The 144,179-nt window shown below is 42.7% G+C and overlaps 1 protein-coding gene and 1 long non-coding RNA gene across 3 annotated transcripts; one reads left to right on the top strand and one right to left on the bottom strand.

Moving 5' to 3' along the window:
* The first annotated feature begins 42,798 nt into the window (after positions 1–42,798).
* pmepa1 (prostate transmembrane protein, androgen induced 1) lies at positions 42,799–127,978 on the top strand. Of its 2 annotated transcripts, none has more exons than XM_021568436.3 (4): positions 42,799–43,229; positions 103,490–103,644; positions 118,595–118,648; positions 119,108–127,978. In XM_021568436.3, the coding sequence occupies exons 1-4, from the start codon at positions 43,124–43,126 to the stop codon at positions 119,696–119,698; spliced, it is 906 nt and encodes a 301-aa protein (XP_021424111.3). In that variant the 5' UTR covers positions 42,799–43,123; the 3' UTR covers positions 119,699–127,978. The 2 variants fall into 2 exon arrangements, with proteins under 2 accessions (XP_021424111.3, XP_021424112.3); XM_021568437.3 differs by lacking the exon at positions 42,799–43,229 and adding an exon at positions 97,136–97,275.
* A 2,881-nt stretch (positions 127,979–130,859) lies between these two features.
* Positions 130,860–134,889, bottom strand: LOC110493879 (uncharacterized). Its single transcript, XR_005036980.2, has 2 exons — positions 134,556–134,889; positions 130,860–133,806 (listed from the first exon to the last, which is right to left on the bottom strand). It is a non-coding gene; the product is annotated as an uncharacterized LOC110493879 (long non-coding RNA).
* Positions 134,890–144,179: the final 9,290 nt, after the last annotated feature.

Raw genomic sequence — 144,179 nt, 5'->3', positions numbered from 1 at the left:
GTAATCATCTGCTCAATCCACAATGGCACGAAAGCCAAAACACACAGCACAGGTACTCACATGCACCAACGGACATAGTAACAATATTCAACTTCCCAATGGAAACCAAAGGGCACACTTATAGAAGTACTAATCAATGGGAACAGGGGACAGGTGTGCGTAATTAATGTTTCCGGAGGGATCCGTGACAGGGTCACTGAGAAATGTCCTTGTTTTTGAAAGAAAAGCACATTTTTCTACATTAAAATTACATCAAATTGATCAGAAATACAGTGTAGGCATTGTTAATGTAAATTACAATTGTAGCTGGAAACAGCTGATTTTGAATGGACTATCTAGATAGATATAGAGGCCCCTTAGCCCCGGTCTGCTAGCTGTCTGAATCGCCGTGTCTCTAGCCAGCCCAACCACTCACTGGACCCCTATTGACACCTGGCTACGCATACCTCTCCCTAATATCAATATGCCTTGTCCATTACTATCCATCCTGGTTAGTGATTATTGTCTTATTTCACTGTAGAGCCTCTAGCCCTGCTCAATATGCCTTAACCTACCATTTAGTTCCACCTCCCACATATGCGGTGACATCACCTGGTATTGTCTCTAGAGACCATATCTCTCTCATCATTACTCAATGCCTAGGTTTACCTTCAATGTACTCACATCCTACCATACCTCTGTCTGTACATTATGCCTTGAATCTATTCTATCGCGCCCAGAAACCTGCTTATTTTACTCTGCTCCGAACGCACTAGACGACCAGTCCTGATAGCCTACTATTACATTTTCTGACTAGATAGAACTGCCATAGGGGGCGGTGTTGCAATCTACTGCAGAGTACTGTCTTACTATCCAGCTCTGTACCCAAGCAATTTGAACTTCTACTTTTAAAAATCCATCTTTCCAGAAACAAGTTTCTCACTGTTGCCACTTGCTACAGCTGCCCCAGCTGTGCCCTGGACACCATATGTGAATTGATTGCCCCCGATATATCTTCAGAGCTTGTGATGCTAGGTGACCTAAACTGTGACATGCTTAACACCCTGGCCATCCTACAATCTAAGCCTGATGCCCTCAATCTCACACAAATTATCAATGAACCCACCAGGTACAACCCCAAATCCGTAAACACTGACACCCTCATAGATATCATCCTAACCAACTTGCCCTCCAAATACACCTCTGCTGTTTTCAACCAGGATCTCAGCGATCACTGCCTCATTGCCTGCATCTGTAATGGGTCTGTGGTCAAACGACCACACCTCATCACTGTCAAACACTCCCTAAAACACTGAGAGCAGGCCTTTATAATCGACCTGGCCCGGGTATCCTGGAAGGATATTGACCTCATCCTGTCAGTAGAGGATCTTAAATGATCTTAAATTAGCATGCCACATTTAAAAATAATTGAACAGATATAGCCCTTGGTTCTCTCCATACCTGACTGCCCTTGACCAGCACAAAAACATCCTGTGGCATTCTGCATTAGCATCGAACAGCCCCCGTGATATGCAGCTTTTCAGGGAAGTTAGGAACAAATATACACAGGCAGTTAGGAAAGCTAGGCTAGCTTTTTCATGCAGAAATGTGCATCCTGTAGCACAAACTCAAAAAAGTTCTGGGACACTGTAAAGTCTATGGAGAATAAGAGCACCTCCTCCCAGCTGCCCACTGCACTGAGGCTATGAAACACTGTTACCACCGATAAATCCACTATAATTGAGAATTTCAATAAGCATTTTTCTACAGCTGGCCATGCTTTCCACCTGGCTACCCCTACCCCGGTCAACAGCCCTGCGCTCCCCACAGCAACTCGCCCAAACCTCCCCCACTTTTCCTTCGCCCAAATCCAGATAGCTGATGTTCTGAAAGAGCAGCAAAATCTGGACCCTTACAAATCAGCCGGGCTAGACAATCTGGACTCTCTCTCTCTAAAATTATCTGCCGAAATAGTTGCAACCCCTATTACTAGCCTGTTTAACCTTTCGTATCATCTGAGATTCCCATAGGTTGGACAGCTGCCGGGTCATCCCCCTCTTCAAAGGGGGAGACACTCTAGACCCATACTGCTACAGACCTATATAAATTTTGCCCTGCCTTTCTAAGGTCTTCGAAAGCCAAGTCAACAAACAGATTACCGACCATTTCGAATCCCACCATACCTTCTCCGCTATGCAATCTGGTTTCAGAGCTGATCATGGGTGCACCTCAGCCACGCTCAAGGTCCTAAACGACATCATAACTGCCATCGATAAGAGACATGACTGTGCAGCTGTATTCATCGAACTGGCTAAGGCTTTCGACTCTGTCAATCACAACATTCTTATTGGCAGACTCAACAGCCTTGGTTTCTCAAATGATTGCCTCGGCTGGTTCACCAACTACTTCTCTGACAAGTTCAAATCGGATAGCCTGTTGTCCGCACCTCTGGCAGTCTCTATGGGGGTTCCACAGGGTTCAATTCTCGGGCCGACTCTCTTCTCTGTATACATCAATGATGTCCCTCTAGCTGCTGGTGATTATTTGATCCACCTCTACGCAGACGACACCATTCTGTATACCTCTGGCCCTTCTTTGGACACTGTGTTAACTAACCTCCGGATGAGATTCAATGCCATACAACTCTCCTTCTGTGACCTCCAACTGCTCTTAAATGCAAGTAAAACTAAATGCATGCTTTTCAACCGATCTCTGCCCTCACCTGCCCTCCCGTCCAGCATCACTACTCTGGACAGTTCTGACTTATGTGGACAACTACAAATACCTAGGTGTCTGGTTAGACTGTAAACTCTCCTTCCAGACTCACATTAAACATCTCAAATCCAAAATTAAATCTAGAATCGGCTTCCTATTTCGCAACAAAGCATCCTTCGCTCATGCTGCCAAACATACCCTTGTAAAACTGACCATCCTACCGATCCTCAACTTCTGCGATGTCATTTACAAAATAACCTCCAACACTCTACTCAACAAATTGGATGCAGTCTACCACAGTGCCATCCGTTTTGTCACCAAAGCCCCATATACTACCCAACACTGTGACCTGTACGCTCTCGTTGGCTGGCCCACACTTCATACTCGTCGTCAAACCCACTGGCTCCAGGTCATCTACATGTCTCTGCTAGGTAAAGCCCTGTCTTATCTCAGCTCGCTGGTCACCATAGCAGCACCCACCCGTAGCACTCGCTCCAGCAGGTATATCTCACTGGTCACCCCCAAAGCAAATTCTTCCTTCGGCCTCCTCTCCTTCCAGTTCTCTGCTGCTAATGACTGAACTGCAAAAATCACTAAAGCTGGAGACTCTTACCTCCCTCACTAGCTTTAAGCACCAGCTGTCAGAGCAGCTCACAGATCACTGCACCTGTACATAGCCCATCTGTAAATAGCCCATCCAATCTACCTCATCTCCATACTGTATTTATTTATTTATCTTGCTCCTCTGCACCCCAGTATCTCTACTTGCACATTCATCTTCTGCACATTCTGCCATTCCAGTGTTTAATTGCTATTTTGTAATTACTTTGCCACCATGGCCTATTTATTGCATTTTCTCTCTTACCTCATTTGCACATGCTGTATATAGATTTTTCTACCGTATTATTGATTTTATGTCTGTATAGTCCATGTGTAACTCTGTTGTTGTATGTGTCGAACTGCTTTGCTTTATCTTGGCCAGGTTGCAGTTGTAAAGGAGAACTTGTTCTCAACTAGCCTACCTGGTTAAGTAAAGGTGAAATATTTTTTTTATTTATTTTTTTATCAGCAACCATCACTCCAGTGTTCCAATGGCACGTTGGGTTAGATAATCCAAGTTTAAAAGGCTAATTTGTCATTAGAAAACCCTTTTGCAAATATGTTAGCACAGCTGAAAACTGTTGTGCTGATTAAATAAACAATAAAACTGGCCTCTATGGACTAGTTGAGTATCTGGAGCATCATAATTTGTGGGTTCGATTACAGGCTCAAAATGGCCAGAAACAAAGGACCTTCTTCTGAAACTCATCAGTCTATTCTTGTTCTGAGAAATTAAGGCTATTCCATGTCAGAAATTGCAAAGAAACTGAACATCTCGTACAACGCTGTGACTACTCCATTCACAGAACAGCGCAAACAGGCTCTAACCAGAAAAGAAAGAGGAGTGGGAGGCCCCGGTGCACAACTGAGCAAGATGTCAAGTACATTAGAGTGTCTAGTTTGAGAAACAAACACCTCACAAGTCCTCAACTGCCAGCTTCATTAAAATGTACCCGCAAAACATAAGTCTCAACGTCAACAGTGAAGAGATGACTCCGGGATGCTGGCCTTGGAGGCAGTTTGAAAAACCATCAAGCACTATGATCAAACTGGCTATTATGAGTACAGGAAAGGAAGACCCAGAGTAACCTCTGCTGCAGAGGATAATTTCATTCGAGTTACCAGCCTCAGAAATTGCAGCCCAAATAAATTCTTCACAGAGTTCAAGTAACAGGCACATCTCAACATTAACTGTTCAGAGCAGACTGTGTGAATCAGACCTTCATGGTCAAATTGCTGCAAGTAAACCACTACTAGAGAACACCAAAAAGAAGAAGAAACATGGTTGTGCCACGAAACACGAGCAATGGACATGAGACCGGTGGAAATCTGTCCTTTGGTCTGATGAGTCCAAATTTGAGATTTTTGGTTCCAACCGCCGTGTCTTTGTGAGACTTAGAGTAGGTGAACGGATGATCTCCGCATGTGGAGGAGGAGGATGTGGAGGAGTGTGATGGTGTGGGGGTGCTTTGCTGGTGACATTGTCTGTGATTTATTTAGAATTTAAGCCACACTTAACCAACATAGCTATCACAGCATTCTGCAGCAAATCACCATCCCATCTAGTTTGCGCTTAGTGGGACTATCATTTGTATTTCAACAGGACGATGACCCAACAGACCTCCAGGCTGTGTAAGGGCTATTTGACCAATATGGAGAGCATGCAAAGCGGTCATTGTAATGACTGTCGTGGGAAGAAGGTGAGGACCAATGCGCAGCGTTGTACGTGTTCATCTTTTTAATAAAGTAAATGTAACACTGAATAACAAAACAACAAAGACACAACCAAAACAGTTCTGTCTGGTGCAGACACACAAAGACTGAAAACAACCACCCACAAAACACAATAGAAAACAGGCTACCTAAATATGGTTCTCAATCAGGGACAAAGATTGACAGCTGCCTCTGATTGAGAACCATACCAGGCCAAACACAGAAATAGAAAATTATAGAAAAATGAACATAGGCAAACCACCCAACTCACGACTTGACCATACTAAAAGAAAACACAAAACAAAGGAACTAAGGTCAAAACGTGACAGTCATCAAGGCAAAGGGTGACTAATTTGAAGAATCTAAAATATATTTTAATTTGTTTAACACTTTTTTGGTTACTACATGACTCCATATGTGCTATTTCATAGTTTTGACGTCTTCACTATCATTCTACAATGTAGAAAATAGTAAAAAGAAAGAAAAACCCTTGAATGAGTAGGTGTGTCCAAACTTTTGACTGGTACTGTATATATTTACCCAAAAATATATGGGGGATTGGAAATTATGCAGACAATTACATTGATGGAACCACAATCTATCTGCAATATTAAAGCTGATCTAGCCCCCCCAACATAATAAAACAGATTTAATCAGTCCCGAAAAATGTGCTGCGCACGCACATTGCCGAAGGTTACTCTCTGGGGACTGCACTCTCCCAGACCCTTCTTCACTACTGCTTTGCTTCTCAACCCACTACGTGAGTCTCCCCCGAGTTCTGAGTCAGAGCCCGTCGACCTTATCAGGCCAACGAAATGAGCACGTTCTGGTCCTCTCCAAGTCAGGTCAGTCGTCAACTGGGCCCAGTGACATTTCATCTGGCAGATAAATCTCATTGGCACGCCAGCTGTCTACGCAGGGTTCCTGCTCCTGTGAACACACCAAACTTGCCCACTGCTCCAGTGGTCAGTCAGAAAAAACCTGTTGCCATGCAACCTGTCCAGCCTCCTGAACAACAGCCAGCTCTGTCTGCCCCTGAGCCATGTCAGGGGCTCATGCACGCCAGGACTTTGATACTACCTTTCATGGGGGGGGGGGGGGGGGGGGCTCCTGTGAGTTTGTTGTGGGTCTTTTGACTCACTCTATTGTTATCCTGAAGAGCCACCGTACTTTGGCAAAACGGGGTTGTTATGCGAGCTCAGGACAGTGGGCATGTTACAGTGATAGCGAATAAACTTTGTGTCGTTGATAAAGAACAGTCTCGTTCTTCCAACACAATAATATATTGCATTATGTTATGGCTAGTTATGACACCTACTGTCACGCCCTGGCCATAGAGAGGTTTTTATTCTCTATTTTTGTTAGGCCAGGGTGTGACTAGGATGGGCATTCTATGTTATTTTTTCTATGTTTTTGTATTTCTTTGTTTTTGGTCGGGTATGGTTCTCAATCAGGGACAGCTGTCTATCATTGTCTCTGATTGAGAACCATACTTAGTAGCTCTTGCCCACAGGGATTTTGTGGGTAGTTGTTTCCTGTTTTGTGTTTTTTCACCTTACAGGACTGTTTCGTTCACTCGCGTTGTTGTTTTTTGTCATTCAGTGTTCAGTTTATTTAATTAAATTTACTATGAACACTTATCGCGCTGCGTGTTGGTCCCATGATTCCTATTCCTCATCATCAGACGAAGAGGAGAACCGTTACACCTACATAAGTGTCAAAACCTACATCCCTGCCAAGAAAGTTCCCTTTCATTTGAAAGCTTGTTACTTGAATCCTTTGTTGTTTTAAATAATTCTTTACAGTCTTCTTTTTTTCATTATATTTTAAATAACTTGTAGAAAATGCACTTCTTGACACTATCATGAAGCATTATGACCATCCTGTACCACATTAGGGTGTGTTTGTAAATTCAATCTGGAGTGCCAGAGTGTTCTGAGTGTTCAGAGCGCACACTGGACGTGCTGGCAGAAGAGTAGAGTTGATCTGAGAGTTCTGACCTCACAACAGCAGTCAAGCACCCAAGCTAACTGGCTAGCTTACTAGCTACTTCCAGACACAAATGAGAGAACCTCACTCTGACCAATTTACTCAACCTAGCAGAGTTGGTTAGGCTGTTTTCATGTTATCCAGAGATTTGGTGACTGTAACTGTGCTGCTGGCAACAATTTAATGATGCTTTTTTTGCAGAGGAGAGTGCTCTGAAATCAGAGTAGATAGCCAGAGTGAATTTACAAACGCACCCTTACTTGGACTGAGAAAATACACGTTATGCTGTATACTGTTAAGAAGCCTTATGACCATCCTGTGCCACTTCACTTGGACTAAGAAAATACACTATGACACTGTCAAGAAGCATTATGACCATCATAACCATATAAGCCAGATAGCCCTATCACGTACATGCCCTTATATGAGTCATCATTCAAAAAGAGGGTGCCTTGTCCTGCTCCTGAAATCTACTCCTGCATTCATCTCAGTCATCAGCAACAGAGCATTGGGGTAGGTGCATGTCTGACATCAATATGTGTGCCAGACAATTATCATTTTATATGGTCAATTTAATATATATATACCATAAACATACTATTGACGCATACGCTATGGTGTAATGGAATGTTTTGCCTTGTGCGGAAGGTTTTGTGGGTTTTTACACTCTTATTAAGGTGCCATAACTAGCCATACAATAATGCAATATATGTAACAGGTCTAAATATTTGTGTCATGACAGTGTTATTACCATATTACAAAAGGTTATGACAAGTCATGTCAACTGCTATGACATGGTTATGACCATGTCGTAACGCGTTTAACCTGCTGGTTGTCAAGTAAAGTGTTACCAAAATATGATATAAAACACCATTATTTACATAGAGGTACAGTAGCAATATCTATGCCAAATTGCAGTTTTTAGCATACTAGGCATTCCATATATTCTACAACATCACTCTAACTGAATATGGCTGTTGTGTTGGTTGAATTTTCCAGGCAGGATCCATAATGTTCTTCAGCTGGTGAACCTCTTCTTGTGTTGGGTAATTGCAGCTGGTTTAGCAAGCTTTGCTGCTGTGGCGATGTTGACAGGGATGTTGAGTTTAGGGGGCTGCGACTCTGGCTCTATGTAGACAACCATCTGGTCCTTTCTGCACTCCACAGCCAGGTGGACAGCACTTTCTTCAACACCCACTGCTTCGACCTTTTGCAGAAGATTTGTTTGTACTGTAAGTCTCCTGGAAAGACATTTGAAAGGAAACACTCTGAAGTTTGTGTAAATGTGAATTGAATGTAGGAGAATATAACACCATAGATCTAGTAGAAGAAAATACAAGGAAATAAACATACGTTTTCTGTTTTTATTGTTGCTGCATCATCTTTCAACTGAACAAGAACATCCAAACATTCAGATAGGATGATGGGGACAATTTCAGTGAAAAACGTAAGAGGGCAACAGTACTTGTGCAAAGTTTCAGAACGATAACTTCCATAATGAGTGTGCTACATGACATTTACCATGAAGTCACCCAGGTGTCCCACACAAGTAGCCCAAATGTACCCAAGTGGCCAAATTGGTGAAGTTATACATTTTGAATGGAATAACAATATACAAAATTGCACACATCCATGCCTGCAGAAATAAATTTGGGCAGTTGAACACCACTTGTGAAAGGAGCTGGATGAACCAGCTTCAGTGGGGGATGGACACCTTGGCACTGGGGGCTCCCATTCGGAGTCAGTGTCACTGTGATAGAAAATGTTCAGTTAGAATAGTTTCACATATGAGCCCTGTATCAACAGGTATAATAAACAGATATATATAGAGAGTACAGGGAACATAAGGTTGAATATATTATTATAGACCTGCTAGATCTACTGTCTCATTTATATTATGATATTTCAGCTAGATCTACTGTCTCTATTATATTACAACAGACCCGCTAGATCTACTGTCTTTATTATATTACAACAGACCAGCTGTATCTACTGTCTCCATTTTACTTTGGCCATTGTTGTGGGCCTGCCCTCCCTTCAACAGCCTTAAATAGGCTATTTCATTTCACAAATAATATTTTATATTATTAATTTCAAACAACGGCATTAGCATGAGAAGAACTTACCAGTCCAAAACGATGTCCTCTCCCTTCAAAAAATATTCCCCCATTTGGGAATCGCTAAATGAAACGTCATCTATCAATTTCTTCTAAAATTGTGTGTACATCTGTATATCTAGACTTAGATTTAGCTTTCCCTGACTTAGTCGCCATACTGATTGATATATAAACAGCTGAATATGTGCTTTACCAAACTAATGCTGTGCGCAACATGTGTGGCTCCTTCCGGTATGAATCGTCAATGGCGAATGAACCTCTTTACGCCGGAGTTTACTACATGGGTTGGTCTTCCAACACATAAACATTACATATTGCCGTTTACCTCAGCTCATTGGCTATCTACCCAGCTAGATTTCAAGACGATCTGTGGTCATTGGGTTAAAATACATTCAATCAACGAAACAGCGGTCATATCATTGGTGCACAATGATGTCATTATTTGTTGTCTTCAAATCGGTTTCTTTCAGTCAATACGTCCCACAAAATGACCCATCAGGTTTGGTTGTGTTACAAACAAACCAGTTGATTGCAATGAAACCAAACATGACTGGAAAAGTCACGTTTTGTGAGTGTATTTACCTCGAATGTGTCGTCAAAAATGGAATGAGACGGAATTCACGACCCAAGTGGTTCACAAAATGTTTCATGTTAAGCTATAAAAATGGATTTTATCAAACAAAATAACATTTATTGTGTAACAATGAGCATTGGGATTGCAAACAGAGGAAGATCGTCAAAGGTAAACTATTTATTTCATTGCAGTTTGTGATTGTTACGCCTGTGCTGGTTGAAATAGTTTTTTTTTTATGGGGCTCTATCCTCAGATAATCGCATCGTATTCTTTCGCAGTAAATCCTTTTTTAAATCTGACAGCGCAGTTGGATTAGCAAGATTCTAGGCTTTCGATAACATGTGAGACACTTGTATTTTCATGAATGTTTAATATGACTATTTATGTAGCGATCACCGAATTTCATCCCGCTACCGGGTTCTGCGCGCAGAGAGGTTAAAACCCACTCCACAAATCTCTTGTTAACAAACTATAGTTTTGGCAAGTTGGTTAGGACATCTACTTTGTGCATGACACATGTAATTTTCCATCAATTGTTTACAGACCGATTATTACACTTATAATTCACTGTATCACAATTTTGGTGGGTCAGAAGTTTACATACACTAAGTTGACTGTGCCTTTAAACACCTTGGAAATTTCAGAAAATTATGTCATGGCTTTAGAAGCGTCTGATAGGCTAATTGACATCATTTGAGTCAATTGGAAGTGTACCTGTAGATGTATTTCAAGGCCTACCTTCAAACTCAGTGCCTCTTTGCGTGACGTCATGGGGAAATCAAAAGAAATCAGCCAAGACCTCAGAAAAAAAAATATAGACCTCCACAAGTCTGGTTCATCCTTGGGAGTAATTTCCAAATGCCTAAATGTACCATGTTCATCTGTGCAAACAATAGTACGCAAGTATAAACACCATGGGACACGCAGCCATCGTACCGCTCAGGAAGGAGACGCATTCTGTCTCCTGGAGATGAACGTACTTTGGTGCAAAAAGTGCAAATCAATCCCAGAACAACAAAGGACAACGATAGTACTTTTTGGAGAAATGTCCTCTGGGCTGATGAAACAAAAATAGAACTGTTTGGCCATAATGATCTGTTTGGGGGAAAAGGGGGGAAGCTTGCAATCCGAAGAACACCATCCCAACCGTGAAGCACTGGGGTGGCAGCATCATGTCGTGGGGGTGCTTTGCTGCAGGAGGGACTGGTGCACTTCACAAAATAGATGGCATCATGAGAAGGAAAATGTGGATATATTGAAGCAACATCTCAAGACATCAGTCAGGAAGTTAAAGCTTGGTTGCAAATGGGTCTTCCAAATGGACAATGACCCCAAGCATACTTCCAAAGTTGTGGCAAAATGGCTTCAGGACAACAAAGTCAAGGTATTGGAGTGGTCATCACAAAGCCCTGACCTCAATGTCATAGAAAATTTGTGGGCAGAACTGAAAAAGCGTGTGTGAGCAAGGAGGCCTACAAACCTGACTCAGTTACACCAGCTCTGTCAGGAGGAATGGGCCAAAATTCACACAACTTATTGTGGGAAGCTTGTGGAAGGCTACCCAAAACGTTTGACCCAAGTTAAACCATTTAAAGACAATGCTACCAAATACTAATTGAGTGTATGTAAACTTCTGACCCACTGGGAATGTGATGAAAGAAATAAAAGCTGAAATAAATAATTCTCTCTACTATTATTTCACATTCTTAAAATAAAGTGGTGATCCTAACTGACCTAAAACAGGGATTTTTTTACTGGGATTAAATGCCAGGAATTGTGAGTTTAAATGTATTTGGCTAAGGAGTATGTAAACGTCCGACTTCAACTTGTAACGGTTTTCTGTATGTGAAGGAGAGTCGGACCAAAATGCAGCGTGTCGATTGCGATTCATGTTTAATGAAAAAACACACTAAACACAACCACTACAAAAACAATAAACGTAACGAAAACCTAAACAGCCTATCTGGTGAAAACACATAGACAGGAACAATCACCCACCAACACACAGTGAAACCCAGGCTACCTAAATATGGTTCCCAATCAGAGACAATGACGAACACCTGCCTCTGATTGAGAACCATATCAGGCCGAACATAGAACTAGACAAACTAGACATGTAACATAGAATGCCCACTCAGATCACACCCTGACCAACCACAACATAGAAATATACAAAGTAAACTATGGTCAGGGTGTGACAGTACCCCCCCCCCCCAAGGTGCGGACTCCGGCCGCAAAACCTGAACCTATAAGGGAGGGTCTGGGTGGGCATCTGTCCGCGGTGGCGGCTCTGGCGCTGGACGTGGACCCCACTCCATAATCGTTTTAGTCCACCTCCTTAGCGTCCCTAGATAGGTTACCCTCCTTAATGACCGCTCGGGACAGAGGGACAGCTCGGGACAGAGGTAGCTCGGGACTGATGGGTAGCTCAGCACTGAGAGGAAGCTCAGCACTGAGAGGAAGCCCAGGCAGGTAGTTGGATCTAGCAGATCCTGGCTGACTGGAGAATCTGGAAGAGTCTGGTCGACTGGCAGATCTGGAAGAGTCTGGTCGACTGGCAGCTCTGGCTGCTCCATGCTGACTGGCTGCCCCATGCTGACTGGCAGCTCTGGCTGCTCCATGCTGACTGACTGCTCCATGCTGACTGGCTGCTCCATGCTGACTGGCAGCTCTGGCTGCTCCATGCTGACTGGCAGCTCTGGCTGCTCCATGCTGACTGGCTGCTCCATGCTGACTGGCTGCTCTGGCTGCTCCATGCTGACTGGCGGCCCTGGCTGCTCCATGCTGACTGGCGGCCCTGGCTGCTCCATGCTGACTGGCGGCCCTGGCTGCTCCATGCTGACTGGCGGCCCTGGCTGCTCCATGCTGACTGGCGGCCCTGGCTGCTCCATGCTGACTGGCGGCCCTGGCTGCTCCATGCTGACTGGCGGCCCTGGCTGCTCCATGCTGACTGGCGGCTCTGGCTGCTCCATGCTGACTGGCGGCTCTGGCTGCTCCATGCTAACTGGCAGCTCTGGCGGCTCCTTGCAGACTGGCGGCATCCTGCAGACTGGCAGCTCTGGCGGCTCCTTGCAGACTGGCAGCTCCTTGCAGACTGGCAGCTCCTTGCAGACTGGCAGCTCCTTGCAGACTGGCAGCTCCTTGCAGACTGGCAGCTCCTTGCAGACTGGCAGCTCCTTGCAGACTGGCAGCTCCTTGCAGACTGGCAGCTCCTTGCAGACTGGCAGTTCCGAACAGGCGGGAGACTCCGGCAGCGCTGTAGAGGCGGAAAGCTCTGACAGCGCTAAACAGGCGGGAGACTCCGACAGCGCTGAAGAGGAGGAAGGCTCTGACAGCGCTGGACAGGTGAGGCGCACTGTAGGCCTGATGCGTGGTGCTGGCACTGGTGGTACTGGGCCGAGGACACGCACAGGAAGCCTGGTGCGGGGAGCTGCTACCGGAGGGCTGGGGTGTGGAGGTGGTACTGGAAAAACCAGACCGTGCAGGCGCACTGGAGCTCTTGAGCACCGAGCCTGCCCAACCTTACCTGGTTGAATGCTCACGGTCGCCCTGCCAGTGCGGCGAGGTGGAATAGCCCGCACTGGGCTATGCAGGCGAACCGGAGACACCGAGCGCAAGGCTGGTGCCATGTAAGCCGGCCCAAGGAGACGCACTGGGGACCAGCTGCGTAGAGCCGGCTTCATGGCATTAGGCTCGACGCTCAATCTAGCCCGGCCGACACGCGGAGCTGGAATATACCGCACCGGGCTATGCACCCGCACTGGAGACACCGTGCGCACCACTGCATAACACGGTGCCTGTCCGGTCTCTCTAGCCCCCCGGTAAGCACAGGGAGTCTGCCCAGGTCTCCTACCTGGCGTAGCCATACTCCCTGTTAGCCCCCCCCCAAGAAAGTTTTGGGGCTGCCTCTCAGGCTTCCATCCGCTACGTCGTGCTGCCTCCTCATATCTGCGCCTCTCAGCTTTCGCCGCCTCCAGTTCTTCCTTGGGGCGGCGATATTCTCCAGGCTGAGCCCAGGGTCCTTTACCGTCCAGTTCTTCCTCCCATGTCCATTTCTCCAGGTGGTGCAGCCTCTCCCACTGCAGCTGCTCCTGCTGCCTCTGTTCCTTCTCCTGCTGCACCTTGGTGCGGCTACACTCCCCTGGTTTAGCCCAGGGTCCTCTCCCGTCGAGGATTTCCTCCCATGTCCAGAAATCCTTACTATGTATCTCCTCTTTTCGCTGCTGTTGCTGCTTGGTCCGTTGGTGGTGGGTGATTCTGTAACGGTTTTCTGTATGTGAAGGAGAGTCGGACCAAAATGCAGCGTGTCGATTGCGATTCATGTTTAATGAAAAAACACACTAAACACAACCACTACAAAAACAATAAACGTAACGAAAACCTAAACAGCCTATCTGGTGAAAACACATAGACAGGAACAATCACCCACCAACACACAGTGAAACCCAGGCTACCTAAATATGGTTCCCAATCAGAGACAATGACGAACACCTGCCTCTGATTGAGAACCATATCAGGCCGAACATAGAACTAGACAAACTAGACATGTAACATAGAATGCCCACTCAGATCACACCCTGACCAACCACAACATAGAAATATACAAAGTAAACTATGGTCAGGGTGTGACACAACTGTACTTAAGGAATCTGAACATAAGTAAATTGAAAGTGGCTTTTTTCTGGAACCAAGTTACAGTACACAAACACCCACACAACAATATAACAAGCCATGCCGTGCACTGCTGTGCCCAGTCAGATCTTTGACACATTCACCCACTCCCACGCTGAAAGATCAGCCATAAAAATGTTGGTACCATTGTAACAGGTTGTAATCATGCCCTGGTTTCCAGCATGGGAACAGAAAAGGAAAAGCTGATGTGGTAGTCTCAGGTAGGCCTACTCCAAATCATTTTGACTTTGACACACACAAATGCAAGCTTTGCAGGTCCACCAACCCATCTAAATACCGCTCACACCCTACAGTAACCTGTGGATCATGAGAAAACCTTCATAAAATAGCAGATTGTTGATAACCTATTTATTGACACTTGATGTATTGTCCAGTAATATTTAGTTTGAAGTGAGACACCTTCGGTCAATCATAACGCGTCCATAAAGACTCTATATCGCATGACGCTGTACTTACTTTAAAGTCAGACCCCTTTGGTAATTTATAACACATACATAAATGCAGGGTCGGCAGGTAGCCTAGGGGTTAAGAGTGGGGTTCAAATCCCCAAGCCAACATCTGTCAATGTGCCTTTGAGCAAGGCACTTAACTCTAATTACTCCTGTAAGTCGCTCTAAAAGACACCTTCGGTCATTCATAACAGATACATAAAGGCATATGGTAAACACAAATGTATTAACACTTAGGGAACAGCTAAAACAAATTCAAATTCAATACAAGTTTAAACCATACTTTTATTCTTACATTTTTAAACAATACCCATGCTTTAAATTTCAAAAAGTTCAGCAATTACATTTAATGCACTACACAGGCCTGTGAATAGTGTAGTTTGTACCTGAGCTGTGAATTAATGGTTATTGCCTCTCTGCCTGCTAAAGGTACTGCATGTTGGTTCCAACCTCAAAAGGAATAACAAAGAATGTTAGCAGGTCTGTTAGGAAGTGCTTTTGTCACACCATCTGGATAAGGAAATGTCTGTGCTGCACCAGAAATACTATAAATGAGGAGATGGGAAACTCCTTCGATTCATATTATTATATTCCCCTTTCATTTACAAATCTCATGACATGACTATGAGACGTGGCTATATCTAGGGGGATTTATTTTAGTTGAGCTAGCTATCTAATGTTAGCTGGCTAGCAATTGCTCTGAAGTCACTGAAAAGATTTGAAATAACGATTGAGGTAACTATGTAATCTAACTCGATGCTTAACTACTACAAAGACATTTAAATGACAATAAATAAAGGTAAACTTACACATTTTTTGCTATCCAGTGGCACCAAAAGTGGGCATTTGATTTGCAAATTCCATCACGTGTGTTTACTCTGCTACTGATACACCGCTAACCAAACAGCAGTGTATGTGTTAAAAGGTAATTAAAGGGTAACATCACTCAAAAATCAAAGTTTCTTCTATTTTTCCCAGACCTCAAAAATGGTCCTCTGATGCAGTTTAAGCGTTGCTGTGAACACAGAGAATCTACTTTTGGGGGAATGGGGAAAAATAGGGGTAATCTGAAACATGGAAAAACAAACAAATAAACAGATTATCTCCATAGATAGATATTGGCAGTAGAATGGCCTTACTGGAGAGCTCAGTGACTTTCAACGTGGCACCGTCACAGTTCGTCAAATTTCTGCCATGCTAGAGCTGCCCCGGTTAACTGTAAGTGCTGTTATTGTGAAGTGGAAACGTCTCGGAGCAACAACGGCTCAGCCATGAAGTGGTAGGCCACACAAGCTGAAGCGCATGTTCTTGGTTGCAACACTTACTACTGAGTTCGAAACTGCCTCTGGAAGCAACGTCAGCACAATAACTGTTTGCCATGTTCCAACATCTTGTGGAAAGCCTTCCCAGAAGAGTAGAGGCTGTTATAGCAGCAAAGGGGGGACCAGCTCCATATTAATGCCCATGATATTGGAATGAGATATTTGACAAGCAGGTGTCCACATACCTTTGGTCATGTAGTGTATTATCACTATATAGCTTCAATTGAGGCAGCTTATTCTAATGCTTACCCTATAATGATGTACTAAATCACAGATTTGGCACATCATTGCACACATGTTGTTGCACATCATAAAAAAATATTGAGGCAAAAATGACAGACAGAAGCCTACAATTCGCAAATTACAGGTAACTGCCTAAATAAAGAAAACACCAACATAAGATGTCTTAATAGGGCTTTGGTTTACCACGAGCCAGAACAGCTTCAATACACCTTGGCATATATTCTACAAGTGTCTGGAACTCTATTGGAGGGATGTGACACCATTCTTCCATGACAAATTCAATAATTTTGTGTTTTGTCGATGGTGGTGGAAAACGCTGTCTCAGGCGCCGATCCAGAATCTCCCATAAGTGTTCAACTGGGTTGAAATCTGGTGACTGAGACGGCCATGACATGTGTCATTGGCATTTACATTGTTTTCATGCTCATCAAACCCTTCAGTGACCACTCGTACCCTGTGGATGGGGGTATTGTCACCCTGTGGGAGCATGACCATGGTAGCAAAAAATATCACAACATTTTTATACATGACCCTAAATAAGCATGGTGGGACGTTAATTGCTTAATTAACTCAGGAACCACACCTGTCTGGAAGCACCGGCTTTCAATATACTTTGTATCCCCCCTTACTCAGGTATTTCCATTATTTTTATTATTATTTATTATTATTATTTTTGTTACCTATAGAACTCAACTGATTGAAGATTACTATTATTATAAAATATATAGGCCTATGTAGCCTATAGCCTACTGTATTTGTCTTTTCATGCTGTCATCTTGGCTTTCATTTGAAGCATATTTTTTATCCTTCGCTTGTTTCTAACAATTGCAAATACACTGGCAACTTTGTATTTATAGTCAACTTTGTTCTGAAGTTCTGGGTGGTCGCAGAGAAACAGATTAACACCTTGATTCTATATTTAGAGGAAATCTCCTGTGTATAAAGTGATGCTGAAGGGCAAAAAAGCATCTAACGACGCACTTAGCTGTTCTAGTGGTCTGAGGCAGTCGTAAATAACGAGTGTTTTGAAGTGCAACTTAAGTAAAGATGCTTTTGGGAAACAGCTCAGAGATTTAACATTGCTCATGTGGTTCTAACAATTAATTTAGCTTTAAGATGCTTTTTGGAAACTGGGCCCTGTACCATACTACCCACTGGGCACAGATGGAATTTCAACGTCTAGTTTTGATGTACATTTGTTTGAGAAATCAACTAACGTGAATTCAATGTCAAATTAACAACAAATGTCAGCATGTCATTGGTTAAAAGTTTTGTGAAAAAAAGGACATTTCCTTACTTTGATTACTTTTTGAAAATCCACATTGATTCAACGTCATCAGATATTTTTGGGGAGGCCGATGACATGGAACAAAGTTGATGCAACCAGGTTTTGCCCAGTGGGTACTAATTCTTCGAAAACCAAACAACATGCTGTCTATGAAGCCAATTAAGAGATAAGATGATGACACTAGGTCTATTGTGTGACTGCAAACCAGGGAGGAAACAAGTGAATTTCCTCTTCTAATGAACCAACATTTTAGGCGACAGTACATAGGAATTGCACAACTGACATTTTGTTAAAATTGAAGACAGATTACAGTTAATCCGTCTACCTTCATGAGGAACATGGTAAATCTCTGCAAATCCTCTTTTGAAAATTACATTGTGCCAGTCTTAAGACTGCAAATCGTTATGTGTGTAACAGGGAGACTAGAAGAGAACACACCTTAGATGCCACCAACCGCCATGTTCTGGCTCTCTCTACTCCCTCTCTGTCACGCTGAGCACTGCGAACATGATTAAGAATGCATGAGGAGAATATTTTACTTGTTTAGATTATACCTTAGCTGAGCCATTTAACAGCCTGTTAGTAGCCCAACACCATTACTTCTATGACCTTTTCATAACAGAAATTAAGTGAGAAACAGCAGGAACAACACAGGGGGCTCTATTTACATCTGGCGCTATGGAGGTGCAATTGTCAAACGCACGCTAGTTTTCACATTTTTGCAGAGGAAGTGTTTTTACATCAAACTAAGATGTTTGGTGCAGTTTATCTCAAGTGAAAACATTTGCATGAAAACTAGTCATCTCGTTCAATGACAACAAACACTTCCTTGAAGAATCCCATCCCTAGTTCCTGTGCTACTAGGAGTAAGAGTAGATTATGGGTCTGCAATGGATAGCTGCCGTTTTACGGGCTCCTGACCAATTCTGCTATTTGGTGTGTTTTTTCACACTGATCTTAACTTTTTCTGTACATAATATTTCCACCATTTCCACCGGAAACAGCTTCTGGACATTAGCGATCACTAACCTCGATTTGGATGAAGATTTCTACTTCAACGAGTAGGCAGTTTTGTATGTACTGCTCATTCTGGACCAGGCCCTATCCCTGGGCCTCGAAAGATGAAGAGATGGCGCAAGAGAGGAAAATTAATGGGCTCCCTGACGAGAGTAAGTAATCCGTCTCTACCCTTTGGCGAGTAAGTAATCCGCCTCTACCCTCTGTTCTATTGGCGAACGTACAATCTTTAAAGAACAAACTGGACGAGTTCCGGAGTCGTGGCTGAACAAAGATATGGATATTAAACATCTAGCTGTTTTTTTTGTATCGTCAAGACCGAAAGGCAGCTTCGGATAAGGTTAAGAGTAGAGGTGTGTGTCTCTTTGTTAACAATAGCTGGTGAGCAATCTCTAATTTTAATAAGGAAGTCTCAAGGTTTTGCTCGGCTGAGTTAGAATACCTTATGATGGGGCCTCCCGGGTGGCGCAGTGGTTAAGGGCGCTGTACTGCAGCGCCAGCTGTGCCATCAGAGTCCCTGGGTTCGCGCCCAGGCTCTGTCGTAACCGGCCGCGACAGGGAGGTCCGTGGGGCGACGCACAATTGGCCTAGCATCGTCCGGGTTAGGGAGGGATTGGTCGGTAGGGATCTCCTTGTCTCATCGCGCACCAGCGACTCCTGTGGCGGGCCGGGCGCAGTGCGCGCTAGCCAAGGTTGCCAGGTGCACGGTTTAGCCTCCGACACATTGGTGCGGCTGGCTTCCGGGTTGGATGCGCGCTGTGTTAAGAAGCAGTACGGCTGGTTGGGTTGTGTATCGGAGGACGCATTACATTCAGCTTTCGTCTCTCCCGAGCCCGTACGGGAGTTGTAGCAATGAGACAAGATAGTAGCTACTACAACAATTGGATACCACGAAATTGGGGAGAAAAAGGGGTAAAATTAAAAAAAAAAAAAAAAAAAGAATACCTTATGATAAGCTGCAGACCATACTTTTTACCAGAGAGAGTTTTCATCTATATTTTTCGTAGCTGTCTATTTACCACCACAAACTGATACTAGCACTAAGACCACACTCAATGAGCTGTATAGCTGTATATAAGCAATCTAGAAAATGCACATCCAGAGGCAGCGGTCCTAGTGGTCGTTGATTATAATGCAGGGAAACTGAAATCTGTCAAACGTAATTTTTACCGGTCACCTGTGCAACTAGAGGCAAAAAAATTGTAAAACACCTTTAATTCACACACACATACACATAGAAATCTCACCCTCGCCCTCCTAACTCTATCCTCCTGATACCTACTTACAAGCAAAAACTCAAACAAGAAGTACCAGTGAAGTGGTCTGAGGATGTGGATGCTAAACTACAGGACTGTTTCAGTAGCACAGACTGGAATATGTTCAGATAACATTGAGGCGTTTACCACATGAGTCACCGGCTTCATTAATAACTGCATCGATGACGTCATCCCCACAGTGACCATGCGTACATATCCAAACCAGAAGCCATGGATTACAGGCAACATCTTCACTGAGCTAAAGGCTAGAGCTGCTGCTTTCAAGGTGAGGATACTGATCTGGACACTTGTAATAACATCTGCTACAACCTCCAACAAGCCATCAAACTGACAAAACGTCAATACAGGACAAAGATCGAATCCTAATATGCCAGCTCTGACGCTCGTCAGATGTGGCAGGGCTTGCAAACTATCACAGATTACAAAGGAAAACCCAGCCATGAGCTGCCAACTGACACAAGCCTACCAGACAAGCTAAGTTCCTTCTATGCTCGCTTCGAGGCAAGCAACATTGAACCATGCATGAGAGCACCAGCTGATCTGTACGACTGTGTGATCTCGCTCTCCGTAGCTGATGTAATTTATTTTAAACAGGTTAACATTCACATACGGATAACCAGACCTCGTACTCAGAGAATGTGCTGACCAGCTGACAAGTGTCTTCACTGACATTTCAATCTCTCCCTGACCTATTCTGTAATGCCTACATGTTTCAAGCAGACCACCATAGTCCCTGTGCCCAAGACTATTGCCCCGAGGTACTCACGTGTGTAGACATGAAATGCTTTGAAAGGCTGGTCATGGATCCACAGATGACGAAATCTCTATTTCACTCCACACTGCCCTCTCCCACCTGGAAAAGAGGAACACCTACATGAGGATGCTTAGTACCTTCAGAAATTATTGTTACAGCCTAAATTAAAAATGTATTAAATTGATTTAACACACAATACCCAAATTGACAAAGTGAAAACATGTTTGTAGAAATGTTTGCAAATATCTAATTTACTTAAGCATTCACACCCCTGAGTCAATACATGTTAGCATCACATTTGGCAGTGATTACAGCTGTGAGTCTTTCTGGTCTCTAAGAGCTTTGCACACGAGGATTGTACAATATTTGCACATTATACTTTTTATTTTGTTCTTCAAGCTCTTCATGTTGGTTGTTGATCATTGCTAGACAGCCATTTTCAAGTCTGGCCATAGATTATCATGCCGATTTAAGTCAAAACTGTAACTAGAGCACTCAGGAACATTCAATGTCATTTTAGTAAGCAACTCCAAAGTATATTTGCTCTTCCATGTTGGTTGTTGATCATTGCTAGACAGCCATTTTCAATTCTGGTCATAGATTATCATGCCGATTTAAGTCAAAACTGTAACTAGGGCACTCAGGAACATTCAATGTCATTTTAGTAAGCAACTCCAAAGTATATTTGGCCTTGTGTTTTCGGTTATTGTCCTGCTGAAACCTCAATTTGTGTCCCGATGTCTGTTGAAAAGCAGACTGAACCAGGTTTTCCTCTAGGATTTTGCCTGTGCTTAACTCTTTTTCCATTTATTTTTATCCTAAAAAAAAACTCCTTAGTCCATGCGGATGACAAGCATACCCATAAAATGATGCAGCCCCCAACATGCGTGGTATTCAGTGGTACTCAGTGATGTGTTGTGTTGGATTTGCCCCAACCATAATGCTTTGTATTCAAGACATGAAGTTAATTTCGTTGCCATATTTATTTGCAGTTTTACTTTAGTTTATTTTTGCGAACATGATGCATATTTTGGAATATTGTTTATTATGTACTGGCTTCCTTCTTTTCACTCTGTCATTTAGGTTAGTATTGTGGAGTAATTACAATGTTGTTGATCCATTCTCAGTTTTTTCCCATCACAGCCATTAAACTCTGTAACTGTTTTAAAGTTACCATTGTTCTCATGGTGAAATCCCTGAGTGGTTTCCTTCCTCTCCGGCAACTGAGTTAGGAAGGACACCTGCATCTTTGTAGTGACTGGGTGTATTGATACAACATCTAAAGTTTAATTAATAACTTCACCATGTTAAAAGGGATATTCAATATCTGCTTTTTTTTTTACCAAAAGGTAGCCTTATTTGCAAGTGTCATGGTTCCTCCTGGCACCAGAGGGCGGTAGAGACCGCCCTAGAGACTTTTATTGTACTCAGGTGTGTTTTATTATTTCATGATTGTTTCCCCTTTAAGAGAGGTGTGTTTTCTGTTTCCCTTTGTTAGTTCTTGAATTCAGTTCCCTGTATGTCTCCCCCGTGTGAGTTTTGAGTGCTAGAGGATGTTGTTTTTGGTTTTAAGTATTGTTGTGTTCTCCATTATTCAAGTAAAGTGTTTATGTTTTTCCCAAGTTGCTGATTCCTGGTCAGGTTCATTCTCTGCTCATGGGTTCAACTCTACCTTGTCACAGTGAGGAATTGGAAAACCTCCCTGTTTATTGTGGTCGAATCTGTGATTGAAATTCACTGCTCGACTTAGGGACCTTACAGATAATTGTATGTGTGGGGTACAGAGATGAGGTAGTCATTAAAAACCCATGTTAAACACTATTGCAGACAGTGAGTCCATGCAACGTATGTGACTTGTTAAGCAAATGTATACTCCTGAACTTATTTAGGCTTGCCATAAAAGGGATTGAATACTTATTGACTCAAGACATTTCAGCTTATTTTTTATCACATTTGTAACAACTTTGACATTATGAAGTTGTGTGTAGGCCGGTGACTCAATTTAATCAATTTTAAATTCAGGCTGTAACACAATGTGGAAAAAGTCAAGGGGTGTGAATATCTGAAAGCACTGTAGCTCAGAATTCAACACCATAGTGCTCTCCAAGCTCATCACTAAACTCAGCACCTAGGGACTAAACACCTGCAACTGGATCATGGACTTCATGACGGGCCGCTCCCACGTGTTGAGGGTTGGCAACACATGCTTGCTTATTCTCCTCCTGTACTGCATGTTCACCCACGACTGCGTGGCCATGCACGGCTCCAACACCATTAAGCTTGCTGATGACATGACGGTGGTTGGCCTGATCACTGACAATAAGGAGACAGCCTATAGCGAGGAGGTCAGTGACTTGGCAGTGTGGTGCCAGGACAACAACCTCTCCCTCAACGTCAGCAAGACAAAGGAGCTGATTCGTGGACTACAGGGAACGGAGGGCAGAGCACATCCCCATCCACATCGGCGGGGCTTTAGTGGGTTGAGAGCTTCAAGTTCATCGGTGTCCACACCATTAAGGAATTATCATGGTCCTCACACACCAATGCAGCCATGAAGATGGCCCTACAGGGCCTCTTCCCACTCAAGAGGCTGAATATTTTGTATGGGCCCAGATCCTAAAAAGTTCTACAGCTGCACCATTGAGAGCATCTTGACTGGCTGCATCACCGCTTGGTATGGCAACTGCTTCTGATCGCAAGCTGCTACAGAGTGTAGTGCGTACGGCCCAGTACATCACTGGGGCCGAGCTGCCTGTCATCCAGGACCTCTATACCAGGCAGTGTCAGAGGAATGCCCTAAAAATTGTCCAAGACTCCAGCCACCCAATTCATAGTCTCTTCTCTCTGCTACCACACATCAAGTGGTACCAATGAAGCAAGTCTGGAACCAACAGGACCCTGAACAGCTTCTACCCCCAAGCCATAATATTGCTTAATAGTTAACAAATAGCTACCCTGACTATCTGTCTTTTGACTCATTACATACACTGCTGCTACTGTTAATTATCTATCCTGTTGCCTAGTCACTTTATCCCTACCTATATGTACATATCTACTTCAAATACCTTGTGCACCTGCACATTAACCTGCATTTCATTGTTATTCTACACCTGATACAAAACAAAGCATGTGACAAATACAATTTGATTTGATTAGTATGGTAGACCAATCAGAAGTATGGGCGTAGACTTCGGTTACCAAACTTCAACTTGCCTCAATAAAAATGTGTGTATAAACAGCAGAAAAAAAACCTGACGAAACGAACAAAAACATAATCAAAACATTTTGTCATCATATATGCACAAACTGTTTTGACTCGGAAGCATGCCACAGACTTAATGTTATATCAACGGCAGATTCTTTTTGAGAATCTGTCTTGCACATAGGCAATGATACATTAGACATGAGCCTAGTAGTTTGTATAAAATTGCGAATGTTATGTGTAAAAACATTTAAGCCAACGTGTGCACCACAGGTGGCTGCTGGCACTTTAATTGGGGAGGATGTGGTCATAGTTGTCACTACTCCCGCTAGTAACCACCAGTAATGGCAACTGACATTACGCACACCTGGCAACAATCATTGCTCACACCTGTACTTCATCATCACCCTGATTAATCTCCCTTTATTTAGCCCTGAGTAGCCTCAGTCTTCAGGCAGTGTTGGTTTTGTTCATGTTCAGTATGCTACCCCTAGTTTGATTATTGTCATGGTGCTTAATCTCACCTTCTGCACCTGCTTCCTGACTCCCTATGTATGTGTTACAATAGTAAGGGGTTGAATGGAATTAATGGTATGGTATCAAACATGTGTTTGATACCATTCCATTTACTCCATTCCAGAGATTATGAGATGTCCTCCCTCATGTGAGAAGGTACATAGCTCGATTGCAATGCAATTTCGTCTGCTATTTCTGGAAAAGTACAAATATGATCTGTAAGATGGGTCCATTATGTTTATGAAACATTACATTTGCGAGTGTCACGCCCTGGTCTTAGTATTTTGTGTTATCTTTATTATTTTGGTCAGGCCAGGGTGTGACATGGGTTTACTTATGTGGTGTGTTTTGTCTTGTTTTTTTTGTAGGTATCGGGATTGTGGTATAGTGGGGTTTTCTAGGAAAGTCTATGGTTGCCTGAAGTGGTTCTCAATCAGAGGCAGGTGTTTATCGTTGTCTCTGATTGGGAACCATATTTAGGCAGCCATATTCTTTGAGTGTGTCGTGGGTGATTGTTCCTGTCTCTGTGTTAGTGTGCAACAGTATAGGCTGTTCGTGTTACGGTTTTTGTATTGTTTGTTTTTCATCTTTATTAAAGATGTATAAAAATTACCACGCTGCATTTTGGTCCGCCTCTCCTTCATCGGAAGAAAACCCTAACAGCGAGGAGAATAACGGAGAATGGACATTTTCCCCATTCTCTTTATATTATATTTAATCTTTATCCAGCTCCTATGAAAAGTTTGGATGTGCGTAAAACCCTCCATAGTCTAAGTTGCCTTGTCTATATTATACACCCAGGGGAGAAATTATGGTGCCTGTAACTGTATTTAGACAGCCTATTTAAACAAGTTTTTATACCTATTTTGCCAATTGGCCTGAACCCCCGCCGACCCATCACGACTGGACTACTGACATAATTTTCCCAAGTTTATTTTTTCTCAATCTGGCTCCTCTGTCGCCACGTCCCCTGAATGCCCATCTGCTAGCCTGCTATCCACGGCCCGCTAGATGTCTAGAGCATATCGGACTGTAAGCTTATGAGGCCCATCGGACAAATTCTTTGGCCACTATATCTATTTTGCCAATTGGCCTGGACTCTTTTACCACACAGAGCCCTTCTGATCGACGACGATTGGTCTGCCGACGTAACAGCACGAGGGGGCTACAACAGACTTAATTTGTCGCGACGTCCCTCTAAGGCCCTTCTGATAATTTGCTAGCCCCAGCCTGCTAGCTGCCTGAATCGCCGTGTCTCCGGCCCACCGAGCCATTCACTGGACCCCTATGATCACGCGGCTACACATGCCTCTCCCGGATGTCAATATGCCTTGTCCATTGTTATTTTGGTTAGCAATTGCATTCCCCAGGCGCTCTCATTTGTTGACTTCTGTAACCGTAAAAGCCTTGGTTTCATGCATGTTAACATTAGAAGCCTCCTCCCTAAGTTTATTATATTCACTGCCTTAGCACACTCTGCCAATCCGGATGTCCTAGCCGTGTCTGAATCCTAGCTTAGGAAGACCACCAAAAATCCTGACATTTCCATCCCTAACTGTAACATTTTCCGACAAAATAGAACTGCCAAAGGGGGCGGCGTTAGCCTGCAGAGTTCTGTCTTACTATCCAGGTCTGTACCCAAACAATTTGAGCTTCTACTTTTAAAAATCCACCTTTACAGAAACAGGTCTCTCACCTTTGCTGCTTGCCATAGACCACCTTCTGCCCCCAGCTGTGCCCTGGACACCATATGTGAATTGATTGCCCCCCATCTAACTTCAGGGCTCGTGCTGTTAGGTGACCTAAACTGTGACATGCTTAACACCCCAGCCATTCTACAATCTAAGCTTGCTGCCCTCAATTTCACACAAATGATCAATGAACCCACCAGGTACAACCACAAGTCTGTAAACACGGGCACCCTCATAGATATCATCCTTTTTATTTTTTTTTATTCACCTTTATTTAACCAGGTAGGCAAGTTGAGAACAAGTTCTCATTTACAACTGCAACCTGGCCAAGATAAAGCACAGCAGTGTGAACAGACAATAACACAGATTTACACATGGAGTAAACAATAAACAAGTCAATAACACAGTAGAAAAAAAAGATTATTTACATTGTGTGCAAAAGGTATGAGGAAGTAGGCAATAAATAGGCCATAGGAGTGAATAATTACAATTTAACAGATTAACACTGTGTTAATCTGTGATAAATGTGTGATAAATGATAAAGTGATAAATGATAAATGAGTGATAAATGATCATGTGCAGGTAGAGATACTAGTGTGCAAAAGAGCAGAAAAGTAAATAAATAAAAACAGTATGGGGATGAGGTAGGTAAATTGGGTGGGCTATTTACCGATAGACTATGTACAGCTGCAGCGATCGGTTAGCTGCTCAGATAGCAGATGTTTAAAGTTGGTGAGGGAGATAAACGTCTCCAACTTCAGCGATTTCTGCAATTCGTTCCAGTCACAGGCAGCAGAGAACTGGAAGGAAAGGCGGCCAAATGAGGTGTTGGCTTTAGGGATGATCAGTGAGATGCGCGTGCTACGGGTGGGTGTTGCCATGGTGACCAGTGAACTGAGATAAGGCGGAGCTTTACCTAGCATGGACTTGTAGATGACCTGGAGCCAGTGGGTCTGGCGACGAATATGTAGCGAGGGCCAGCCAACTAGAGCATACAGGTCGCAGTGGTGGGTGGTATAAGGTGCTTTAGTAACAAAACGGCTGGCACTGTGATAAACTGCATCCAGTTTGCTGAGTAGAGTATTGGAAGCTATTTTGTAGATGACATCGCCGAAGTCGAGGATCGGTAGGATAGTCAGTTTTACTAGGGTAAGTTTGGCAGCGTGAGTGGAGGAGGCTTTGTTGCGAAATAGAAAGCCGACTCTAGATTTGATTTTAGATTGGAGATGTTTGATATGAGTCTGGAAGGAGAGTTTACAGTCCAGCCAGACACCTAGGTACTTATAGATGTCCACATATTCTAGGTCGGAACCATCCAGGGTGGTGATGCCAGTCGGGCGTGCGGGTGCAGGCAGCGAACGGTTGAAAAGCATGCATTTGGTTTTACTAGCGTTTAAGAGCAGTTGGAGGCCACGGAAGGAGTGTTGTATGGCATTGAAGCTCGTTTGGAGGTTAGATAGCACAGTGTCCAAGGAAGGGCCAGATGTATACAGAATGGTGTCGTCTGCGTAGAGGTGGATCAGGGAATAGCCCGCAGCAAGTGCAACATCATTGATATATACAGAGAAAAGAGTCGGCCCGGGAATTTAACCCTGTGGCACCCCCATAGACTGCCAGAGGACCGGACAACATGCCCTCCGATTTGACACGCTGAACTCTGTCTGCAAAGTAGATGGTGAACCAGGCAAGGCAGTCATTAGAAAAACCGAGGCTAATGAGTCTGCCGATAAGAATGGTAATTGACAGAGTCGAAAGCTTTGGCCAGGTCGATGAAGACGGCTGCACAGTACTGTCTTATCGATGGCGGTTATGATATCGTTTAGTACCTTGAGCGTGGCTGAGGTGCACCCGTGACCGGCTCGGAAACCGGATTGCACAGCGGAGAAGGTACGGTGGGATTCAAGATGGACGGTGATCTGTTTGTTAACTTGGCTTTCGAAGACCTTAGATAGGCAGGGCAGGATGGATCTAGGTCTGTAACAGTTTGGGTCCAAGATGTCTCCCCCATTGAAGAGGGGAATGACAGAGGCAGCTTTCCAGTCCTTGGGGATCTCAGATGAAACGAAAGAGAGGTTGAACAGGCTGGTAATAGGGGTTGCGACAATGGCAGCGGATTTCAGAAATAGAGGGTCCAGATTGTCAAGCCCAGTTGATTTGTATGGGTCCAGGTTTTGCAGCTCTTTCAGAACATCTGCTATCTGGATTTGGGTAAAGGAGAAGCTGGGGAGGCTTGGGCGAGTAGGTGCGGGGTGGGGGGGGGGGGGGGGGTGTCCCAGAACTTTTTGGAGTTAGAGCTACAGGATGCAAATTTCTGCTTGAAAAAGCTGGCCTTTGCTTTCCTGACCAACTGCGTGTATTGGTTCCTGACTTCCCTGAACAGTTGCATATCGTGGGGGCTATTCGATGCTATTGCAGTCCGCCACAGGATGTTTTTGTGCTGGTCGAGGGCAGTCAGGTCTGGAGTGAACCAAGGGCTATATCTGTTCTTAGTTCTGCATTTTTTGAACGGAGCATGCTTATCTAAGATGGTGAGGAAGTTACTTTTAAAGAATGACCAGGCATCCTCAACTGACGGGATGAGGTCAATATCCTTCCAGGATACCCGGGCCAGGTTGATTAGAAAGGCCTGCTCGCTGAAGTGTTTTAGGGAGCGTTTGACAGTGATGAGGGGTAGTCGTTTGACCGCGGGCCCGTAGCGGATACAGGCAATGAGGCAGTGATCGCTGAGATCCTGATTGAAGACAGCGGAGGTGTATTTGGAGGGCAAGTTGGTCAGGATGATGTCTATTAGGGTGCCCATATTTACGGATTTAGGGTTGTACCTAGTGGGTTCCTTGGTGATTCGTGTGAGATTGAGGGTATCTAGCTTAGATTGTTAGACTACCGGGGTGTTAAGCATATCCCAGTTTAGGTCACCTAACGGAACAAACTCTGAAGCTAGATGGGGGGCGATCAATTCACAGATGGTGTCCAGGGCACAGCTGGGAGCTGAAGGGGGTCGGTAGCAGGCGGCAACAGTGAGAGATTTAATTTTTTTAATTAGAAGTTTGAACTGTTTGGTTATGGACCTGGAAAGTATGACATTACTTTGGAGGCTATCTCTGCAGTAGATTGCAACTCCTCCCCATTTGGCAGTTCTATCTTGACGGAAAATGTTACAGTTGGGTATGGAAATCTCAGAATTGTTGGTGGCCTTCCTAAGCCAGGATTCAGACACGGCAAGGACATCAGGGTTGGCAGAGTGTGCTAAAGCAGTGAGTAAAACAAACTTAGAGGGGAGGCTTCTGATGTTGACATGCATGAAACCAAGGCTTTTTCGATCACAGTCAACAAATGAGGGTGCCTGGGGACATGCAGGGCCTGGGTTTACCTCCACATCACCCGCGGAACAGAGTAGGAGTAGGATGATGGTGTGGCTAAAGGCTATCAAAACTGGTCCCCTAGAGCGATGGTTACAAGGAATAAAAGGAGCTATATTCAGGGCATAATGTGCAGACAGGTATGGTGGGCTGCGGGTACAGCGGAGGTAAGCCCAGGCACTGGGTGATAAGAGAGGTTGTATCTCTGGACATGCTGGTTATAATGGTGAGGTCACCGCATGTGTGGGAGGTGGGACAAAGGAGGTATCAGAGGTATGAGGAGTGGAACTAGGAGCTCCATTGTAAAAAAAACAAACAATGATAACTAACCTGAACAACAGTATACAAGGCATATTGATATTTGAGAGAGACATACCGCGAGGCATAAAGTAATCGCAGGTGTTGATTGGGAGAGCTAGCTAAAACAACAGCTGATTAGCTGTTGTTGTCTCACCTAACACAACAACAGCAGGTAAAATGGCGATGACTAGGCAGAGAGGGTCAGATTAACTACACACAGAGCCTGAGTTTGTGGCTGGGGCTGACAGATAAAACAAAATAATAAACAGAATGGACAGTCCAGCAGGCATCAGCTATGTAGCCAAGTGATCATAGTGTCCAGGGGGCAGCAGTAGATGGAACAGGGAAGCCACCACTACGCTAGCATGCGGGCGACACTGCTTTTAAAGTTAGTAGCCCGGGGCTAGTAGGAGCGTCTGCTCCGACGGAGGCCGGTTTGAAGGCACAGTGGATGGAGTATTCGTCGGCAGACCAGTCGTGGTGGTGCGGCGGGGCGCCGTGTCGATAGAGAATCCAAGCCAGATGGCGAAAGAGGTATTGTAGAATTTAGTTTGCTAGCCGGGAGATGTGCCTGGCTCACGGCTAACTGGTGCTAGCTTCGTGGCAGTGGCGTAAGCCACTATAGCCAATCGGTAGCAGCGGTGATCCGGTGCCAAGGTCCAGAGTTTGCAGCAAGGATCCGGTGGAGTATTGGGCTCTAGCCGTGTATGAGTGGGGTTCGGGTGAGCAGCTGAGTATGCCGGAAGGTGGGCCTCAGGGATAGCTTCGGTACTGGGTGCAAGCTAGCTGTGAGGATCAGAAGTAGTGGTCCAGGGATTACGGCAGGAATCCGGCGTTGTTGTGGAGAGACAGTCCGATACTGGTAGACTGGCGAGTATTATCCAGGCTAAAAACAGGGCTGGTATCTGTGCAGAAGGTAAAAGCCGCTAGCAGTGGCTAACAATGACTAAACAGCTTGTAGCTAATTAGCTGGTTAGCTTCTGGAGGTTCTTGAATGTGTTCTAAAATTAAAAGTAATAGCGATTCCGTATCACATTGGGTGAGGCAGGTTACCGGAAGGTAAATAAAATTGAAATATATATTCAAAAAATACGAAAAATACAAAAGTACACGAGAGGACGAACAAAACACGTCTTCACTGCTACGCCATCTTACCAACCTGCCCTCCAAATACACCTCTGCTGTCTTTAACCAGGATCTCATTGCCTGCGTCCGTAATGAGTCTGCGGTCAATGACCACCCCTCATCACTGTCAAACACTTCAGCGAGCAGGCCTTTATAATCAACCTGGCCTGGGTATCCTGGAAGGATATTGACCTCATCCCGTCAGTAGAGGATGCCTGGTTATTCTTTTAAAAGTGGCTTCCTCACAATCTTAAATAAGCATGCCCCATAAAAAAAAAAATTGAACCAGGAACAGATATAGCACTTGGTTCACTCCAGACCTGACTGCCCTTGACCAGCACAAAAACGTCCTGTGGCGTTCTGCATTAGCAATGAATAGCCCCTGCGATATGCAACTTTTCAGGGAAGTTAGGAACCAATATGCAAAGGCTAGCTTTTTCAAACAGAAATTTGCATCCTGTAGCACAAATTCCAAAAAGTTATGGGAGTGGGGAGCTGGGAGGAGGTGCTCTTATTCCCCATGGACTTTAGTAAAGTCCATGGGGAATAAGAGCACCTCCTCCCAGCTCCCCACTGCACTAAGAAACACTCTCACCACCGATAACTCTACGATAATCGATCATTTCTAAAAGCATTTTTCTACGGCTGGCCATGCTTTCCACCTGGCTACACCTACCCCAGTCAACAGCTCTGCACCCCCCACAGCAACTTGCCCAAGCCTCCCCCATTTATTCTTCATCCAGATAGCTGATGTTCTGAAAGAGCTTCAAAATCTGGACATGCTACAAATCAGCCGGGCTAACCAATCTGGACCCTCTCTTTCTAAAATTATCTGCCGAAATTGTTGCAACCCTTATTACTATCCCGTTCAACCTCTTTCGTATCGTCTGAGATCTTTAAAGATTGGAAAGCTGCTGCGGTCATCCCCCTCTTCAAAGGGGGTGACACTCTAGACCCAAACTGTTACAGACCTATATACAGTGCCTTGCGAAAGTATTCGGCCCCCTTGAACTTTGCAACCTTTTGCCACATTTCAGGCTTCAATCATAAAGATATAAAACTGTATTTTTTTGTGAAGAATCAACAACAAGTGGGACACAATCATGAAGTGGAACGACATTTATTGGATATTTCAAACCTTTTTAACAAATCAAAAACTGAAAAATTGGGTGTGCAAAATTATTCAGCCCCTTTACTTTCAGTGCAGCAAACTCTCTCCAGAAGTTCAGTGAGGATCTCTGAATGATCCAATGTTGACCTAAATGACTAATGATGATAAATACAATCCACCTGTGTGTAATCAAGTCTCCGTATAAATGCACCTGCACTGTGATAGTCTCAGAGGTCCGTTAAAAGCGCAGAGAGCATCATGAAGAACAAGGAACACACCAGGCAGGTCCGAGATACTGTTGTGAAGAAGTTTAAAGACGGATTTGGATACAAAAAGATTTCCCAAGCTTTAAACATCCCAAGGAGCACTGTGCAAGCGATAATATTTAAATGGAAGGAGTATCAGACCACTGCAAATCTACCAAGACCTGGCCGTCCCTCTAAACTTTCAGCTCATACAAGGAGAAGACTGATCAGAGATGCAGCCAAGAGGCCCATGATCACTCTGGATGAACTGCAGAGATCTACAGCTGAGGTGGGAGACTCTGTCCATAGGACAACAATCAGTCGTATATTGCACAAATCTGGCCTTTATGGAAGAGTGGCAAGAAGAAAGCTATTTCTTAAAGATATCCATTTAAAGTTTGCCACAAGCCACCTGGGAGACACACCAAACATGTGGAAGAAGGTGCTCTGGTCAGATGAAACCAAAATTGAACTTTTTGGCAACAATGCAAAACGTTATGTTTGGCGTAAAAGCAACACCCTGAACACACCATCCCCACTGTCAACCATGGTGGTGGCAGCATCATGGTTTGGGCCTGCTTTTCTTCAGCAGGGACAGGGAAGATGGTTAAAATTGATGGGAAGATGGATGGAGCCAAATACAGGACCATTCTGGAAGAAAACCTGATGGAGTCTGCAAAAGACCTGAGACTGGGACGGAGATTTGTCTTCCAACAAGACAATGATCCAAAACATAAAGCAAAATCTACAATGGAATGGTTCAAAAATAAACATATCCAGGTGTTAGAATGGCCAAGTCAAAGTCCAGACCTGAATCCAATCGAGAATCTGTGGAAAGAACTGAAAACTGCTGTTCACAAATGCTCTCCATCCAACCTCACTGAGCTCGAGCTGTTTTGCAAGGAGGAATGGGAAAAAATGTCAGTCTCTCGATGTGCAAAACTGATATAGACATACCCCAAGCGACTTACAGCTGTAATCGCAGCAAAAGGTGGCGCTACAAAGTATTAACTTAAGGGGGCTGAATAATTTTGCACGCCCAATTTTTCAGTTTTTGATTTGTTAAAAAAGTTTGAAATATCCAATAAATGTCGTTCCACTCCATGATTGTGTGCCACTTAAATACAGTTTTATATCTTTATGTTTGAAGCCTGAAATGTGGCAAAAGGTCGCAAAGTTCAAGGGGGCCGAATACTTTCGCAAGGCACTGTATATTCTACCCTGCCTTTCTAAGGACTTCGAAAGCCAAGTTAACAAACAGATCACCGACCATTTCGAATCCCACCGTACCTTCTCTGCTATGTAATCTGGTTTCCGAGCTGATCATGGGTGCACCTCAGCCAAGCTCAAGGTCCTAAACGATATCATAACCGCCATCGATAAGAGACAGTACTGTGCAGCTGTATTCATTGACCTGATCAAGGCTTCGACTCTGTCAATCACCACATTCTTATTGGCAGACTCAACAGCCTTGGTTTCTCAAATGATTGCCTTGCCTGGTTCACCAACTACTTCTCAGAGTTTAGTGTGTCAAAATCTGAGGGCCTGTCCAGACCTCTGGCAGTCTCTATGGGGTTGCCCCAGGGTTCAATCCTCTGGCTGATTCTTTTCTCTGTCTACATCAATGATGTTACTCTTGCATGCTGGTGATTCTCTGATCCACCTCTACGCAGACGACACCATTCTGTATACTTCTGGCCCGTCTTTGGACACTGTGTTAACTAACCTCCAGATGAACTTCAATTCCATACAACACTCCTGCTCTTAAATGCAAGTAAAACTAAACGTATGATCTTCAACCGATCGCTGCCCACCCGTCCAGCATCACTACTCTGGACGGTTCTGACTTAGAATATGTGGACAACTACAAATACCTAGGTGTCTGGTTAGACTGTGAACTCTCCATCCAGACTCACATTATTAAACATCTCCAGTAAAAAATTAAATCTTGAATCGGCTTCCTATTTCGCAACAAAGCATCCTTCGCTCATGCTGCCAAACATACCCTCGTAAAACTGACCATCCTACCGATCCTCGACTTTGGCGACGTCATTAACAAAATTGCCTCCGTCACGAGTCAGCAAATTGGATGCAGTCTATTACAGTGCCATCCGTTTTGTCACCAAAGCCCCATATAGTACCCACCACTGTATGCTCTCGTCGGCTCTTCATATTCGTCACCAAACCCACTGGCTCCAGGTCATCTCTAAGTCTTTGCTAGGTAAAGCCCCGCCTTATCTCAGCTCACTGGTCACCATAGCAGAACCCACCCGTAGCACGTTCTCCAGCAGGTATATTTCACTGGTCACCCCCAAAGCCAATTCCTCTTTCTGCCGCCTTTCCATACAGTACTTGGCTGCCAATGACTAGAACGAACTGCAAAAATCACTAAAGCTGGAGACTTATCTCCCTCACTAGCTTTAAGCACCAGCTGTCAGAGCAGCTCACAGATCACTGCACCTGTATATACCCCATCTGTATACAGCCCATCTGTGTAACGGTCTTCTTGAGGCGGACCAAAAAGCAGCGTGATTATATTGATTCATGTTTAATAACAAAAAGGATAAACACGAACACTACAAAACAACAAACGTGGAAAACCGTTACAGAATCACCCACCACAACAGGACCAAGTGGCGTGGTAATGGGCAGCAGTAGGAGCAGCGCGATAAAAACTTCTGGACTTGGGAAGAAATCCTCGATGGAAGAGGACCCTGGGCAAAACCAGGGGAGCGTAGCTGTCCCAAGGTGCGGCAGGAGAAGCGGCAGCAGGAGCAGCGCGAGGAGGAATGGACATGGGAGGAAGAATTGGACGGTAAAGGACCCTGGGCACAGCCTGGAGAATATCGCCGCCCCAAAGAAGAACTGAAGGCGGCGAAAGCGGAGAGGCGCTGGTATGAGGAGGCAGCACGGCGACGCGGATGGAAGCCCGAGAGTCAGCCCCGAAAATGTATTGGGGGGGGGGGGGGCTCACAGGGAGTGTGGCTACGCCAGGTAGGAGACCTGCGCAAACTTCCTGTGCTTACCGGGGGGCTAGAGAGACCGGGCAGGCACCGTGTTATGCTGTGGTGCGCACGGTGTCTCCAGTGCAGGTGCATAGCCCAGTGCGGTACATTCCAGCTTCGCGTATCGGCCGGGCTAGAGTGAGCATCGAGCCAAGTGCCATGAAGCCGGCTCTACGCAGCTGGTCCCCAGTGCGTCTCCTTGGGCCGGCTTACATGGCACCAGCCTTGCGCTCGGTGTCCCCGGTTCGCCTGCATAGCCCAGTGCGGGCTATTCCACCTCGCCGCACTGTCAGGGCGACCGGGAGCATTCAACCAGGTAAGGTTGGGCAGGCTCGGTGCTCAAGAGCTCCAGTGCGCCTGCACGGTCCGGTCTATCCAGTGCCACCTCCACAAACCAGCGGGGGACTGACTGGAGGGTTGGCAGCTCCCCTCACCAGGCTTCCTGTGCGTGTTCTCGGCGCAGTACCACCAGTGCCAGCACCACGCATCAGGCCTACAGTGCGCCTCGCCTGTCCAGCGCTGCCAGCGCCTTCCTCCTCTCCAGCGCTGCCGGAGTCTCCCGCCTATCTAGCGCTGCCAGAGCCTTCCTCTTCTACAGCGATGCCGGAGTCTCCCGCCTGTTCAGCGCAGTCAGAACCTTCCTCCTCTACAGCGCTGCCGGAGTCTCCCGCCTATTTAGCGCTGTCAGAGCCTTCCGCCTCTACAGCGCTGCCGGAGCTGCCAGTCTGCAAGGAGCTGCCAGAGCTGCCAGTCTGCAGGATGCCGCCAGAGCTGCCAGTCTGCAAGGAGCCGCCAGAGCTGCCAGTCTGCAAGGAGCCGCCAGAGCTGCCAGTCTGAAAGGAGCCGCCAGAGCCGCCAGTCAGCATGGAGCAGCCAGAGCCGCCAATCAGCATGGAGCAGCCAGTCAGCATGGAGCAGCCAGAGCAGCCAGTCAGCATGGAGCAGCCAGAGCAGCCAGTCAGCATGGAGCAGCCAGAGTCGCCAGTCAGCATGGAGCAGCCAGTCAGCATGGAGCAGCCAGAGCAGCCAGTCAGCATGGAGTAGCCAGAGCAGCCAGTCAGCATGGAGCAGCCAGAGCAGCCAGTCAGCATGGAGCAGCCAGAGCAGCCAGTCAGCATGGAGCAGCCAGAGCTGCCAGTCAGCATGGAGCAGCCAGAGCTGCCAGTCAGCCAGGATCTTCCAGATCCGCCAGTCAGCCAGGATCTGCTATTCAGCCAGCATCCGCCGTTCAGCCAGGATCTGCCAGTCTGCAGGATGCCGCCAGAGCTGCCAGTCTGCAAGGAGCCGCCAGAGCTGCCAGTCTGCAAGGAGCCGCCAGAGCTGCCAGTCTGCAAGGAGCCGCCAGAGCCGCCAGTCAGCATGGAGCAGCCAGAGCCGCCAATCAGCATGGAGCAGCCAGTCAGCATGGAGCAGCCAGAGCAGCCAGTCAGCATGGAGCAGCCAGAGCAGCCAGTCAGCATGGAGCAGCCAGAGTCGCCAGTCAGCATGGAGCAGCCAGTCAGCATGGAGCAGCCAGAGCAGCCAGTCAGCATGGAGTAGCCAGAGCAGCCAGTCAGCATGGAGCAGCCAGAGCAGCCAGTCAGCATGGAGCAGCCAGAGCTGCCAGTCAGCATGGAGCAGCCAGAGCTGCCAGTCAGCCAGGATCTTCCAGATCCGCCAGTCAGCCAGGATCTGCTATTCAGCCAGCATCCGCCGTTCAGCCAGGATCTGCCAGTCAGCCAGGATCTGCCAGAGCCCCTCAGCCCAGAGGCGCCGGAGCCCCTCAGCCCAGCGGCGCCAGAGCCCCTCTGTCCCGAGCAGCTGCCCCTCTGTCCCGAGCAGCTGCCCCTCTGTCCCGAGCAGCTGCCCCTCTGTTCCGAGCTGCACCTCTGTCCCGAGCTGCACCTCTGTCCCGAGCTGCCCCTCTGTCCCGAGCAGCTGCACCTCTGTCCCGAGCTGCCGCCCCTCTGTCCCGAGCTGCCGCCCCTCTGTCCCGAGCTGCCGCCCCTCTGTCCCGAGCTGCCCCTCTGTCCATTGAGAAGGGTCGCCGTGGTTAGGAGGCCACGGAAGCAGGCAATAAAGTGGACTAAGACAATGGTGAAGTGGGGGCCACGTCCAGCACCAGGGCCGCCACCGCGGACAGACGCCCACCCAGACCCTCCCCTATAGGTTAAGGTTTTGCGGCCGGAGTCTGCACCTTTGGGGGGGGGGGGGGGGGGGGTACTGTCACGTTCTGACCTGTATTTCCTTTGTTTTGTATTTATTTAGTATGGTCAGGGCGTGAGTTGGGTGGGCAGTCTATGTTTGTTTTTCTATGTTTTGGGGGATTTCTATGTTTCGGCCTAGTATGGTTCTCAATCAGAGGCAGGTGTCATTAGTTGTCCCTGATTGAGAATCATACTTAGGTAGCCTGGGTTTCACTGTGTGTTTGGGTGATTGTTCCTGTCTTTGTGTTTGTTGTCACCAGATAGGCTGTTTTTGGTTTTCCACATTTATTGTTTTGTAGTGTTCGTGTTTATCGTTTTTTCATTAAACATGAATAACTGAATAACATTTTGGTCCACTTCTCCTTCACAACAGGAAAACCGTTACAATCTGTAAATATCCCATCCAACTACCTGAACCCCATACTGTTATTTTATTCCTTTGCACCCCAGTGTCTCTACCTGCACACTCATCTTCTGCACATCTATCACTCCAGTGTTTAATTGTAATTATTTCGCCACTATGGCCTATTTATTGCCTTATCTCCCTTTTCCTACCTCATTTGCACACACTGTATATATACTTTTTCTATTGTATTATTGACTGTATGTTTGTTTATTCCATGTGTAACTCTGTTTTTGTTTGTCGCACTGCTTTGCTTTCTTGGCCACGTCGCAGTTGTAAATGAGAACTTGGTTAGACTACCTGGTTAAATAAAAAAAAAAGTAAAATAATGAGCCCATAATTCCGGTTGTGAAAATAGCACAAATATTTCTGACATACCCCTGAACCTATAACACTACTGCTAGTGCTAAGATTTACCATTGCATTAGATTTGTTTAAAATAGAGCCCAGGATATTGTTATACGTCGTCGTGGTCTATGGGCGCATTCTGCTGCCCATTCGGAACTCAGGAAATGCAACTCATCAGCCAATGGCAAATTCTTGTCTGTTAACGCAGGTTTCATAGCCACATTTAAACCAAGCTGTCAAAAATAATGATGCCGCAGACTGAAGTGGAGATACTGCCTGCGTCGGCGACATGGCCATGAATTGAGCAGCGCTATATTTCCTCTCCCCCGCCTGGCTCACGCAGCAAAGCTGCTCAAAGAACAAAGGAATGTTTGGCGGAAAAGAGGGGCAGAGCACCGAGCGTTATGATAATCATCACCATCTATACTGGGAGGTGTGAATTGCAGACAATTACCACACGCTCAGATAGAAGCCATTAGCCCAAACAAAGCAAACCATGTTTCCAAGTTGATACATGTGCATCCAGGTATACTTATGTGGGTAAGTCAACTTATTTGAATTACATCCTTTCACATGATTTAGTACATTATTAACAAAGTATTCTTCATTGGAAGTAAACTTCTATGTGAAATAATTGCAATCATGGCTGTCTTGGTTGTAGAAAAGCAGGAATCTCTAAAGCTGTCCCAGCAGAGACACACATGCGGGGGGGACACACACTATGGCTGCACAATCCACCAACTGAGCAAAGGGACACATCCTTTGGCAGGAAATAGCTAAAAAGATGTGGAAAACCATTGTAAATTTATGACACATTACAATACATCAAACCAATCAAATTGCCCTCCATAGGTGAAAACCGTGAAGTGGAACAACATTGTGAGGATGGCCGGGAAATTTAATCCGTCGCAGATTAAAACCATATCAAAATATGTTGATGTATGTCATCTTTTTGTTGTGTTTGTTGACATCACAGGAGGAACTACTATTACCTGGTTCGAAAACAGCGGGGAACATAACCTCGTCTCCAGGCTCAATTGCTATATACATTGCATTCTGAAAGTATTCAGACAGCTTCACTTTTTCCACGTTACAGCCTTATTCTAAAAAGGATTTCTCCTCACCAATCTACACGCAATACCCCATAATGACAAAGCAAAAACAGTTTTTTTTTGAAATTTTTGGAAATGTACTTTGTTGGCAGCGATTACAGCCTCAAGTCTTCTTGGGTATGACCCTACAAGCTTGGCACACCTGTATTTGGGGAGTTTCTCCCATTCTTCTCTGCAGATCCTCTCAAGCTTTGTCAGGTTGGATGGGGAGCGTCGCTGCACAGCTATTTTCAGGTCTCTCCAGAGATGTTAGACTGGTCTCTGACTGGACCACTCAAGGACATTCAGAGACTTGTCCCGAAGGCACTCCTGTGTTGTCTTGGCTGTGTGCTTAGGGTCGTTGTCCTGTTAGGGCGAAGGTTCACCTTCCAATCGGAGGTCCTGAGCGCTCCGGAGCAGGTTTTCATCAAGGATCTCTCTACTTTGCTCCATTCATCCTCCCCTCAATCCTGACTAGTCTCAGTCCCTGCTGCTGAAAAACATCCCCACAGCATGATGCTGCCACCACCATTCTTCACAGAGTGGATGGTGCCAGGTTTCATCCAGACATGACGCTTGGCATACAGGCAAAGAGTTCAATATTGGCTTCATCAGACCAGAGAATCTCTTTTCTCATGGTCTGAGAGTGCCTTTTGGCAAACTCAAAGCGGGCTGGTGTGCCTTTTACTGAGGGAATTGCTTCCGTCTGGCCACTACCATAAAGGCCTGATTAGTCGAGTGCTGCAGAGATGGTTGTCCTTCTGGAAGGTTCTCGTATCGCAACAGAGGAACTCTGGCCAAACCTACAAATTTGACATTGTACTTAATAGCAGGGTATGGCGAAGGTATTTAAATTGTTTTAAAAAATATAGATTTAAAAACTATAGATTTGATGTCGGTTGAAGCAACGTTGACATCACTTGTGGTCTTGCTGGCCTTAAAGAGAAAAGATAATGGTTGTTTATACTACGTGTGCAAATATGTTGCGTGTATAAATAAGGCATGACAGAGATGGTTTGACATCCATTGCATTGCAAAACAGATACATCAATTGGGAAGTACTATACAACCAAGACATGGCCGTTCCATTCTGTCAGACCCTGGGCTGGGGTGTATTCATTAGGGCACACAATTGTAAACTGTAGCAAAATGTTTTGCAAAGGAAAACATTTTTTTTCATATTTGACAAATTCAGGTTAGTCTCTCCCCGTTCCTGCCTGTTTTCTTACATTTGGTTCCTAGTGAATATGCCCCAAGTGAATTTTGTCAGCAGTCAAAATGTTACATATTTCATTTAAATCCATAAAAAGAATCAAGTGCATTATACTACAATTTTTTACCCCCCTTAGAAAAAAATGGTGTTCAATGCGAACTTGCCTTGTATTTCCATATTTTTGGAGGGCAGCTATTCCTCTAGTCCAGTGGTTCCCAAATGTTTTATAGTCCCGTACTCCTTCAAACATTCAACCTCAAGCTGCGTACCAACGCTCTAGCACCAGGGTCAGCACACTCTCAAATGTTTTTTGCCATCATTGTAAGCCTGTCACAAACACACTATATGATACATTTATTAAACATAAGAATGAGTATGAGTTTTTGTCACAACCCAGCTCGTAGGAAGTGACAGAGCTCTTATAGGACCAGGGCACAAATAATAATATAATAATCAATAATTTTGCTCTTAACCATCTTACATATAAAATTAACCACAGGTTAATGAGAAGGGTGTGCTTGAAATGATGCACATAACTCTGCAATGTTGGGTTGTATTGGAGAGAGTCTCCAAATTATTTTCCACACAGTCTGTGCCTGTATTTAGTTTTCATGCTAGTGAGGGCCGAGAATCCACTCTCGTATAGGTACGTGGTTGCAAAAGGGCATCAGTGTCTTAACAGCGCGATTTGCCAAGGAAGGATACTCTGAGCGCAGCCCAATCCAGAAATCTGGCAGTGGCTTCTGATGTAAATCAAATTTAAGGGATAACAAATCCAGTTGTTTGTGTCATCCATTTTGGGAAAGTACCTGCGTAATTGCGCACCCAATTCACTCAACTGCTTTGTTATAGCACATTTGACATTGTCTGTAAGCTTGAGTTCATTTCCACATAAAAAAAACATGCAATGATGGAAAGACCTGTGTTGTCCTTGTTAATGCAGACAGAGAAGAGCTCCAACTTCTTAACCATAGCCTCAATTTTGTACCGCACATTGAATATAGTTGCGGAGAGTCCCTGTTGCGGAGAGTCCCTAGATTCAGATCATTCAGGCAAGAAAAAACCTCACCCAGATAGGCCAGTCGTGTGAGAAACTCATCATCATGCAAGCCGTCAGACAAGTGAAAACTATGGTCAGTAAAACAAACTAAGCTCTCAATTAAAAAAAAACGTGTCAATACTTTGCATCCTTGATAACCAGCGCACTTCTGTATGTTGTAAAAGCGTTACATGGTTGCTGCCCATATCATTGCATAGTGTAGAAAATACAAGAGAGTTCAGGGGCCTTGCTTTAACAAAGTTAACCATTTTCACTGTAGTGTCCAAAACGTCTTTCAAGCTGTCAGGCATTCCCTTGGCTGCAAGAGCCTCTCGGTGGATGCAGCAGTGTAAACAAGTTGCGTCGGGAGCAACTGCTTATACACGCGTTTACCACTCCACTATGTCTCTCTGTCATGGCTTTTGCGCCATCAGTACAGATACCAATATGAGCAGCAGCTACGTTTGGCTACATAAGGCCTGTTAGTGGAATTCCCGCAAGAGAGTAACGGTTAATGTGATTGGATGTTAATTATTTCACTAGGCTAACTGTATTTGACATTGTGTTGTTATTTCGCTGAACACTAGATGGTTACATTTGATTTTGACACCGAAACAAGACTACTCAGGCAAGGAAAAAACCTCACTCAAATGTTTAGCTACGTTGGAAAATGTGAGAAATAAAAATGTGAATCACACAGATCTGCAATGATAGTCTGAAATGTATGTACATTGTAGAAAATCACATAGGCTATTATATATCTTCAGACATAGAATAAGCTATTCTTTCTCTGGGTCACTGAACAGTCATGCGGCTTTCAAGACATTGTAATGTCATCGTTAAAACCATTAATCTATTTGCATTAGAGTAGACGACAAGCAAATGAGGCTGTGGTAAAGTTAGAACAAAATGTACTGCGTTGGATAATATTAAATGCAATAACATTTTAATTATAGCCCAGTAAGCCCACCCATGTGCAATACAAATGCTTGAAACAGAGCATGTTACTACTCTTTTTGAACACTAAAATTAAAATATATTAAATTGATCAGTGTATGACTGGTGTTTCAGTTTGATTTTCTTTTCCAAATCGAATGAAAATTACTGTCTGAATCTAATATGCAGCTTCCAATGCACATTGGCTACAATAAACTGTGTGGGCATTCAGACTGCGATTCGATTGGCCAGACATCCTGTCACTCTTGCCAGTTCAAGTCTGGTGTTGACGTAACCTTGTCTGCCTCTAAGCCCCGCCCCAAGAGGAGCTCAGCCGACTTGGACTTGAATGAGGTGAGCTCAGAAGCCCGTCAGACAGACGGATACAAAGTAGCACAAGCTGTTCACAAACATCGGAGATACTGGAGTACCGACGGCAGGCTGCGGCCCGGGGAGGGGGGGAGGACGAAGGCAACTGTGACCCCAGACCCCTGACTTCCACCCGCAAAGAATTTACCAAGAAAGAAAATATCGTTTTTATGTGATTTCTGCACCGTCGCGCGCTAGAGAAGTGAACTGGAGAGAGATCTTCGAAACGTTTTTCTCCTACATTTCCAGATTTAAATGTTCAACTTCATGGGTCTAATAAACGGTACAGCGGCCATCCAGACCAATGTATCCTGTACATGTAACTGCAAACGCTCGACTTCATTCCAAAGCATGGAGATCAGTAAGTACTTTTTGTTATGTTCAAGCTGCTACTTTTCTGTACTTTTCTTTCCCACTTCGAATGACCAAGCTTGTCAACCAAGCTAAGCTGTCTGTTAGGTCTCGCAGACTTCCATTGCGTGGCTGGTAGGCTAGCTAGCTTAGCTATCTATCCAAGCTCTTTCTGCTTTCAATTCAGCAAAATGTCTGGCTGACTGCCCGGTTTTTATGTGCAACGTTTCTCAGCCATAACATGTCACAGCTACTTTTTGTCTTGGGGATTTTTGTCAACTAAAAAGGTCTAGACTGTCTGCCGTGGTTTGACATGATGAAATGAAAGCTTATCTGGTCGTCATAACAAAGTTGACTCTTGTGCAGGCCAGACGTCTGGCTATCTCTGATTTCCAGTAATTGGCTCTAAATAAGGTCAATTATACTTCCATAAAAGGTGGCTCAGTGAAGACATTTTATAATACAAACTGTGTACATGTATTGTGTATGTATATGGACAATGAAAGCAAATTAATTAATTCTGGTTATTGGAGTGATCTTGTAAACCTAAATCTTGATCATACCATGCAGACAGTGGGCCAAATATTTAATGGTGGCATGAGAGGCTTTCTTTATCACAACATTTTGCATATTTAAATCAGTAGATTGATTATTCTACCAGGGATTCATAATGAATTAATAAAACACAATAAATCGGTTTACAAATATAAATATGTTTATTTATATTTATTTATGAAATAGTTTAATTAGAGTAGAGGGGTGATTATTAGACATTAACAATAATTGTATTAGTATCGTCTCTTCTAAATCCACTCGGAAAAGGTCATTCAGTTATAATAGAGATTTGATATAGTCACAAACTAATTTAGGAGTAAAGTGGAATTTCCTATAATGACAGTTGTGCTAAGCTCTGCCTGCAAGAACTACATTATGTTTTGTCTAGAGATGGAGGGGATAAAAAAGAACGAGAGATGGTCCCTGGTTTGATAAGAGAGTTTTCCCAAAGAGACAACCAGTCTGGATATCTTGGGACTGATCTGGACATATTGAATTCCTCAAAGTAATGGACTGTGAGCTCATGTCTCCTGCATACAGTCTCCTCTTTTCCACACAAAAATATTTTTTGCCAGGAAAGAGACAAAATTCATCCCCCCCCCCCCCCCCCCGGTGCAATTATGGAATTTTGAACGTGATCTGATCTTGGTTTCCCCATAATAAAAGCGGCTTCTTGTATCCTGTCTGTAGTGCTTTGTTTCTCTGTGGTAGGGCAGTCTTGACTGAAGATGAAGTGTAAAAGGTGCATGTCTGAAAGTGTTTCCATTATCAGAAACAAATGCATTAGGAAGCCACTGCGTTTTGTCTAGACAGCCCCCCGAAAGAATGAGACGTGGTGGATGACAAAGCTTCAAAATCAGATAAATGGAAAATCTAAATACCATGGCCAGAATTAGGTTATTCACTTTGTTTGCCTCTGTTACTCAAAAACTCAGCCTATTTGGGAATGCTCTATCTCTCTGAGCATTTAAAAGAATATGTTGAAATCAATTTCAACGCTTATCTGACTGTGTGGGTGGTGGTGGGGAGCTCATCTCAAGCTTCGATTTGGTGCTGTCTGGTGTTCTAAAGAGCAGAAAGCCAATGAAAGATATTCGACAACCCACACTTCCTCTCAATCTCAGATGATATTTGTCACAACGTTATACAATGCACTTATTCAGTACACACACTCCTCTTTTCCCCCTATTTCTTCAGTGAAGCTGTATATTTCTAAGCTTCCAAATACTGCTTAACAATTTCATGGCAGGTAGCCTTTAAACGGTTAAGAGCGTTGGGCCATAACCAAAAGGTCGCTGGTTTGAATCCCAGAGCAGGCCAGATGGCTAGATGAAAAACTGTCGTTGTGCCCTTGAGCAAGGCATTTAACCATAATTGCTCATGTGAGTAGCTCTGGATAAGAGCGTCTGCTAAATGACAAAAATGTCAAATGTACCCTATTTATTCGATGCAATGATAATAAACACTGGTGGAAAAGAGCGTTTGATGCACTATACCAAGTTATCTAGCCTAAATAAAGTCATTGATAAAAACGGACCTTCTATGGCTATTTTTCACTGCCCAGACTAGAGGGCTGAATTGTTTCTTGATTTGTGATGAATTCCTGTTGATGATCGTTTGATTCTGTCGAGGCTCTGGTTCCTTCCCAGCAAGTGCTTTGAAGACAGACTCCAAGAGGAATCAGAAAAGACTTCACTCTGCTCGAGATAGCGAGTGTGATCCTTTAATTCATCGTAAAACGATACTCTCCCATTATACAAATACTAAAGGCAGAGGTTTAGGTTTTCTTTTAATCGCTTTCGGTCTGTCCCCCAAAAAGTGAAATATGAGTTTGCCTTTTAAGGGCTTATTCTCACTGAATAGAGTTATGGGGGTAAAATTTCTATTTACATAATATGTGCATACAGTTGAAGTCAGAAGTTTACATACACTTAGGTTGGAGTGATGACAACAACTCGTTTTTCAACCACTCCACAAATTTCTTGTTAACAAACTAAGTCATTTTTCCAGAAATTGTTTACAGACAGATTATTTCACTTATAATTCATTGTATCACAATTCCAGTGGGTCAGAAGTTTACAAACACTAAGTTGACTGCGCCTTTAAACAGCTTGGAAAATTCCATAAAATGATGTCATGGCTTTAGAAGCTTCTGATAAATTATGTAAATTAGCCTAAGTCAATTAGAGGTGGACCTAAGGATGTATTTCAAGGCCTACCTTCAAACTCAGTGCCTATTTGCTTGACTTCATGGGAAAATCAAAATAAATCATCCAAAACCTCTGGAAACAAATTGTAGACCTCCACAAGTCTGGTTCATCCTTGGGAGCAATTTCCAAATGCCTGAATGTACCACGTTCATCTATACAAACAGTAGTACGCAAGTATAAACACCATGGGACCACGCAGCCGTCATACAGCTCAGGAAGGAGACGCAATCTGTCTCCTAGAGATGAATGTACTTTGGTGCAAAAAGTGCAAATCAATCCCAGAACAACAGCAAAGGACCTTGTAAAGATGCTGTAGGAAATGGGTACAAAATCCACAGTATCCATATCCACAGTAAAACGAGTTCTATATCGACAACTTGAAAGGCCGCTCAGCAAGGGAGAAGCCACTGCTCCAAAACCGGCATAAAAAAGCCAGACTACGGTTTGCAGCTGAACATTGGGACAAAGATCTCACTTTTTTGGAGAAATGTCCTCTGGTCTGTTGAAATAAAAATAGAACTGTTTGGCCAAAATGACCATTGTTATGTTTGGAGGAAAAAGGGGTAGTCTTGCAAGCCGAAGAACAGCATCTCAACCGTGAAGCATGGGGGTGGCAGCATCATGTTGTGGGGAAGCTTAGCTGCAGGAGGGACTGATGCACTTCACAAAATAGATGGCATCACTTGAAAGGAAAATTATTTGGATATATTGAAGCAACATCTCAAGACATCAGTCATGAAGTTAAAGCTTGGTCGCAAATGGGTCTTCCAAATGAACAGTGACCCCAAGCATACTTCTAAGGTTGTGGCAATTTAGTTTAAGGACAACAAAGTCAAGGTATTGGCGTGGCCATCACAAAGCCCTGATCTCAATCCCATAGAAAAGTTGTGGGCAGAACTGAAAAAGTGTGTGTGAGCAAGGAGGCCTACAAACCTGCCTTAGTTACACCAGCTCTGTCACAAGGAATGGGCTAAAATTCACCAAACTTATTGTGGGAAGCTTGTGGAAGGCTACCCAAAATGTTTGACCTAAGTTAAACAATTTAAAGACAATGCTACCAAATACTAATTGAGTGTATCTAAACTTCTGACCCACTGGGAATGTGATGAAAGAAATAAAAGCTGAAATAAATAATTCTCTCTACTATTATTCTGATATTTCACATTCTTAAAATAAGGTGATGATCCTAACTGACCTAAAACAGGGCATTTTTACTTGGATTAAATGTCAGGAATTGTGAAAAACTGAGTTTAAATGTTTTTGGCTAAGGTGTATGTAAACTTCCGACTTCAACTATACACTTTTCTATTTACATTAGCGACGGGAATGTCACGAGCCGAGAGAGGGTTCGGTATACGTTCTTGCATCGCAGCTCAAAAGTACTGTAAATGTCATAGTAGCCACTAGCCAGGAGGCCAAGCAAACTATTCACATAGCTAGCTACTAGCTAAAGTTATGCAAGCAACTCTTCATGCGTCTACCATATTACACGTAATTATTGCAACAAAACCATATTAATCTCTTTAATAATGCAACAATTCACAAGCATGTCAAGACTTTTTTTCTTTGACTGTAGACATTTTTACTTCAAGACAAAAGCACAGTTACTGCTAGCTAAAGCTAACAGCATGTCATCAAGTAATGTTAGCATATCAAAATGAACAATACCCCTCTAATACGAATATACAACTACAGTAGACCTATCTTTTAACATTACAACCAACCAATCATTTTTTATCAATATCATGCAAATCATAAGGCTTTGTGGTAAAATCTAATTGTTACTGAGAACTTGGGTATAATTCACTGGGGACTTTCCCACCACCCAAAAATAAAATACATATAGATCATCCATATAGGTTATGTTTCTTCATTTGTAGCATTGTATGGCAATTTCCATCTGTCCACGTTGTAGAAATTAACACATCAGGGCTGCCACAAACGTGTAATAAACTTGCCAGCTTGTAGTCCTAAAAAAACGGACATTAGTTAGCATTTTCTACCTCTAGTTCATTGAGCATTCCTATGGGCGAAATTAATGGGGAAAGGAATGGAGCTTTGGGATATATGCCAAAAATAAGGTCGGAGGTTAACACAGGCTTAGGAGATCTTATGTTTCATTTTGTTCTATGAGATAATATTAGTCAGTTAACGTGACATGAATTATGAAGCCTTTATGTGCTCAAAATGTCAGTTGCTAATGAGTTGCTAGCGAGTCGCTAACTGTCAAATGGAACTACAACATTAGTCATACATTTTTTCACGTAACTATGTCGACCACGCAGATTAGTCTAACACTACAGTCCACCAAAGAGCTAGTTAGCTTAGTGAGCTTTCTGCTTCCCAGCTCGAAGGAAAATGCAAGGATGTTATATTGTTTGTTTCAGGCTGCAACCTTTTTACTTGTTTTTATTACATAAATGCATCAAAATTCACAAATAGTAATATTAGCTGATGAGATTCTCATAAAACAAAATATATAAGATCTAAGCCTTGGTTTACTGCAGACCTTATTTTTTATGTTTATCCAAAACAAACAATTTCTCCATAGGCTTTGTCCAACAAGCCATGGCGGAGTTAGCTTCTGTAAGTGTCTACAAAAAGATTCCATTACTATTGCTCTCTATTTGCCCTAGCACTTTTCATTTGATTTAATAAAAAAATATTTACACAAGCGTTGAAAAGAGGGACAAAGTTATTTTGACTGATTCACCTCATGATTTGTTTAACCGTTTTTTTGTTTTTATCCTCGCTAAGGAGTTTTTCCAGGAGTTAAAAAAAACAAACATATGTCCTGATTAGAAAAAAATCTGGTCCCAGATTTGTATGATTTACTATCAATTTTTTTTATAGTATTGGCATAAAAAAAACTGTTGAGAGAAATGGGCTTCCATAGATTTACGTAAGCTCAATGCAGCCGGCAGGCGGCAGCTACTGTGACAATTTCAGAATGTAACAGGCTGTTACTGCAATTTCAGGTAAAAACTCAATAAAACAAGTCTCAAATATAACCAAAATGTCTATACATTTCAGCTGTTTCAAAGACATTGCTCTGCTATTATCATTTACACTGTAGGAGTGTTGAGCTCAACTAAGACAATACACTACCCTGATCGGAAGGGGGGCAACTGTTGGGAGAGTGTCGTGCACAACCTCCGGAGGTAGCTCTTGAGACGTTATAATTTTGCAACTTTATACAACAGTATTGGCTCTCGAGAATTGATACCTCTTGACTAACCTCTCAAATGTCCCTTTGCTATTGTCAATGTGAAAACAATCTAATAGGCATGTCAATGTCCTCTGGGGTATAAGCCACAGTAAACACTGCTCTACAACCAACTAACTAATAGCAGTTTGGTATATACGTCAAAATAATGCCTTGGAGGTGTGAAACCAACAGAGCAGTCAGTCTCGCCAAAGCTAATGAGGCTTACAAACATTAATTCAACCTTAAATTCTCAGAAGGATTGGAAACAAGGAAGGGCCTTGGGCAAGGGATGGTTGTCTCACTAATTTCCATGGAGAATTCATATCTCAATCAATTGTAACATTTGATAATGAATAATATGATACGGTGTGGGTTCTGTCCATATTCTTGCTATTCACACAAGTTTGAAGAAAGGAGGGATCCAGTGCAGTCAAGATGGGCCTAATCATTTGTCGCTAAATAATGTAATTTTTAAATAGGCCTAGTATTGTGCCCACTCTAATTTAATTTGGGTTGTATACTGTTTTTAAGAGCAAGGGCTTTTCTTTTGAAAGGGGAATTCACACAGTACACCTACACACACATACACCTGTGAACCAGGCTGGGAGTCTGGCACACAACTTAATTTTCCTGTATCCTTACTCTGAAGACGGTTGGGAAAACAGGCATCGGGGAACATAACCAACCACAGACCGTGGAATGTTCTGCGTTAGACACCATTTTCTCTCTCTCTCTCTCTGTCTTAGCAGGTCTTCAGTTGAGCAATCTGCACAGGAGCCCATATTCCCCCAAAGAGGTGTTTGTTCATGCATTCTCTTGTTTCTCTGTTCTCTTTTCGTTGGTAAGGAGAGTCTGACTAGCTCTCATAGGTCTGAATTTCAAGTGACTGTCATTCTTTAGAGAACAGAGCACATCTGCAGGTTGGCAGATTTGTTGGAATCAGAGCGCGGCAGCTTAGAGGTTGAGGTGATTTTAAATTAAAATCTATTCTGCTCTTTCTTATTGTGAAGTACAGTCTTGATTGTGATCAAATTGGACTTGGGTGAGCAACAAAGACTGTCCTTCATCGCTCTCTGTTTTTGGAAACCACTAGGTCTATTTTGGTGTGTTTCTTGTCATGCTGTAAACCTCCTTAAATGCTGGCTAAATACATTTCAGTGTCTCGTGGGGAACGTCACCCCATTGGCTGTGTCGGGATTCTCATACTGAAAGTATTTACCTTGTACTACATATAGCCTACATTCTACTACTTAGAACATACTGTTAGTATAATGTATGCAGTAAGCTCCTACATACTACAGTTACACACTAGGCCAACATGCTACTGTTCATCCATATTAAGGAAATGTTCTATTGCTCCATCATGTTATCGACCACCATTTGTTCACTTTTGCTCTTACAGCCGTCCCCTTTTCTGGTTGCATTGAATTGTTGGTCTAAAAAGGGTGATTCTCTTACTGAAAAGTGTACAGTGAATTCCTACTACAGGAAAAGGCTAAATTAAGTATGACATCCTGTCATTCAAGGCATACCCCAATTATGACACGTTTTTATATACTGCACATCTTTTTATTCTTGCATAGGGTACACTAAACATGTACTAAATAGGATGTAGTATGATTAATTGGATACAGTCTTGTGAAATGGAATACTGAAGCTATTGCCATCCTAAGCGTTATTTCAACTATCAGGCACCTTCTTTTCAGTGCCGCTAACACAATCCCCACCATTTTATGTTTATTGGAATAGCACTTCCTATTTACTTGTTTTGAAGAACAAATGATTTATGATTTGTAACCGTCTGGCCGGCATAGAACAGGCCCAGGCAGTGACAAGACGGACCACCCAGGAAAGTCTAGCTCACATCGCCCCCCTACCCCAACTCCCCCTCTCCTCATACCCAAGAAAACAGAGAATCAAATCTGCTACTAATTCAAGAGAACATGAGGAATATTCCATTGGACAGGATACAGGTTTTGTTCAGTAACTCCCTCCCTCCTTCACTCTTCTTTCTCTCTCTCACTTGTTCCCACACAGTGCTATTCTCCTTTTTCCATTATTTTTCAGTCAGGTGCAAACATGACAATGGTTGGCCATTTAGTGTTTAGATTATTTTAGAATCGGATAAAATGAACCGTTAATCCAACACAATTACTTCAATGAAATGACAGTGGTTTGATTGCAATTTTTTGAGGTGGGCAGTAACCTGTTAATGGTTAGGCTACCATTAGTTCTTATGCCTTCTACACATGTTGTTCTTTTGTAAATGGAGGAATATTTTTTTTCCTCATTAGGAGCAAGTCAAAAGTTACCTATTCTGGTTACAGAGGCCTAATAGAGGGTTTAATTATAATTTACCCTAATGTAGCAACATCAGGGTCATGTTCAGTGGTCATGAAATGGACGAAAACACTTTGAAACGGAGATGTGAAATGGGGAGGTACAATACTTTCTGAACTTGGGTCAGGGTGAAAGTAAGAGTGTTGCACCATTTCATTCCAGACCTTGTGTGACTGCTCATGTGAAACCATTTTTAATCAAACCCTCATTTCTATATTATATCATAACCGTTACCAGGAGTCAAGATCTCTGACTCAGGTTGAAGGAATGTAACTTTGGGAGTCTACTATTTGCTCATACCTTCAAATTGACCTCCCTCCCCGGATCCTGCATGTACAGTAATTGCAGGGTATGATTATTTTAGTCACTCTATAACCCTGTGTGTACACCATCCCCACCCACCTAACCCCATCTCCATGGGTTACCGAACTAGGCCGCAGCCAAAACCAATGATCTCATCAGTACCACTCACTGCCCAGTCATTGAAAAAACACAAGCCTCTTCCCTTTGAAGTCCTTGCTCATCTGCTCTGACACACCGGCTGTGCGTGAGCTAGCTAGCCAACCGGCATCCATTTGCATTGGAAATTAGGTGGAAGACACAAGACCTGGCAAAACCTGCCAGCAACATGGGAAAAATCACAAAGTGAGTCCTGACCACAGACCTTACTCACTCACCCTACTTATCAAGACTATCAGATTCTTTAACTCCCTTCAGTTCTCCCCCTACAGCTCTATCTGTGGGTACCATTGGGGGCCCCTGTGAGGACTTGCCTGTGTACAGTACAGGGAATAAGGGTCCACAAGCAAGCAGATCGAGCTCTGAGCTGTATAATGCTTTATCTCCCCACCCCCTTCAGTTGTTATCAGTGTAGTCCTGGGCTCCATTCCCATCCAGTCACCCCCCCCCCCCCCCCCCCCCCCCCTCTGCCTCTACCCCTGCTCCCTCGCCCCCAGCCCTAGGGGGATAGGCACTAACATGCATGTCCTTTGTTGTCTGAAGCTGGCCAGAATGCCAGACTGGGGAGACTTTTTTTGGAATTTAGAATTTATTTGGGTTATTCAGTTCTGGGAAAAGAGTGACCGAGAGAAAGGGAGGATATTAGTGTGTGCATTAGAGGTCGACCGATTAATCGGAATGGCTGATTTTAATTAGAGCCGATTTCAAGTTTTCATGACAATCGGAAATCGGTATTTTTGGGCGCCTATTTATTTTTATACCTTTATTTAACTAGGCAAGTCAGTTAAGAACACATTCTTATTTTCAATGACGGCCTAGGAACGGTGGGTTAACTGCCTCGTTCAGGGGCAGAACGACAGATTTTCATCTTGTCAGCTCAGGGATCCAATCTTGCAACATTACAGTTAACTAGTCCAACGCAATAATGACCTGCCTCTCTCTCGTTGCACTCCACAAGGAGACTGTTACGTGAATGCAGTAAGCCAAGGTAAGTTGCTAGCTAGCATTAAACTTATCTTATAAAAAACAATCAATCATAATCACTAGTTAACTACACATGGTTGATGATATTATCTAGTGTGTCCTGCGTTGCATAGAATCTGACTGAGCATACAAGTATCTAAGTATCTGACTGAGTGGTGGTAGGCAGAAGCAGGTGCGTAAACATTCATTCAAACAGCACTTTCGGGCGTTTTGCCAGCAGCTCTTTGTTGTACGTCAAGCATTGCACTGCTTATGACTTCAACCGAAGTGAAATGGCTAGCTAGTTAGCGCGTGCTAATTGCGTTTCAAACATCACTCGCTCTGCTCTGAGCCTTCTAGTAGTTGTTCCCCTTGCTCTGCATGGGTAACGCTGCTTCGATGGTGGCTGTTGTCGTTGTGTTGCTGGTTCGAGCCCAGGGAGGGACGGAAGCTATACTGTTACACTGGCAATACTAAAGTGCCTATAAGAACATCCAATAGTCAAAGGTTAATGAAATACAAATGGTATAGAGGGAAATAGTCCTATAATTCCTATAATAACTACAACCTAAAACTTCTTACCTGGGAATATTGAAGACTCATGTTAAAAGGAACCACCAGCTTTCATATGTTCTCATGTTCTGAGCAAGGAACTGAAACGTTAGCTTTTTACATAGCACATATTGCACTTTTACGTTCTTCTCCAACACTTTGTTTTTGCATTATTTAAACCAAATTGAACATGTTTCATTATCTACTTGAGGCTAAATTGATTTTATTGATGTATTCTATTAAGTTAAAATAAGTGTTCATTCAGTATTGTTGTAATTGCCATTATTACAAATAAATAAAAATCGTCTGATTTAATCGGTATCGGCGTTGAAAAATCATAATCACCATAATTTGCAAATAAATTCATAAAAAATCCTACAAGGTGATTTTCTGGATTTTTTTCCTCATTTTGTCTGTCATAGTTGAAGTGTACCTATGAAAATTACAGGCCTCATTTTTTTAAGTGGGAGAACTTGCACAATTGATGGCTGACTAAATACTTTTTTGCCCCACTGTACGTGCATGTTGAACTAGTCGACTGGTTGATTGTTTGGTCGATAGGCTATTGGTCCAACGAGATATTTTTTTTAAATTATCCAGCAGTAGCAAATATATATATGTATATGGCACGCTCAGTGAACTAATCCATTGCAGAGGCAAGGGGTATGCCAGGTGAACTCTCTGCCTGAAAGAGATCAATTATGCCAACAAAGGGTATCCGGCTCTGCTGGCACATTGTAGAACAGATGTCCACAGACAGAAAGTGTGCAATGTAATAATGTGAAGTATAGCCCAAATATATTGTTTTTGTTGTGTTGAACTTGACAGTAACACGTGTGTGTGTGTGTGAGTGAGGGGGGATTATAAAAATGTTAGTCAGTGATTTGTTATTTTTGCACACATGTAGCCTTGTGCACTTGATCAATGTCTATAGTGGGCACTATAATAGAGCAAAAATATAATGCCTGTTTGTTTCATTCTATTTCTACTTTAAGATGTTTTTTTCCTGTAGTGTTTGTGTCTGGTTACAAGCATTCTATTATAGAGGCTGTCATGCCTAACTGCAATATTAGTGTATTGTTTTTTTATCAAGACTTGAGTGTCATTTGCAGTAAAGTCTAGGCAACAAGTAACATTGGTTTGCTTTCTTAATTTTTTTTTTAGCTGTGTTAGGTTCACATTAACCACTTTCTTTTACACAAAGAGAGAGATCATATTCTTTGTTTTTTACTTAGTTAAAACCTGCATTTCCCCCTAGCAGGGATTTTTTTTTGCATGTTTCAGTGCAACAAAAAAAAGTGTCACCTTTTTGGGCCCTCACCAGTTTGCATCCCAGGCATAGAAGTAGGTTTATAGGCTACCTGGCTTGCACGCAAATGTATGCATATAAATGTGCCCACTTGTGGATCTGATGGTGTTTCTGATTGGTTTAATACACCACCACTAATGAGCTGTGGAGATTCTCAAAGTAATGTTTTCTTTACCTCAAACAGCAAACAAACAAGTCTGTTTTTACATCCATTGATATTGACAATAGATCCTCAATATATTTGTAAAATCTTTCCAGTTCTTTCCCTTCGATAATCACTCAGCGTGAAAGGGAAAAATGTCATGCTCTGATCCAATGGTAATGTCATAAAATAGGCCTACCTGATTACCTCTTATCCCTTGCGCAGATAGCCTACAGCTGTGTCTGTCCCGAGCTCACTGGTGCAGGAAACTCTTACATGCTGACCACACTGGTCTCCTTGCATGAGTGAGTGTTGCAAAATACATTTACATATACATGTTATTCAATAATTGAATTCAAACTGCTTGCGCGTCAGCGATCATCTGCGTAGCTAGGCGCTAAAATAGACCTTGGTTCTATTTTAGATGCTTGATGTACTGTAAGTTCCACCTCTTCCATCTCCTCATTGGTTTTTAGGAGCATATACCCGTGTGGGTGATTGAAAGTTGAACATTCCAGTCCAGTTGGTTGCAGTAATGCACTGTAAAGTTGATTGCCAACCGCCATATAAAATCCACAGAAGAAGTAGACTGAACAAGGAGAGATTACTAGAAACTATGTTTCCCCTTTTATCTGTGGATGAATTGTCGGAGTAGGGAACACACGATTTTGTGTGACTTAAAATGGCATAAAATTCTACAAAGATCCAGTAAAAGAAAAAAGGGCTGTGTACATTTCAGGTAAAATAACAACCCAATGTTTTTATCCCAGGACATAATAGCTAGCAACAGCAAGCTAGCTAGCTGAATATCCATGAATACTTCACTTGTCCCCAAATTAATATTGTTGGTTCAGAGTTCGTTTTGATATTTCAACCTGCTTGTCCTGACCACATCTGGTGTGACTGGACAAAATCCACATGCGCGCGATGGCAAATGACATTTCAATAGCATTTTGGGTCATTCCATGTGATTTCAGCAAGCTATGACACCCACCATCTCAAATTGTTCTGAAATGGTTTCTGTAGTTATAAACAGATAAAGATAAGCATACCTGCAACATTTTGTTCAAATACAATTTGGCCTCTTTGAAATTAATTGAATGCACCCAAATTGGCCATATAATTTATAGGATTCATAGAATATTCAGCAAATAAAGTACCCAACGTCTGATTTCGACCAAACCTCTTCTTAACAATGATTAAGACGTGAAGAATCAAAATTAATGTTCAAAAGCCAGCCACGGACCTCCAAGACCCCATACCAAGCCCACCCAACAGCAAGTATATAGTATCTGTTCTCTATGGTTTGACAAGTGGTATGACGCTGCGGCTTGGATAAATATTTATTCAACTTATGTAATGTATTCTCAGCGAATTTGGTGCTGTTTATTTTTCCCTTTTCAGAGAAGTTGTCTATGTCCCATCACACAACCTGATAATACCAGGTTCTAACCCCTAGATGGTGCTGATCCTGCTGTTAGGTGAAAAAAGAAGAATCCCCTCCCCTCAATGTTAACTCAAAACGTATTATTTAAATGATAATGGTTTATACACGTACAATTAAGAGCTACAGTTGGGAGAATGTATTTGTCCAAATAGATCTCAAAGAAAAATCGTATGAAAACAAAAAACAGGACTATTTATTATTAATTTCATTCTTTCACTTTCTTTTCTGTCTTCAGTGCATCTCCTGTTGCAGTGATGATGTTAAAATCCCAAATTATTTTGGTGGCCAAGTAGCAGTGTTTGTTACTCTAATGGTGCAGATGATGCTTGTTTTTGGAAGAAAACGTGTGTCCTCTTTGTTTTGCCAAGAAAGTGACTTTGCTGGATTACTTAGATGCGTGCTTTCCTTCAATGTTTTCATCATTCACATCCTACACAATTCCAATCCAGTACTCATCATCATAGAAGCAAAGTAGAAAATTAGAGGCTCGCACATTCACCATTGAATTCTCATCTATGGGTTTCCTTAGGAACAAACTTAATGCATAATCTGGGCAGTACCCAACTTCAGCAGTGGCCAATTAACTATCTAGTGGTGAGGACAATTTCAATGACAAATTTCTCCGAACAGGGGGAACAAAACCCTCACAATTCTTTGAGAATACATTACATAGGATAAAGAAACAATACTCCAAGCCACAGCTCTATACTACTTGCCAGACATAGAAAACTGATACTATATACATGTTTTTGGTGTGGGGGGTCCGTGGGTGGCAAAAGTAATATCTGTGGATTCGTCGTGTCTTACTCGTAAAAAAAATAAGTTTAGCCCTAATTGAATGTTGGGTACTATATTTATTGAATATATGAATACTAACAATTTAAAATGGCCAATTTGGATGCAATCAATTATAAAGGGAAAGACAGCCACATCGCGGATACTGACACCTTGCTCCCGGACAACCTAAACAGATTCTTTGCCAGCTTTGAGGAAAAAATACAGTGCTGCCGTGGTCCACCGCTGCTCACGAGGACTGTGAGCTCTCGTTCTCTGTGGCTGACGTGAGTAAGACATTTAAGCGTGTTAACCCTCGCAAGGCTGCCGGTCCAGATGGCATCCCGAGCCTTGTTCTCAGAGCATGTGCCTGAAGGGTTTACTAACATATTCAATCTCTCCCAGTCTGTTGTCCCCACTTGCATCAAGATGTCCACCATTGTTCCTGTACCGAAGAAAGTGAAAGTAACTGAACTAAATTACTATCGCCCTGTAGCACTCACTTCTATCACCATGAAGTGCTTTGAGAGGCTAGTTAAGGATCGATCATAACATCTCCACCTAACTTGAAACCCTAGACCCACTACAATTTGCATCCGCCCCAACAGATCCACGGATGACGCCATCGCACTGCACATTGCCCCATCCCTTCTGGATAAGAGTAATACCTATGTAAGAATGCTGTTCATTGACTATAGCTCAGCCTTCAACACCATAGTGCCCTCCAAGCTCATCACTAAACTAGAGGCACTGGGTCTGAACCCCGCCCTGTGCAACTAGGTCCTGGACTTCCTGACAGGCCTACCCCAAGTGTGTTTGCTCAGCCCCCTTCTGTTCACCCATGACTGCGTGACCACACACGTCTCCAACTCAATCAAGTTTGCAGACGACACAACAGGAGTAGGCCTGATTACCAACAACGATGAGACCTCCTTCAAGGAGGAGGTGAGGGCCCCTGCGGAGTGGTGCCAGGAAAATAACCTGTCCCTCAACAAAACAAAGGAGCTGCTCATGGACATCAGTAGATAGCCAAGAGCACACACCCAATCCACATCAACGGGGCCACAGTGGAGAGGGTGAAAAGCTCCAAGTTCCTCGTCGTGCTCATCACTGACAACCTGAAATTATTAATTCACACAGACAGTGTGGGGAAGGCGCCGCAGCGTCTCTTCAACCTCGGGGGCTAAGCTGAATTTCTTCAGCCTCCTAAGACCCTCAGGCACTTTTACAGATGCACCATTGAGAGCATCCTGTCGGGCTGTATCACTGCCTAGTACGGCAACTGCACGGTCCGCAACTGCAGGGCTCTCCAGAGGGTGGGGCAGACAGCCCAACGCTTCACTGGGGGCACACTGCCTGCCGTCCGAGACATCTACCGCACCCAGTGTCACGGGAAGGCCAAGAAGATCATCAAGGACCTCAGCCGCCACAGCCTGTTCACCTCGCTACCATGTACAAAATAGAGACAGTACAGGTGCATCAAAGCTGGGACAGAGACTGAAACAGCTTCTATCTCCAGCCCATCAGACTGTTAAATAGTCACCACTAGCTGGCCTCCGCCCAGTACCCTGCCCTGAACTTTAGTTACTGTTACTAGCCGGCCAACATCCGGTACTCAAACCTTAGGGTAGCAGTCTCTATCTATGTACAGTGCCTGATTTTGTGTCACTGATCTACACTCCATTCCCCATAATGTCAAAGTGGATTTTTGTTTGTAGAAATGTTTTGAAATTAATAACAAATAAAGCTGAAATGTCTTGAGTCAGTAAGTATTCAATAAGATGCATGGACCCGTTCTGTGTTCAATAATAATGGTTAACATGATTTTTGAATGACTACCCTATCTCTGTACCCCACACATACAATTATCTGGAAGGTCCCTCAATCGAGAAGTGAAATTCAAGCTCAGATTCAACCACAAACCTGGGAGGTTTTTCAATGCCTGGCAAAGAAGTGCACTGTTTCGGTATACAGTAGGTAAAAAAAAAAATTGAAGTAAAATAAATAGACATTGAAAGATACAGGCGTCCTTCCTAACGCTGTTGCCGGAGAGGAAGGAAACTGCTCCGAGATTCCACCAAGAGGCCAATGGTGATTTTAAACAGTTGCAGAGTTTAATGGCTGTGTAAGGAGAGAACTGAGGATGGATCAACAACATTGAAGTTACTGTACAGAATAAAAATGTTCCAACACATGCATCCTGTTTGTAACAAAGGACTAAAGTAAAACTGCAAAATGTGGCAAAGCAATGAGCTTTTTGTCCTGAATACAAAGCGTTATGTTTGGGGCAAATCCAACACAACACATCGCTGAGTACAACTCTTCATTTTCAAGCATGGTGGTGGCTGCATCATGTTAGGGGTATGCTTGTCATTGGCAAGGACCAGGGAGTTTTTGGGGGATAAAAATTAACAGAATATAGCTATACGCACAGGCAAAATCCTAGAGGAAGACCTGTTTTCCAACAAACACTTTGAGACAAATTCACAAGAATTCTTGGCCTCAACAGCTTCCACCCCCACCCAAGCCATAAGACGGACAATTTATATTGACACCCTGCCTCCCTTTTGTACACTGCTGCTACTTGCTGTTTATTATCTGTGCATAGTCACTTCACCGCCACCTACATGTACAAATTACCTCAACTAACATGTACCCCCGCACACTTACTCGGTACCGGTGCCCCCTGTACATAGCCTATTTATTGTGTTACTTTTTATTTTTATTTTTTATTTTAGTCTACTTAACTCATCTTGAACTGCATTGTTGGTTATTGGCTTGTAAGTAAGCATTTCACGGTAAAGTCAACACTTGTATTTGGCGCATGTGACAGTAGGACAATAACCTAAAACACAAGACCAGATCTGGAGTTGCTTACCAAGACGACCGTGGATCTTCCTGGGTGGAGTAGTTTTGACTTAAATCAGCTGGAAAATCTATGGCAAGATTTGAAAATGTCTGTTTAGCAATGATCAGCAATCAACTTGACAGAGCTTGAAGAATTTTTGAAAGAATAATAGGCAAATATTGTACAATCCAGATGCGCAAAGCTCTTAAAGACGAATCACTTTCAAAGGTGATTCCACAGAGTATTGACTCGGGTGTGTTAAATGCTTATAGAAATTTATATTTTTCTGTATTTAATTTTCAGTAAATTTGCTAAAATATCAGCAATGGAGTATTGTGGAGTATTGGATGTATGGATTGTGTTTAGATGGGTGGAAAAATAAATTTAATACATTTTGAATTCAGGCTGTAAACACAGCATTTTGAATAAGTCGAGGGGTATGAATACTTTCTGAAGGTAATGTACATAGCCATTGAACAGTGGTCACTTTGACAATTTTTACATACTGTTTTACTTACTTCATATGTTGATTCTGTATTCTAGCCAAGGCTCATCCTGTATAACTACTGCTGTACACCTTTGCTATTCCTATACTGTTTATACCTACTGTGATATACATACTTTTCGTCATGTAGTGTGTGTAATATACAGTATGTGGACACCTGCTCTTTTCAAACATCTCATCTTCCAAAATCATGTGCATTAATGTGGAGTTGGTGTCCCCTTTGCTGCTATAAGAGCCTTCACTCTTCTGGGAAGGCTTTCCACTAGATGTTGGAACATTGCTGCGGGGACTTGCTTCCATTCAGCCACGAGCATTAGTGAGGTCGGGCACTGATGTTGGGCAATTAGGCTTTCATCCCAGGTCAGGGCTCTGTGCAGGCCAGTCAAGTTCCACACCGATCTCGACAAACCATTTCTTTATGGACCTCGCTTTGTGCATGAGGGTTTTGTTTTGCTGAAACAGGAAAGGCTTTGCGCACAGTGATCTTTGGCTTGTGTGTGGCTGCTCAGCCATGGACACCCATTTCATGAAGCTCCCGACTAACAGTTATTGTGCTGACATTGTATCCAGAGGCAGTTTGGAACTCGGTAGGGAGTGTTGCAACTGATGACAGACAATGTTTACGCGCTACACGCATCAGCACTAAGCGGTCCCATTCTGTGACCTTGTGTGGCCTACCACTTGGTGGCTGAGCCGTTGTTGCTCCTAGACGTTTCCACTTCACAATAACTGCAGTTACAGTTGACCGGGGCAGCTCTAGCAGGGCAGACATTTGACAAAATGACTTGTTGAAAAGGTGGCATCCTATGACGGTGCCACTTTGAAAGTCACTGAGCTCTTCAGCAAGACCATTCTACTGCCAATGTTTGTCTATGGAGATTGCAAGGCTGTGTGCTAAAACAAAATGTATACACCTGTCAGCAACATGTGTGGCTGAAATAGCCGATACCACTAATTTGAAGGGGTGTGTGTGTGTCACTCCCTTTCGAGTCCAGAGCAAGCAAAATCGTATGGCCTACCTGTAGCAAACTAAGTGGATGTTGCAGGAGGGCACCCTGCCAGCAGAGTGCTCGTTGCCAGCCGGGTAGCCCTGTTCTTTGCCAGAATATGTTACATCTTCCTCCCATAATATTGAAGGCAGTGCAATTTTACAGCTTCTTTTCTTTAGTCATATAGCCAGTAGCCACCCTAATTAGGCATATCTGAAAATGATCAATCAAATTGGATAATAGTAGATTGCTAAACTATTTTATATGGATGATAAATGTTGCCAGGTAAAACTGGGGGAAATTAACAAGTTCTTTCTGGTCACTAATCTGGATATGTGAGCCCGCCTTTGTGTGCCAATGCTGATGATTGGTCAATGGTCAACAATCAAGATGTGCAACATTTTGGTTCTGAAGCATAGATGAGAATTTAACAATGATTGCAGGCAGTGAGTTCAGACCAAAAACAAAAAATGTATACTCCTAAAAAAACATTGGGTGAAAATTATACCACCATCGTAAAGGGCACTTTTGAAGACAGGAAGGGCAAAGGGGCGTGTGCTCTGCAAAGGTAGAGCCTTGTCTGTGCAGGTGTTCTGCACAGGTGTTCTGCCGCTCAGCAAATTATCCCAAACAAAAACACGATTTCCTCTTTCACAAAACAACTCACTCCCTCGCCCTCCTCTGTTTTGTGTTTCTCTTATTCCTATCCACTCGGAACATTTTGTAAATTCTTTGGGGGTCTGTGGGATACAGGACTGTACCACTGTAACCGCAACAATGAGAAGCACTCGGCTGTGTGCTTCTCTGCTCCACCAGCTGCCCCTCCCTCTTTCCATTTTACACAGCCCACTCAACACCTTAACTATTACATAGAGAGAAGAGAGCTGTTATCTCCCATCCAAACATCCAAACGAGTGAGAGGGAGGATGAAACAGAATGAAAGATATCAACCTGCCTGGAGCCCAACGGAGACTGCACCTTATTGTTCTTCTATACGAGGGCATCCATTTTACCATGTTCATTTTTGGATTCATATATTTTTATAGCAATATGCGTGCGCAAACCACATCACAGGTTTTTGCAGACTCACCCCAGTGACAGTATCTAGGCCCTCTGCTTGCTGCACACAGCTTCTCTGCTCTGCAACCCTGGCTTTATTTAGCCTGCCTACACACGCACACACACACACACTACGAAGAAGCTCGCCAACCCGTTTGGAAGAGATCAGTAATATTAAGAGACTGTTGCTCCTCTCTTTGTGACCCAGACCCCAGTGAGAGAAGCGGATTAACATGGCGGATCCCCTAAAATAATGTAGGAGAGAAGTCGATGCGTCAAGTGTGACTGGGTCGTCCCTGTTTGACGACTGTGGTGCATGAATGGAGCCTGCAGACAGTGGGAGGCGACTCAGACACTGTCTGGCACTAATAACAGTGGTGCGTGTGTGCTTGTGTAGGAGCATGTGCATGTGATCAACCTGGGTGAGTAGAGACTAAATGTCTGCTCGCATTAGTGAATGCAGTTGTCTGTTATTGAATCAACCGCTTGAGTTTTGTTTCTCTCTTTCCCCTCCGAGTCTTCTGTGAAAGTTAGATTGGTCCACCAGCACATCTGGCCAATTTGGAAAATATCAACGTTTAAAGGAAGGGTTTCTTCGATCACTCGGTTGCAATTATTACCAAACAATATTTTTAAAGATGCTTGATGGAAACACTATTTTCAACTGAAAACATAATCACCTGGAGAATTTATCTGCAGGAGAGAATGACTTTTGGCAAACTCCAGGTGTTTACTTTTGTTGGCTGACATGAAAATAGATATCTTTGGCTACGCACACCACGCAAATCCTGGGACCCTTGTTAGGGTCAACGGCAACGGCATCAACTTTCCTCATTACCAGGATATTTTAGGCTAAAACTTGGCTACCAGTGGAGCTTCCAGCAAGACAATAACCCCAACCACACATCAAAATCCTCAAATAAATGATTAATTGGCCACAAAATCAACATTTTGCAATGGCCATTTCACTCTCCAGACTTCAAACCCATTGAAAACCTGTGGTTTCAATTGACATGGGTCCATAAGCCCAAACAAATGAGATCAAGTATCTGTAAGGATTATGTATGGTGGAATGGTCGACGATCCCTTCCAATGTGTTTTCCAACTTTTTAAAACATTTAAACATTCAGTGTCGTTATGCTCGCAAGGTGAGGGGTGTCAATAATTTTGACCCCTACATTTTTTTGATAGAGATTTTGTTTAACAAGTAATACAAATCTTTCTCGGAGCAATTGTATTTATATAAAATAATATAGTTTGCCTTTTTTTTTGGAGCATACAATATACACTGCTCAAAAAAATAAAGGGAACACTTTAACAACGCAATGTAACTCCAAGTCAATCACACTTCTGTGAAATCAAACTGTCCACTTAAGAAGCAACACTGATTGACAATACATTTCACATGCTGTTGTGCAAATGGAATAGACAACAGGTGGAAATTATAGGCAATTAGCAAGACACCCCCAATAAAGGAGTGGTTCTGCAGGTGGTGACCACAGACCACTTCTCAGTTCCTATGCTTCCTGGCTGATGTTTTGGTCACTTTTGAATGCTGGCAGTTCTTTCACTCTAGTGGTAGCATGAGATGGAGTCTACAACCCACACAAGTGGCTCAGGTAGTGCAGTTCATCCAGGATGACACATCAATGCGAGCTGGGGCAAGAAGGTTTGAAGTGTCTGTCCGCGTAGTGTCCAGAGCATGGAGGCGGTACCAGGAGACAGGCCAGTACACCAGGAGACGTGGAGGAGGCCGTAGGAGGGCAACAACCCAGCAACAGGACCGCTACCTCCGCCTTTGTGCAAGGAGGAGCAGGAGGAGCACTGCCAGAGCCCTGCAAAATGACCTCATGCAGGCCTCAAATGTGCATGTGTCTGCTCAAACGGTCAGAAACAGACTCCATGAGGGTGGTAATGAGGGCCTGACGTCCACAGGTGGGGGTTGTGCTTAGAGCCCAACACCGTGCAGGACGTTTGGCATTTGCCAGAGAACACCAAGATTGGCAAATTCGCCACTGGCGCCCTGTGCTCTTCACAGATGAAAGGAGGTTCACACTGAGCACATGTGACAGTCTGGAGACGCCGTGGAGAACGTTCTGCTGCCTGTAACATCCTCCAGCATGACCGGTTTGGCGGTGGGTCAGTCATGGTGTGGGGTGGCATTTCTTTGGGGGGCCGCACAGCCCTCCATGTGCTCACCAGAGGTAGCCTGACTGCCATTAGGTACCGAGATGAGATCCTCAGACCCCTTGTGAGGACATATGCTGGTGTTGTTGGCCCTGGGTTCCTCCTAAATGCAAGACAATGCTAGACCTCATGTGGCTAGAGTGTGTCAGCAGTTCCTGCAAGAGAAAGGCATTGGTGCTATGGACTGGACTACATTAAAGTTGGATCAGCCTGTAGTGTGGTTTTCCACTTTAATTTTGGGTGTGATTCCAAATCCAGACCTCCATGGGTTGATAAAAATCAATGGAAATCAAATTTGTATGATTTTGTTGTCAGCACATTCAACTATGTAAAGAAAAAAGTATTTAATAAGAATATTTCATTCATTTAGATCTAGGATGTGTTATTTTAGTGTTCCCTTTATTTTTTTTGAGCTGTGTAGTTCAGTATTTGAAACATTTATTTCATAGTCATTTTTCCTAGTCTTTATCGAGGGTGTCAGTAATTTCGGACCCCACTGAGTATTCAATCGGGTACACCTTTGTTAAGCGACTGACCACCCCTTTCTCTTTCCCATTTAAAACCAAAGGATCATTCACTGCCCATCTGGCACAAGTTCTCACACTTGTTAAGCAGAGGTTCTCCCTCTCTATAAATACAAACTCCCTCTGTCACTCCAAGCCCCCTCCCTGCCACCCCTACCTCCTCTACAGCATACACTTGCAGTCACACTAACCTTCTCCCGCCGCCCAGTATAAAAGTCACAGATCACATGGGGGTAGAGGGCTGCATTCCCGTGGGATGCCCACAGGACCTGCGGGTCCTGATAGAGATCATTGCTACACGGTCTGCATTTTTCACGCTGCGGGCGGGAGTGGGCGTTCAGACAGAGCTTTGCGCTGAAAATATTTTTGTTGTCCCCCAGATTATTTAGAAATGGCCGTCTTTCTGCTTTGTATTCGTTAGCCTAAGGCCTCAAACACACCTACAGCGTCATTGCTCACAATGGTATGCAGCATCATCTGGATATGTGTGCAACAAAAGTTCAACATTCACCTGCTACCCCTTTCTGTCAAGCCGTCTGTACATATAATTTGATGCGTATGTTCAATATATCCAAATTATGCACCACACAGAACGCACTGCAATTGCACAATGCTGCAAGGCAAACGGAGCATTCCATTGTAAAAGTAACTTAGATCACATGAGGGCCCTCTCTATTTTTATACCCATTTACAGGTGGTGTCTCTTTGTAATTGAATTATTAACTACAGTGGCTGGCTGGCTAGTAGCCCCGGACTCTTGTCTGACACTGAGCCAGACTGTCTCGGACAAATGGCTACTACTTTAGCAATGAAGGCTAAAGCTGACCCGTAAGAGCTGATCTAAGTTCAGGTTAGAGTTTTATGGCCTAGTGGTGAGGGTTAGGATTGAATAGATCTAAACTGAGTGTAGGCTACTGTAGATCTGTTGTAAGGGTCCTTTCTACATGTACCGTGCCTTTGGAAAGTATTCAGACCCCTTCACCTTTTCCACATTTTGTTACGTTACAGCCTTATACTAAAATGTATTAAATGTTTATCCTCATCAGTCTACAAACAATACTCCATAATGATAAAGCGAAAACAGCTTTTTTGACATTTTTGCAAATGTATACTACCGGTCAAACGTTTTAGAACACCTACTCATTCACAGGCTTTTTCTTAAATGTGTACTATTTTCTACATTGTAGAATAATAGTAAAGACATCAAAACTTTTAAATAACACAGTGTTAAACAAATCAGAATATATTTTATATTTGAGATTCATCTAATGCAGCACTCCCATCACTCTCCTTCTTGGCAAAATAGCCCCTACACAGCCTGGAGGTGTGTTGGGTCATTGTCCTGTTGAAAAACAAATGATAGTCCCACTAATCCCAAACCAGATGGGTTGGCATATCACTGTAGAATGCTGTGGTAGCCATGCGGGTGAAGACTGTTAAACAGTCTTGAATTCTAAATAAATCAGTGTCACCAGCAAAGCACCCCCACACCATTAACATCACCTCCTCCATGCTTTACGGTGGGAAATACACATGCAGACATCATCCGTTCACCCCACACCGCGTCTCACAAAGACACGGCGGTTGTTACCAAAAATCTCCAATTTGGACTCCAGACCAAAGGACAAATTTCCACCAGTCTAATGTCCATTGCTTGCGTTTCTTGGCCCAAGCAAGTCTCTTCTTATTATTATCCTTTAGTAGAGGTTTCTTTTCAGAAATTTGACCATGAAGGCCTGACTCACACATTCTCCTCTGAACAGTTGATGTTGAGATGTGTCTAACTCTGTGAAGCTTTTATTTGGGCTGCAATTTCTGAGGCTGGTAACTCTAATGAAGTTCTTGACTGTATTGACTGACCTTCATGTCTTAAAGTAATGATGGACTGTTGTTTCTCTTTGCTTATTTGAGCTGTTCTTGCCGTAATATGGACTTGGCCTTTCACCAAATAAGACTTTCTTCTGTATACCCCCCTACCTTGTCACAACACAACTGATTGGCTCAAACGCATTAAGAAGGATATCAATTCCACAAATGAACTTTTAACAAGGCACACCTGTCATCAAAGCAAACAGTGGCTATTTGAAGAATCTCAAATATAAAATATTTTTGATTTGTTGAACACTTTTTTTGGTTTACATGATTCCGTATGTGTTATTTCATAGTTTTAATGTCTTCACTCTTTTACAATGAAGAAAATAATCAAAATAAAGAAAAACCTGAATGAGTAGGTGTTCTAAAACATACCTTAAGTATTCAGACCCTTTGCTATGAGACTCGAAATTGAGCTCGTGCATCCTGTTTCCATTGATCATCCTTGAGATGTTTCTACAACTTTATTGGCGTCCATCTGTGGTAAATTAATTTGATTGGACATCATTTGGAAAGGCACACACCTGTCTATATAAGGTCCCACAGTTGACAGTGCATGTCAGAACAAAACCAAGCCAGGAGGTTGAAGGAATTATCTGTAGAGCGCCGAGACAGGATTGTGTCGGGGCACAGATTTGGGGAAGGGTACCAAAAAAAATTCTGCAGCATTGAAGGTTCCCAAGAACACAGTGAAAAAGTTTCATACCACCAATACTCTTCCTAGAGCTGTCTGCCCAACCAAACTGAGCAATCAAGGGAGAAGGGCCTTGGTCAGGGAGGTGACCAAGAACCTGACTCTGACAGAGTGACCATCAGAAGAACCTTCCAGAAGGACAACCATCTCTGCAGCACTCCACCAATCAGGCCTTTATGGTAGAGTGGCCAGACGGAAGCCACTACTCGGTAAAAAGGCACATGACAGCTGGTTTGGAGTTGGCACCTAAAGGCACCTAAAGGACTCTCAGACAATGAGAAACAGTATTCTCTGGTCTGATGAAACCAAGATTGAACTCTTTGGTCTGAATACCAAGCTTTAAGTCTGGAGGAAACCTGGCACCATCCCAACAGTGAAGCATAGTGGTGGCAGCATCATGCTGTGGGGATGTTTTTCAGTGACAGGGACTGGAAGACTAGTCTGGATCGAGGCAAAGATGAACGGAGCAAAGTACAGAGATATCCTTTGAATAAACACTGCTCCAGAGCTCTAAGGACCTCAGACTGGGGTAAAAGTTCACCTTCCAACAAGACAACGAACCTAAGCACACAGCCAAGTCAACGCAGGAGTGGCTTCCGGACAAGTCTCTGAATGTCCTTGAGTGGCCCAGCCAGAGCCCAGACTTGAACCCGATCGAACATATCTGGAGAGACCTGAAAATCGCTTTGCAGCAACGCTCCGCATCCAACCTGACAAAGCTTGAGAGGATCTGCAGAGAGAAGAATGGGAGAAACTCCCCAAATACAGGTGTGCCAAGATTGTAGCATCATATCCAAGAAGACTCAAGGCTGTAATCGCTGCCAACGGTGCTTCAACAAAGTACTGAGTAACAAAAACCAGTGGCAAAAAAGACCCCAACTCCAGCCTCTAAAAACCCACTGGGTTTGCCTTCAAATTGACTGACTGTAAATCCACAGGCAGATGCCAGCAGCCAGCTCAGTGCTGAATAGCTCAGAAACATTGGAGCTTTCACACTGGATGCCACGAACCAAAGTCTGAATACTCATGTAAATGTGATATTATTTTTTTTTTAAATACATTTGCAGAAATTTCAGTCAACTATTATAGGGTATAATGTGTAGATTGATGACAGGAAAAAAACAATTGAATCCATTATCTAATAAGGCTGTAATGTAACAAAATGTGGAAAAGTCAAGGGTTCAGAATACTTTCCAAAGGCACTGTGTGTTCACAAACTATGCCCTTACCCGTAGGTTCCATAGAGCTAGCATGGCTAGGCTAAGTGTAGCTACACTCTCCAGCTTGCCTCTTTTGAATGTTAGCCGGCCACAATGGCTCTCAATCAGTGGTTTGCAGGTCCCAGAGTCAAGCTAGCATTGCTATAAACAGAACACCATGTGTTGCAAATAGAGCCCAGTGGTGCTATCACCATTGAGCACTCATTCATTACACCACCTCTTATGCTTTCTCTTGTTCTCTCTTTGTCAGTGTCTGTACTGTCCCCTTCTACCCTCCCTGTAGCAGATCCTCCTTGCTGTTCTCCCAGTGACATTGGTTCTTGGCATCCAGTGTGAAAGCTCCAAGGAGATCAGCTTTGTTTCTGAGCTATTCAGCACTTTGAGCTGGCTGTTGGCATCCGCCTATGGATTTACAGTCAAAGTCAATTTGATGGCAAACCCAGTATGTTTTTACAGGCTGGTGTTGGGGGGTCTTTTTTTGGCTATGGTTTAAAAAAGACAAGACAACATATTATTTGATATTCATATTTGATAGAACACTAAACTCAGATGTTCTAATTTTTGTATAGTGTCTTTTGTAAGTTATACCGTTCATCTAAACAGAGCTTGAAGTTTTTTAGCAAGGCTTTTGCAGAAGATGTACATTTTTTGCTGTAGGACATAATCGATCTTGGGCAGTCACTCTATTGATTGAAAACATGATATTAAAGAGTCTCACATCTAAATAAATTATCTTAACCCATAGTAGTTTCTCCTCACAAAGGGCTTATTCACTGCAGTGCCTGGAGAGTGGAGTGGGGCATGGGAATAAGTGGAGATGGGAGGAACGTATGTTGGCACAGAAGAGGGCAACTCCCTATCAGAACAAACCAACCCAAAGCCCCTAACACTCCTTCATTAGTCATTCTGCTAATCACTACCCATGTCTGGTTGCCCCCACTGTGGCAGAAAGGTTGGGGTTGGGCTGTGGGGTGGGGTAGCTATCTGTCCCTCATTCTCTGTCTCCCTCTCTCTCACACTCTGTGTCGTATTGAGCCATATTGGCCCTGAACAGTGCATATGTTCACTTCTGGGAAAGCCCAGAGAACAATGTCCAGCACTCCGGCAGAAGATTTCTCTTTCACATGAAATAAGAATATTTCATTCATTCAGATCTAGGATGTGTTATTTTAGTGTTCCCTTTATTTTTTTGAGCAGTGTTTTTATATGTACATATTATTTTTCCATCCCTTTAGATTTGTGTGTATTAGGTAGTTGTTGGAGAATTGTTAGATTACTTGTTAGATATTACTGCACTGTCGGAACTAGAAGCACAAGCATTTTCCTACACTCACTAACATCTGCTAATCATGTGTATGTGACCAATACATTTTAATTTGATTTGAATGTACGGCAGGGCAAGACATTAACGTCTGTCCGGGACAAGTAAAAAATAAAATGTTGGGCAAGCAGAATTTAGGTTTAAGTTGTCCGAATGGGCAAGTAAATACATATCATACAATATAAAATAATTACTCTGATCAGAATTGGATCAATGTCCTCCAGATGCAATGTTTTGCACTGTGTTCTACCATTTCTGCAGATTGCATTGACGGGCATGAGCAGTCTTTTTCAATTACCCTTTGAGATCAAATCACAGAGCTGCGTGTAGCCTCGTGTGCACCGTTGTTGATATTCGTTGCTTTATTTATTTATTTATTTATTTATATATATATATATACATATATATATATATATATATATATACATATATATATATATATATATACACACACACACACACACATACACACACACACACACACACATGGTGGAGAGTGAAACCAGGGACACAGAAAATCTTAAATACAATAATCATGAACAAATACTTCCTGGGGACAGAAAAGGCACCGCATTGTAGATATATATATATATATATATATATATATATAATCGAACTCACAAATGCTGATGCTCCAGATATATATTTATTTTGCATCAGGTGGATCATTTCTACAATGCGGTGCATTTTCTGTCCCCAGGAAGTATTTGTTCATGATTATTGTATTTAAGATTTTCTGTGTCCCTGGTTTCACTTTCCACCATGTTTTTATTTTTTATTCCACTTTTAAAAAAATATCCCCTTCCCAGAATGACATCACATTCAGGAAGTGTCATAATGCTGGCCTTCTAGGCAGAGTTCCTCTGTCCAGTGTCTGTGTTATTTCACCCATATTTATCTTTTCTTTTTATTGGCCAGTTTGAGATGTAGCTTTTTCTTTGCAACTCTGCCTAGAAGGCCAGCATCTTTGCGGGTACAATTTATTGAAGCTGCTAGTTGTGGACATGGGAGGCATCTGTTTCTCAAACTAGACACTCAAATGTACTTGTCCTCTTGCTCAGTTGTGCACCGGGGCCTCCCACTCCTTTATAATCTGGTTAGAGACAGTTTGCGCTGTTCTGTGAAGGGAGTAGTACACAGCGTTGTATGAGATCTTCAGTTTCTTGGCAATTTCTGACATGGAATAGCATTAATTTCTCAGAACAAGAATAGACTGACACGTTTCAGAAGAAAGGTCTTTGTTTCTGGCTATTTTTGAGCCTGTAATCGAACCCACAAATGCTGATGCTCCAGATACTCAACTAGTCTGAAGAAGGCCAGTTTTGTTGCTTTAATCAAAATAGCAGTTTTCAGCTGTGCTAACTTAATTGCAAAGGGTTTTCTAATTATTAGCCTTTTTAAAAATGATGAACTTGGATTAGCTAACACAACGTGCCATTGGTACACAGGAGTGATGGTTGCTGATAATGGGCCTCTGTACGCCTATGTACAGTGGGGCAAAAAAGTATTTAGTCAGTCACCAAATGTGCAAGTTCTCCCACTTAAAAAGATGAGAGAGGCCTGTAATTTTCATCATAGGTACACTTCAACTATGACAGACAAAATGAGGGGAAATAATGGAGAAAATCACATTATGATTTTTTAAATGAATTTATTTGCAAATTATGGTGGAAAATAAGTGTTTGGTCAATAACAAAAGTTTATCTCAATACTTTGTTTATATACCCTTTGTTGGCAATGACAGAGGTCAAACGTTTTCTGTAAGTCTTCACAAGGTTTTCACACACTGTTGCTGGTATTTTGGCCCATTCCTCCATGCAGATCTCCTCTAGAGCAGTGATGTTTTGTGGCTGTTGCTGGGCAACACGGACTTTCAAATCCCTCCAAAGATTTTCTATGGGGTTGAGATCTGGAGACTGGCTAGGCCACTCCAGGACCTTGAAATGCTTCTTACGAAGCCACTCCTTCGTTGCCCAGGCGGTGTGTTTGGGATCATTGTCATGCTGAAAGACCCAGCCACGTTTCGTCTTCAATGCCCTTGCTGATGGAAGGAGGTTTTCACTCAAAATCTCACGATACATAGCCCCATTCATTCTTTCCTTTACACGGATCAGTCGTCCTGGTCCCTTTGCAGAAAAACAGCCCCAAAGCATGATGTTTCCACCGCCATGCTTCACCGTAGGTATGGTGTTCTTTGGATGCAACTCGGCATTCTTTGTCCTCCAAACACGACGAGTTGAGTTTTTACCAAAAAGTTCTATTTTGGTTTCATCTGACCATATGACATTCTCCCAATCTTCTTCTGGATCATCCAAATGCTCTCTAGCAAACTTCAGACGGGCCTGGACATGTACTGGCTTAAGCAGGGGGACACGTCTGGCGTTGCAGGATTTGAGTCCCTGGCGGCGTAGTGTGTTACTGATGGTAGGCTTTGTTACTTTGGTCCCAGCTCTCTGCAGGTCATTCACTAGGTCCCCCCGTGTGGTTCTGGGATTTTTGCTCACCGTTTTTGTCCCCATTTTGACCCCATGGGGTGAGCTCTTGCGTGGAGCCCCAGATAAAGGGAGATTATCAGTGGTCTTGTATGTCTTCCATTTCCTAATAATTGCTCCCACAGTTGATTTCTTCAAACCAAGCTGCTTACCTATTGCAGATTCAGTCTTCCCAGCCTGGTGCAGGTCTACAATTTTGTTTCTGGTGTCCTTTGACAGCTCTTTGGTCTTGGCCATAGTGGAGTCTGGAGTGTGACTGTTTGAGGTTGTGGACAGGTGTCTTTTACACTGATAACAAGTTCAAACGGGTGCCATTAATACAGGTAACGAGTGGAGGACAGAGGAGCCTCTTAAAGAAGAAGTTACAGGTCTGTGACAGCCAGAAATCTTGCTTGGTGTAGGTGACCAAATACTTATTTTCCACCATAATTTGCAAATAAATTCATAAAAATTCCTACAATGTGATTTCTGGATTTTTTTACTCAATTTGTCTGTCATAGTTGAAGTGTACCTATGATGAAAATTACAGGCCTCTTTCATCAATTTTAAGTGGGAGAACTTGCACAATTGGTGGCTGACTAAATACTTTTTTGCCCCACTGTAGATAATCCATTACAAATCAGCTGTTTCCAGCTACAATAGTCATCTACAACATTAACAATGTCTACACTGTATTTCTGATCAATTTGATGTTATTTTAATGGACAAAAAAATGTGCTTTTCATTTGAAAACAAGGACATTTCTAAGTGACCCCAAACTTTTGAATGGTAGTGTATTATAATTTGTGTTTTATTAGTGACTCGAGCTATTAGCACCAGGCAACATGACTAACCTAGCATTACAGTGTATTATTTAGCTTGCGCCATGGCTAGCTCCAAAGTTGATCCTCCATTTAGGCCTAGCTTTTTTTAGTAGTCTTGAAGCTTTTTGCAGTAGTTAGCTCTATTTCTAGTCCATTACAATTTTATGTTGAGCCCTATGGTAGCTTAGTGCTCAGCCAGTGCCATATTTGGCTTTATCACTAGCTTAGAGGCTAGCTAGCTAGTGCACCTCACTGCAGGTGAACCTGAAACAGATTTTCCGTTATCTGAGCTGTTAATGGTGTCCGACCGGTGAGTGAGTCTCCTCCTTCCGTAGCTGCTCTCGACTGGCCTTTGTTTAGCAGTCTAGACATGATGCAAAGGGGAATACAGCAGTGCCACGACTCAGACAGACACAGAGACCTCCTAACCCCTTGCCTGTCACTCCCAAAAGTCGGCCGGGCCTAATATATGCATGTATGTGTGTAGGGGGCAGGGACATGGGAAATTGGGCCATATATGTGATATGCATAATCTGCATTCTAGATGAGGTTACAGAGGGGCTCCAAGCACTGGACTGGTGGTGTAGCCACGTTTTTCCCACAAATTAAGTTCAGCCATTCAGGTTTTGTTTATTGTTACTGCCCGTGTGATATTTTAGCCTTTGCACAATTAAATGGTTAAATTGTTAGTGCAACGACTGAGGTAAAAACTCTCAATATAACTTTACAATGGCTACACACGCAGAACTACAATTCTGTTTTGTGACTAATATCATTTTGTAGGAATGAATAGAAGGAAAAGTATTCAGACCCCTTACATTTTTACATTTTGTTACGTTACAGACTTATTCTAAAATGTATTTAAAAAAGTTTTTTTTCAGCAATCTGCACACAATACTCCATAATTCAGGCCCTTTGCTATGAGACTCGAAATTGAGCTCATCCTTGAGATGTTTCTGCAATTTGAATGGAGGATTGTTTCAGCACAGATCTGGGGAACGGTATCAAAACATTTCTGCAGCATTGAAGGTTCCCAAGAACACAGTGGCTTCCATCATTCTTAAATGGAATAAGTTTGGAACCACCAAGACCCTTCCTAGAGTTGGCCACCTGGCCGAACTGAGCAATCGGGGTAGAAGGGCCTTGGTCAGGGATGTGAACAAGAACCCGATGGTCACTCTGACAAGCATTTCGTTACACTCGCAATAACATCTGCTGACCCTGTGTATGTGGCCAATAAAATTTGATTTGATTTGACAGAGCTCTAGAGTTCCTCTGTGGAGATGGGAGAACCTTCCAGAAGGACAACCATCTCTCCAGCACTCCACAAATCAGGCCTTTATGGTAGACTGGCCAGACGGAAGCCACTCCTCAGTAAAAGTCACATAACGTTCCGCTTTGAGTTTTCCAAAGGCATTTGAAGACTCTTAGTCCATGAGAAACAATATTCTCTGGTCTGATGAAACCAAGATTGAACTCTTTGGCATGAATGCCAAGCGTCATATTTCTGGAAACCTATCCATACATTGAAGCATGGTGGTTGCAGCATCATGCTGTGGATGATTTTCAGCGGCAGGGACTGGGTACCTAGTCAGGATCAAGGGAAAGATGAACAGAGCAAAGTACAGACAGATCCTTGATGAAAACCTGCTCCAGAGCACTCAGGACCTCAGACTGGGGCAAAGGTTCACCTTACAACAGGACAACGAACCAAAGCACACAGCCAAGTCAACGCAGGAGTGGCTTCCGGACAAGTCTTTGAATGTCCTTGAGTAGCTCCGCCAGAGCCTGGACTTAAATCCGATCGAACACTTCTGGAGATACCTGAAAATAGCTGTGCAGCAACGCTCCCCATCCAACCTGACAGAGCTTAAGGGGATCTGCAGAGAGGGATGGTAGAAACTCCCCAAATACAGGTGTGCCAAGCTTGTAGCGTCATACCCAAGAAGACTCGAGACTGTAATTGCTGCTAAATGTGCTTCAACAAAGTACTGAGTAACAGGTATGAATACTTATGTAGATGTGACATTTCAGTTTTGATTTTTTTATGCATTTGCAAACATTTCAAAAAAGTTTTTGCTTTGTCATTATGGGGTATTGTGTGTAGATTGAAGGGGAATCAACTATTTTATAAATTTTAGAACAAGGCTGTAATGTTAAAATATGGAAAAAGTCTAGGGGTCTGAATACTTTCGGAATGCACTGTATACACTATAGGACAGGGGTGTGCCTGAACAAGTCACATTCCTCTTTCCATGTAACTCAGTGGTAGGAATAACATGTGTAACATAGATGAGAGTTGTAAGGCCTATCCAGTTTTCCAGTCCTCTTATATTGTGTAATAGGTTGTATTTTCTGTGAACATTCTTCTCCTATTGGTGGCTGTGAGGGCTGTCACTTACAGTGCCTTGCGAAAGTATTCGGCCCCCTTGAACTTTGCGACCTTTTGCCACATTTCAGGCTTCAAACATAAAGATATAAAACTGTATTTTTTTGTGAAGAATCAACAGCAAGTGGGACACAATCATGAAGTGGAACGACATTTATTGGATATTTCAAACTTTTTTAACAAATCAAAAACTGAAAAATTGGGCGTGCAAAATTATTCAGCCCCTTTACTTTCAGTGCAGCAAACTCTCTCCAGAAGTTCAGTGAGGATCTCTGAATGATCCAATGTTGACCTAAATGACTAATGATGATAAATACAATCCACCTGTGTGTAATCAAGTCTCCGTATAAATGCACCTGCACTGTGATAGTCTCAGAGGTCCGTTAAAAGCGCAGAGAGCATCATGAAGAACAAGGAACACACCAGGCAGGTCCGAGATACTGTTGTGAAGAAGTTTAAAGCCGGATTTGGATACAAAAGATTTCCCAAGCTTTAAACATCCCAAGGAGCACTGTGCAAGCGATAATATTGAAATGGAAGGAGTATCAGACCACTGCAAATCTACCAAGACCTGGCCGTCCCTCTAAACTTTCAGCTCATACAAGGAGAAGACTGATCAGAGATGCAGCCAAGAGGCCCATGATCACTCTGGATGAACTGCAGAGATCTACAGCTGAGGTGGGAGACTCTGTCCATAGGACAACAATCAGTCGTATATTGCACAAATCTGGCCTTTATGGAAGAGTGGCAAGAAGAAAGCCATTTCTTAAAGATATCCATAAAAAGTGTCGTTTTAAAGTTTGCCACAAGCCACCTGGGAGACACACCAAACATGTGGAAGAAGGTGCTCTGGTCAGATGAAACCAAAATTGAACTTTTTGGCAACAATGCAAAACGTTATGTTTGGCGTAAAAGCAACACAGCTCATCACCCTGAATACACCATCCCCACTGTCAAACATGGTGGTGGCAGCATCATGGTTTGGGCCTGCTTTTCTTCAGCAGGGACAGGGAAGATGGTTAAAATTGATGGGAAGATGGATGGAGCCAAATACAGGACCATTCTGGAAGAAAACCTGATGGAGTCTGCAAAAGACCTGAGACTGTGATGGAGATTTGTCTTCCAACAAGACAATGATCCAAAACATAAAGCAAAATCTAGAATGGAATGGTTCAAAAATAAACATATCGAGGTGTTAGAATGGCCAAGTCAAAGTCCAGACCTGAATCCAATCGAGAATCTGTGGAAAGAACTGAAAACTGCTGTTCACAAATGCTCTCCATCCAACCTCACTGAGCTCGAGCTGTTTTGCAAGGAGGAATGGGAAAACATTTCAGTCTCTCGATGTGCAAAACTGATAGAGACATACCCCAAGCGACTTACAGCTGTAATCGCAGCAAAAGGTGGCGCTACAAAGTATTAACTTAAGGGCGCTGAATAATTTTGCACGTCCAATTTTTCAGTTTTTGATTTGTTAAAAAAGTTTGAAATATCCAATAAATGTCGTTCCACTTCATGATTGTGTCCCACTTGTTGTTGATTCTTCACAAAAAAATACAGTTTTATATCTTTATGTTTGAAGCCTGAAATGTGGCAAAGGGTCGCAAAGTTCAAGGGGGCCCGAATACTTTCGCAAGGCACTGTAATAAAACCCAACTGGTCACACAGACCAGAGCAAGAGGCCCCAGGTCCCACCTCCCAGTCCCATCCACCTTTCCCTCTATGATGATTGGCTTAGGAATTCTGATGTATGTAAATTAAGTTTTGCATATGAAACCAGGCTTGCCGTGCATCAGAGGGGAAATGGGAAGGTCTGGGGGAAATTGAAAAAGGGTGGGGACAGGGTGTCTCCTGGCAACCTGGCTGTGTCTCGGGGAGAAGGTCATTGGTTATTATGGGGTGGCACCCCTGCAATCAAAGCAAAGGGTTCATTGTCAGAATGACTGGGGGTTGGGGGTGAGCAGTGCTTGTGTGGTGATGGTAGTTCTGTTGCCCTAAGACCACAGAGCTAGCCTTATCAGCCCTACCACCCCCTCCGTTCTCTACCTCTGTTCTTTAATATTACACTCACAATTGCAGCCATAATTTCAGAAATACTCTAATTTAAAAGTATTTTCCCACATCCCCCACAATTGTTTTAAAACCCACTGCATTTCCTTTCGATTTCTTCCTCCCAGTGGCTGCCAGGAATACATGACATGACAAATGTTCCTCGATACTAGTCTGCGAGAGATGGTTTCAGTTGCTCAAGTTTTGTCCTGCCCCAACATCTTGCCCAGAACCATCCAGACGGAAGTCATCTGAACTTGAGGCTCAGGCATGAGTAAGCGCTGACAGAGTTGAAAGTAAAGCCCTTTCGCTCCTCCCCTCGAACGGAGCTATAAAAATGTAAACCCAGGAAGCAGCCCTCTGGGCCCGATGTGCTCTTCCTGAAACTGACTCATGGCTGCTTGATTTGCTTCCGTATGGAGCAGAGAGGCTGCTGGCTGAGGTTTGTGCGTGTGCGTTCATGTGTGTGTGTGTCCATGTCAGTGTGTGTGGGAGTGTATGTCCCAGCTCCTAACCTCCCAGCTGGGGCATTGTGCAGAGTGCAGCTGAACAGACTCACCCAGACCATCCTGCACAGTACAGAACGCTTAGCTGTCTGTGTCCAGTGTGACGGATCAATCTCATTAACCATAGTCATACACATCCGCTTCCTGCATTCTCTGCCCTATGTAACTAACTTGGGTAGCTTACATGGACCATTTGCAGAGATTTTGACTATTTCCAGTGATGCGACAAAACCATAACCCTTTATATTGCAATCAAATCGCCTTGTTTATAATAGCCCAAAACTATGGGAGAATAGTGAAGCAGAGGGATGCGTAAACCTTTATCCCTGCATTATTCATTAAGGGCAACATGGCTGTTCAAACCTAATGAAGTTTAGTTCAACCGCCCAAGGATAATGTCCTCTGAAATCTTAAATGGCAAGTGTAATAATATTTGCACAAACCTGGCTCCCCAAGGTCCTAGCTTGACGACTGGACATGTATTATGCATTGCTTTTTAGCACAGCCGGCTTTGCAATTGTCTAAATGAATTTCCTTTTTAATTACCATTAGGCTGTCTGCAGTTAGCATCAGCGGCTAATGTACGGCCTAAAGAGGTCAGAGTGAGGTAAAGTTCCCCCGTCTGTTTTCCCCTCAAACTTCAAATTTTTATAGCATTCTACAGTTTATTTAGTAGACAATCTCTCAAAGTTATTTTTACCTGGTTTTATGTATTTTGACTTTCATGTTTTAACGAAGGCCTAAAGCTTATTGTATTAAGGACTTAATTCCCCTCCCTTTTAAGCCGGTAAGTATGTTGCGTCCAACTAGAATAGGGGCAATTCCACTGTAAGAGAATGATTCTAAGACTCAGATTTTTCACTTTAAAAGTATGGCAAACAAAAACCATTGATTGCCAAGTTAAACTATACAAGGACTACTTGGAACAATTTTAACAGAACATTTAACAAAAAACATGGCAGATGTAAAGTTTGGTAACAGAATGATTGTAAACTCTACCTTGGTTTGTGACCATGTTTTCTAAAAACTCTTAGATATCTACTCTGAATTAAGATTCAAAGATGTCTGCAGAATGATTGGGGTGTCAGCAATGATATGACACGTTGAGTTTGGAAAATGTATTTTGGTTATTGAACTACTGTAAGTGAAGTGGATTAACACCCGATAACAGAGTGATGGTAACAGAATGACATCATGGGTCCCTGATCTGTACTACACAGAGATGCATAATTATGAATGTCATTCTCTTCATGGTGATGGATACTGAAAAGGAACACAAAGGTAGAAAATTTTTATATCCTTATTTTGGGTTTTATTCTACATACTACCTATTATTTTAATGAGCTCTGCTCCCAGACAAGACCAAATTTAGTTGTTCTAGACCGCACCAAAATCTGTACCAATCATTGACGTGAAATGTTTCACAGGTTTGGACAGCAAATCAAATCAAAGTTTATTTGTCACGTGAGCCGAATACAACCTTACAGTGTAATGATTACTTACAGACTGAAATGGTGTTAGATGAACAATAGGTAAGTAAAGAAATAAAACAACAGTAAAAAGACAGGCTATATATAGTAGCGAAACCTGTACAAGTAGCGAGGCTACATACAGACACCGGATAGTCAGGCTGATTGAGGTGGTATGTACATGTAGATATGGTTAAAGTGACTATGCATATATGATCAACCGAGAGTAGCAGCAGCGTAAAAGAGTGGTTGGTGGGGGGCGGGACACAATGCAGATAGCCCGGTTAGCCAATGTGTGGGAGCACTGGTTGGTCGGCCCAATTGAGGTAGTATGTACATGAATGTATAGGTAAAGTGACTATGCATATATGATAAACAGACAGTAGCAGCAGTGTAAAAAAAAGGGGTTGTGGGGGGGCACACAATGCAAATTGTCCGAGTAGCCATTTGATTACCTGTTCAGGAGTCTTATGGCTTGGGGGTAAAAACTGTTACTCCTTTTTGTCCCTGACTTGGCACTCCGGTACCGCTTGCCATGCGGTAGTTGAGAGAACAGTCTATTACTGGGGTGGCTGGGATCTTTGACAATTTTTAGGGCCTTCCTCTGACACTGCCTGGTGAAGAGGTCCTGGATGGCAGGCAGCTTTGCCCCAGTGATGTACTGGGCCGTACACACTACCCTCTAGTGCCTTGCAGTTAGAGGCTGAGCAATTGCCGTACCAGGCAGTGATGCAACTAGTCAAGATGCTCTCAATGTTGCAGCTGTAGAACCTTTTGAGGATCTCAGGACCCATGCCAAATCTTTTTAGTTTCCTGAGGGGGAATAAGCGTGTGTTTGGACCATTTTAGTTTGTTGTTGATATGGACACCAAGGAACTTGAAGCTCTCAACCTGCTCCACTACAGCCCCATCGATGAGAATGGGGGTGTGCTCGGTCCTCCTTTTCCTCCACAATCATCTCCTTAGTCTTGGTTACGTTGATGGATAGGTTGTTATTCTGGCACCACCCGGCCAGGTCTCTGACCTCCCTATAGGCGGTCTCATCGTTGTCGGTGATCAGGCTGTTGGCACTGTTGTCGTCTGCAAACTTAATGATGGTGTTGGAGTCGTGCCTGGCCATTCAGTTGTTGGTGAACAGGGAGTACAGGAGGGGACTGAGCACGCACCCCTGTGGAGCTCCAGTGTTGATGATCAGCGTGGCAGATATGTTGCTACCTACCTTCACCACCTGTGGGTGGCCCGTCAGGAAGTGTTGGATCCATTTGCAGAGGGAAGTGTTTAGTCCCAGGTTCCTTAGCTTAGTGATGAGCTTTGAGGGTACTATGGTGTTGAACGCTGAGCTGTAGTCAATAAACAGCATTCTCACATATGGGTTCCTTTAGTCCAGGTGTGAAAAGGCATTGTGGAGTGCAATAGAGATTGCATCATCTGTGGATCTGTTTGGACGGTATGCAAATTGGAGTGGGTCTACGGTTTCTGGGATAATGTTGTTGATGTGAGCAATTACCAACCTTTCAAAGCACTTCATGGCTACGGACGTGAGCGCTACGGGTCTGTAGTCGTTTAGGCAGGTAGTCTCTATGCCCAAGAACACAATGGTGGTCTGCTTGAAACATGTTGGTATTACAGACTCAATCAGGGACATGTTGAAAATGTCAGTGAAGACACCTGCCAGTTGGTCAGCACATGCCCAGAGCGCACGTCCTGGTAATCCATCTGGTCCTGCAGCCTTGTGTATGTTGACCTGTTTAAAGGTCTTACTCACGTCGGCTACAGAGAGCATGATCACACACACAGTCGTCCGGAACAGCTGATGCTCTCATGTATGCCTCAGTGTTGCTTGCCTCGAAGCGAGCATAGAAGTGATTTAGCTCTTCTGGTAGGCTCGTGTCACTGGGCAGCTCACGGCTGTGCTTCCCTTTGTAATCTGTAATAGTTTGCAAACCCTGCCACATAAGATGAGCGTCGGAGCCGGTGTAGTACGATTCAATCTTATCCCTGTATTGACGCTTTGCCTGTTTGATGGTTCATCGCAGGGCATAGCAGGATTTCTTGTAAGCTTCTGGGTTAGAGTCCCGCTCCTTGAAAGCGGCAGCTCTACCCTTCAGCTCAGTGCAAATGTTGCCTGTAAATCCATGGCTTCTGGTTGGGGTATGTACGTACAGTCACTGTGTGGGGACGACGTCCTCGATGCACTTATTGATAAAGACAGTGACAGATGTGGTGTAAAGTTCAGTAGGGTAAAACAAACAGTTGAGCATATTTCAGTAAAGTACAGTGCAATACAGTAAATTGTACCTCTAGTGTGCTCTATTGTATTATACTAAACTCTACTGTTTTGTGCTGACCTATACTCTGCTCTTCTTTACTCTACTGTGCTGTCCAAACTTGTGAAACAGGCGTCTATGGTAGGTTCAGATTTGGAAGGACCATAACTACTTTTCAAGGTCCATGGACATCCTGTGATCAGTGGGTGAGAGAGCCAGGAGAGGTAACATTAACGAGAGAGAGAATGGTTGACCTGTTTTCACACTCTTGCTTTGACCCCCACACGACAAAGAGAAAGATAGTAGTTATGAGTTGAACATAACTAGTATACCAGTGGAAGGGAGGACCGTAGCAGGTGACCCAACTGAAGTTTGTGACTAGTATGAATTCCCAGTTGTTCATTCTGTTACCGATTTGGTAACATTAAGACGCGTTTTAATCACTTAAATCATAAAAAATGTATCAGTGAAAACACTAAGTAAATGGTTGGTCTACCTTTTCTCGTTACTTCTGTGCATTATCCTCCCTCATGAGGGGGAGAAGTTAGCAAAAACCAACACATCTAGGATATTTTCTATCAGCATGACAAGAAACTAAGCAATATTTCTTAAAATTCCATCTGTTTGAACAGAAGTCAAATCCTCTTAGCTTTCATTTGACAACAAATTTGATGCGCTCGTATGAACTTCACATGTTAGTGCTCATGGGGCTTTTTACATGGAAATGCCCGTAGACTTTACAGACAGTCACAATGGGAGAAAAATGTAGGTTCTTTTAGCTTTCCTGACGATTGTGGTTGAGTAGGAATTTGAAGTAAATTGAATCAAGTCAACACCGGTCACTCCTATTCTCTCTGTGAAGTTAAAAATGTCACTTCATGCTTTGATCAAACATTGTTGAATTAAAGCTGCAATATGTAGCTTTTCACACATGTTTAGATGGTACAATGATTCTCTACACTATACTTGCTTGTTTTGTCACACAAACGAAAATTAGGCAAACTATTAGAATTTGAACAACCAAGAAAAGAGCGATTTCTACAGTGCTTCTTTAAATATTTTTTATAAGAGTTTGGCTGCAGACAATTTGCCTGCTAAGCATAGTAACACATGTTACATTTTTATGTTGGTGATGGTGTGTGCTCCCGTCTGGTCTGAAGTGGCCATTGTTTGTGGCCTTGTCTAGACTGGCTGCCGACCGGGCTTACTTGCTGATGCAGGCAGCAAACAATGCGGCAAGCTGCTGAATGTGTGTGTGTGTGTGCCCCATAAAGGAATCCCCCTCTGCCCGGCAGGGACAACTGAACACACACACACACGCACACACATATATATGTATATATATGTATGTGCTGACACGGATTTAGAGAAAGGGGTGTGTCTGTCTCTCCTCCCACCCTCAAAATAGGAAACAGCTGGGACTGTCTAAATACCATACACACTCATCTGAATTGTTCACTATTGTTTGTCTATAGGGTGCAGGGGGTGGGTGTCTGGTGCCCTTTGCAGATGTTTAATGCAATTTGTTAATTTGTCCTTCCCTTTCTTTTCATAGCTTTCTCTCTTATTTGCCAGAAAAGGCAGCACCCGTAGTGAAACTTCAGAAGTCCTCATTATTGATTCCTGTATAGTTATCGCTAGTCCCCGCACAGAACATATTTGACAAATTGTTTCTGAGGTAAATCATAACCACCTGTTGATGATTGTAATGCTTCCGCAGGTTCATCAACCTAAAACCTTGGAATGAATGTTGTGACATAACAGAGAGCTTAAACCCACCAAATGGCTTCCGGTTGTCTTTTTGGGTTGAAAAAGGATGTGATTCCATAATCCCAAAAAATGAGGGCTCAGACAAAGAAATGCCTCACCTAGACTGAATTCAGCACGGGCAATTAAGAGCAGCTGTAAACCATCAATCCAGGCATCTGCAGAACAGCAAATCTCTTTTTGGAAGTGCCTTTCGAGAGCTGCCTTTTTCCTGGGGTCATGTATTGGCACTCCCACCAGAAGCCAAGAGAGAACGCGATCGTAGGGAGTGAGGGAACGAACGAGTGTTGGCCACACACTGGCTCCTGTGCACCTGTGTTCACTTCATGCTGGCAGTGGGGTCTGCTGTGCTTCCTTTACCATTCATTCCATTTCTGCTCCTCCCCCCTACTCCCGCCTACAGCCATAATTATAACCTGGCACATGGAGCTCTTGCTGTTGTTATTGTTATTTCTCAATCCTGGCAGATGTCTTCATCTCTTAAAATGACTCATTTGGACCTCCGCAGCGCTGGGCAAGAGCACGTAATGAAGTGCAACATGCTTCACGGCCGAGGTTCAACCAGTTATTAGAAGGGGTTTATGGGGCTACGTTCAAGAACCAACACAACCCCAGCTAAATACCAAAAATTTCTTCATAACATTGAACAAAGCTTAACCACACCGGTTGTGTAGTTTTAACACCATTGACCTTGTAATCTAAACACATTTCAGACATGTTAGACTTGTTCAAGCTACCATAAATCTGTAGAATAAATGTTGTAAAGCCCTTGGCATATAATGACTAGTTTCCACATTAGGTGTTAAGCTAGTTGCTTTGATGTTGTGACTAATGCCCTATGAGTCTCAGCAGCCCTTGTGGCTGCCTGCCACATGTGTTCAGCTTGCTATGTTTCCTGACCAAAGCAAACAACTCTGCTTTTATTTTTCCTCCACATCTGCACCATTTAGCCTTCCCAGTTAGCACTAGCATGGAGGGTTGTTGTGTATATCTCCAAGCTTGATTATGTGCAAAGACGAGAAGTCCATCCAAGTCCCGGCAGTACACCATCAGAAATGACTGGATTTGAGACACGTTTCATTATGTACCTAGAGGGCTTTAGCTTGTAAAATTAACGTTCGAAACAATATCGATGAGTCATGGTGTAAACACTGACTTTACAGAGCCCAGGGGGAAATTGTGTCGGATGTTGAGCCAAAGTCCACTTTTTTGGATTTGAGAAACCAGCCGACTAACGTGCCTCATCCTGAGCCAAATAATTTTTTCCATTGGGCAAGCCCTTAGTCGTCAGAGCTGTGGGAATAATTTCAGTAAAGTAAATGCTGAGGTTACTGGACTTTTCTCCTCTAATCTCTTGTCTATGTTTAAGGAAAAAATACATTGTTCCTTTCAATGTCTGGGCAGTGTCTATGATTCCAACTCCAATTCAGATCTTCATCGTCCTTCATTCAACCTCACTCATCCGAGCATACGTTAATTAAGTGGGATTTGTGTAGCTGGGGTTTGTTTTGTCTAGTTCCCTCCCCCGATGAAAACGAACCGGATTCCTGCCAGGGCTCTTGTAGTTAGACGAGTTTGACTGTGGTGGTGGTGGAAGTGGTGTTCTCTCTCTAGACAGACACTGTTATGTCTGGACGAGTGTAGAGTCTGTCTGCAGCTGCGGCTGACGGGTATGGCAAGTTTTCAGCTCTGGAAAAACTTGGCAGCCATCTGTTTATAGATGAGGCTGCCATGTTGGGGAACGTCTGTGTTCCCTCCAAGAGACAGTTTACACAGCGCAGACCTGGAACATAAAACCCAGCACCTGGAAATGGCCTCTCTTTATCGGCCTCCAAGGCCCATGCAGTCATTAGCCGTTTCGTCTGTTCCCACAAGCTCTTAAAGTCAACACTGGTGCAGACTGTTGTTTTTTTATTATCAAGGTGAACGTGAAACATTTTCACTTGAACTCTTGAACTTTCTATTCTCATTAGAATCCCTTCCTGTATATGGCCAGGCTATATTTAACAGTTGGAGTATGTTTTCCCTACAATAGGCCTGTCATGTCTTATGTCTGGACACCCGTTGGCAAGATTAACTGTAGGGAGAAATTCACAGTGGACAGCTTCTAGGTTTGTATGTCTGTGTATATGGATGTTGTTAGGGGAGACAAAGCACATCCCACCTTATTCAGACTGTAGCCTAGATAATAATTATGTCTAGCACCACTCCAGCTCAAAACGGGAATGACTGTCAGACAGAGCGAGAGGTGCGTCCTTATTGGAGTTAGCCAAGCGCTGGATGACTTGCTCTTTGCTCCCCATGTTTTCTTATTCAAATGAAGGAGAGCGTGGCTGTGTGCCCTTGGTGACAACAGATAAATGAGGTGGCAAGCCAGGGACCGGGGGAGTGCGAGACGAGGTCTAGGTCTAGCTCCCGCTGGCTAGAATAACAATGAGCGTCACACCGCTCGGCCCGCAGACAGGCCAGTTGATAACAAGGTTAGATTTTCATAAGCTACAGACAGTCAGACAGTCAGGTCTGGGGGTACATGCCGGTGGGTGAGGCAGGCTCAGTCCCGCAGTGAGCAGTGCGCTAATCGTCCGCTGAGCTGTGAATGATGGCACGGAGGAGGAAACTCAATTTGAGGTTCTGCCATGATTCTTTTAAAACACTGGGCACAGACTCGACAGACGGCTCTCAAGCTGTTCTGCCGGCTTTCCTTTTCAATCTTTAGAAGGGATGTTTTTTGTGCGTTTAACACCACTATTGTGCTCCGTATTGTGACGTTGCTTACTTTTCCTCCATATTGTTTCAAGGGTGGTGAATCACAAGGAGGGTATGTACAGTATGACTATACCTTAGGCCACACACACTGTAAAGGCAACCTCCCACACTCCCATCCCATGTTGTCTAGCCAAAACCTGACCTTTCGAAACTCCCTGTCCTGTAGCCACAGAATCGAACAGATCTGTTCTTCCTATTTTCAAAGCTCCTTCACCAATACAACTCCTTTGCTTTAGGACACTCTTCTAGCAATGTGGAAGTACTCAAGTTAATCCAGTAGCCCTGCTCATCCTTTGTTCTTCCCTTCACTTGTCTGTTTCAGTAATTCGCCAGCCAGGCCTCCCCTGTGGGTTCTAATAGGTGGGGGTGGGATTTAGTGGCGAGAGTAGGTGGGGTGGTAGAGTGGGGGGATGTAGTCTAGGATTCCCTGAAGCTGCCAGCTCTGTCTAGTCAGGGAGAGGAGAAGGAGGAGGCGATGTCTGTCACCCCCCTCCCTTGGGACGAATCCGAGATGAGTGAGAAAATGAGTGTGTTTATTCTATTTATGTTCTAACAGGGTCGTTCCACCTCAAAAAGCACAAGAAATAGGTTTTCGATGCCCATCATATCAGATTGTTCTGAAATAATTTATGTAGTTAGTAACAGATATGATTAACATTCCTGAAAAATTATTTTGTTAAAATATAATTTGATCTCTGAGAAATTAAGCTACTTGATTGCACCCAAATTGGCCATTTGCATTTATTGGATTCAGATAATATTCAATAAATATAGTATCCAACGTTCAATTTGGAACAAACTTCTTCCTACCAATGAGTAAGAAATGAGGAATCCCCCCCCCCCCCCCAGACCTCATGCCAATCACACCCCAACAACCAGTATACAGTTTCAGTTTTCTATGTTTGACAAGTATGGACTCTGTGGCTTAAAGTATTGCTTCTCCGTAATCTGTAATGTAGTTCCTGTGAATCTGGTGATGTTTTTTCTCCCCATCTGTTCAGAGAAATTAGCCACTGAAATAGCTTGCATCGCTTATTTACCTTAAAGTAGTGGAAAAGTACCAGGTTTTGACTACCTAGATGGCGCTGTTCCTGCTATACTGCCACTCCTTTTATCCGTTATGCTCATCTCTTGTGTTTATCAAATAGATCACATTTCCTTGGCAACTTTGGGTAGAAAACCAATAGATATGTCTCATTATGAAAATACATTGTGGTCATCCTCACAATTCCTCCATGAAAGCAATTCAGTTTGTCCTAATAGCAACCCAATGCTTCAACCCAACTTTCCTTGAATAGTCCAACAAGTGGCCGCTGTCAGAGGGTTATCCTTATGCAGTTCTCATATGATTGTCATCATTTTATTGTAAATAAGAATAGAATACGTTTCCAAACACTTCTACATTAATGTGGATGCTACCATGATTACGGATAATTCTGAATGAATCGTGTTTATCCTTATTCATGGTAGCATCCACATTAATGTAGAAGTGTTTAGAAACATTCTATTCTTATTTACAATAAAATTATGACAATGCATTATGTACCATTCATTTATATTGGGCACAAAATAATCTGAAACACAACCAAAACAAACACATTCATCCAACAAGTTTGTAGAGTCACAAACTTAATGTAGTCATTGCGTGCTAGAAATATTGGACCAAATATAAACTCTCTAGTTGAGCCGACTCTGAGCTGGGGTAGTTCATTTCACGTCTCAGGGCCTCAGCTGTTTGAGAGAGTGGTGAATGTGCTGCAAATCCAGGGGGACGCAGGCGAACATAACAAACAAACCACTGTTCGTGATTCCACTCGTTCGAAAAGAGGCAGGTGTGATTAGAACTCGGTCAGATCAAGGATATAAGCGCTCTGAGCATTGATCAATGCTAGGGATCCTCATATGTAGTTACATTCCTGATTAGAACTGCTGTAGCCTAATGGTTTGCTCATTCACCAGGAAGGGTCTAATAGTTACTATTCCCAACCTTTTTTGAAGGGAATTAACCCACCACAAAGGGGCTGTTTCCTGCACACATATTATCGTAAAAGAGCGACAAACTGATTTGCTTTCATGGAGGACTGGCTTGAATTCTGAGGATGACCACAAAATGTATTTTTTATTCATGAGGCAAATCTATTGGTTTCTACCCAAAGTTACGAAGAAAATGTTGTGATCTACACTGAACAAAAATATATTTGCAATATGTAAAGTGTTGGTCCCATGTTTCATGAGCTGAAATAAAAGATCCCAGAAATGTTCCGTACGCACAAAAAGCTCTCAAATGTTATTTACATTCCTGTTAGTGAGCATTTCGCCTTTGCCAAGAATATCCATCCACCTGACAGGTGTGACATACCAAGAAGCTGATTAAACAACATGATCATTACACAGGTGCACCTTGTGCGGGGACAATAAAAGGCCACTCATTATGTTGTTTTGTCACACAACACAATGCCACAGATCTCAAGTTTTGAGTGAGCGTGACTGCAGTAATGTCCACCATAGCTGTTGCCAGAGAATGAAATGTTAATTTCTCTACCATAACCCACCTCCAACGTCGGTTTGGCAATACGTCCAACCGGCCTCACAACCGCAGACCACGTGTATGGTATTGTGTGGGCGAGCTCATGGCAATGTTGTGAACAGTGTCCCTTGGTGGCGGTGGGGTTACGATATGAGTAGGCATAAGCCATTGACAATGAATACAATTGCATTTTATCGATGGCAATTTGAATGCACAGTGATACTGTGACGAGATGCTGATGCCCATTGTCGTGCCGTTCATCCGCCACCATCACCTCATGTTTCAGCATAATAATGCAAGGATCTGTACACAATTCTGAAAATGGCCCAGTTCTTCCATGGCCTGCATACTCACCAGATTGAGCACTAGTGGGATGCTCTGGATCCCACTGTCTACAACAGCGTGATCTAGTTCCCGCCAATATCCAGCAACATGGCATAGCCATTGAAGACGAGTGGGACAACATTCCACAGGCCACAATCAACAGCCTGATTAACATTATGTAAAGGAGATGTTGCACTGCATGAGGCAAATGGTGGTCAAACCAGATACTGACTGGATTTTCTGATCCACACCTCTACCTTTTTTTTAAGGTATCTGTGACCAACAGTCAGTCATGTGAAATCCATAGATTAGGGCCTAATTAATTAATTTATTTATATGAACTGTAACTCAGTAACATATTTTAAATTGTTGCATGTCGCATTTATATTTTTGTTCAGTATATCAGCATATTTAATGAACACGAGACCAGCAAACTGGATAAAAGAGTCTGGTGACATAGAAGGAACAGCGGCATCTAGTGGTCAAAACGTGGTACTTTTACACCATTGTACTGTAAATAATGCAACCAACTTATATTACACATTTCTCTGAACACGGGGGGTGAAAAACATCACCAGATTCACAGGGAATACATTACATAGTATGGAGAACAAATGTTCCAAGCCTCATACTACTCAAATAGAGAACTGATACTGCATAATGGTTGTTGGGGTCAATTGGTGTGGGGGTCCGTGGTTGACTTTTGCCAATTTTTGGGGATTCCTCATGAATTACTCATTGGTAGAAATAAGTTTGTTTCAAATCGGATGTAGGTTACTATATTTATTGAATATGATCTGAATCCTATAAATTTAAATGACCAATTTGGGTGCAATCAATTAGCTTAATTTTCTTGAAGGTACATTTTAATTTAAACAAAATAATTTTGTAACAATCTGAGATGGTGGGTGTCATGGCTTGCTGAAATGACATTGAGCGACTCAACACACACGTTCAGGGAGTGGTGGTCAATCCCAGACAGACATGCAACATATTTCATGTCTGTCATATTTAATATTTCAACATAGTTCAATGGGGCACAGGCTTGGTGGAGATGGTAAAGATGGCGTGGTTCTAGTTTTTTGGCCCCTGGCACCTTGACCTGGATACCATGAGACCCCCCCCCCCCCCCCCCCCCCCCCCCCCCCAAAATGGCACGTATTTGAAGTCTGTCAGATTCACACCAGTCTTCTAGACAAGCATCATCGGCCGCTGTCGCAGATCGAACGTGGGTTATCACAAGCTGTGCACTGGGACAAACATTGGCTGTGCTTATTCTGCTTTTTTATTTATTTTTATTTTTCCAAGGTGTACCTCCCAGTCAACAATCTAACTAGTGACCAAATGTGTTCCCAGTTGACCTGTCTCATCATTCCAGTGAGATTATTCATTTCCTTCATCCCTGATGTAAGATCAGTTCAGAGTTTTATGTCTCTACAGTGGACTACATTGCACTGTTTGGAGCACAGTTGCTTTCTGCAATTCATTTGCTTCTCGAGGTAATTCATTGTCCTACATTGGGCTGGGACTCTGTGTTGCCTGGTGTACTTTGGCAGAGTTGCATGAGGCTCAGTGTACAACCCCTGCATCTCAATATCCAAGTGTCCTCCACACACACTAATGGCATGATGCCTCGAGTCCCTTCCTGGTGCTTTACTACAGTTACTTTTGTTTTTTTCTCTCTTTTGCAATGCTGCTCTTGTTAAAGTGTTTTGGTCTGAAATACATTTTACATCCCTTCGTGGCACAAACTTGTGAAATAAAGGTACAATTAAAATAGCACTGTACATATCATGTTGTCAAGTCTGCCTGTGTATCTCTCTTATAGTGTTTGTGTGTGTTATGTCCACTTAGTGTGTGTTTGTGCATTCCCATATGTGCACATATATTTGTGAATGTCTCATAACCTGGCCTAGGAGTCTCATATTCAGCATCTCTACAAAACTGCGTGTATCTCTGTGGTGGGGAGCAGCATCCCGAGCATCTGCTGTTGTGTCTGGAAATGCTTTAGAGACACGCAGAGCAGCAATTGAAACTTGCTCTGAGATGTTAAGCTACGCTTGAGAGCTCAACATATAGAGAGGTGGAGATTTTAAAGAGCAACAATTCCGGTTTTGTTTGTCTAGATTTCCTCCCGACTAGATGACAACCATATTTCCACTAGACCTGTTTTCCGACAGCTCTTGTCCGGACTCGCCGTTCATTCTATCAAATCTACCTTGACTCTTCCATGTGTGCCCCTGTTGTTTGGGTTGAAATAATTACTATAACTTGATTTTGATTAAAGCACAGTCGGCTTTGTTTATTGAACAGTTGCTTCCCCCAAGACTTGTTCAAACAAAGACTCCAGGAAGGTTTCCCATTACTTTGGGCCTTCTCCTCACCCTCTCTCTCACTCCCACCCCTTAACCCACCAGACATGTGTGAACACACAAACACCCTTGAACTTCACCAAAGCTCCAGTTCTAAACTGGGTGGGTGGTACATGGTTTGCTTGTGGTTAAATTTGCTCTGCTAAATAAAATAAAACCCGTCTCAGAATTGTCACTGAACAGACTTCACTTAGTATTAGCATCAGTGCTAATGGCTACACCATGTTAGCAAAAGCGAATAACTCGCTTACGCACCTCCTGTTCTTCACCACCCATTGCTATCAAACTATGTTTAACTAAAAGTTCCTAGCGTTTAGGCTGAGCCTTCTCCGCTTAGCATTAGCATCTAGTGCTATCATTTTAACATATAAGGTAAAGCTAATAATTCACTTAGCTCCCCCTTCCCTCCTCTTTTTCCCCCCACCCGTATCAATAGTGTGAGTGTCCCGATCTAAAGTTCCCACACTTGTTGGTTGTGGCTGTATGACCGTGGTTCCAAAGTCAATGAAAAGGGGTTGCTTTGTCCTCCCCCCCTTTCTGTCTGACTATTGCTCCCCACTGTCTCGGTCTCTCCCTGCTCTGCCCTTCTCAGTGACTCTGCGCAATGCAGGCCTGCCCTGTTTGCTCCGAGCATTGCACCCCCTCCAACCCAGCCTTTTTAATGGAAATTGGCAAGCAAATGTTGTGCACCTCTGACCTACAACCCGCCGCCGACACACACACACACAAGCGCACACCCATCCTGCTTGCCCATGTGAGCAGACAGTTTTACAGACTGATATATCCCCCTTTCCTTACACACACATCCTCCCCACACCCCGCTATCTGGCCACTCCCAAATTCCCTAGACTAACAGTGTGTCGAGTCAGTAACAGGGAGGGAGAGACAGATGAGAGAGTGGAGTGCTAACCCTTCCCCCAACCCCCCCCCTCGTCCCGCTGTCTGTCTGCGTGCTTAGAGCTGTCTGGCTCAGCAGTGACCGCGAATGCCCCGGCCTGACACTGAGCAAGGGAGGGAACGGGGGGGGAGGGGGTGCAGGGTTGTCTTCCTTCTGTGACAGGGGACTCCCTTGACCCCCCTCACCTTCCCCATTTGGGGGCGAGTGAGTATCTCCACAAGCTGTATTGTCTAGAGAGAGAGAGCAAGTGGCTGGGGTGCTGTTGCTCTCTAGCTCGAACACACACATACACTAGGATTAACACCCCTACTCTTACGATAAGTGCCATGGGATATTTAGTGACCACAGAGAGTCAGGACACCCGTCTCCAGTCCACCTGCTGTCCCCAGTCCACCTGCTGCTGCTCCAGTTTCAACTGTTCTGCTTGCGGCTATGGAACCCAGACCTGTTCACCGGACATGCTACCTTGTCCCGGACCTGCTGTTTTCGACTCTCTATATCGCACCTGCTGTCCCTAACTCTGAATGATCGGCTATGAAAAGCCAACTGACATGTACTCCTTCTACAACATGTACACCCTCTACAACCATTGTGATGATTATTATTTGACCCTGCTGGTCATCTATGAACGTTTGAACACCTTGGCCATGTTCTGTTATAATCTCCCCCCAACGCAGCCAGAAGAGGACTGGCCATCTCTCAGAGCCTGTTTCTTCTCTAGGTTTCTTCCTAGGTTCCTGCCTTTGTAGGGAGTTTTTCCTAGCCACCGTGCTTCTACTTCTGCATTGCTTGCTGTTTGGGGTTTTAGGCTGGGTATAGGGGTATAGCACTTTGTGACATCGGCTGATGAAAAAAGGGCTTTATAAATTAATTTGATTGATTAACGTCCCATCCAAAAGACGGCACCCTACACAGGGCAATGTCCCCAATCATTGCCCTGGGCCGTTGGGAAAGGGTACCTCCTCCTGGCCATCCAACACCACTTCCAGAAGCATCTGTTCTCCAATCCAGGGACTGACCAGGACCAACCCTGCTTAGCTTCAGAAGCAAGCCAGCAGTGGGGTGCAGGGTGGTATGCTGCTGGCATTATGAGCAACTCTTGAACGGTTAAACAGTGTGTATCTGTTTGTGTGCGTGTGTTTAAATTTAGCCCAGGCTTTAGTTGTTGTTGCAGTGGTCCGGAAAAAGGGAAACCGCAAGGTCTCCTCATTGCGCAGTTTTTTCCACAATCTGTTCCTAGGGATTTATTCTGGAAGCTTTGTTGGAAAGCTTTGGTAAATTTCTCTGTTCGGTCTGGGAGCAACCGCTCAGAGGCCATTTTCTCCTCAACCCCCGACTATCCCTTTTTGAACATTTCCATTTGCATTCCTTAAGATAAGCCATTTCAGGAGCATGAAGGCTTGCTTTTTTCAGAACAACATTCCTCTCCTCTATTAAAAATACCCAGAGAAGATAGATAGAAGATGGACTACTTGAATAAAGTGGATTCATGTCTATAATTAAAAAGGCTGTTAATAGCAATACAAAAAATACTTCTCACGACACAGTGTTGCTGGTGGACAATGTAGCGGCTTTCATTTGTTTCTATGATATAGGTTAGGCCTAGTATATGATGTAGACCTACCTTATGATATATGGTACTCAATAACACCATGAACCTGGTAGTGGTGTGAATGTTTAACTGTTAAAACAATTAAATAAATAGGGATCCTTAACATGAATTAATCCCCCCCCCCCCCACCCCCAAATGTAAATCACGGTACAGTTATTACAAAACATATTATTTTTGAACTAGACGATAGGCTAGAAACGGGTGCCTGGAGAAGTGGGTATACTCAAATTTTTCAAACGGCCCACTTGGTGAAGGAAAGACGCCCTGTGTAGAAAACCGGGAGACCCATGGGGCGGCGCACAATTGGCCCATCGTCGTCCGGGTTAGAGGAGGGTTTGTCCGGCAGGGATGTCCTTGTCCCATCACGCTCTAGCGACTCCTGTGACGGGCCGGGCGCATGCACACTGTCACGGTCGCCAGGTATATGGTGTTTCCTCCAACACATTGGTGTGGCTGGCTTCTGGGTTAAGCGGGCATTGTGTCAAGAAGCAGTGCGACTTGGTTGGGTTATGTTTCGGAGGACGCATGGCTCTCGACCTTCGCCTCTCCCGAGTCCGTACGGGAGTTGCAGCGATGAGACAAGACTGTAACTACCAATTGGATACCACGAAATTGGGGCGAAAAAGGAGTAAAAAAAAATGTAAATCACATGTTTCAGTTTTTTTTTTTATACGCATCAGAGGGGATTAAGAAGTGAGTAGATGCAATGCCCACTGAAATAAAAGTGGGTATACAGCATATACCTGCGTATATAGCCTCCATTGCACAACTAGCTATAAAGGCCAGGGAAAAGTTCTGTAATTTAAAAGGTACACTCAGCGATATAAAGTAGATGCAGAAAGTATACAGCATAGTAGGTCAATTTCCGCAACAACTAAGAGTGTTGAAGCGCAAGGCTCAACTTCTCTACTGTTTTGGTACCTGGCTACGCTGTCAACAGTGTGAAGCGAACCTGTGCACATGAGCAGATACAGGTTGTGACTATGTGATAGCGTTGCATCTTGCTCATCTCAATATCCTAGCCTATTCATTGGTGATAGGCACTGCTTTACTGAAGTTACAAGACATTGAAAGAAGAAACAAGAAATTGTGAGACAGCTTTTGATTGCAAATAGATACGCCTAGTGCACGCTTCTGACTCTGTCTGCCTGGTGCCGACATACTGTGCACCCCCACCCCCCCCCTCTCTCTGTCCCTCGCTAACAATGGAAGATGCAAGTTTGATTGTGTTTTTGGAAGGACAGCTCCGTTCCAAAAATACTGAATCTTAGGAGTCGATTCCGCTCTTGACAATCAGAAATGGGAGTCAGCACCGGGAGTCGATGTGTCAGGAGTCGAGGAATCAATTATTTTGTAGTATACCCTCTACCACTATGTCATCGTTGTTAACAGTTCTAAAAAAGAGGCCTGTATGGCAATAGAGAGTGATGTGCCCAGCTACGCAGTCTCTGCCTGCCTGGCACACACTGGCCCCACTACGTCTCTCTGCTGCTAGCCCTGCCATCTGTGTGGAGCCTCATCCCTGTGTGTGCATGCTGGTGTGTCCGTGCCCCCGGGCACCATGTCAGAGAGTAAGGCTGTGCGCCAGCTGACAGGGCCGTTCCAGACAGTGGGTTTGCATAGTCGCTGGCTCAGGTCACTGGCCATATATTAACCCTGATGCTTTAGTAGAGAGACCCTAGCAACAACACTGTTTGTTTGTGGGAGCCGGGTTTAGGGTTGGGGTGTGTTTTGGTTTTATGAGTGTGAATTTACCTTAAGTCAATATTGAGGAATGAGGCCGAGGAACGATGATTTCTCATAACATACATTCGTATTATCCTCCGGTTTGTGTATTTTAGGCCGTGAATAAATGTGGCATGTGTATATACAGTACCAGTCAAAAATTTGGACACACCTACTCATTCAAGGGTTTTTCTTTATTTTTACTATTTTCTACATTGTAGAATAATGGTGACGATTTTCAAAACTATGAAATAACACATCATGTAGTAACCCAAAAAACTAAATATGTTTTATATTTGAGATTCTTCAAAGTAGCCACCCTTTGCCTCGATGACAGCTTTGCATGCTCTTGGCGTTCTCTCAACCAGCTTCATGAGGTAGTCACCCGGAATGCATTTCAATTAACAGGTGTGGCTTGTTAAGTTAATTTGTGTAATTGTAGAAAATAGTACAAATAAAGAAAATCCTTGAATGAGTAGATGTGTCCAAACGTTTGACTTAAATTTATAAACATTTATGAATGTGCTTTTCCGTAGTAATTCTATCTAGTCTTTCTCTCCCTCTTTCTGTCTCGCTCCCATCATTATTCTCTTCATCTCTGACCCATCTGTCTTTCTCTGGATTGTGCCACCACTCCCCCTCTCCCTCTCCTCTCCCTTTGGAAATCTTTTTTTTTTTTTGCACCCCATTGTTCGGCGCAGTAGGGGACACTCATTGTGTGTGTGTCGAGTAATGCGTGTGAGAAAGTGGGGACAAGGCTGCAGACCTTTTGCGGGCCGCGGTGTGTCGTTCTGCTCAGTGAGCACACAGGTTGAGGCTCTCGCCAAAGTTGAGGTATTAGGGGTAACACGATGCAGCCGGTCTCAGGGGGTCCCCACCACCACCATAACTGCGTACAGACTCAATGTAGCGGTGAGTTGTGCATTAATCGTTACTATCTTGGATTTTAATCATTGGGTAAAATCTGTAGGAGTTTGTTTTTTCTCTTCGTGCATTAGTTTTTTTTTCCCCAAGTCAAAAGTCCAATGCGGTGAGTCATTGAGCTCGTCATTGAGCTCGTTTTCTAGACTATCTTGAATTTGGGTTTCTTTGCCAATTGTGTGGTTGTCTGTGTATAACTAGCGTGATAAAAGCCTTTGTTGTTGTGTGAGGACGGCAAACTCTCCTTTAATGCTGCTGCAGGTCAGACATGGTTGTGTAATAGTCGCCGGTAAGACTTCTGGAATGTTGGAACAAACTATTTTCAAGTCTCTAGCCTGCGAGAGCATTTCAGTATCTGGGTTATGAGCACACTGCATAGCTTGGTCTCTTTGTTGTTTTGAATAGAATAGGTTAGGGGCAAATCCATGACAACAGAATTACACTGAGACTCAGCTTTTTCACTTATACAAAACAAAAAACAATGTTTTCAAAGTTTAACAAACTATGCAACTCTATGCACAATGACTACTTTGAAGAAATTACACAGTATATTTCACAAAAACACATTTACTGGAAGAACAGTGCAGATGCTAAGTTTGGTAACAGAATTACAGTAAATTCTCCCTCCGTTTATGCGACCATGTTTTCCCAAAACTCTTAAATACTGTTAAATATCGTCTCAAAATGAAGATTCAAAGATGTCTGCAGAAAGAATGAGGTATGAGCTGAACATAACAGTATGCCTGTGGAAGGAAGGAAGGAAGGAAGGAAGGAAGGAAGGAAGGAAGGAAGGAAGGAAGGAAGGAAGGAAGGAAGGAAGGAAGGAAGGACGGACGGTAGCAGGTTTATTTTTATTTTTTACAAATTAATTCAAATTGAAGTAAATTAGTATTGGAGTCAATTAGTATTCAACCCCGAGCCTAAATGCGTTCAGGAGTAAAAATGTGCTTAATGATGCACTACGCCTTTTTCTAATTGCTAAAATTTGAATAGTTTGCCTAATTTCAGTTTGTGACAAAACAAGTAAGTATAGTGTAGAGAATCATTGTACCATCTAAACCATTGTGAAATATATTTTCCATAACAAAGCTGGTGTACAAAACTGAAAGTAAAAGACACAAAAATGAAACTTAAGAACAAGAAGCATAGAAATAGCACACACAGAACAGATCTTAGAGTTTCTTTGAATGAGAAGGACAGAACTTTAACTCACCTTTCTACGTGAATTTGGTCGGGTTGCCAAAAAAGTTACATATTGCAGTTTTAACAAGTCACATAAGTTGCATGGACTCACTCTTTGCAATAATAGTGCTTAACATTATTTTTGAATGACTACCTAAAAAACAATTCAAAAACAGGCATTGAATTTGTGGTGAAGTTATTAATTACACTTTGGATGGTGTATCAATACACCCAGTCACTACAAAGATGCAGGCGTCCTTCATAACTTAGATGCCAGAGAGGAAGGAAACCGCTCAGGGACTTCACGATGAGGCCAATGGTGACTTTAAAACAGTTAGAGATGAATGACTGTGATAGGAGAAAACTGAGGATAGATCACCAACATTGTAGTTATCCACAATACTAACCTAAATGACAAAGTGAAAAGGAGGCCTGTACAGAATAAAAAGTATTCCAAAACATGCATCCTGTTTGCAATAAGGCACTAAAGTAAAACTGCAAATAATGTGGCAATGAAATTAACTTCATGTTCTGAATACAAAGTGTTATGTTTGGGGCAAAATCAACACATCACTGAGTACCACTCTTCATATTTTTAAGCATGGTGGTGGATGCATCAGCAAGGACAAGGGAGTTTTTGTGAGATCAAAAGAAACAGAATTGAGATAAGCACAGGCACAATCCTAGAGGAAACCTGGTTCAGTCTGCTTTCAACAGACACTGGGAGACAAATTCGCCTTTCAGCAGGACAATAGCCTAAAACACAAGGCCAAATAAACACTGGAGATGCTTACCCAAGACAACGTTGAATGTTCCTGAGTGGCCTAATTACAGTTTTTACTTAAATCAGCTTGAAAATATATGGTTAGACTTGAAAATGGTGGTCCAGCAATGAACAAACAACTTTGATAGAGCTTGAAGAATTTTCTTAATAATAATGTACAAATATTGTACAATCCAGATGTGAAAAGTTGTTCTAGATTTACCCAGAAAGACTCACAGCTGTAATCATTGCCAAAGGTAATTCTAACGTGTTTTGACTCAGGGATGTGAATAGTTATGTTAAAGAGATTTGTATTTATTTTTTTACTTTGTAATTATGGGGTATTGTGTGTAGATGAGTGATGGAGAAAAAAATATATTTAATCCATGTTGAATTCTAGCTGTAACACAACAAAGTGTGGAATAAATCGAGGGTTATGAATACTTTCTGAAGGCACTGTATGTGGGTTTTTGGTAACAAGTTACAAGGCAAATTTACAGAAGGCAAATAATTTCTCCAAAACAAAGTATAAGTGGTGATATTAGCTGGCAGGGATCTTTACTTCAACGTTATTGTTGTTTTGATGAATTGTAATGCCTATTTTCTGGTAGGTGTTTTCTAAGAAGCTTTTTCAATCTGTTTGAACAAAAATCAAAGCCATTTAATTCATTTGTATCTATGCCTTCATTTCCCCAAAATATAGACTCAGCTTTATTTTGTCACATAATTTGATATGCTCCCATGAACTTCATATGTTGGTGCTTTTACATGGAAATGACCTTAGGCTGTTTCACAGAGGAAGCTACTGTGTTAGCTTATGCTTTGCTTATCTGCTCAGTTAGACTGTCTGTGTTTGGTTTGAGTTGTTGCTTGGGGCAAAAGTCCCTGCTGGATTTTTTATGTGGGGCTGTCCGTGAACTTTCTCTCTGACTGTTGAAGTGTGAGAAGAACACAAAGTATGTCTGAGTTAGAAAGTGTGTGTGTGCGCGTGCGCGCCGAGTCCTGCATTTGTATGTCTCTGTCTGCTTCTGGGTCTGTTTGTGTGCTCCGTCTGCCAGGGTCACGTGGGGGGAGGGGAAGGTCAGGTTGTCCTGCCCTGTCTCCAAACAAAGATTGCTCTGTCTACCTCGACACTGTTGTGAACTCTTCTGGGAAAAGAGCTCCGTCGTCTCGGAATCAATAGAGCCTCTGAGCTGACCAATAACTCTACTCATTTTACTACACGCGCACACGTGGTGCGCTATGGTGATAATATTCAAACATGACATAAGACTGGAAGCAGCCAGTCATGATGACAGTATAAGTTGTCATCAATGACATCATACCTGTCATAATACTTGAGATGTCTTGCATATCATCGACGATGTGGTACTTAAAATAGTTCCTGTTTGGCTTTTCTATTGAGTAGGATATCATATGTGCCTACTTTTAAGAGTTGTTACGAATACTAAGGGTATGTTTCAAAATAATTTTCACAATATTGGTCCCAAATATATAGCTTGGCGATATGGACAAAAAGTTATATAGAGATAAATGTAACTATTTTACTCTAAAGGTAAATCCATCAATAAAATAAATATATGCAGCAGGATTTATTTTTATGCCAAGTAAAGACAACTGAGATGGTATGCTATGTTATAAAAAGTGAGCTATTTCAACATATCCCGGGAATGCATCATTGATATGTTGATGTGCAACCTGTCAAAATAGGATCCAGAATGATCAAATTCTTTTTGGGGCTCTTCAGAGATTCTATTGCAGACCACTTTGTGCATGGGCCTATTGGCATAGGCTATATTAGCCTATTTACCACCTGAGAAAGTGGGAACTCAAAACACGTAGAAATGTACTAATTCTAAGATCTTGTTGCTAGATAGCCATGTACGCTAATTGATTAATTTATCAGTAAATGTAATGTCCTACAAAACATTCCAGTGCTAGGCCTAAGCTACTTGATGTGGGCCTATTCAGTGCAAATGGCATGTTCCACTCGGCTCTGCGGGCACATCAAAATCATACTACCTAGCCTACTCCGGTTGGAAAGTGGTGCCATGAACTCAATATTGAGAGGTGAGAAATAAATTATATACTCAGACAGCTGTGACACTCTCCTCTATGTAACAAGAAAATAGTATTTTTCTTATAATTGCATTTTGAGAAATTGTCATATGCTTGTGTTTATCAGAATGCATCTCTCCCTCCTCCGTGCGCACAGTCGTGAGAGGGCAGCCCACAGTGAAACAGGGACAGGCGGATACTTTCATAGCAGGAATCAACATAATGCATAGGCTATTACTGTTGACCAAAGATAATGGTTTTAGAACAAAAAAATTGTCAGGAACATTGTTTAGCAAAATCACGGAATATTACTGACCTAAGCCAAATGCTTCGGTAGGAAGAGGGCAATGTCGGTGTCGGTAATTTTTTGCTTTATCATCACAGCTCTACCCAAACATACTTACTAGGAGCCAAGCAAGGAAGTACTACATTAGTAAATGAAAAATAACTCAATTGAATTATATAGCAGTCCCCTTTTAGCCAAAGGTAAGTTATAGAGGACCTTATAAGTACAAGGTACTTATCATGTAAATACCTAGTAACAACATCTGCAGATATTTGTATTTTGTATTACCAGAGACAGGATGATTGACTTGAAGGTATGTGGTAAGTACATGGTAATAAATAAATACAATATACCATAGATGTTTTTACTTGGTATTTACATAATGGGTACCTCAATACTAACCTTTGGGACTTTAGAGGACTATTATATAATTACATTTTGCTACTTTGTATTTACTAAGTAAGTATGCAGTACGTACTTGTTTGGTACCTAATAAGTATGTTTTAGACCAAATAGTTACCATGTGTTTACTTTTTGTATTTATCTAGTTATTGTCTAATAACTACCGGGCTGTAAAATGAAGGGTTACCAAACATGCAGTGCATTCGGAAAGCATTCAGACCCCTCGACCTTTCCACATTTTGTTACGTTACAGCCTTATTCTAAAATGGATACAAATATATATTTTTTCTTATTCATCTACACATAACACCCCATAATGACTAAGGGAATACAGGTTTTAATACATTTTTGTAAATGTATTAAGATAAAAAACCTTATTTACATAAGTATTCAGACCCATTGCTTTGAGACTCGAAATTGAACTCGGGTGCATCCTGTTTCCATTCATAATCGTTGAGATGTTTCTACAACTTGGAGTCCACCTGTGGTAAATTCAATTGATTGGACATGATTTTCAAAGGCACACACCTCTGGTCTGATGAAACCAAAATTGAACTCTTTGTCCTGAATGCCAAGCATCACGTCTGGAGAAAATATGGCACCATCCCTACAGTGAAGCATGGTGGTGGCAGCATCATGCTGTGGGGATGTTTTTCAGCAGCAGGAACTGGGAGACTTGTCAGGATTGAATGGAGAAAATTACATAGAGATCCTTGATGAAAACATTCTCCAGAGTGCTCAGAACCTCCGATTGGGGGGAAGGTTCACCTTCCAATAAGACAACGACCCTAAGCACACAGCCTAGACAATGCAGGAGTGGCTTCGGGAAAAGTCAGATTTGAACCCAATCTAACATCTCTGGGTATGACAAAGCTTGAGAGGATCTGCAGAGCAGAATTGGAGAAACTCTCCAAATACAGGTATGCCAAGCTTGTGGTGTCATACCCAAGACGACTCGAGACTGTAATCGCTGCCAAAGGTACTTCAACAAAGTACTGAGTATCAGGTCTGAATACTTGTAAATGTAAATGTAATATTTCAGTTTTTATTTTTTACAAATTTGCAAACATTTCTACAAACCAGTTTTTGCTTTGTCATTATGGGGTATTGTGTGTAGATTGATGAGAAGAAAATAAAACGTTTTAATAAATTTTAGAACAAGGCTGTAACGTAACAATGTGGAAAAGTCACTGGGTCTGAATACTTTCCGAATGCACTGTAGACCTATGCAAGTTGCTTTTCGTAACATCGGACTAAGTTGTCTTCAATTACCATGGTCCCAAACACCCTTTCCCAATAAACTGCAATGTACATATCCTCCTATTTGTCCTCTTGGGTTCTTCAAATTTCTATGAATGGAGTTTCACGCACATCCAATATAATAACCGGAGCTAGACTAAAAGAAGGTCCAATACATCGTATCCTCTCACTTGATGATATGTTGATGAAGCTTAGGTGATACAATCAAGTATTCCACTCTTCCACTAGCTCTAACCTCTCCCTTCTCTCTCCAGCCCAGTTGGAGTTTGTGCAGATCCTGGTGATCGTGGTGGTGATGATGGTGATGGTGGTGGTGATCACATGCCTGCTCAACCACTACCGGCTGTCAGCACGCTCCTTCATCTCCAGGCACAGCCAGGCTCGCAGGCGCCAACTACCGCTGGCCTCAGTAAGTACTCTACACTGACCAGGACGTAGACTACTTTACAGCCTCCACATAGACCAGGGTGGGAAGTCTACTTTACAGCCTCCACACAGACCAGGGTGGGGAGTCTACTTTACAGCCTCCACACAGACAAGGGTGTAGACTATTTTACAGCCCCTATAACTACTTGATAATTACATCTCACTGACCAGGGAATATACTTTACTTGACAGCCGCCACACAGACCAGTATGCAGCCTTAACCAGTGCTTCCCAAACTGTGGGCTGGGACCCACTTGTGGGTCAAGGCAGGGAAAGAGATAAAGGTCGCGGGATACACATTTTGGTGCATTGCACATTTTCCGGATGGACACAACACTTTCAGTGTCAACTTAAAGCTGCAATATGTAACTTTTTGGGCGACCTGGCCAAATTCACATAGAAATGTGTATTATAGATCTGTCATTCTCATTGAAAGCCAGTCTAAGAAGCTGTAGATCTGTTCTGTGTGTGCTACTTCTATGCTTTTGGTTTTCTACACCAGCTTTAAACAGCTGAAAATACAATATTTTTGGTTGTGGAAAATATATTTCACAGCGGTTTAGATTGTGCAATGATTCTCTACACTATCTTACATGTTTTGTCACATAAACTAAAATTAGGCGAACTATTACATTTTTTGCAACCAGGTAATGGCAGTACTGTTTCTGCATAGTGCATATTTAAATAACTATACCAGATATAAAGTATGCAGAAAAGATAATATACATTTGAAGTCGGAAGTTTTAAATACACAAATTTCTTGTTAACAAACTATAGTTTTGGCAAGTCGATTAGAACATCTACTTTGTGCATGACACAAGTAATTTTTCCAACAATTGTTTAGACAGATTATTTCACTTATAATTCACCGTATCACAATTCCAGTGGGTAAGACGTTTACATACACTAAGTTGACAGTGCCTTTCAACAGCTTGGAAAATTCCAGAAAATTGTCATGCTTTAGAAGCTTCTGATAGGCTAATTGACATCATTTGAGTCAATTGGAGTTGTACCTGTGGATGTATTTCAAGGCCTACCCTCAAACTCAGTGGCTCTTTGCTTGACATCATGAGAAAATCTAAATAAATCAGCCATGACCTCAGAAAAAAAATTGTAGACCTCCACAAGTCTGGTTCATCCGTGGGAGCAATTTCCAAACGCCTGAAAGTACCACGTTCATCTGTACAAACAATAGTACGTAAGTATAAACACCATGGGACCATGCAGCCATCATACTGCTCAGGAAGGAGATGCATTCTGTCTCCTAGAGATGAACGTACTTTGGTGCGAAAAGTGCAAATCAATCCCAGAACAACAGCAAAGGATCTTGTGAAGATGCTGGAGGAAACTGGTGCAAAAGTATCTGCATCCACAGTAAAACGAGTCTTATATCAACATAACCTGAAAGGCCGCACAGCAAGGAAGAAGCCACTGCTCCAAAACCCGCCATAAAAAAGCCAGACTACGGTTTGCAACTGCACATGGAGACAAAAATTTTACTTTTTGGAGAAATGTCCTCTGGTCTGATGAAACAAAAATAGAACTGTTTGGCCATAATTACCATCATTATGTTTGGAGGAAAAAGGGGTAGTCTTGCAAGCCGAAGAACACCATTCCAACCATGAAACACGGGGGTGGCAGCATCATGTTGTGGGGGTGCTTTGCTGATTGAGGGACTGGTGTACTTCACAAAATAGATGGCATCATGAGGAATGAAAATTTCGTGAATATATTGAAGCAACATCTCAAGACATCAGTCAGGAAGTTAAAGCTTGGTCGTAAATGGGTCTAACTGACCTAAGACGAGGAATTTTTACTGGGAATAAATGTCAGGAATTGTGAAAAACTGAGTTTAAATGTATTTGGCTAAAGTGTGTGTAAACTTCCGACTTCAACTGTATACTCGGTATATAATATACTGAGTATACCAAACATTAGGAACACCTTAATATTGAGTTGTACCCCCCCCCCCCCCCCCTTTTTGCCCAGCAACTCCACTCTCACTTGTCTCCAATTCCACATCCCAACCCTCAGCTTCCTTCAGCCCATCCCACGATCTCTGCTAGCCACCCTCTTTTGATTTCTACGCACCATATATCTTTCAACTATGCTGTAGTGTTTTAACATACAATTTGAATCTATTAAATCGAACAGAATCCACAGATTATGAGTTGAAGATAAATATTTTAACTAAGAGTATTAGTATATTAGTGATTGACTGACCAGGTCTCTCCAGATCTCCCTACAATACTATTTCTAGGGTCAATTTTCGATCAATGTTATGCATTTTCAGCCATTCCTGAACCGGAGACCAGAAACAGGCTACCTGAGGGCAATACCAAAACAAATGGTCTATTGATTCTGTATCCTTACAACAAAATCTGCAGCGCTGCAATGATTGCAAGCCACAAATATTCAAAATTTTGTTGGTGGCAAAAAATTCTGTACAATAATTTTACAACAAAATCTGCAGAGCTGCAATGATTGCATGCCCCAAATGTTCAACATTTTGTTGGTGGCAAGAATTCTGTATAATAATTTTATCTTGTTTTTACTTAACCTTGATTTCAACAGGGAGTCACATTGAGATTATACATCTTTTACAAGAGAGCCCTGTACACATTACAATAAAAACAGAATATTAAAACATTCACGTGTATAAAACAGTATAATTCAGCACACAATTAACAAAAATAAACATTTAATAAAAGCAATCACATTCAACTACATAGAGGTCCTCAATCAATAATTTCAACTACCTGAGTGGCACCAGTACATCTAGCTGCAGTGAACTCTGCATATTGTTCCACAAATTAGGTGCAAAAAACTAAATGCGGATTTTCCTATGTCTGTGGAGACTGAAGGGATCTCTAGTGTTATCCATTCCTGTGAACGGGTTTGGTAACTTATTATTCTTATTTTAATTAATGAAGTTACATATGGAGGGAGTTTCTGTAAGATTACTTTGTAAATAAGTAAATGAGAATTCAGCTCTCTTCTTACAGACATTGAGGCCCATCCCACATTTGTATACAGACTACAATGATGAGTCCTGAAATTGTCCCTGTGATAAAACATATTGCACAATGGTAGACTGCGTCCAAGGGTTTTAAAAGAGAGGTTGCCGTATGCATGTAAACAATTTCACCAAAATCCAATACAGGGAGAAAGAAGCGTTGCTTTAACAATATTTCTCCTATTTTTAATACTAAGGCATGATTTATTTCGATATAAAAAAATTATCTTGGAACTTAGCTTCTTAGTCAGATTTGTTATATGTGTTAGGAAGGATAACTTGTCATCAATCCAGACACCTAGGTACTTATATTGAGAAACAAGCTCAATTTGGGCTCCATTTATAGCACAAATATGCAGGTTCTCAAGGTCAACATTTCGTGACCTAGAGAACAGCATGAGCGTGGTTTTTACTTGTATTTCTGAATTGAATCAAAGTCATGCTGAAGTTCACAAATGGCCTGCTGCACTGAGAAGGCACAGGAATACAAAACTGTGTCATCTGCACAGAGATGAATGCTAAAATAACTAACAAAGTGAACAATAATGCACCCAAAATTGAACCCTGGCGAAAACCTTTTTGAATCTCAAGAAATTCTGATTTAACCCCACCTATCAAGAATGCCTGAGTTCTGTCGCTAGGATAATTCTGAAACCATAAACAGGCTGTATATCCCAGGCCTACTCTTGATAATTTCTTCAGCAAAACAGAATGATCAACAGTGTCGAACGCCTTTGACAGATCAATAAACAAGGCAGCCCAGCTCTTTTTAACATCCAAGGCATTGACAAGATCATTAGCAACTAGCGTGGTTGCTGTGGTAGTACTATGCCCAGGCCTAAACCCTGATTGGTTTATATTAAGAATACAATTATCAGATAAAAAGGATGAAGTTGTACATTAACCAAGGATTCAATAATTTTAGCTTAACAAGGTAGTCTTGAAATGGGGCGATTAGTTTTCAAGATAATTTGCATCACCACCCTTATGGAGTGGCAGAACATGTGGATTTCCAAGCTTTTGGAATACTTCCTGATAATGTTAAATTGAAAATGTGGGCTACTGAGCCAGCAATAAGGGGTGCTGCACACTTAAGCAGACCAGGATCCAAATGATTAGCCCCTGTGGATTTTTTGGGGTATAATGTTAACAAAAAAAACTCCTGACTAGCATTTTCAGTATCATTCAATAGATTTTCACCATCTACATCCAAACTACTCTTTTCAAGAGCTGGCTTTGAAATATATTCAAATATAAATATAAAATGGCGATTTAAATGCATTAATGATATCAATTTAGTCAGTAATAGTAATAGGGCCAGAATCTAAATTAATTTATTGGGGGAGAGAAGAGGGGATACAACCCTTCAGTCAACAGCTTTTTAAAATTTAGCTGGGTTCCCGGTACATTCAGATAGTATATTAACATAATAATCTGATTTTGCTTTTTTAACTAGTTTTACACACAGATTTCTCAACCGCCTAAAAGACTGCCAGTCTGTGTCTGGGAGTCTGTGAATCTAGCTTTGGCCCAGGCAGCATCTCTGTTGTGTATGACTTCAGATAGCTCTGGACTGAACCAAGGGCAAGATTCAATTTTTTGAATGGGGAGCATGTTAATCTACAATACAATTGAAAACATTTGAGAAGTGGTTAAGAGCCAACTCTGGGTCAGGTATAGATGCAATACAATCAAAGTCACCAAAATAAAGGTCACAAAAAAGGCCTGTTCATTAAAATGTTTAAAATTGATATTGTTGATAAAACAAGGTTTGGATCAAGGCGTCCATATATCCCTGACATATGCAATAGGACAGTGGTCACTAATATCCCAAGCAAATACCCCACTCCCAGCGTATTTCTCTGCAGTGTTTGTAAATATGAGGTCAAACAAAGTCAACTTTGTAGGGTCCTTTAAGTTTGGATGAGTGGGCTTTGTAATCAGCTGGGTCAAATTTAGATTAGTACAAAAATCATTTAGACAATCAGCATCCTGCGTTCTCCATGCAAGATTAAAATCTCCAGCAATCAACACCTCCGGTGTAATAGAAATGGCAATTAAGTCGGTGAGTTTGTTTAGTACACATTTTTTGGCGGAAGGTGGATGATAGATTCCTATAACTGTTTTTCTTGAGTTGAAACACAACTGCAGATTTAAAGCCAACAATTCAAATTGTTTAGGACTGGAAGTAGCCTTTAACAGAGACACACAAACAAGATTATTTGTGTAAATAGCAACACCACCACCTTTGCCTTTCCTATCATCCCTAAACACATTGTAACCATCCATAGCAACATCATACACTGCTCAAAAAAATAAAGGGAACACTTAAACAACACAATGTAACTCCAAGTCCATCACACTTCTGTGAAATCAAACTGTCCACTTAGGAAGCAACACTGACAATAAATTTCACATGCTGTTGTGCAAATGGAATAGAAAACAGGTGGAAATTATAGGCAATTAGCAAGACACCCCCAATAAAGGAGTGGTTCTGCAGGTGGTGACCACAGACCACTTCGCAGTTCCTGTGCTTCCTGGCTGATGTTTTGGTCACTTTTGAATGCTGGCGGTGCTTTTACTCTAGTGGTAGCATGAGACGGAGTCTACAACCCACACAAGTGGCTCAGGTAGTGCAGCTCATCCAGAATGGCACATCAATGCGAGCTGTGGCAAGAAGGTTTGCTGTGTCTGTCAGCGTAGTGTCCAGAGCATGGAGGCGCTAACAGGAGACAGGCCAGTACATCAGGAGACGTGGAGGAGGCCGTAGGAGGGCAACAACCCAGCAGCAGGACCGCTACCTCCGCCTTTGTGCAAGGAGGAGCAGGAGGAGCACTGCCAGAGCCCTGCAAAATGACCTCCAGCAGGCCACAAATGTGCATGTGTCTGCTCAAACGGTCAGAAACAGACTCCAACACCGTGCAGGACATTTGGCATTTGCCAGAGAACACCAAGATTGGCAAATCTTGCCCAACACCGTGCAGGACGTTTGGCATTTGCCAGAGAACACCAAGATTGGCAAATTCGCCACTGGCGCCCTGTGCTCTTCACAGATGAAAGCAGGTTCACACTGGGCACATGTGACAGAGTCTGGAGACGCCGTGGAGAACGTTCTGCTGCCTGCAACATCCTCCAGCATGACCGGTTTGGTGGTGGGTCAGTCATGGTGTGAGGTGGCATTTCTTTGGGGGGCCGCACAACCCTCCACGTGCTCGCCATAGGTAGCCTGACTGCCGTTAGGTACCGAGATGAGATCCTCAGACCCCTTGTGAGACCATATGCTGGTGCGGTTGGCCCTGGGTTCCTCCTAATGCAAGACAATGCTAGACCTCATGTGGCAGGAATGTGTCAGCAGTTCCTGCAAGAGGAAGGCATTGATGCTATGGACTGGCCCGCCTGTTCCCTAGACCTGAATCCAATTGAGCACATCTGGGACATCATGTCTCGCTCCATCCACCAACGCCACGTTGCACCACAGACTGTCCAGGAGTTGGCTGATGCTTTAGTCCAGGTCTGGGAGGAGATCCCTCAGGAGACCATCCGCCACCTCATCAGGAGCATGCCCAGGCGTTGTAGGGAGGTCATACAGGCACGTGGAGGCCACACACACTACTGAGCCTCATTGTGACTTGTTTTAAGGACATTACATCAAAGTCAGATCAGCCTGTAGTGTGGTTTTCCACTTTAATTTTGAGTGTGACTCCAAATCCAGACCTCCATGGGTTGATAAATTTGATTTCCATTGATAATTTTTGTGTGATTTTGTTGTCAGCACATTCAACTATGTAAAGAAAAAAGTATTTCATAAGAATATTTCATTCATTCGATGTGGATGTGTTATTTTAGTGTTCCCTTTATTTTTTGGAGCAGTGCATATCAACTCATACACCCTGTACCATGGAATCGGTACATCAAAAATCTCTTCCCAACTATTTAGCCATCCTTATGGCACAGCTGTCAACATCCTTGTCCTCAAATGAAACTGGTATTCCTATTTATGCTATTTTTATTCCTCTGCCCGTTTTGATCCTTTATATTGGGCAGACAGACCAGTTCTAATCAAATGTTATTTGTCACATGAGCCGAATACAACATTACCATGAAATGCTTACATGCAAGCCCCTAACCGACAATGCAGTTCAAGAAATAGAGTTAAAACATCGAATCAATCCAAAAATAACACAATAAATGTACAAAACAATAATGACGCTATATACAGGGGGTACCGGTACCTAATCATTGCAGGGGTACGGGTTAGTTGATGTCATTTGTAAAGTGACTATGCATAGATAATAAACAGTGAGTAGCAGCAGTGTGAAAACAAAGGGGGTGGTCAATGTAAATAGTCCGGCTGGTATTTGATTCGTTGTTCAACAGTCTTATGGCTTGGGCGCAGAAGCTGTTAAGGGGCCTTTTGGTCCTAGACTTGGTGCTCCGGTACCGCTTGCCGTGTGGTAGCAGAGAGGACAGTCTATGACTTGGGTGACTGGAGTCTTGGACCATTTTTTGGGCCTTCCTCTGACACCGCCTAGTATATAGGTCCTGGATGTCAGGAAGCTTGGCCCCAGTGATATACTGGGCCGTACGCACTACCCTCTCTAGCGCCTTACGGTCAGATGCCAAGCAGTTGCCATACCAGGCACTCACAGACAATATCTTTGCAGTTTTGGAAACGTCAGTGTTTTATTTCCAAAGCTGTCAATTATATGCATAGTCGAGCATCTTTTCGTGACAAAATATCTTGTTTAAAACGGGAACGTTTTTCATCCAAAAATTAAAATAGTGTCCCCTATATCCAAGAAGTTAACTTAATCCTGTATTGACACTTTGCTTGTTTGATGGTTCGTCTGAGGGCATAGCGGGATATCTTATAAGCGTCCGGATTAGTGTCCCGCTCCTTGAAAGTATCAGCTCTCGCCTTTAGCTCGATGCGGATGTTGCCTGTAATCCATGGCTTCTGGTTGGGATTTGTAGGTACGGTCACTGGGGGGACGATGTTGTCAATGCACTTATTGATGAAGCCGATGACTGAGGTGGTATACTCCTCGATGCCTTTGGATGAATCCCGGAATGTATTCGTCTGTGCTAGCAAAACAGTCCTGTAGCGTAACATCCGCGTCATCTGACCACTTCAGAATTGAACGATTCACAGGTACTTCCTGCTTTAGTTTTTGCTTGTAAACAGGAATCAAGAGGATATAATTATGGTCCGATTTGCCAAATGGAGGACGAGGGAGAGCTTTGTATGCTTCCCTGTGTGTGGAGTAAAGGTTGTCTACAGTTTTTTTTTTTTTTCTCATCTGGTTGCACATGTGTCATGCTGTTAGAAATTAGTTAAGTTTGCCTGCATTAAAGTCCCCAGCCACTAGGAGCGCCGCTTCTGGATGAGCATTCCCCTACCTCCTCCCGCTGGCACCTGCCTAGTTTTGGGGTAATGATGTAATCAATTGGTTGTAATCTTGGATTGAGCAGACCTTCCCATACAATTCTAATAACTCCATGAAAGACATAACTCTACCATTCCAATTTACAATATAATTTAAAAACAAAATACCCTTTTCAAACATTCATAAACACAGGTCTTTTATCAACCAGCACATTTGAGGTCAGCCATAATATTTGTTGTAATATTTGTTCTATCTTTTCAAGGGAATTAATTTGGAATTGTAGCCAGCTCTGTGATGCTTGTTTGAAAAAGAGATACTTTGAAAAATGTTTCATTTTCAATTAATCGAAAATGAGACGTGGCAATCTGCACAAAGACAAAAAGGCAATTTTTAAACAATAGATTAGTTTTTCCTAGTAATATACCAATTAGGGTTCAAGTAAAACTTTTGTATAAGTGAAGCTTTTAGAAAGAGGTTTAGTGCTTTTATATTTAATAATCTCAACCCACTCAGTTCATATTCATTATATAGATAAGGTACACTTTATTTTGCCTGGTTTAGCATCCCAGATAAAGCGTAATATATTTTGCTCATATGATTTGAAAAATGAATCACCAGGAGTAGGCAGCGCCATAGGTAAGTGAGTAAACTAAGATACGACTAAGGAGTTAATCAGGGCAATATTTCCATAAATAGAGAGGTGTATATACAGTGGGGCAAAAACATATTTAGTCAGCCACCAATTGTACAAGTTCTCCCACTTAAAAAGTTGAGAGAGGCCTGTCATTTTCATCATAGGTACACTTCAACTATGACAGACAAAATGAGAAAGAAAATCACATTGTAGGATTTTTAATGAATTTATTTGCAAATTATGGTGGAAAATAAGTATTTGGTCAATAATAAAAGTTTATCTCAATACTTTGTTATATACCCTTTGTTGGCAATGACAGAGGTCAAACGTTTTCTGTAAGTCTTCACAAGGTGTTCACACACTGTTGCTGGTGTTTTGGCCCATTCCTCCATGCAGATCTCCTCTAGAGCAGTGATGTTTTGGGGCTGTTGCTGGGCAACACGGACTTTCAACTCCCTCCAAAGATTTTCTATGGGGTTGAGATCTGGAGACTGGCTAGGCCACTCCAGGACCTTGAAATGCTTCTTACGAAGCCACTCCTTCGTTGCCCGGGCGGTGTGTTTGGGATCATTGTCATGCTGAAATACCCAGCCACGTTTCATCTGCAATGCCCTTGCTGATGGAAGGAGGTTTTCACTCAAAATCTCACGATACATGCCCATTTCATTCTTTCCTTTACACGGATCAGTCGTCCTGGTCCCTTTGCCGAAAAACAGCCCCAAAGCATGATGTTTCCACCGCCATGCTTCACAGTAGGTATGGTGTTCTTTGGATGCAACTCAGCATTCTTTGTCCTCCAAACACAATGAGTTGAGTTTTTACCAAAAAGTAATATTTTGGTTTCATCTGACCATATGACATTCTCCCAATCTTCTTCTGGATCATCCAAATGCTCTCTAGCAAACTTCAGACGGGCCTGGACATGTACTGGCTTAAGCAGGGGGACACGTCTGGCACTGCAGGATTTGAGTCCCTGGCGGCATAGTGTGTTACTGATGGTAGGCTTTGTTACTTTGGTCCCAGCTCTCTGCAGGTCATTCACTAGGTCCCCCCGTGTGGTTCTGGGATTTTTTCTCACCGTTCTTGTGATCATTTTGACCCCACGGGGGGTGAGATCTTGCGTGGAGCCCCAGATTGAGGGAGATTATCAGTGGTCTTGTATGTCTTCCATTTCCTAATAATTGCTCCCACAGTTGATTTCTTCAAACCAAGCTGCTTACCTATTGCAGATTCAGTCTTCCCAGCCTGGTGCAGGTCTACAATTCTGTTTCTGGTGTCCTTTGACAGCTCTTTGGTCTTGGCCATAGTGGAGTTTGGAGTGTGACTGTTTGAGGTTGTGGACAGGTGTCTTTTATACTGATAACAAGTTCAAACAGGTGCCATTAATACAGGTAACGATTGGAGGACAGAGGAGCCTCTTAAAGAAGAAGTTACAGGTGTGTGAGAGCCAGAAATCTTGCTTGTTTGTAGGTGACCAAATACTTATTTTCCACCATAATTTGCAAATAAATTCATTAAAAACCCTACAATGTGAATTTCTGGATTTGTTTTCTTCTAATTTTGTCTGTCATAGTTGACGTGTACGTATGCTGAAAATTACAGGCCTCTTTCATATTTTTAAGTCGGAGAACTTGCACAATTGGTGGCTGACTAAATACTTGTTTGCCCCACTGTACCTCTCCATAATTTCAGGATCTTGCAAGTTTTCTATTGAAATTCATTGTAGAGAGCTCATTTATATCTATCTATGGATACCAAGTGTGTCTACTTCACCGTCAGCTCATTTTATAGGTAAACTGCAGGGTAATGTAAAATTTTTATTTTTTAAAGATCCAATGCGTAATATTGTACTCTTATCGTAATTAGGTTTTATTCCAAAGAGTCCAGAAAAATCTAGATCTTCAATGAGACATTGCAGCGATCTAGCTTGCGGACTTAATATAAAACCTGAGTCATTGGCATACATGGACACCTTTTTGTTTTTAAGCCTTGGATTTCTAATCCTCTAATTTATTATTATTATTTTGTTTCACCTTTTATTTAACCAGGTAGGCTAGTTGAGAACAAGTTCTCCTTTACAACTGCGACCTGGCCAAGATAAAGCAAAGCAATGCGACACAAACCACACAGAGTTACATATGGAATAAACAAACATAGTCAATAATACAATAGAAAAAGTCTATATACAGTGTGTGCAAATAAGGTAGGATAAGGGAGGTAATGCAATAAATAGGCCATAGTGGCGAAAAAATTACAATATAGCAATTAAACACTGGAGTGATAGATGTGCAGAAGATGAGTGTGCAGGTAGATACTGGGGTGCAAAGGAGCAAAATAAATTAAATAAATAACAGTATGGGGATGGGGTATTTAGATGGGCTATGTACAGGTGCAGTGATCTGTGAGCTGCTCTGACAGCTGGTGCTTAAAGCTAGTGAGGGAGATATGAGTCTCCAACTTCAGTGATTTTTGCAGTTCGTTCTAGTCATTGGCAGCAGAGAACTGGAAGGAATTGGCTTTGGGGATGACCAGTGAAATATACCTGCTGGAGCGCGTGCTACGGGTGGGTGCTGCTATGGTGACCAGTGAGCTGAGATAAGGCGGGGCTTTATCTAGCAAATAATCTTAGATGACCTGGAGCCAGTGGGTTTGGCAACGAATATGAAGCGAGGGTCAGCCAATGACAGCATACAGGTCGCATTGGTGGGTAGTTTTCGGGCTTTGGTGACAACGGATGGCACTGTGATAGACTGCATCCAATTTGCTGAGTAGAGTGTTGGAGGCTATTTTGTAAATTACATCGCCGAAGTCAAGGATCGGAAGGATAGTCAGTTTTACGAGGGTATGTTTGGCAGCATGAGTGAAAGATGCTTTTTGCGAAATAGAAGCCGATTCTAGATTTCATTTTGGATTGGAAATGCTTTATGTCAGTCTGGAAGGAGAGTTTACAGTCTGACCAGACACCTAGGTATTTTGTAGTTGCCCACATATTCTAAGTCAGAACTGTCCAGAGTAGTGATGCTGGGCGGGTGGGCAGGTGTGGGCAGCGATCAGTTGAAGAGCATGCATTTAGTTTTACTTGCGTTTAAGAGCGGTTGGAGGCCATGGAAGGAGAGTTGTTGTTATTTGATCTGATTTTATTAACTAGCATTTCGATAGCCATAACGAATAGATATGGTGACAGCGGACACCCTTGTTTAACTGCTCTTGACAATTCAAAACTCTCTGAGAAGTAGCTGGTATTTACTATTTTACATCTGGGGTTGTTATACATTACTTTTACCCATTTATATAAGAGAATCACCAACATTGGAAAAATCCAGGCATTTATAAATAAATTTTATCAAAGGCCTTTTCAAAATCCACTAACACCTAGCCTGACTTCTTAGATGTTTCATGTTGTTCTTTTATCTCTAGTAGTTGTCGTATATTATCTCCAATGTATTGTCCGTGTAGAAAACCGGTCTAATCAGGATGAACAATACCTGGTAAAAAACTTTTTTTTAATTCTGAGTGCTATGCATTTCACTAGTATTTTTGCATCAACATTGCAGGGTAAAAGTCTTCCTTTTTTTAAATAGACTGGATCTTTATATTTGCAATCTGGGTTTTGTTTTAATAATAGTGAAATCAGACCTTTCTGCTGAGTACCTGACAGACTACCATTTCTATAGGAGTAGTTAAAACAAGCTAACAATGAAGCTTTGAGAATATCAAAAAAGGCTTGATATACCCCTACCGGTATGCCATCAAGCCCTGGGGGTTTTCCAGACGGAAAGGATTTTATAGCCTCAAAGTTCTCCATCTGTAATTTAGTCTTCGCACTGATCCTTTTTGTACATTTTGTTCATTTTTATTTTTTTGTATTTGCAAATAATTCCTTACAGTAATCATCATTCAGAGGTTGAGGATGAGACAGAATAGAGTACATCTGCTTCAAATATTTAGCTTCCTCTTTTAAAATATAATTTGTAGAATCATAATAACGAGTATCTGCAAATTCTTTTTGGTAGCATTCCTGTGTTGGAGATTCAGGAAGAATTTACTGCATTTTTCTCCATATTCCATTCAGTTTGTTTTATTTTTGTAATAGATTACATTAGATCGTTCTTGAATAAGTTCCTCCAGTTCTTTTTGTTTTTCCTCCAACTTATTTTGAATCTCTAGTATCGTTTTTATTTTGATCTACCTGTACTATTTCATGTATTTCCCTTGTTGGTCTTGGCTCTTTAGACAGAAACTGCTTTTTTTTATTGATACATTTTGAATTGAATGACCTCTGCACATACATTTAAAGGTATCCCAAACAATAAGGGGATTTATTGAACCTATATTGTACTGGCAAAATTCAGTTATAAATAATACATTGTCCTCCAGTAAACTTTGATAAAATTTTCACGCGGAAATTATGTAACAGTTATTGTGAAGGCCAATTGGATGATGATCCGATCGCATTCTGTCTCCTATCAATACTTTTTAAACATTTGACGCAAGAGAGAAAGAGAAAATAAAGTAGTCAAGACGACTAGCTTGATTAAGTCTCCTCCATGTATATCTCACTAGGTCAGGGTTTTTTAGTTTCCAAATATCCATTATTTCTAATGTGTCCATAATATTTGTGATTTCCTTAAGGGCACGGTGATAGTTTGTATCGTGATTTATTTATATACATACATACATACAAACAGTTTTTGCTTCGTCATTATGGGGTATTGTGTGTAGATTGATGAGGGGACACACGATTTAATCCATTTTAGAATAAGGCTGTAACATAACAAAATGTGGAAAAGGTCAAGGAGTCTGAATACTTTCTGAATGCACCGTATATGGAAAAATACATGTTTAAAAATGTTTAACAATCGAACAAGATTTGTTTTAGTCTGGGACAGCCCTAGTTGACTCCAATGCTTCCCACAGTTGTGCCAAGTTGGCTAGATGTCCTTCATGTGCTGGATCTTTGTTGATACACTCAGGAAACTGTTGAGTGTGAAAATCCCAGCAGCGTTGCAGTTCTTGACACAAACCGGTGTGCCTGGCACCTACTACCATACTCCGTTCAAAGACACTTGAATATTTTGTCTTACCCATTCACCCACTGAATGGCACACATACACAATCCATGTCTCAAGGCTTACAAATCCTTCTTTATTGAAGTGGATTTAACAAGTGAATAAGGGATCATAGCTTTCACCTGGTCAGTCTATGTAATGTTTTGTATACTCGTTTTAATGTCTGGTGTTTCTTTCTTTGTGTGTCTTTGTCAGAGGCTTACGGGAGACAGGTTGTCTGCCACATGTCTGACACATCGCCCAGTGCAGTTATCTGAAGATTCCAAAACCATATGACTGCACTGCTGCTTTCTGAATCACCCACACACACTGCTGCTTTCTGAATCACCTAGCCTGTGATTCATTCGTTAGGAGATGTGGGGAATGATGCCGTGTGTGCGTGTGTGTTTTGGGCTAGGCAGACGTCTGTGTACTCTGCAGGAGGGGGTATGAGTCAGAGATGACAGAGCTTTCTGTGTCACGGTCAGTGTCTGGCTGTGTGTTTGTTTAGGATTGCTTGTGTGAAGAGCACTTGAACAGTACATGTAGCTCTTGTCCAATTTACAGCCCATCTAGGTGTAGAGAACAAGGCTCAGATAGGACAGAAAGTTTACAAAGGCACTCCAGTATTAGCCCTTGGATTCTGCCTATTAAGAGATGCTATACAAGTATACCTTACTCTGTCTGGCTCTGGGGTTGATCTCATCACCTTCACCCTATGCTCAAAGGTGGTTGGCTCTTTGGCTGGAAAGGTAAGTATTCCACTTAGTTGCACAACATGGTATGCAGTGAATGATAAATTCTTCTCTCTCTGTCTTTCTCCTTGCACCTCGCCATCGCTCTCTCAGGATGGGAGTCTGTGGTCCTCAGATGGCCCAGGGTCCACCAGTGGAATGAGCGAGGTAAGGGGGATTATGGGTAATCTTGTTTAGCCATTAAGACTTTACATCTATAGGGGTCATCCCTAAACCCAGGGACCTAAAATTCATCCCAAATGGGCTGAAATGTATTATGGATTTGTCCTCTGATATAAGAGCAGAGAGGTTATGGGTGTTTATGGATGTTCATAGCAAAGAGATGACAACGATGGTGCTGTATTGTTTTGTATGGTTGCTCAGCCCCCTGTCAATATACCCTCACTCAATATACCTTCACACACTCTTTTTGTCACTGTGGATAAAAAGAGTGTTCTGAACAAGAGGACCACAATGGAAATAAGTTCAACTTTTTTTGTGTTATCCTCAATTATTTTAAGTGCATTGCATCCAAATACAAGTTGTCAATTTCATCAAAATAATCACAAAAATGAATGACCAAATATGTGTGTTTGTGCTAACTTTCCCTCTACTCCTCCCTTACAGCAGCAGGTGTACACCCCCCGGCCCCCGGACCGCGGCCCTTCCTACCTGCAGAGGGAGCGTCTGGCCCGCTTCCAGCCCACCTACCCCTACCTGCCCCATGCCATCATTGACCTGCCGCCCACCATATCGCTGTCGGACGGCGAGGAGCCCCCGCCCTACCAGGGCCCCTGCACCCTGCAGCTTCGCGACCCCGAGCAGCAGCTGGAGCTTAACAGGGAGTCGGTGCGCGCGCCCCCCAACCGCACTGTCTACGACAGCCACCTCCTCGATACCTCCCTGTGCCCGCCGCCCAGCCTCAATGCAGGAGTCAGTGCTACCACTGTAGCCACATCCGCACAGGCCTACTCCAGCCGAGTGGAAGGGGCGCCGCCGACTTATAGTGAGGTTATAGGGCACTACTACCACCCCTCTTCCCTGCCCAGGCACCACCACCAGACTTCCAGTGGCAGTGGGGGCATGGGGGGCGGAGGCGGGTTAGGAAGCCCGGGTCCCTCGCTGCTCCATGGGATACTCCAGCAGGCCCACCTGGGCAGCTTGGAGAGCAGGAACGCACGCAACAAAAAGGAGAAGCAGAAGCCTCGGCAAGTGTGACGGCAGTGTTGGTGTCGGCTGTTTTATTTCTTTCTCTGCACTTCAGCTGAACTGTTGGTGTCAGGCAGGGTTGGGGAGGGGAGGTCGACATGGGGTGGCAGGGGGAGGCAGACGCAAAAAAAAGAAATGCCTCCCCTCTGAACTTTACCCCCCCGGTCACCGTCATAACTGACAACCGTCGCCGCTGACTTACTTTGTATAAATATTTACTTGTTCTTTGTTGTCTCCGTGCTTACAGCTTTTTTTCTATACTGACAAATGCGAAAACAAAAAAAGAGTTACATTTTTTAATTTTATTTTTAGGTTTATTTTGTTTTTGTATCCCTTTTGCATCATTTCTAGTCACTTATCTCCTTGTAGTTTATCCTTAGTTGCTCCCAGAGTCTTTTAGAATGACCAGGTCTTCCTTTTTTTAGATGTAGATGGCTCTTTTAGTGATCCGCCACCTAACCCCGTCTAGCTTTGTGTGCTGTCCGTGTACAGGCTTGTACAGTGCATTGATAGCAATCTTGTATCAGGTTGCCAGATTCAGGCTCGCACGGGTTGCCAGATCGAAGCTCATATGTTAGCCCTAGTTAGCCTCAGCTCATGACCCAGTTGGCCACAGTGTAGACACCCCCGTCGCTCATCAATCCACATCAAAGGGTGAGTAAGCTTAGCGGTGTGGTGGTCAGCGTTGGCATCCATGGAAACACATGATTGACAGCTGACTGGGTCTGTGTATCAACATGTGCACTGGAATAGAGAGTCCTTTGAGGTCAATTGAGTACAGTACTTTGCCCACTGTAGTGCTTTATGGCTATCTTGCTGTACTATCTGGACCCATCTGAGTTTAGTACTGTACTTTGGGTCTTGTCCAGTCGATTTTAGTACTGTCTTTGGGTCTTTGGACAGACAAGTTCAGGAGTTCCCGTGTGCAAATGCTCTTCATTTTTTTCTGGATCTTTTTTAAAGAGATGTTTGCACAAGATTCAAGACTGTTTATCTGGAGAAAAAGAAAAGAAGTCTGCAATATGTATCATAAGAGAGGAGAGTGTGAGCAGGGGTATTTTTGTAAACATGGATTCTAAAGAGAAAAATAATTTTTTTTGTTTTTTATTTTTTGTCTGCTCTAGAAATAAAAGTGAAAACGGTCATCTGTTGGGGTGCCAACTCAAATGTGTTTAACATTGTGCTATCTATACATATACATCCGTATGTATATGTATCAATGTATGTGTGTAAACATATATACACGTATATAGAAACGGAAAAACAAAGTTAAAAAGCACGATTTTAGAGTTATTTATATAATTGTTGAAAATAATTGCACTATTTTTTTATATAACAAAATGGAACGAGGAAAAAAGAGACCTGGAGTTTTGCGTGCATGTGTGATCATGAGTGACAGAGCCCTCAACCTTTGAACCCCCAACTTTGAACTCCAGTTCAAGTTTATTATCTGCAGAGACCCCAGATGTTTGACCAGAAGTAGGGTGAAGTTGCTCCTAGATGCTGATCTTGGGTCATTTTTTGCTTTTTCCCTACTAATGGTTAAGGTAAGGATAGGGGAAGAGAAGCTGATCCTAGATCTGTACCTAGGGGAAACTGCATCTGACCACAATTTCATAGGACTGCAGCGTACAGTAGCCTACTAAACAAAACAGCAGTACCGTAAGGCCAAAATCGGACTTAAAACATTTTGTACAGTGACTTTCAAATTGATCTCCTATTGATTTTAGGCAAACGTTAGAGTTAAAGTTGCAGATTTTAATTCAGGATTCTGCTCGTAGGCCCTATTCCATATGCTTAACTTTCACCTTTCTTGGCCTTTAGAAAGTCCAAATCAACACAACTCCATTAACCTCAATTACCTACTATCACTCAAGATGTATTTGTCAAATCATTTATTTTGACAAACTACCTCAACAAGCAACATGTGAAGCACGTAGTCTCACCTACCTTCAGATATTTTCATGGTTAGTGCCCGTATTGAATTTCAACTCATGGATTTTTTGTTTTTAATGCAAGCCTCCACCATGTGTAGATTTGGAACAGAAAAAGATTAATCAGGAAACTAAAGTTGGAGTGGTGACCTTCACCACTTTCCTCTAAGCTTTGTATCTGAATGTCAGGCCTTTGAAGCGGCCAGGTGAGCGCGAGAGTGCTTTGTCAATAGAGAGCATGACTGAGCGTTTAGCAGGCAACTGTACGCTGCACACATCCTCCTACCGTCTGGGCTTTTCTCCAACAGGCATCTCTTAGCACTTTAATGAAGAAGGAGAGAGATGCAATCTCCCTCAGTCAGCATTGGTCTCACTTCAATATTGATATTATGCAACTGCTCCCTCTGAGGTGAGACTCAAACTGCAAGGGGGCCCAACTTAAGATGGTATCACAGCAAAGAAGAGAGATGTGTGTGACAATAATAAAATACAAATTATGTATATATACACACACACACACACATACATACACATGTGCACACACACACAGTGAGCTCCAAAAATTGGTACAATGACACATTTTTGGTTGTTTTGGCTCTGTACTCCAGCAATTTGGATTTGAATTTATATAATGACTATGAGGTTAAAGTGTACATTGTCATCTATAATTTGAGGGTAATTTCAACTGTTTAGAAATTACAGCACCTTTTGTACATAGTCCCTTCAATTCAGGGGACCAAAAGTATTGGAACAACTCACTTGTGTATTAAAGTAGTCAAAAGTGAAGTATTTGGTGCCATATTCATAGTTCACCCCATATGGCGTTCACCCCATATGGATTTAAAAAAAAATCTAATTAAAGCTGACAGTCTGCACTTGTATAATTTCAAATCCAAAGTGCTGGAGTACAGAGCTAAAACAAAAAATGTGTCACTGTCCTAATACTTTTGGAGCTCACATATACAGGACCAGTAAAACGTTTGGACACGTCAACTCAGTCAAGGGTTTTTCTTTATGTTTACTATTTTCTACATTGTAGAATAATAGTCAAGACATCAAAACACATGGAATCATGTAGTAACCAAAAAAGTGTATTTTAGATTCTTCAAAGAAGCCACCCTTTGCCTTGATGATAGCTTTCCGCACTCTTGGCATTCTCTCAACCAGCTTCACCTGGAATGGTTTTTCAACAGTCTTGAAGGAGTTCCCACATATGCTGAGCACTTGTTGGCTGTTTTTTCTTCACTCTGCGGTCCAACTCATCCCAAACCATCTCAATTGGGTTAAGGTCGGATGATTGTGGAGGCCAGGTCATCTGATGCAGCACTCCAACACTCACCTGCTTGGTCAAATCGCCCTTACACAGCCTGGAGGTGTGTTGGTTCATTGACCTATTGAAAAGCAAATGATAGTCCCACTAAGCACAAACAGATAGGATGGCGTATCGCTACAAAATGCTGTGGTAGCCATGCTGGTTGAGTGTGCCTTGAATTCTAAATAAATTACTGACAGTTTCGCCAGCAAGGCACCATCACACCACCTCCTCCATGCTTCACTCTGGGAACCACACATGCGGAGATCATCCGTTCACATACTCTGCGTCTCACAAAGAGATTGGAACCAGAAATCTCAAATTTGGACTCATCAGACCAAGCAAGTATCTTCTTATTTGTGTCCTTTAGTAGTGGTTTCTTTTCAGCAATTCGACCATGAAGGCCTGATTCACGCAGTCTCCTCTGAACAGTTGATGTTGAGATGTGTCTGTTACTTGAACTCTGAAGCATTTATTTGGCCTGCAGCAGAGGTAAATCTGGGTCTTCCTTTCCTGTGGCAGTCCTCATGAGAGCCAGTTTCATCATAGCGCTTGATGGTTTTTGAAGAAACTTTCAAAGTTCTTGAAATGTTCTGTATTGACTGACCGTCATGTCTTAAAGTAATGATGGACTGTCATTGCTCTTTGCTTATTTGAGCTGTTCCTGCCATTAATATGGACTTTCTGTATACCACCCATACCTTGTCACAACACAACTGATTGGCTCAAATGAATTAAGAAGGAAAGAATTTCCAGAAATTAACTTTTAGCAAGGCACACCTGTTAATTGAAATGCATTCCAGGTGAATACCACATGAACCTGGTTGAGAGAATGCTAAGAGCGTGCAAAGCTGTCAACAAGGCAAGGGGTGGCTACTTTGAAGAATCTCAAAAATAACATGTATTTTGATTTGTTTAACACTTTTTTGGTTCCTACATGATTCCATATGTGTTATTTCATAGTTTTGATGTCTTCACTATTATTCTACAATGTAAAATTTAAACCCCTGGAATGAGTAGGTGTGTCCAAACTTTTGACTGGTACTTTATATATGTACAAAAGTGTGTGGACACCCTTTCAAATGAGTGGAGGTTATTTCAGCCACACCTGTTGCTGACAAGTCTATAAAATCGAGCACACAGCCATGCAATCTCTATAACACATTGGAAGTTGAATGGCCTTACTGAAGAGCTCAGTGACTTTCAACGTGGCACTGTCATAGGATGCCATCTTTCCAACAAGTCAGTTCATCAAATTTCTGCACTGCTAGGCCTGCCCCGTTTTACTGTATGTGCTGTTATTGTGAAGTGGAAACGTCTAGGAGCAACAACGGCTCAGCCCTGAAGTGGTAGGCCACACAAGCTCACAGAACGAGACTGCCGAGTGCTTAAGCGCGTAGTGCGTACAAATTGTCTGTCCTCATTTGCAACACTCACTACCGAGCTCCAAACTGCCTCTGGAAGCAACGTCAGCACAATAACTGTTCTTTGGGAGCTTCATTAAATGGGTTTCCATGGCCGAGCAGCCGCACACAAGCCTAAGATCACCATGTGCTATGCCAAGTGTTGGACTCCATTAGACTCTGGAGCAGTGGAAACACGTTCTCTGGCATGATGAATCACGCTTCACCATTTGGCGAATCTGGGTTTGGCGGATGCCAGGGCAACGCTATCTGCCCTAATGGAGGAGGAATAATGGTCTGGGGCTGTTTTTCATAGTCGGGCTAGGCCCCTTAGTTCCAGTGAAGGGACATCATAACACTACAGCATACAATTACATTCTAGACAATTCTGTGCTTCCAACTTTGTGGCAACAGTTTGGGGAAAGCATTTTCCTGTTTCAGCATGACAATGCCTCCATGCAAAAAGCGAGCTCCATATAGAAATGATTTGTCGAGATCGGTGTAGAAGAACTTGACTGGCCTGCACAGAGCCCTCACCGCAACCCCATCGAAAACCTTTGGGATGAATTGTAACGCTGACTGTGAGCCAGGCCTAATTGTCCAAAATCAGTGCCCGACCTCACTAATGCTCTTGTGGGTGAATGGAAGCCATGTTCCAACATTTAGTGGAAAGCCTTCCCAGAAGAGTGGAGGCTGTTAATGCAGCAAAGGGGGGACCAGCTCCATATTAATGGCCATGATTTTGGAATGAGATGTTTGAAATGCAGTTGTCCACATACTCTTGGTCATGTAGTGTATGTCTATATGTGTAAGACACCTTCCTTGCGCTTTCTTCCCGTTGGCCCCACTTGATTTATTTCTTATGTTTACATTTCATTTTAGGACAAATACCTGAATTAAAATAAACATGTCTGACCCTTCATAAGCAAGCAGCCAAAGGATTGATTTAAGGGTTGTGGCCATTTGACCTCTGACCCCTAGTGACATCTCATGATGCAGTTTGATGACCTCGGAGGAGAGCTTGGGCAGGTTTCCTGCTTTGATTTCAGTCTTTGCTTCAGGGAAACCAGTGCTGACTGATTACAATACAGGCAGGGTGGAGAAGTGACACATTACGAACCAAAAAAAAGGAACCACTATTGGCATACCGTACTAAACCGTACCGCTGTTTAACCTTGACATAACACTTTCATGGCGTTATGCCTGTCGTAACATTCTATGACTGTTCGTTACAATAAAAACAATATCAGTACTTGAAATTAAATGTCATGTATAATGACGACAGACATGCTAATGACAACTACATAATGTGGGTATCCTGTCAATTTGCATGAAGTAAAGAGCTACATTTTCCTCCGAACTCTAAACTTGTCAACATTTCTGTTAATACAATGCACTTCGTACATAAATTGAAGGCATTGCAAGCTCCAATAACCCCTAACATATTAGGTTGCGTTTTCGTACACTACCTTACCCATCTAATGACCTCTTACCGTCTAGACTGGATGCTCAGATGAAAGCAAACAGAACCACTCAGACAAAACAAATAATACTGAATATTCCAAATGGTGTTCCCTTAGGGTTGGTACCTTAAATCACCCCCTGTCCCCATCTGAAATGAGCTACAGTTCCAGAGAGATGCCCGTGTCCAATGATGGAGTCCCACATAGACCTTCCTCGTGCTGCCATTGGCTGGGTGTCGGTCCCCTTGGAAATGTTCAGTGTTTATGTGCGCCTGCCTGTGATGACAGATTAGGCTCCGTCTGTGCTGTCAGTCTGCCTAGACTTGCCCTAGACTGACTCACAAAATGACAGACGTATGGATGATAATGTTGACAGAGTTGTCGCGAAGAGTGTTGCAATATACCTACTATTTGCCTTTTGATAATGTAGTAATTGTTTAACTTAGAGAAATGTAATGTAATTTTTTTCTTCTGTTTTTTCTTAAACAAATATATTTTTGCTCCAATTCATTGTACACGCATATAAGGGTTTTGCTGAATGAATAACAGAACATTTATTCCATGGTTTGACCACCAGGTGTCTTCACTAACTATATTGTCTACCATTGTGAGTCAGGCTTTGGAGACAATACCCCAAACCAGGTTGGGCATCACTTTGTTTCAATGCAGCCAGTACCACAGGTTTCTGCACTTTATTTAAACTGGTAGAGTTGATGGGAAGTACTTTTAGGTGACCAAGTGCCAGATCGATGCCTTTGCTCCTATTCTCTATTCGAGAACCCTTTAGTCGTCTTCAACATGCGCTATAGTACTTAGTGTGGAATATATGCCTCTTGCTTTTGGCGGCACCATTTTGAAGACAAGTACAAGGAACAACCAGATGGGGACAGGCTTAAAGGCATCACCCTGGGCCAGAACCTTCTTTACCTTCGTCCACCCTCCCAACTACAGCCTCCTTGACCAGTGTGAACCTTACGGAGTCCATATTAGGACAGCTGAGATTAAAGCCATCCTAATATGGACACCATAGAGTGGACCTGGATGGGTTAAATTCTGCCATATTACCTATTGGTCTATATACCCAAATCACTATAGATTCCCTTCACCACCACATGCTCAGTTTTTAGATGTGTGCCTTTGAGGATTTTGTGGTTGAGACTTTTTTTGTAATGTGTGTTAGCGCAATTTTCTTCCTCTGGATTCTGTTGCCTTTTTCACATGAAACAAATCGCCCTTGTTATTTACAATACCAAAAAATACAATAGAGAATTGACTCCCATGTTCTATCATACGATGATCATTTCCAACTTCGCTGCATGCATACCGATAAGAGTAAATATTAACCTTGAAGCACTAAAGTAAACCAAATGGGTGAAGCATGGGATGGAGAGGTTTCTAAGGGCCCAGCTCTATGAATATAGAACATAGCAAACAGAACCTGTCCCATTATGCAGTACATGTCCCACTACTGCATTATAAAACAGGGGTTTGTACTTTGCTGCATTGTAATCATCATCTGCTTTAGATTCCGATATTTCCTTCAATAAGTTACTGTTGAGGGTTTCAGTGTGGGGGAAAAAAAGCATTTCCAAAGAAGGAATCATCCTAACCAGACTCTTTTAGACTGTCAAGAGTCAAAATGACTTGAACTTTGTTATTTTCCTTTGTTTGACTGTTTTTTTTTTACTGTTCTGTTGCTTTGCTTGTTTTGCCCTTCAAATTAGCATTGCTTTGAGTCTTTTCTTTTTTGAAATAAATAAAAGATCGATGATAAAAAAAATATATATATGGTTGCAGTATAAGCATATTTATCAAACTCTTAAGCAATTTATTAACTGTACAGAAAAACCGACTATCCTGGTGCTTATTTTGTTATGACGCTTTGTGTACTGATGAAGAGGTAATGTTGTACTGTCTATATAAAATCAGTTCTATTCTATAACATGTTCTATGCCGAGATGTATTGCAGTAAATATATAGATGCCTACTGTTGTCGACAATAATTGCTTACGTGTATCAACATTGTTTATTTAAATTTATATTGGATCCTTAAAGTGTTACTGGGTTTGTATCTCTATTTGATAAGAACAGGAGACAATGTCTATAACAGAACATGCTATGAATCTGATACATTTCAATTAGCCCCCAATTAAACAAGTAAAAACATTTTATAAAAACTGTCTGCTTTTTGTCTTTTTACTCACTTTCACGTCATTGACCCTGAAGATTAAAAGACATTAAAACACACCATATTTAGTTTATTATTTCTTATTGTTGCATTGTCGAGAATAAGACAAGAACCTGCAAGTAAGCATTTAGTTGGACGATGTATACCACGTGTATCCTGTACATATGACAAATAAAACTTGAAACTACACAATTTCTTTTGATGCATATTGTAAGTGTATAAGTGACAATTTCACAGTTTTCACTGCTCTGAGGATATACAATATTAGTAAAATCCTAACATTGTATATGGTCATTCACTGATACTTTACCAGTTTAATCAGTTGCTTATTTGACAGTGATATTGGTTACTACCACAAGATGGCAGTTGTACACAATTGTTGGAGCAACGCTTTGCTGCAGCTTTCCCCCATGCTAGTGTACACCAGTTGTAGGCAGTGACACTCAGTATCCAGCAGGAGGTAGGCTTTTATAATTTATTCTTATTACTAGACCACACACAGTATACGAGCCGGAGTGCTAGTTACATACTAATGTTAGATTCCAAATTGACCTCTAGCCCCTACTCCCAAGCCAACCAAAGAAATCTTTAAATATGTAATTGCACTGAACTATACCTTTTAATGTGACAAACTCTTGCAGTTACACAGAAGCATACGATTTATTTTACTAAGCTGCAGTACAGGTTAAGTTTTGAATTCCCCCAACTGACCCCCTACAGCCCTCAAACTAAACTCTTGCAGCTAGTTCCACTGCTTGTTTCATTGTTACCCTCTAATCAGGGACTGATTTAGACCTGGGACACCAGGTGTGTGCAATTAAGTATCAGGTAGAACAGAAAACCAGTAGGCTCAGGACCGCGTAGGGTAAGAGTTGAATACCCCTGCCCTACAGCATATTCAAATTCACAATACACAAGATTTCCAGTTGTTAATGGTCATTTCAATTGACAATATACCATTGATTCTTAAATAATAATAACTCATTATTTCAATTTATAAGGCATTTGTCTTATCACCCTATTGTAACCCTAAATCTAAAGTTGTATAACTCAAATTTGTATATTTTTGTTGTCAAATGAATAGCTTCAAAATATGTTTAAAAACCCATTTTGATCTCATTGACTATCAATCATTGTATGCATAGCTCTGTGGATAGGAGTTTCGCAGACCCATCCCTCAGCTTAATACAAACAAAATGGTGGGGCTGCTGTTAAGGTGAAACACAAACTCAGGATTGTGGCTTTAAGGAATCCCACATTATCCTGTATAGTTAATGATCCAAAGGGTGGAACAGAGTGAACACTGTGTTTCCTACAAGTCAGTTTTCTCACTCAAGACTTATGTAACGGTTCTTGATAGAGGAATCAAGGTAATTGAGTTTATGATTAAACATCACAGTATCAAATAGGTCATCTAGCATTCATTTCCTCCGACAATATAGTCTGTTAGAAACAGCTCTCCCTTTTTGTCTGGTGATGGTGTATTCTTGTAATGTTGTATGACATTGGCAAAAATAATTATGTTGTGGTACCAACAAATGCCATGGTATTAACTTGTTTTTTGAAGCAAGTCCTTGATTACCATAGAACTCTGAATCCAAATAATACTTCACATTTCAGTCTGAAAATAAGGTTTAAATAAAATTATGTTAAACTATTTTAAATGTAAAATCTGTGATTTCTACATGAATTGTACAGTTACAGAAGTATAAATAGCCTTCCTCTCCCAAACATACCACACCTGTTATTGGTAATGATGAAAGGTTAGCATGTGTTGGCGGTATGATCTTTGTGCCTCTGTAACTTTTTCCCTCATAATTTTTCAAGATTCATTCGGGATAATCCGTAATAATTTTAGCATCCATATTAAAGTAGAAATGTTCAGAAACATATTATATTCTTATTTGCAATAAAAGTGACTGCAAAATGACACTACATTATCTACGATGAATTTAAATTGGGCACAACATAATCTGAAACACAACAAAAACAAACTGCAAATGCGTCCAACAAGTTTGTAGAGTCACAAGCTTGATGTAGTCATTGCATGTTAAGAACATGTACAACAAATACAACACTTTTGGCTACTTTAATACACATATAAGTGTAAACTTTTGGTTCCCTAAAATGGGGGACTATGTACAAAAAGTGCTGTAATTACTAAACGGTTGACCCGATAAAGATAAAAATACCCTCCAATTAAAGCTGCACTTTAACCTCATAGTCATTGTATACTTTCAAATCTAAAGTGCTATAAGAGGCAAAACAGCAACAAAAATGTGTGTCTGTCCAAATACTTTTGCACCTCTCTGTGTATACTGATTGATTCTTGACAAATATAACTTATAAATGCCTCATGAGTTTAGTTAAACTTTCATACCCCATCAGAACCCCAAATATAAGATTGTTTTACTCCGTTGTTTATAAACAATGCAACTGTAAACAAACACTGTAGCCTCAAAACATGGCCGGGATTTCAATCCGATCGCTGATTTAGACAATGTGCTATTTAAAACTAATTCCAATTGAGCCATATTATGCAGCGTTTACCGTGAATGATGGTCTCCGCGGTACATTGCTTTTAAAAAGTGCATTTAAAAGTCCCAAAATGTGCTCCTTCAAAGCTTAATAAACAAAATGATATTGGCAAGATCAGTTTTCAGTTTGCCTAATTAATACAACCCTGGTTTCCTTTTATGGCAACATGTTCCGTAGTTCAGCCATATCTCATGCGGTAGTTAAAGGGTACCAAAGAGTCATAAACTCAAATGTGTCTTGCAAAACCTCGGCTAAAGAATGATTCAAGCGACAAGTGTTGATGATTAGTTACATGAGAAACGAGACCAAGATGAGACTCTGGACAAGGCGGATACGGTATAGTAAAGGCCGTTTATTTAAGCGTAATGATATCTGGCAAAACGTGCTGCACGGCCCCCATTCGTCCAGCTCTTAGGGAACTATCGGAAGAAGAAGAGGCCTAAAACATATTGTGCAGTTCATTTATACATTGAAATGACGTAGGTAGATTCTGGTAGTCCTGGCTTCTGGTAGGTTGCTTGTAGGTGATAGACAGTCCTCTCCAGCCTGGTGTCAGTATCCCATTGGTTCTCGACAGAGTTCTTTGTCTTTGGAGCCCATCCCAAAGGGTTTTGAGTGTGTGCGTGTATTTATGGGTTTCAGTGTGTATATTATCTTAGTCAGCCACCCGTGTGGGGGTTTCCAGTGTAGTTAGTATATAGAGAAACAGAGAGAGGGGGAAGGTATAACACAGAGTACAAGCCAAAATTGCATGGTTAGGCCACAGGCAGACAACAGTCAGTGAATGCGTTATTACATGTGTTAATATGTTATTACAAATCCCCCTCTTCACATCTAAATAGACGTGACAAAAACTAAAAGTAAGAAAAATAGAACAGGAAAATTGTAGTCCCCCTCTTCACGTCTCCAAAGAGACATGAAAACTACTCATATGTGCATGTTACAAACTCCACCGGAGGATCCTCCTGTTGTAGGAGGGGGAACATCAGTGCAGGGTCATTATTTGGTGCAATAGCAGAAGTAATAACTTGAGAAAGCAAGGAGCGGGCACATGGGATGCAACAACAGCCACAGACGGTTAATATAGCAACAAACACAGAGATAGAGACCAGAATAGAAGAGACCAGGACCTTATATTTACCAAATGTATCCATCCAGGAGTCCCACGTGCTGGTATCAACCCCAGAGTGGGATTTCATTTTACCATTCAGGGTACGCAGGCCTTCTAACGCAACAGTGAGACTGCCATCAGAGGCTGTGTTATTGGGGATAAATGTGCAACATTGCTCCCCAAACATAAAACATATCCCACCCTTCTCAGCCAGCAGCATGTCAACGGCAATGCGATTCTGAAAAGCCATAAGGGAGGTAGCCGCCAGTTGACCATGTACGGCCTCAAAACCTTGTTGAGTCCAGTTTCCAAATTTTTGGACATTGAGATGTATATAGTTAATGCGGTCAACATTTTTATTCACAGTGCACCACCAGCAGAGAGATGATTCAAAACCTGCGGCGACCTGGTCCACCAGCTTGTACTCATCAGGGACCCCCCTATAAACACCTATAGCATCAATATACGTGGGATCCCCAACAGTCAGGGCTGCTTCCCGCTTGGTTCTGGTAGGCAGAAACTGTGGGTCCACAGCCTGTATCCGGGTCACCAAATCACCCACACCTATAGGGTAAACAGAGATAGGCAGCAGAAGTGTTACAAGCGCACAAGTACCCGTAGCATTATTGGGATGTCTGTCAAAAAGCTGAGGTCCCCCACACCACCACCAGATGTCAGCCCTGATCACTGGCTTAAAACCACCAACTACTACGATAGTATTTGTACACCAACCATCAGGGAGCAAACCTAACTGTAGTATACCCCCTGTCATGTTAATACAGGAGAATTCGGCCCAGGCAACATCAGAGGAAAATACTGGTGCCCTGACCGTAGCGGAGACGACAGGGTAAACTGCCTCCCACAAGGAGCAATTACCAGTCAGATTGTCTTTGTCCATAAGGGGCATTAAACATCCGATCTCGACAGTGGCCGGGACAATGCGGAGCAATGGTCTGGCACCCATGCAAACTACGCAACTAGTGGGGGTTGTATTGGCTGCTTGTTCGGTCAATAATAACCAATTGTTAGACAAACCTGAGACACCTGTAGCAACCCGAATGTTCTCATCCGGGGTAGGGGTAGTGACCACTAAAACAGCAGAACCCCACCCATCCCTGTGCTGGGGTAGGGTATGTGGCTTTGCCATACTGTCACGCACCGTCACAGAAGTAGGCTGTGGTTGTGGCGTAAAGCAGATATATAGTGTGAAATAGACTTCAGTCCTGCTGATATCTACATATGGGGACAACGTAAAAACCTGGCAACCCATAGTGGTCCCAGGTCGTACAATCAGCTTTAGTTGAAAACCAGTGCGTGAAAGTGTAAGCCGTTTGCGCCAGGCAAGGACAACCCGTCCCATGGAATAGCTGGACCAGTCATGCCCTGTTTCCGCCACCAGGTTTTTCCAAGACCACTCACAATATCCCCCTTTGGTTATGTACCAGTTCAAACTGGAATAAGTCCTGGCAGGTAGCCCCAGACTATTTCGCGCATTACCCAAAAGGCTCCAAGGCAGATAAGCGGTGGTGGTGGCATTGAAAGGCAAACACAAGGGGTGCTCTTCAACTCCTGGGGGGTGCACTTAGTGACCCCCACCTCACGCCTAGAAACGGTATGGTCTTGTGGTAGATAAGAGGGGGAAAAAGGAGAGAGAGTTAGTTTCACCTGGCAGAGTAGAATTCAGTGTGTGAATCTGTAGTGGGTGCATCTGTTGGTCTATAAGCCATGTGAGTGTGCATACAGTGACTCCTCCTATGAGAAGAAAAATAACAAACAGGGGTCCGGAGATCCCCAACCGTTCCCAAGGAGTACGGTGTGACTTAGTCAGTGAATATGGGGCTGAACCTCCCATTTTCCCTGACTAAGGAGGTGCAAGATTTGGGGCCGAATGTAGACCACTTAGGTCAGTTCTGACTTCCGTCAGTGTGCGGGAAGGGGTTGGAGCTGGTGTACAATGTGTGAGGTGGTGCCAAGGTGCGCCCAATATACCTTTGACCTGGACTGAGTGTGAAGTAACCTTCTTCACTTCGTACGGACCAGTCACCTGGGTTCCAGCCACTTTCTCTTGTGGACCTTTACCCTTACCCAGTCTCCAACTTTTACCTTCAGTGGCACTGGTTCCTCCGGCAGTTCTCCCTCCTGGACCTTTCGAACCTGAGCAGAGAGAGCTGCAGAAAGTTTCGTCAGTTCTCACCAGATCAATTCGTTACACGGCACGGCGACCGCACAACCCCGCCCAAACTTTTGACTCGGCGGTCAAATTTAGAGCCGGTGGTCAGTATCACTCGGTCTCATGGAACGGTGAATCAGTGACATTAATCTGGAGAGATCAGGTTTAATTCCTTCACTCCTAGTCCAATTATTTAGCTTATTAACTGATGCTCCTAGTGGGATGCCAACTCCACTAGTCCCAGTCTTAAATATATGTCTTGATCAATTAACAAAACATTTCATCATCTCATTCATATTTCATTTCACTGAGTTATCGAATCCCTCACCGTAACACCTAGCCGATTGCCACATCGACTATTGCCAGACTATATGGATCCGATTAAAACAATGTATCACATTCCATCAAATTCTGTTATCAAATCCTTCACTGTAACACCTAGCCGATTTACATATCAACTATTGCCAGACTATATGGATTAGATTTTAAACAATATATCACATTCTGTCCTCCAATTCCTCACCGTTACACCTAGCCGATTTACATATCAACTATTGCCAGACTATTTGAATCAGATTTGAACGATATATTTACACAGATATCATTACGCAAATGCCTTTGGTTAGTGGATAATTTTTTTCATAAATTTAACGGCAATTCATACTCACGCACCCAGTACTCCTGATCATAATTTGGAAATTGACTATGATATAATATGCAGATTTTGATTTAACAGGTTCTGCTTACCTTATAGTGTCGAGCTCTTTGATCAGTTTCCTGAGGCGAGTTGAATCCCCGATGGCTCCTGTAGACAGGTCGCCCGTCCTTCTAGAATCTGTCGTCAACTTGTCTTTTCTCTCATCAAGTCTATGGACCGAATTCATGGGTTTCAACCATCCTCTTGCTACCATTTTGTTGATGATTAGTTACATGAGAAACGAGACCAAGATGATACTCTGGACAAGGCGGATACGGTATAGTAAAGGCCGTTTATTCAAGCGTAATGATATCTGGCAAAACGTGCTGCACGGCCCCCATTCGTCCAGCTCTTAGGGAACTATCGGAAGAAGAAGAGGCCTAAAACATATTGTGCAGTTCATTTATACATTGAAATGACGTAGGTAGATTCTGGTAGTCCTGGCTTCTGGTAGGTTGCTTGTAGGTGATAGACAGTCCTCTCCAGCCTGGTGTCAGTATCCCATTGGTTCTCGACAGAGTTCTTTGTCTTTGGAGCCCATCCCAAAGGGTTTTGAGTGTGTGCGTGTATTTATGGGTTTCAGTGTGTATATTATCTTAGTCAGCCACCCTTGTGGGGGTTTCCAGTGTAGTTAGTATATAGAGAAACAGAGAGAGGGGGAAGGTATAACACAGAGTACAAGCCAAAATTGCATGGTTAGGCCACAGGCAGACAACAGTCAGTGAATGCGTTATTACATGTGTTAATATGTTATTACACAAGCCATATCAGTTACAATACAAACCATTCAAACCTTTTAGATAAACTCTCGTCTTTGGTGCGTACATTGTATGTTTTTAGCATTGAGCAATTCAGCTGTGCCCAGGCTGATGCTATCGCAAATATTATTTGGGATCCCGCAGGCTCTTACATAATTTAATTGCTCACTTTGCATAAGAAACATTGTGTTGACAGGGTTGCAAAGTAATAAACTTCTCCTATATTTAAAATGTAGGCTGAATATTGCACTGGATTAGACCCAAAGGTAATTTAGGTTATATTATAGAGTATATTTACATATTGGGTGATAGTGAATGATAGGGCTGTGTGTAAAATAGTTTATACCTGTAATCAAGAAGTCAATTGTTCACAATTGATTAGCGTGTTTTTTTTAGAGGTGCTAAATGTACTTATATAATTTTGACGATATTGACACAAAGGGATGTACTATTTTCATTCCTTTCAGAAAATAAACTTTGCACTGTTTCTTCAAATCTGTCAATAAGGATTGTAGCATCCAGCCAAATCATTCTAATATGTTACTTAAATTGAAACATCAATGAACATAGTGCCAAATCATGTTGTTCCTATCCTGTATGAATCTGCTGGGAGCTAACCAACATTAGGCTCTAACTAGCAAATCAAACGGCTCTGGGATACGAATAATAATGTCAGCTAGGGAGACAGCCAGCTAACATTAGCTAGCTAGCTAACAGTACACTTTAGCTTAAGACATGTAGCTAACTAGCTAGGTAAACAATTAACCTAGCTAGGTAAACAACGTGTAAGATCACACACATCACGTAACCTTAGCTAATGAGCCAGTCAGCTAACGTTAGCTAGGTAAATAGCAATGAACATAGTGCCAAATCATGTCGTTACTACCCTGCATGAATCTACTGGGACTTATTTGGTGAAATTGTATTTTAAAGTACACATATTAGCTACTAATTACTCGTTTGTACATCTGTATATAAGTAGCTAATGAGGTCTTTATTTTGTATTATTAGCAATGTTTTAGGCCGTAATTAAGTATTTTCTTATTCAAAGTTCTGATTTAAAGACACACTATGGATGTTTAGATGCTAATTGTTTCTATAAAATGTTTACTTGATTGTTGAATACATTTCGTATCTCATGAAACATTTTCAGTTTCATGCAAGCATTGTATGCTGTTTCTCGTGAGTGTGGGGAGCTGTGCCCCTTTGCGTTTCATGTTACATAATACGCCATACAACCAGCATTCATATATATATGAAAATATATTGAATATTGGCTGCATGGTGTATATGTGGGGAGGTGTGCTCCTTTCTGTCCAATGAGGTCAATTGATAAGCGTGTTTTTTTAGAGGTGCTAAATGTTCTTACAGTTGAAGTCAGAAGTTTACAAACACTTAAAGTCATTAAAACTTGTTTTTCAACCACTCCACAAATTTCTTGCCAAAACCATAGTTCATTAATAAGTCGGTTAGGACATCTACTTTGTCCATGACACAAGTAATTTTTCCAACAATTGTTTACAGACAGATTATTTCACTTATAATTCACTGTATCACAATTCCAGTGCGTCAGAAGTTTACATACACTAAGTTGACTGTGTCTTTAAACAGCTTGGAAAATTCCAGAAAATGATGTCATGGCTATAGAAGCTTCTGATAGGCTAATTGACATCATTTGAGTCAATTGGAGCTGTACCTGTGGATGTATTTCAAGGCCTACTTTCAAACTCAGTGCCTCTTTGCTTAACATCATGGGAAAATCAAAAGAAATCAGCCAAGACCTCAGAAAAAACATTGTAGACCTCCACAAGTCTGTTTCATCCTTGGGAGCAATTTCAAAACGCCAGAAGGTACCACGTTCATCTGTACAAACAATAGTACGCAAGTATAAACACCATGGGATCACGCAGCTGCCATACTGCTCAAGAAGGAGACACGTTCTGTCTCCTAGAGATGAACGTACTTTGGTGCGAAAAGTGCAAATCAATCAATCCCAGAAAGACCTTGTGAAGGTGCTGGAGCAAACAGGTACACAATTATCTATATCCACAGTAAAACAAGTCCCATATCGACATAACCTGAAAGGCCGCACAGCAAGGAAGAAGCCACTGCTCCAAAACCACCATAAAAACGGCAGACTACGGTTTGCAACTGCACATGGGGACAAAGATCGTACTTTTTGGAGAAATGTCCTCTGGTCTGATGAAACAAAAATAGAACTGTTTGGCCATAATTACCATCATTATGTTTGTAGGAAAAGGGGGGAGTCTTGCAAGCCGAAGAACACCATCCCCAACCGTGAAGCACAGGGATGGCAGCATCATGTTGTGGGGGTGCTTTTCTGCAGGAGGGACTGGTGCACTTGCCAAAATAGATGGCATCATGAGGGAGGGAAATTATGTAGACATATTGAAGCAACATCTCAAGACATCAGTCAGGAAGTTAAATATTGGTCGCAAATGGGTCTTCCAAATGGACAAGGACCCCAAGCGTACTTCCAAAGTTGTGGCAAAATGGCTTAAGGACAACAAAGTCAAGGTATTGGAGTGGCCATCACAAGGCCCTGACCTCATCCTATATAATTTTTGGGGGACAGAACTGAAAAAGCATGTGCGAGCAAGGAGGCCTACAAACCTGACTCAGTTACACCAGCTCTGTCAGGAGGAATGGGATAAAATTCACACAACTTATTGTGGGAAGCTTGTGAAAGGCTACCCGAAACATTTGACCCTAGTTAAACAATTTAAAGGAAATGCTACCAAATACTAATTGAGTGTATGTAAACTTCTGACCCACTGAGAATGTGATGAAAGAAAGAAAAGCTGAAATATATAATTTTCTACTATTACATTTCTCATTCTTAAAATGAAGTGGTGACCTTAAACAGGGATTTTTTTTACCAGAGTTAAATGTCAGGAATTATGAAAAACTGAGTTTAAATGTATTTGGCTAAGGTGTATGTAAACTTCCGACTTCAACTGTATATCATTTTGAGAAGATTGACACAAAAGGATGTCCTATTTTCATTCCGTCCATAAAATAAACTTTGCACTGTTACTTTAAATCAGTCAATAAGCATTGTAGCATCCAGACAAATAATTCCAATCAATCATACATTGTAAAGTTAAGTAACCCTTACAATTCATTCCCTTCATGCCTGCAATTCTACACATTTTGACATGACTTATGCCATGTTCATTTGAGTGAAAGTGACTAACAAAATGAATCGGGGCCCCGTGGAGGTCAGGGCCCCTGGGGACTTGCTCTGCGTGCCGGTCGGCAATTTGTCCATGATTACTTTTTTCAGATAGGCTGGCTAGACTAATTTACCTTTTTTCCACGAATAGAGTACCTTTTGAGTATTGTAATTTTTTTCTATAATAACTATTTTTTTCACATAATTTTATCATTCTGTCATAAAGAGCATAACAAACATGTTTTCTCATCTCAACAGGTGTCACGCCCTGATCTGTTTTTCCTGTCTTTGTGATTGTCTCCATCCCCTCCAGGTGTCGCCCATCTTCCCCATTATCCCGTGTATTTATACCTGTGTTTTCTGTCTGTCTGTGCCAGTTCGTCTTGTTGTTCAAGTCAACTCTCAGTGCCTGCTTTTTCTCGTGCTTCTGTTTTTGACCCTTGCCTGTCCTGACTCTTTTGCCTGCCTGCCGTCCTGTGCCTTTGCCCCTACTCTGTATTGCCTGCCACTGTTGTTACAATAAACATTGTTACTTCAGAATAAATTAAGCAAAATCCCACTGAAAAAACTGGTTGAATCAGTGTTTTTTCCACGTCATTTCAACAAAAAAAATCTATGTGATGATGTTGAAACAACGTGGAAAACTGATTGGATTTGGAAAATTTTGTATTTTTTTCAATAAACTTTTAACTTAAATCCAATAACATGGTGACATATTTTGTATATTTCACTTTGAATACATGCTAGTTAACAATTCAATCAAATGTAAATAAAAATAGACTGGTCTGTGACCAGTGGGACACTTATAAAGTTGACAATTAAAGTTACAAGGTTGACCATAACAGGGTTGACGGTTTCATCTTAAATCAACCATAATTCCCCATGTGTGCAACAAGGAGGGGCAATTGAAGGCAAGCTTAACAAAAAAAATGTTAACTTGCTAAAACATTTCTAGCCTATCTATGCATGGGTAACAGCATTGACGTGTTATGCTCAACTCGCTCAGTTTTCCACAACAAAACACCAGAAAATGTCTAAAAGAGTTAAACCAGCTCACCTGTTTCTACAGAATAGTTTTACCATGTAAAAAATAGTGTTCAGTTCACATTACGGGATTGACCTTATACCTGAGGGACAATTATATTTTTTATCACTAATTACAAGTCTGTTGTAGCTCATATTTTTTACCAAGATGGCATAGCAGTTCAGACGTCTTTTGTCCTCGTCTTGTCGTGTCCTGTATATATATATATTTACAACTTTTTTCACATACATTTTATTTTTATTTTCCATCAACTCATCTTCAAAACACTCTCCTGCAACCCACCTCACCAATTTATATTTATAAATAAGTATTATTTACCTCAAATCTGTAATCCTCCAAGAAGCTAGCCAGAAACTCCAAGAAGCTAGCCAGAAACTCCAAGAAGCTAGCCAGAAACTAGCCAGAAGCTAGCCCAGAAGCTAATCCAGAAGCTAATCAGAAGCTAGTTCAGAAGCTAGTTAGCTTCTTTACTAGCAGATCGTTAGTATTCAGCTAACCACGGTTTGTGGTCATCAGCTATCCTTTAGCTCAAAAATCTATCGCCAGTTTTGTACGGTGCAGCGCGGCTCGGATTTCAACTGCTCTCTGGACATTCATACCCAGATCTCACAGCTGCTATCCGTGTGACTATCGGCTTTCGTCGATTCCGGAGCAAACATAAATTATTCTGGAGCTAGCCAGCTCCGTCAATCACTCCTGAGTTCCATCAATCACTCCTGGTCTGCAGTCACCTATCCGGACCCGTTTTACTGTCTACGCGGAGCCCCACCGGGCCTTCACAACTGGACTGCCGACGTTATCTACCCGAAGGAGATCCGGCTGGCTCCTCCGTCGCGACGTTACCTGAACGCCCATCTGCGGCCTGCTAACCGTTAGCTGTCTTACCGGCTGCTATCTGAATAGACAATCGGACAATTTATTTATTTTTATTATTATTATGTTTTCTTCTTGGGCCTCTATAACTATATCTATTGTTCTTATTTTTGTTGTTGTTGTGTGATTTGGATTAATCCCCTCTACCACACGGAAGGAACCCCACTAATCTACTGACGGAACGCAAGAGGTGGCTAACAACAGACCTCCATCCTATGCTAGCTTGCTACCGATGGCCTGGCTAGCTGTCTAAATCGATGTGACCCCCAACCAACCTCTCCACTCACTGGACCCTTTTGATCACTCGACTAAGCATGCCTCTCTTTAATGTCAATATGTCTTGTCCATTGCTGTTCTGGTTAGTGTTTATTGGCTTATTTTACTGTAGAGCCTCTAGTCCTGCTCACTATACCTTATCCAACCTATTAGTTCCACCACCCACACATGCAATGACATCTCCTGGTTTCAATGATGTTTCTAGAGACAATATCTCTCTCTTCATCACTCAATACCTAAGTTTACCTCCACTGTATTCACATCCTACCATACCTTTGTCTGTACATTATACCTTGATGCTATTTTATCGCCCCCAGAAACCTCCTTTTACTCTCTGTTCCAGACGTTCTAGACGACCAATTCTTATTGCTTTTAGCCGCACCCTTATTCTACTCCTCCTATGTTCCTCTGGCGATGTAGAGGTGAATCCAGGCCCTGCAGTGCCTAGCTCCACTCCTATTCCCCAGGCGCTCTCTTTTGACGACTTCTGTAACCGTAATAGCCTTGGTTTCATGCATGTTAACATTAGAAGCCTCCTCCCTAAGTTTGTTCTATTCACTGCTTTAGCACACTCTGCCAACCCGGATGTTCTAGCTGTGTCTGAATCCTGGCTTAGGAAGACCACCAAAAATTCAGAAATTTTAATTCCAAACTACAACATTTTCAGACAAGATAGAACTGCCAAAGGGGGCGGTGTTGCAATCTACTGCAAAGATAGCCTGCAGAGTTCTGTCCTACTATCCAGGTCTGTACCCAAACAATTTGAACTTCTACTTTTAAAAATCCACCTCTCTAAAAACAAGTCTCTCACCGTTGCCGCCTGCTATAGACCACCCTCTGCCCCCAGCTGTGCTCTGGACACCATATGTGAACTGATTGCCCCCCATCTATCTTCAGAGCTCATGCTGCTAGGCGACCTAAACTGGAACATGCTTAACACCCCAGCCATCCTACAATCTAAACTTGATGCCCTCAATCTCACACAAATTATCAATGAACCTACCAGGTACCTCCCCAAAGCCTTAAACATGGGCACCCTCATAGATATCATCCTAACCAACTTCCCCTCTAAATACACCTCTGCTGTCTTCAACCAAGATCTCAGCGATCACTGCCTCATTGCCTGCATCCGTAATGGGTCAGCGGTCAAACGACCTCCTCTCATCACTGTAAAACGCTCCCTGAAACACTTCAGCGAGCAGGCCTTTCTAATCGACCTGGCCGGGGTATCCTGGAAGGATATTGACCTCATCCCGTCAGTAGAGGATGCCTGGATATTTTTTAAAAATGCCTTCCTAACCATCTTAAATAAACATGCCCCATTCAAGAAATTTAGAACCAGGAACAGATATAGCCCTTGGTTCTCCCCAGACCTGACTGCCCTTAACCAACACAAAAACATCCTATGGCGTTCTGCATTAGCATCGAACAGCCCCCGTGATATGCAGCTGTTCAGGGAAGCTAGAAACCATTATACACAGGCAGTTAGAAAAGCCAAGGCTAGCTTTTTCAAGCAGAAATTTGCTTCTTGCAACACTAACTCAAAAAAGTTCTGGGACACTGTAAAGTCCATGGAGAATAAGAACACCTCCTCCCAGCTGCCCACTGCACTGAAGATAGGAAACACTGTCACCACTGATAAATCCACCATAATTGAAAATTTCAATAAGCATTTTTCTACTGCTGGCCATGCTTTCCACCTGGCTACTCCTACCCCTGTCAACAGCACTGCACCCCCAACAGCAACTCTCCCAAGCCTTCCCCATTTCTCCTTCTCCCAAATCCATTCAGCTGATGTTCTGAAAGAGCTGCAAAATCTGGACCCCTACAAATCAGCCGGGCTAGACAATCTGGACCCTTTCTTTCTAAAATTATCTGCCGAAATTGTTGCCACCCCTATTACTAGCCTGTTCAACCTCTCTTTCGTGTCGTCTGAGATTCCCAAAGATTGGAAAGCAGCTGCGGTCATCCCCCTCTTCAAAGGGGGGGACACTCTTGACCCAAACTGCTACAGACCTATATCTATCCTACCATGCCTTTCTAAGGTCTTCGAAAGCCAAGTCAACAAACAGATTACCGACCATTTTGAATCTCACCATACCTTCTCTGCTATGCAATCTGGTTTCAGAGCTGGTCATGGGTGCACCTCAGCCACGCTCAAGGTCCTAAACGATATCTTAACCGCCATCGATAAGAAACATTACTGTGCAGCCGTATTCATTGATCTGGCCAAGGCTTTCGACTCTGTCAACCACCACATCCTCATCGGCAGACTCAACAGCCTTGGTTTCTCAAATGATTGCCTCGCCTGGTTCACCAACTACTTCTCTGATAGAGTTCAGTGTGTCAAATCGGAGGGTCTGCTGTCCGGACCTCTGGCAGTCTCTATGGGGGTGCCACAGGGTTCAATTCTTGGACCGACTCTCTTGTCTGTATACATCAATGAGGTCGCTCTTGCTGCTGGTGAGTCTCTGATCCACCTCTATGCAGACGACACCATTCTGTATACTTCCCGCCCTTCTTTGGACACTGTGTTATTAACAACCCTCCAGGCAAGCTTCAATGCCATACAACTCTCCTTCCGTGGCCTCCAATTGCTCTTAAATACAAGTAAAACTAAATGCATGCTCTTCAACCGATCGCTACCTGCACCTACCCGCCTGTCCAACATCACTACTCTGGACGGCTCTGACTTAGAATACGTGGACAACTACAAATACCTAGGTGTCTGGTTAGACTGTAAACTCTCCTTCCAGACCCATATCAAACATCTCCAATCCAAAGTTAAATCTAGAATTGGCTTCCTATTTCGCAACAAAGCATCCTTCACTCATGCTGCCAAACATACCCTTGTAAAACTGACCATCCTACCAATCCTCGACTTTGGCGATGTCATTTACAAAATAGCCTCCAATACCCTACTCAACAAATTGGATGCAGTCTATCACAGTGCAATCCGTTTTGTCACCAAAGCCCCATATACTACCCACCATTGCGACCTGTACGCTCTCATTGGCTGGCCCTCGCTTCATACTCGTCGCCAAACCCACTGGCTCCATGTCATCTACAAGACCCTGCTTGGTAAAGTCCCCCCTTATCTCAGCTCGCTGGTCACCATAGCATCTCCCACCTGTAGCACACGCTCCAGCAGGTATATCTCTCTAGTCACCCCCAAAACCAATTATTTCTTTGGCCGCCTCTCCTTCCAGTTCTCTGCTGCCAATGACTGGAACCAACTACAAAAATCTCTGAAACTGGAAACACTTATCTCCCTCACTAGCTTTAAGCACCAACTGTCAGAGCAGCTCACAGATTACTGCACCTGTACATAGCCCACCTATAATTTAGCCAAAACAACTACCTCTTTCCCAACTGTATTTAATTTATTTATTTATTTAGCTCCTTTGCACCCCATTATTTTTATTTCTACTTTGCACATTCTTCCATTGCAAAACTACCATTCCAGTGTTTTACTTGCTATTTTGTATTTACTTTCCCACCATGGCCTTTTTTGCCTTTACCTCCC

Source organism: Oncorhynchus mykiss, chromosome 17 (genome assembly GCF_057628025.1).
Source record: "Oncorhynchus mykiss isolate SJ-2025 chromosome 17, ASM5762802v1, whole genome shotgun sequence".
Lineage (NCBI taxonomy): Eukaryota > Metazoa > Chordata > Actinopteri > Salmoniformes > Salmonidae > Oncorhynchus > Oncorhynchus mykiss.
The sequence above is the reverse complement of the archived record's forward strand: the minus strand, read 5'-3'. Positions and strand labels throughout refer to the sequence as shown.

Coding starts and splice junctions, on each gene's coding strand:
- pmepa1 (XM_021568436.3), top strand. CDS start 43,124: ATGTTCAACTTCATGGGTCTAATAAACGGTACAGCGGCCATCCAGACC. Junction 43,230..103,489: donor ATTCCAAAGCATGGAGATCA/GTAAGTACTTTT, acceptor TTCTCTCTCCAG/CCCAGTTGGAGTTTGTGCAG. Junction 103,645..118,594: donor GCCAACTACCGCTGGCCTCA/GTAAGTACTCTA, acceptor TCGCTCTCTCAG/GATGGGAGTCTGTGGTCCTC.